The sequence below is a fragment of the Eulemur rufifrons genome, chromosome 19 (assembly GCF_041146395.1).
Source record: "Eulemur rufifrons isolate Redbay chromosome 19, OSU_ERuf_1, whole genome shotgun sequence".
Classification (NCBI taxonomy): domain Eukaryota; kingdom Metazoa; phylum Chordata; class Mammalia; order Primates; family Lemuridae; genus Eulemur; species Eulemur rufifrons.
In genome coordinates, this window is record NC_091001.1 from 82,092,697 (window position 1) to 82,210,947 (window position 118,251).

The 118,251-nt window shown below is 36.6% G+C and overlaps 1 protein-coding gene across 1 annotated transcript; it reads left to right on the forward strand.

The window, feature by feature from the left end:
- The first annotated feature begins 2,164 nt into the window (after positions 1-2,164).
- Positions 2,165-113,784, forward strand: LRPPRC (leucine rich pentatricopeptide repeat containing). The gene is made up of 38 exons (XM_069495137.1): positions 2,165-2,339; positions 16,465-16,664; positions 18,173-18,295; positions 21,945-22,066; positions 22,172-22,230; positions 22,955-23,041; positions 23,627-23,753; positions 24,093-24,237; positions 24,543-24,688; positions 25,305-25,410; positions 25,493-25,600; positions 34,606-34,724; positions 36,694-36,787; positions 39,924-39,990; positions 50,481-50,508; positions 52,255-52,312; positions 53,395-53,501; positions 53,712-53,789; positions 54,136-54,180; positions 54,532-54,645; positions 55,666-55,796; positions 56,486-56,571; positions 57,978-58,185; positions 66,066-66,190; positions 66,647-66,753; positions 77,486-77,554; positions 78,721-78,811; positions 84,657-84,799; positions 84,935-85,043; positions 89,719-89,845; positions 96,690-96,778; positions 100,867-101,071; positions 102,812-102,951; positions 103,087-103,202; positions 105,676-105,750; positions 107,731-107,815; positions 112,750-112,892; positions 113,655-113,784. The coding sequence occupies exons 1-38, from the start codon at positions 2,191-2,193 to the stop codon at positions 113,709-113,711; spliced, it is 4,188 nt and encodes a 1,395-aa protein (XP_069351238.1). The 5' UTR covers positions 2,165-2,190; the 3' UTR covers positions 113,712-113,784.
- Positions 113,785-118,251: the final 4,467 nt, after the last annotated feature.

Genomic DNA, 118,251 nt, shown 5'->3' on the forward strand with positions numbered 1-118,251 from the left:
CCTGTTCTTGCCTCAGGGTTTCAGTGTTTGACATTCTGTAAGCCTGGAGCACTGTGGGTTCTTTTTGTTGTTGTTGTTGTTGTTGTTGTTGTTTTCAGAAAATCTCCCTGGTTTCCTCCCTTCCTTTTTTCAGGTCTTTGTTCAAATGGAAACTCTTTAGAGATGTTTGTTTTTTTCTTTCCCCCCACCCATCCTATCTAAAATAGCAACTCACCTCTCCCTGTTGACATCCTCAGTCTCTTTACCCTGACTCATTTTGCATAACAGTTCTTATCTGTCTTCCAAACTAAACTTTGGGGTTGCTCAGAGTCCAGACTTGGTCTGTTTTGTTCTCTGCTGTAACCCCAGAATATCAAATAATGCTTGGCACTGAATATGTGTTCAATAAGTGTCAGATGAGGAATGGATAGGAGGTAGGGTAGGGAGTGGGCCTGGAGGTCAGAGAGGTAGTTGGGGGTCATATGCAACAGGGTGTTGCAGCAGCTGTAAGGACTTTGACTTTGATTCAGAATGAGGTGGGAAACCATTGGAAAGTTTGATGTGCTGCCGTGGCATGAGCCATTTGCCTTTTTAAAGGGTCACTCTGGGCCGGGCACGGTGGCTCACGCCTGTAATCCTAGCACTCTGGGAGGCCGAGGCAGGTGGATTGTTTGAGCTCAGGAGTTCGAGACCAGCCTGAGCAAGAGCAAGACCCTGTCTCTACTAAAAATAGAAAGAAATTATCTGGACAGCTAAAAATATATATAGAAAAATTAGCCGGGCATGGTGGCACATGCCTGTAGTCCCAGCTACTCAGGAGGCTGAGGCAGAAGGATTGCTGGAGCCCAGGAGTCTGAGGTTGCTGTGAGCTAGGCTGACGCCATGGCACTCTAGCCCCGGGAACAGAGCGAGACTCTGTCTCAAAAAAAAAAAAAAAAAAAAAAACAAAGAAACGGGTCACTCTGGCTACTGCTTGGAGAGGAGATTTTAGAGGAATAAGGGTAAATAAAAGTAGAGATACCAGAGAAGAGGCTCTTGCAATAATTATATTACTAATGCTCAGTAGTATAACCCAGAGGAAATCGTTGAACCTATTCCAGGAGAGGTTCAGTTCTCTCATTTCTCAACGTGAGCTAGATAGTCTCAAAATACATATTAATTCCACAAGTATGCAACCTACTATGTGCCTGACACTGGGAAGGTGTTTCAGTTACAATAAGGGATCACACTCCCTGATCTCAAGTAGTTTGTTGTCCCGTGGGAAATTATCGTGGGAGGGCTTCCAGAGGAAGGTGATGGATAGGGGGCAGCTAGGTGGAGAGGGAGTGGGAGCCTGTTCCTGGCTTCCCACCTGTGCAGACGGAACCTTTCCAGTTTGTGAGCTCTGCGAAGGCAGGGGCGGGCTTAACTTGCCTGTTTTCTCCCTAGATTTAGCTGCAGACTCTTACTGACATCGTTATCTTACCTGCTTACAAGTGCATTTCCTGGAGGGAGAGAATGTGTTCAATTCCAGCTTTAAAACTATGGACCTTTCTTAGACCCCAGCTACTTCATAAAGTGAGACACTGCGTATGCACTTAGGGTTGGACCTGCGTATTCCTTTACACTGTTCCCAGGTGCCAATAATACAGACCACATTTAACCTTGGAGGCCCACTGCACGGTGCAAAGGTCCTCAACGTTTGCTCTGGCCCACACTTTTGAGAGCTGTGGCACGTTCCTACCCGTGAGCGCCGCAACTTCCGCGCTGAGCAAGAACCGCTGAAAGTCAACGGCAACACTCGGCAAAGAGAACTGTCCCACTCTGGGATTTTCATGGTCGGCTCTTCTCGAGAGTTCTCGGGTGTTCTCGCTAGTCGGCCCCCCGCAATGCCCCCCGCCAACCTGGGCGGAGTCGACCTCTTGAGACTCTACCAACTAAAAAGTGCGGGGGTGCAGTAACTAAACATGCTGACATGACGTACCTAAGACGAAAAATGAAACCACTTAGATAAGAAATAAAGAAATACTGTTGATCTAAATATCTATCTCTTAGGGCTCCGTTCTTCTTACAGCAGTAGGTTTTTCCATCTTCCAACGTAAAACAATTCTTGCCTCCCCTATATATGGCGCTCCCGGCCTTTGGTCTCTCTCGCGCCGGGCGACCCGGCTGTCACGTGTTCCTCCTGTCCTTCTGGCGGAACGTGCATCCCGCCGTGGGGACAGCCGAGCCATGGCAGCCCTGCTGAGACCCGCCCGCTGGCTCCTCCAGGCGGGGTTTGCCCCGCGCCTCCCGCTCTCCCTGCGCCTCTTCGCGGGCTGCCCAGGCCGGCCGCACGCCGTCCCCTGTCTGCCGGCCGCTCGCGCCGGGCCCGTCGCCGGGTGAGTGTCCAGGCCCTTCTTCCAGCCAGGCTGCAGCGCGGGGGTCGTTGGCTGTGGTGGGGGCCGGGTGTCACTTGTGACCTCTCCACGCTCCTCGCTGTCCCAGGACCAAGCATCCCCAGGCTTCGGACTACGCTCCCCATTAGGGGTTTCCGGGTGACAGGGTTAAGCACTTGCAGAAGGTCATGGCTGCGGGCATGGCTTGCTTCCGGCATGAATCCTGCCTTTGCTACCTCGGTCTGGGTCCTCCTGCCCTTGGGCTACCGACGACCAAGGAAGCTGAGGGGGGCTTTGAAGGTTGCTGTGGGGGTCGGGTGGTATTCTTACGCTTGGCGGGCTTGGGTGGTGTCCCACGTGGGATCATGGGATCACTGTTGGGGATCAGTAACCGTTCAGTATTTAGATTCTGAGAGTTTTAGGGTTGTTTTTTTGGGGGGGGGGTTGGAGTTTCGGGTGAGCAAGGGATAGCTTAGAACTGGGCATTTGATTACGATCAGTTTGGGCTTTTGCCTGCATTTTCTTGAATGGGTTTTCCTTTGATAATTGATATTTAGGAAGGTGTTGTATGAGTTGGGAATTGTCACAGTAGGATCTGTAAGTGTCATTGAATAACTTGAACACATGCAGGGGACTCTGTTGGGATCTGGGGATGCAAAGAAAAGTTCAACTGTCAGTAGTAGGACGGTTTGAGATTTATCAGGAGGTAGATTTGTTTTTTTGTTATTTGTTTTCTTTCGATCCACGTAACCTAGAAAGGAGATAGATTTGGTATAGACTTCTGTGGGGAGGGGATAAGGAAGGTTGATGAAAGTGTTAATTTGAGTAGTAGTCTGATCACTAGAGAAGTGGAGGTGGGTGCTGAGGTTTTAGCATTGGAGAAGAACTGATTTTGAAAGACGAATGCTTATAATTAAAGGTACTTTGGGAGCTAGCATAAGGACTAAGAACCAGGGTTCCGAAATAAGGTGGGGTTGAACTGCGTGCTCCTCAATTTATTTGCATTATGCCATCGAACAAGTTATTTAACATCTTCAGGCCTCAGTTTCCTTGGCTATAAGATGGGAGTGGTGATAGTATTGTTAGGAGTATTGCATGAAATTATCTATATTAAGCACCCAATATAGGGTTTGATACCATAGTAGTTACTATAGTAGTAATAATAATAATAGCTATGATTATGTGGACCTTCGTAGACCAGTTTGGAAACTTAATCTCTGCATAAAGTAATGTGGAGGAAATGTTTTATGATTTCCTAACAACTTAGTTATGAATCTTTGGAATGTAGCCTACTTGTAATTTGGAGCCTGCCTGTGTTTTATTAGGCCTGTTAACCTTCAGAAATCATGCCTCTGAGCACAGAACCACATCTCTTGGGTTTCAAAGAGATTCTTTTGAGAAAGTTGTGCCAATTACTCTTACTTTTCTAGTCCTTAACTACCCTGTGAGGTTAGAGTAGGGTCAGTGTTATTGTTCATCTTCACTGTTGCATTTGAAGAAAACTGATTAAAGAGTGAACACAGTTTAGTAGAAAGGGTCTTGGTGTTAATCAGACCTGGGTTCCATTTATTTGCTGCATAATCTTAGACATATTACCTAAACTGTCTGATCCTCAGTTTCCTTATATGTAAAGTAGAGCTAACAAGGCCTTTCCCCCGGTATCTTTGTAAAGCTGGTTTCTTGTCATTCAGAACTCAAATGTCTGTTGAAAGGAGCCTTATTTCACCTCAATCTGAAAAACGACATTGCCCTATTTCAGTTTTATCCAGGGCATGTCTCTCTTGTCTCATATTGTTACTTATTTATTTTCTCCCTGTTTGTTTCCTTAGTACAGGGGTCTCCAACCTATAGTGAGTTGTATATTTAAATATATATTACAATGTAATAATAATAGAAATAAAGTGCACAATAGATGCAATGCACTTGAATCATCCTGAAACCATCCCCTTCCCCATTCCGTGGAAAAATTGTGTCTCCCATGAAAATGGTCCCTGGTGCCAGAAAGCTTACTTGCTGCTCCCTTAGCAGAAAGTAAGCTACATGAGAGGAGGACTTTGTCTTGTTCACCACCATATGCTCAGGTTATAGCTGGCAATAAAGAAGTAATTGTTCCCTCTTTCTCCTGAATTTTGAACACACTCTGTACAGTCTCCTACCCCACAGCCTGTACCCATGCCCAGATCTTTCCAACCTGAAAAACAAAACCTTTTCCAGGGACTCTATATCTTCCCAGTCTTTCTTCCCTGTGCATACTCTCCTGTCTCCTTCATTTCCTCACTTTTCATTCACTCTTTTAGTCACTATAGTCACACCACTGGCAACGGTCATCATTGTCTTATTTATTAATTTTTTAATTGTATTTTTAAAAAATTATAAAACTCACATGCCTTGAGGAACAATTGCAAAACCAAGGGGAAAAACAATAAAAATGCTCCCTAATTCTGTCATCCAGAGAGCCTTTTGATAGATATCCTTCTAATCACTTATGTATGTGTAAGATGTATGTTTATTTAATTTTTCCAAAGGACCTCTGAATTACCAAATCAACTTTTTAGGCCTTGACCTCTGACATATTACTGTGTCTTCCATTTACCCCTTCACAAGATCCTTTTCTTGGCATTGACGGTGCTATCTTTCTAGATTGTCTTCTCTTTAGGATTTTTCTCATTCCATTCCTCTTTCCTCTGTTCATCCATTAAATGCTGATGTCCTTGGGAGTTTTACCCTTGGTCCGTTTCTGTTTTCTCATTTTTCCATTCTTTTGGGTGACCATCTTCAGGGCATATCTATCTGATGATGGTATTGTTCTCCTCCTAGATATAGACTGTATACTAGACACATCCTACCTGGTTGAACTGTAGGTACTTCAAACTCAACACTTCTGCAGTTAGACTCAAGGATCTTTCTTCCCAAATCTGTTCCTATTGTGTTCCCTGTTTTAGTGAAAGTTGCTATTTCTGTCTGCTTTTCAGAAGGAACCTGGGCATCTTCATGCTTGATTTCCCATTATATCTCACTCCTTCTACCTCCCATTTATTGATTGCACAAATCATTAGCCCTATTAAATCTGCTTCATCTGGAATGACTCCCCTTTTCCTCTGACCCTGATCATCATTCCCTAGTTTCCCTGGTAATTTGATCATGTCATTTGCCTATTTATAATTAAGTACTGTGGTTGCTCCCATTTGGTCCAGGATAAGGTCTAGACTTTTTATTTAGTACATGTGTTTTATGAGCTGGAGACGACTCTGGAGCCTCACCTCTTAGGAGTTCCTTCCCATCGCATCCTGTATTCCTGCTATACCAAACTACTACTTTGAAGTCTTCTATAGCAGCGCTTCTCAAACTACGATGAGAATGATTCCGTGGGGTTACAAATGCAGATTCAGATTTTGTAGGCCAAGTTAGGGGACTGAGATTCTGCATTTCTAACAAGCCTTTAGATAATAAAGGTGCTGCTGGTCTGTGGATCAGCAAGGCTCTGATGGGCCAAGTTGTATATCTCCTTGCCTTTGAGTGTGATATTGACTCTTGGGATGTGTCTCCCTTCCCCCCCACTCATGTTTCCTCCTCCTCCTCTGTTAAACCTTACCTGACTGCTTCTCCCATTTGACTGCTCCTTTCCTGCTCCTCCTGTTAGACCCTGTGTCACTAAAGCACCCATTAACGCTATTACATGCAACACTCCAGAGCTCACTGTACGTAAGCTCCTTGCAGCAGGGACTTTGTCTTATTCTTCTTGCTTCCCCTGGTATCTAACTTTGTGGTGTTAGATGTTTGTTGAGTAAATTAATGAAAATCTTAGACATTGAGGAAGGAATATAGTGAGATGTAAAGAAGATTGAGGGGGTACTGAACCCATTTGTGTAGTGCAGTGTGTCTCCACAAATCCGCCCTGACCTTGATTTCCAGGAATGTCCTATCTGGGAAGGACAGATGAGTATTATTGAATGAAATTATTAGAATTTATTAATCTGTTTTCAAAGCTGAAGCACCAAAAAGTGTACACCTTTCTTTTGGTATTCTTTAGTTGCTCTTCATTATCTCATTTCAGCACTTTATTTTTCAAATAAATGCTTTCTTAAAAACCAGCTCTTACCCTATTCTCTGTGAAGAGGTAAACACTCTTGCTGTCTCACACACTTTTCCCTCACACTTCTGGATCAGAAGCTGCTTATATGTATTTTTTGTGAAAGTTTTTAGAATAATACTTGTATACCTCAGGAAAGATAAACTTTGAGCTAAATCTGTTCAGAAGTGGATCTAGACTAATGACTGACCTGAAGGTGAAAATCGTACATTGCTCTTTGACAGAATGGTGTGACTTATTTCTAAAGTAGGAAGAAAAGAAAACTTCCTTTTGTTTGCCTGTCATTTTAGAAAAATCTTCTCAACAAATTTATTAAGAGTCTGTTTGGGTCCTTTGAGGTTTGGACATTGCTGAGATTCAGCTTCTGACCTGCACGTATAAGTTTATCAATCACAGAGGGCTTTGACAGGCACATGTGCAGCTATTACACATGCGCTGTCTATAACAGAGTAATATAACACGGTGGTATTTCAGAGACAGTAGCAGTCACATTTGTTTTGTGGTAGGGGGGACATTTGAGTTTTAGAGGACACATGGGAATGGATGTTCAGAGTGTTCCAAAAGTGGAGAAGAACATGAAGAAACTTGGAGACCATGCTTTTATTCTGGGTGGCTGTGTGGGATGTGGTAGAAGTTGATACTGCAAAGTCCAGGTGATTCCTTGAAGCTGCCAAAATTGGCTAGAAGGTAGGCTGGTTGATGATTGGAAGCCATTGGAGGATTTTGAGGTAGATTTTGACAAAGTTTGCAGACTGTAGGAGAGATGGAGCCTGGGGAAGGACAGACAGGAGCAACATTGGTACTCTAGAGTAGGAGTAACAGGGCTTCAACTAGATGGCGCAGAACTGAAGGAAAGGTACTTCCATCTGGGGAGAAAGAGAAGTTTGGTGAGGGTGTTAGCAGAATTAGGAACGGTAGATTTGGAGATTAAACAGTGGTACCTTTAGTATGGATCTTTATCATTTTCAAAATGTGTTTGTATGCGTATATCATACATACGTTTCATTTTCTGTGTACTGATATTACAAATTGGGAAACTGAGGCTTAGAAGGGTAAAGTAATTTATTCAGGATCTCAGGTTGGGATTCAACTGTAGGTACTATGCTTCCCAGTCCTGAAGTATTTAAAATACGTTGTAGATGCTGAAGGGATTACTTATGGACATAAAAACATTTTTTAAAGAACAGTACCTGATGTTTTATAGATTTAGGAATTACAGATTATCACAAGTAAACACATAAGATCTCAGAATGTGAAATCTAGAGGGAATCTTTAGAATCTAGTCCATCCCACTCTCACTTTATTGATTCTGAAGAATCTTGCTCCGTATCCCATCAGAGGTCTCAATCTGGTTAACTGACTCGCCATCATTTCACTTCCTATCATAGCTGGAAAAAAAGAGACATCCCTTTGGACTGGAGGAGCCTGAGGTGAAGAGACATCTGGATAGGTGGAAAGGAATAGGATTGGTATTTCAAGCCATGAGACTGTTATCAAGTGTGCCACCATGCCTGGCTATTTTTTTCTGTTTTTGTAGAGACAGGGTCTCGCTCTTGCTCAGGCTGGTTTCAAACTCCTGAGCTCAAGCAATCCTCTCTTCTTGGCCTTCCAGAGTGCTGTGAATACAGGCGTGAGACACCGCACCTGGCCAGTCTCTGTAATATCTTTGTGAGGTAAAGTGTGTTATTATCCCCCAAATTTACAAGCTTAAAGAGAGTTGCAGTAACATGGCCAAGGTCACACATCTTATAAGTGGTAGACCCTGAACTCAGACCAGTGTGTAGGACTCAAGCCCATGCTCTTAAAGCTCGTGGTGTTTCCATGGTGTTTCCACTATACCAACGAGCCTTGTGTTTGTGTCTCTAAGATTGCGTTTATATCAGGTATTTATAAAAGTGATACATAATTGGGTAGAAGGCGTATAGAGGGTTAAGAAAAGCTTCACTTTTATGTGAAATTTTTTTCATTACATACAAGTGAGTATCAACAAATTGTGTTGGTGAGACTTGTTGCCTGGAATTTGTAGTTAAATCAGGTAGAGGCCTTGGTGGTACGTATTTCTTTGCCATCTCTACTGCCCACTTGGGTCTAAGCTTCAGTGAGTTCCTCACCTGGTCTACTGTAACAGCTTCCTAAATGGTATCTCTGTTTTAATTCTAGCTGTTTCATTCAGCAGCTAGACTGATTTTTATCAAAGCAGAAGTAGATCATGCCACAACTCCTGCTTATAAACGTTCGATAGAGTTCTGATATAGTTCCGCACTTGGAATAACATATGTAGCTAAAATAAAGTCTCTACTCCTTACCTTCAAAATCCTTCATGGTCTGCCCCAGTCTTTTCTCTCCACCCTCATCCCTGGTGCTGTTGCTCACTTGCTCGGCCTGTTCACTGTTCTGCCTCTGCTTGTTGGAATACTCACATCTGCTAGCTGTATGGCTGTTCTTTTTCATCCGTAGTTGAAAAGCTTTAATGTCACCTTCCTTGAACATTTTATTTGAAGTAGAACCCTGCTCTTATTCTTTTATTATAGTCCCATGTTTATTTTCTTCATAGTACTTACCACAATTGGTATTTTTTAAGTTTAATTATCAGGTTTACTCACTAGATAAGTAGAGATCCTAGAACAGTGCCTCATACATAAAAAGTACTCAATAAATATTTTTTTAATTAATAAATGAAAGAATTTCGGTTTGCTGTTGCAAAAGTAAAGAATATCTTAAAGCAGGGAATGACACGAGGAAGGGTGGTTTAGGGTATGATTGAGCTGGCAGTTGCGTGAAGAGAAGCTGAAGTCTGGGAAACTAGTTAGGCATTTCTTGCAAAGCCCTTGGGTTCAGCAAGGGCCTCGGAAATAAAAAGACATCTAAAGATTCAACAGATGGGATATGAAGGGTAAGAGCGATTGAACAATGACATAATTACCCTAAGATTTTGAGTTAGAGGGAACAATGAGGTAGTGGTATAGTTGGTAGTAATGGAGAGATTTGAAAAAGTACCAACCACTTTTAGGAGGCGGCATTATCTTTTTGAAATTTTGACATGTTAAAACTCAAGAGATCCAGCAGTGTATATAAAGAATTACATTAGGTCGTTAATTATGAGATGTCCAATTTTGACTCAAAAGTGTAGTTTATTATATCTCAAGAAGCAGTACGATTAATCAAACTATGTGCCTAACCTGTCGACAGAGTTTTGCCGTCTTCACAGTAGCTTGTTTATGCCAGCAGCGAGTGCCTGGAGAGCGAGTGGCAATGAAATTGTGAAAGGTGTTTTCCACAGCTTGTTGAGAATTGAATATTTTTCCTTGCAAGAAGTGGTCCAAAGCCTGGAAGAGGTGGTAGTCAGTTAGTGCAAGGTCTGGTGAATACGATGGGTGACAGAGAGCTTCCAGAGGCAGCTTCTGTAGTTTGAACAGCCTGGTGGTCGAGCATTTTCTTGCAGGATTGGCCTGTCTCTGTTGACCAGTCTCGGCTGCTGAATCACAAGCATCCTCACCATTTTGTCCAATTGGTTGCAGTAGACATCTGTAATCAATTGACCAGGTTTCATGAAGCTGTAGTGGATAATACCAGCACTGGACCACCAAACAGGCACCATTGGCTTTTTTGATAAATATTCAGTTTTGGACTGTGTTTTGGCACTTCATCTTTATCCAGTCATTGTGCCAAATGCTTGCAATTATCAAAAAGAATCCAGTTTTCATCACATGTAACAATACAGTGTAGAAATGGTTCACCTTTATGTCGTGACAGCACAGAAAGGCAAGCTTTGAGACAACTTCTCTGCTGACGCTCATTTAATTCACGTGGAACTCATCTATCCAGCCTCTTTACCCTGCCGATTTGTTTCAAATGGTCCAATATTGTTGGAATAGTAACGTCAAACCTTGCTGCTGATTCATGTGTAGTTTGAGATGGGATTCACTTCCACTACAGCTTTCAGCTCATCATTATCTACCTTGGTCTCAGGTTGTCCACGTGGCTCATTTTCAAGATTAAAGTCACCAGAATAGAACTTCTCAAACCATAGACGTACTGTGCATTCATTAGTCACACCCTTCCCAAATACTTCCTTGATATTTCGAGCTGTCTGCGTTGCATTGGTTCGACTGTGGAACTCATGTTCAAAAATAACATAAATTTTTGACTTATGTATGGTTTCACAAAAATTGCTGTAAAAAATTTTGGAAGATAATCACAAGGCAAACTGTGCGTTTGAAAGACTGAGGATGTACCCTCACAATAAAAACAAAACAAGAAGTGTCAAAGTGAAATGTCAGAAATTGTCAAATTGTTGATTGTCAAACTTAACACTTAAGAAAATCAGACATTTATTACTTAATAACCTAATACATTGTGAACAAGTGAGGTTTATTCCAGGTGTGCAAGGCTGGTTCAGCATTTGAAAATCAATCCACGTGATCCACCCTATCAACAGGCTAAAAAAGCCTCAAGTGGAATAAAGTAGGGATTGGTGAAAACATAGGTAAATTTGAGATCCCCGTTACCTACAGAATAGTGCAACAAAATAAGCTGAGAGAGCAGCTCTGTGGCAATCAGTCTTGTATTTTATAAGCATCTGCTTTTGGAGACTTCTCGTTATCTATTCTCAGCCTCCCTGGTCTAGGTTTAATTTTTACCACTTTCCAGTGTGAACCTCCCATCGCAGCCAGAGTAGTTTCCTTGATGCCCTTCCTCCACATTAAACTCATTTCAGAATGAAACTCCCTGAGTACAAATCCTGGTACCATCATTCTGTCATTAACTAGCTTCTGTGATGACTTCGGGCAAGTTGCTTCAGTTTTCACGTATTAAAAATTGGGGTTATAGTTATAATTTTCTTGTACCTAGCATGCATTAAACACATGATAAGCATTAGCTATTAATAATACCGCCTGTTTTATGTCTGTATCCCGCTTTAAACTCTGATAGCTCCAAAGTGATGCTAAACTGGCTCATGATCCCAGTGAAGAAGAGAAAAACATGGAGGGAAGAGTTTTAAGAACATGTATGATTAGGTTGGCGTGCATTTGAAGTTGAAAGGAATGAATAACACATTATTAAAAAGTTTACTTGAAAAAATAAATACTGAGACAATCTAAAACATAAAAAGAAATCCTAAAACTCAATCATAAAACTTATGACCCAATTAAAAAGTGGGCAGAAAATCTGAGCAGATAGCTCACCAAAGAAGCACATGAAAACATACTAATTTCTTTCTATTTTTAGTAGAGACGGGGTCTCACTCTTGCTCAGGCTGGTCTCGAACTCCTGAGCTCAAAACGATCTACCCGCCTCGGCCTCTCGTTTGGTATTTTCTTACAAAGCTAAATATAGGCTTGCCGTTAGGTATTTACCCAAACAAGTTTAAAATTTAATGTCCACACAGAAATCTGCACATAAATGTTTATAGCTGGCTGGGTGCAGTGGCTCACGCCTGTAATCCTAGCACTCTGGGAGGCCGAGGCGGGAGGATCGCTCGAGGTCAGGAGTTCAAGACCAGACTGAGCAAGAGCGAGACCCTGTCTCTACTAAAAAATAGAAAGAAATGATTTAGACAGCTAAAAATATATATAGAAAAAAATTAGCCAGGCATGGTAGTGCATGCCTGTAGTCCCAGCTACTCAGAAGGCTGAGGCAGAAGGATTGCTTAAGCCCAGGAGTTTGAGGTTGCTGTGAGCTAGGCTGGCACCATGGCACTCTAGCCAGGGCAACAGAGCGAGACTCTGTCTCAAAAAAAAAAAAAAAATGTTTATAGCTACTTCGTTAATAATTGCCAAAAATTAGAAACAACCAAGATGTCCTTCAGTAGGTAAATGGGTAAACAAATTATGTATATCCATATAACGGAACATTATTCAACAATAAAAAGAAATGAGCTATCATGCCATGAAAAGATACGGTGGAACCTTAGATGTATATTGCTAGGTGAAAGAAGCCAATCTGAAAAGGCTACATACTGTATAATGCAACTATATGACATTCTGGAAAAGGCAAAACTATGGAGACAAGTAACAAAAATCAGTGGTTACCAGGGGTTCAGAAGGAGAGGGGAAGGAATGAATACATAGGTAGAGCACAGCACATTTTTATGGCAGTGAAATTATGATAATTTTTTTCAAGATAAGGTCTCACTCTGTTGCCCAGGCTGGAGTACAGTGGGACTATCATAGCTCATTGTAACCTCGAATTCCTGGGCTCAAGTAATCTTCTTGCCTCAGCCTCCTGAGTAGCTGGGAATACAGGCACATGCCACCATGCCTGGCTAATTTTTTAAATTTTTTGTAGAGACAGGGTCTCGCTATGTTGTCCAGTCTGGTCTCAAACTTCTGGGCTCAAGCAGTCCTCCTACCTCAGCCTCCCAAAGTGCTGGGATTATAAACATGAGCCACCATGTCTAGGAGTGAAATTATTCTGTATGGTACTGTAGTGGTGGATTCATGTCATATATTTGTCAAAACCTATAAATATATGTACACAAAGAGTGAACACTAATGTAAATTATGGACCTTAGTTAATACCATGTTAATATTGATTCATCATTTTTTTTTTTTTTTTTTTGAGACAGAGTCTCACTCTGTTGCCCAGGCTAGAGTGAGTGCCGTGGCGTCAGCCTAGCTCACAGCAACCTCAAACTCCTGAGCTCAGGCGATCCTACTGCCTCAGCCTCCCGAGTAGCTGGGACTACAGGCATGCACCACCATGCCCGGCTAATTTTTTCTATATATATTTTTAGCTGTCCATATAATTTCTTTCTATTTTTAGTAGAGATGGGGTCTCACTCTTGCTCAGGCTGGTCTCGAACTCCTGAGCTCAAACGATCCGCCCACCTCGGCCTCCCAGAGTGCTAGGATTACAGGCGTGAGCCACCGCGCCCGGCCTGATTCATCATTTTTAACAAATGCATCACACTAATGCAAGATGTTAGTAGGGGAAACTGTATGGAGGGGGAAGAAGGTATATGGGAACTCTGCACAATTTTTCTGTAAACCTAAAAATAGTCTTAAAAAAATAAGGTATATTAATTTAAAAAAATAGTACAAGCTTAAAAAGGAAGTCCCATGCGAGCCTGCTTATAATAATCTGGTCCTTATTATTATTTTTTTAAGATATGGATGCTCAACTATAAAATCAATTTGTACTAAAGAGTAAAAGGAAAAACCACCATCGCCACCATAATTTTTTTTTTAAACTGAGAAAAACAACCTTTTAAGTCCCAGATTTTACCAGAGAAGATTCATGGCTGGCCTGAATGTTAGTGGTGAGTGCCAGAATCTCAGGAGGGATGAGAGGTTTTACTCAGAAAGTGTAAAGGGTCGGGCATTGTGGGTGATGCCTGTAACCCCAGCACTTTGGGAGGCCAAGGTGGGAGGATCGCTTGAGCCCAGGAATTTGAGACCAGCCTGGGCAACACACTGAGACCCTGCCTCTATAGAAAAAAAATTTAAAAATTAGCCAGGCATGGTGGCACATGCCTGTAGTTTGTACTCCCAGCTACTCAGGAGGTTGAGATGGGAGGATCGCTTGAGCCCAGGAGTTTGAGGCTGCAGTGAGCCATGATTTGTCCACCTTACACCTGGACTTGTTCTTTTCTTTCTGTCACAACATACTCATTGCTCCAGGTTATGAAGTTGTTTCCTTCAGGATGTATTAGAGTGAATTTGCCATATGTGTAATGTAGGAAACACTGGAGAATCCTTTTGAAGAGTGAAGAATGCTTTGTTAAATATGTAATCCTTCCTCCACTCCAATTTATTTTATAGTAGATTCATGTCTCTACTTATCTAATTAAAACAAAGCATAGTTATTTGAAGGAGACGTGGCTGCATTCAAGATTTCTTTGTAGGAAAAATTAGCTTTAGAATGTTCAGAATTGATGTGCTGGTTTATAAACATCTGCCTTCTCCCCGAATTGTGTGTTTGTCTGCTCTTAAATTTTAAAACTGTGTTTTAGCAAAAGTATTTTGTACTCCCTAACAGCTTATCAGATTTGGGTTGTATAAAAAATTTTGGCTAATGTATACTTCACTACAATCTTGAAATTTCTATATTAATCAGCTTTTGTTGTTGAACAACATTATTGCACATTCACTTGAACTTGACACATTGTTCTGGATGATTTAAAATAATGTTACTTTGTGTTTGTCTGACACTAATAGTAAGGGCATAATTTAGTAACAACTCACACAGTAACCAGATAAATGGATGTGGAAGCCGTTTGAAAGGGATAAATACTATGAGTATTGTCTATTTAATTAATTCAGCTCATTTAACAAACTTTAGCCAGTTAACCATCTACAATATGCTGATCATTGGTTTTGTAATACAAAGATAAGACATCATCTTATTTAGTTAGTATACTGATTTTTTCCATTGTTTTCGTATCTATCTAGGTGGAATCTTTGATTGTCAGAGTGGTGGGGATTTGTCCCAGATCACAGTGGTGGAACTTCTAGTCTAGTATCGATTACTGTCTCTGTGTTTTACATACCCTTGGGGTGAAAACTCTGGTATAGCTTCCTTTAATACAGTGTCATATAATGTAATCATTCAGTTTGTGACTGGTTTCCCAGGTTAATAACAGGATAAGAAAGCAATAGTTTGATTTTTTTTGTTTACTTTATTTTTTTTGTTTTATTTTTTGAGACAGGTCTCGCTCTGTTGCCCACACTGGAGTACAGTGGCACAATCATAGCTCACTGCAGCCTCCCAACTCCTGGGCTCGAGATCCTCCTGCCTCAGCCTCCTGAATAGCTGGGACTACAGGCAGGGTGCTACCACGCCTGGCTTATAGTTTTATTTTTAAACTTACCATTGTCTGTGGTAAAAATGTGCACATGTCAGAAAAATGTGATTATGACATCCTGAAGATATTTCCTGGATGTATTCTTATATTATACTCAGTTATTACACACTTAGTGTATAATATTTATACCTAGTGGTTGCCATAATTAAGATATTTGGCATAAATGTATAAATCTCTGAGAATTAGAAATCTTATTTTTCAAAAGTGATATTTGAATACTGAAATCATTTAAATTCAATTTAGATTTATGACAGGGTTTTCTTCACACGTAAGGATTATTTTTTAAGTCTGATATTTGTAAATCAGATATAGCCTGTATTCTTACAGCCTGGAATATCTCAGATTTCATGTTTCAGAGCATTTGTCTCTGTATTATTAACATATTAAATTATTAACATATTAAATTGTTTAAAGGTTGCTCTTTATAAACATATATATAAATACACATACTATTCTGACCTTACCTAATTTGTAAACATTTTTTCTTTCCCTTCTGACTTCCCTAGAATTAATGATGTTTAGCACTAGAAGTCTAGTTTTATTTTTGATGATTGCAGCAGTTCAAAATAATTAGGAAAGGATACAGCTAGCATTTTGATAGATGGAAAGCAGATAAGAATTGAGAGCATTATTACTATAAAATGTTTCAAATATATTTAGACAGATTAGAAATTATTTTGGCCTGAATGATCCTTTTTAAAAAACTGCATAGTTTTAACTTGGACATTGGTCTTCTTTTAAATTCATAACAAGCTATAAGCTTATATCTAGAAAACACTTAAAGGTAGTGGTGAGAATTTTAGATATATTTTAGATCTGTTGTGTCAGTTATTGAGGTAAGAAGAGCTTTGTAGCATAAGCTGTTTCCTTTTCCTTCATTAACCTAGTTTTGGTTAAGGGAGATAAAACAACAAAAACTTAAAACATACCATAATCGCATCTTAGTCTGAAATGATTCCATGTTGGAGGTTATCAAGACACTCCCAGATTATTCAGGAGATTTATTGTGCATATAATTTATGTATGTGTTTATATGATTTTACCTAAAGTAAAAGTCACAACTTTCTTTCCTACCAGTTCATACTTCTCAATTTTTGCTGTTGCACTGTAATTTTAGGTATTTAATAACTAGTAAAAAATGTGTATAAGTTTTGCTCAAAAAGATGACCTATATAGATAGCAATTGACTTGTTTATTAATTAGTTTATTATTAATTATGTTTTATTTTATAGAGGACTACTAAGCCCAGCCAGGCTATATGCTATTGCTGCTCAAAAAAAGAAAGATAGTCAAGAGGAGCCCACTTCTTCTCTTAGAAGGACTGCCAATCAATTTGATTGGGCTCTAATGAGACTAGATAATTCTGTCCGAAGAACTGGCCGAATTCCAAAGATGCTTCTACAGAAAGTCTTTGATAACACATGCCATTCAGGTATTTCAAAATTTTCTGTTCAAAAAGTTGAGTTTTTAATAAGTACTTGTTTGGGGGCAAGCTCTTTACAGAGTACATTTTTTGATACTTTAAATTTTGTTTGTTATATTCTGTTTATCATCATGATTTTATATTATGATTGTGATCTCTCTTTCCAACACATCTGGACAAAGTTTGGTGTAACTAAACATTTGTAGATGTTTATTTCAAAATCAGCAAATAAAAATTGTCTTCTTGCTTTCCATTGTTTATAGAAAAAGGTCATTTCAGTGGTCAATTATCTTGGAAGATACTAGTTTTTCTTACATTCCATTGTATTGTGTCAGCTTTTCCCTAAGACAATCGCATATGACAGATTTCCATTATTTTTCTTTCATTTTCAGTTAGCTACTAAAATCTATTTGGGTCACTTATGCCCTTAATAACCTAATGGAAACTGTAAGTCATTCACAACCCCGCTCCACCCACAAGCCCACATGCAAACACACGTCATTTTGTATGCAATTTAAGAGAATTCACCAGCTTCCTGAAGACCATTCAAGGATTTCCATCACATAGCTATAAAATCTGATGATGAGGACTCTCAAAGAAGTATTAATTAAAATTATATGCATTTAAAGACTTTCATCATTTTCTGTGTCTGGTTTTTTTTTTTTTTTTTCTTTTTTTAAGACAGAGTCTCACTTTTTTCACCTGGGCTAGAGTGTAGTAATGTGATCATAGTTCACTGCAACCTCAAACTCCTGAACTCGAGCAGCCCTCCTGTCTCAGCCTCCCGAGTAGCTGGGAATACAGGCATGTGCTCTCTGGTTTATTTGGTTATTCAACCATCACCACAGTCAATTTTAGAACGTTTTCATCACCCCAAAAAGAAAGCCCTGTACCCTCTAGCTGTCAGCCTCCAAAAAATCCCTTCTAGCCCTAGACAACTACTAGTGTAATTTTTTGTCCCTGTAGATTTGCCTATTTTAGATAGTTCACATAAAGGCAATCATACAATAAGTGGTTTATTTTCGTTTTGTTTTAAAGTCAGCTTTCCAGGACACGTTGATAAAGATTATGCATACAAGGAAAAGGAAGTTTATATTATTTTGTAACGGATTATAAACCTGAATTTGATACTATGGGTGTTAATTATACTGCTTTGTACTATTTTTATAAGATACTGAGAAGCTTAGACTTTGAATTGCAGCAAACACTGCTTATAAATTAGATTCTTTGTATTTTTGTATTCAATAGAGTCTTGCAAATTACATCGCTTTCATAACTTAATATAGATTTCATTAATAAACAAGTCAACTTAAGAAACCAGACTAATATAAAACATTTAACTTGTAACTTTTAGTAACTGCATTAGGATAGCCTTTTTCTAATTTATGGATACTGTCAATATTATCTTTGGTGAGCCAGAAGAATTTCGAATATTTCTAGATTTCAGTTCAAATTTTGATGTTATGTAATATTGGTATTATGTTAAATGTTCTCCCTTAACCTTTTTTCTTCCATAGGTATCCCAGGTGGTAATCAAGCCTTGCTTTTACTACGTAGCTGTGGCTCTCTCTTGCCCGAACTAAAGCTCACAGAGAGAACAGAATTTGCTCATAGGATATGGGACAAACTTCAGGAATTGGGTATGATTGTTTGAATATATGTTGTATATAAGAGATACAGATATTTTTTCTCTTTGTAAAAAATTGTCACTTTACATAAATGCTTTACATAAAATGTAAATTTTTAGAAGGGCCACTTGATTCATAATTTTTTGGTAATATGACTTATTTGGTGAGTTACAGTGACACCTAGGGGTATTAAGAATCAAATAATTTTTCATAACAAGTATTATATGCTGACATGTGGTAAGTTAAAAAGAAGAGCAAAATAGAAAAGTTCCATGTGTTAGAATTTAGATACAGAAATACTCACATATGCAAAAGAATATTCTTCATTGTAACTTGTTTATAATAGTAAGAAATTGGAACCAGCTCAAATGTCTCTCAGTAGGAGATTAGATAAATTATGGAGTGCTCATAAAGTAGAATACTGTGTAACTGTTAAAAAAATGAAGGAGCTTCTCATAGACTGATGGGGGTTGTTCTTCAAAATATAAATAAAAATTAAGGTGCAGAACAGTGTGTATAGTATGCTACCATACTGAAGAAAAGTGTTTATGTGCATGTGTATCCAATATTAAAATATTTCTGAAAGGATGATAAACACTAGATACAGTTTTTACTGTGTATGGTTTTATACTTTACCAATTTTGAGCCAGATGATCATAGTGTATATTTAAAAACTAAAGTAATTTAAGTTCAGGTACTGTGTCTCATGCCTGTAATCCTAGCACTCTGTGAGGCCAAGGTGGGAGTACTGCTTGGGTTCAGGAGTTCAGGGCCAGCCTGAACAACTGCAAGACCCTGTCTATATTAAAAATAGAAAAATTAGCTGGACGTGATGGTGCACACCTGTAGTCTCAGCTACTCCAGAGGCTGAGGCAAGACGATCACTTGAGCCCGGGAGTTTGAAGTTGCAGTCAACTATGATGATGCCACTGCACTCTAGCCAGGGTGACAGGGTGAGACTCTGTCTCACAAAAACAGACAAAGTAATTTAAAAGATCATTTGATAAAATTCAGTGTTCATTCCTGATGTTTAAAAATCTTAATAAAGAATAGAAGGATACTTTCTTAACATGTTAAAATTTAAAACCAACGACTGTCAGATATAATGGAATGAAATAAGATGTGAAACAATACTAGAAATTATTATTTTGTAGGTGATGTGACTGTTTATCTGTAAAATCCCAGAAAATCAGCTTACAGTTATTAGCTGGACATAGTAAATGTTTGTGAATCTATAACTTTTCTAGTTACAAAATAAAGTGGATAAAAGAATCCAATTGCCAGGCACGGTGGCTCATTCCTATAGTCCTAGCTACATGGGAGGCTGAGGCAGGAGGATCACTTGAGCCCAGGAATTTGAGGCTGCAGTGAGTTATGATGACCCCACTGTACTTTGGCCCCAGCAACAGAGTAAGACTGTCTCAAAAATAAATAAAAAATAAATCTGTTTTTGCTCTACTGAATCTTTTGAATTTTGAACCATGTTAATATGTTTACTATTTAATGAAGTAAAATTTAAAGAAAAAAATTCAAGTTAAATTTGCCTGACCATTTTCTACAAATTCAACTAATACAGACAAACAGAAGAAGTATAAGATAAATACAAATGGATGATAACTTGAAAAATTATAACATGAGATTGAACAAGAACATAATATCAAAACATTAAAAGTAATAGAAGAGCCAGAGCGGTGAGATATTATTAAGATTAAGGACATGTGGTAAGATATACAAAGCAATGTACCATGTAGCTTTTGGTTATTAAGGGTGTTTGAGGGTTATGTCCCTTACCTTTGAGTGTTTAAATTTTAGATTGCTCTACCTTTTCTTAATTCATACTACAAAAGATGTAATTTTTACAAAAAATTTCTCTGTAATCTTTTTTAAGAAATGACCTTGAAATTAACTAGACACAATAAGTAAATATAGGGATAAAAATTATACTGAAGTTCACAGAAACATTTTTGTCATCCATAGAACCATGCCTTATGCCAATGTGGCAGGGAAAAAACCTGATAGAGTTGTGTTGAACACTGATCTTGACTAAAATCAATATGAAAAGCCAGAGTAAATGTTAATTACCTGGGTTTTGAGCAGTTTCCTCAGCTTCTCTAACAAAACCAAGTGAATCCCATCAAGATTATAGAATGTAATTTCTTGCAGTCTTGGAGCTATGGCCAACTATTATTACAAAGTTCAGTTTGAGCTGATAATTTTTTAAAATAAATTTTTGGACATTCTCTTGTGACCTTGTTTATTGCATCATCATGCTGCAGATTTTGACTTGGACATGGTTCCCTGTAACACCCTGTATAAAGTTTTACAATGGTTAGGAGATTGGGCTGTCAGGGCTCACCTTGGTTCAAATCTGTGGGCACTTTCAACTTGTGTGGTCTTGAACAAGTGGAAGAGTCAGTTTTCCTTATCTGTAAAATGGTGGTGATAATAGTACCTGCTTCAAAGATGTTGTGAAGATTAACTCAGCCTCTATATGTAAAGCACTCAGCATAGTGTCTGAAGCATAGTATGAAAGAAACCTATCTGTTAAGATATAAGCAAGATTTTTGTTGTCGTTTTTGTTTTTTGAGATAGTGTCTTGCTCTCTCACCAGGGCTAGAGTGCAATGGCATCTTCATAGTTCACTGCAACCTCAAACTCCTGGGCTCAAGCAATCCTCCTGCCTCAGCCTCCCGAATAACTGGGACTACAGGCATGCACCACCACACCTGGCTAATTTTTTCTATTTTTAATAGAGACTGGGTCTCACTCATGCTCAGGCTGATCTTGAACTCTTGGTGTTAAGTGATCCTCCTACCTTGGCCTCTCAAAGTGCTAGGATTAGAGCCACCATACCCAGCCAGAATATAAACAAGTATTAATTTAATAGAACAGGTTTCTGCTGCCTAGAATCTCATAATCTGACACCAGATACTGACCATAGGGCCATGTGGCCACAGGCATTTAAATAAAGGTATGAAATTTAATTCCTGAAAATTTACCGAAACATGTTACCACTAAGTTGATATGATGACCATGATGTCATGAACAGGCAGGTAGATTAAGGCTAAATGGTCGCCTTAATTGATGTGGCCCTAGGCAGTATGGACACAGATAATAAAGGGCATTGGCATATAGATAATTAATGAAAGCACACTATAAATGATGTTCCGCGACTAAAAATCGAATGGGTCCTTCAGACAAAGGCTTTGAATGGCCTGGTAAGTAAGTAAGCAAAATTGCCAACACGGTCCTACCTGTCTAAAAGATCTGTAGTCACAGTCCATCTGTCACAGGGTCTGTAACATGGTGAAGACTGCTTTACATAGAAAAATGTTTCAGTCACTTTTAAATGTAAGGGTATTGTCAGCATTTTCTAATAGGAAGAGAATATTATGCTCCGTAAGTAAAAGATCTTTTAATATCTGAATAGGCAGTTACAGTTGTGACTTTACAGCAATTCTGTAATTACCGTCGTATATGCTTAGCTTGCCCTATCCTGACAGGATATCTATATAGATGGATCTAAGTGTTAAGGTAAATGCTGAAGTGATAATTTTACTCTTTTTTTGCTTGTCAAATTTAGTTACATATGATTTCAGTTGGGGTAAAGGATATGATTTTAAATGCTTTCCTAAAAATTTGATTCAAATTTCATTTATAGGTACTGTGTATGATGTGAGTCACTACAATGCCTTACTTAAAGTCTATCTTCAAAATGAATATAAATTCTCACCAACTGATTTCCTGGCGAAAATGGAGGAAGCAAACATTCAACCAAATCGAGTGGGTAATTGGCTATTGTGAATATTGATTACATCTACTGTGGTTTTTTTTAAACCCAGAAAGAAATACTTTAAAAAAATATTAACTGGCCCATTTTATTGACAGGTGACATACCAGAGGTTGATTGCTGCTTATTGTAATGTAGGAGATATTGAAGGTGCCAGGTACGGATCTGTATTAATATAGGTTTAAGCATACAAATTTATAAATTTTATAAATTTAGAATCGCTTCACTCTAGCATTTCTAAGTTTCTTCTTAATAAGGGAAATGTTTCAGAAGTATTTTAATCTAGCAAATTTCATAATACGACTTAGATAAAATATAAAATTATTATATAAGAGGGAAAAGATAAGTAAAAATTGCTGTTTTAATTAAAAATTTGATTTATTGGAGCAGATGTATAAAATTGTTGAGGTATAAAGCTGGCTTTACTTTTTATTTTATTAATATTTCCTATGGAAAATGTTAGCCATTTAAACTGTTCATTTATAAAAACTGGGAATATTCCCTTTATCCCACTGATTCATATAAAATCAATGGCAACATTTTGCTGCTTATGTAAAATTTATTGCCACTTTTGGGGAACAAGGGATAAAATTGAATAACTAAATTAATCATATTAAACTTTATGCTTTTAAAAGTTTAGTAGTATAGGAAAATGAGGTTTTTAAAAATTACGTTATATTTTTAACAAGAGCACTTCAAGACTTGATGCTTCAGGGAGCAGGATTTTGTGGGAAGGGGATAAATTTTCACTTTGTAGTTTTTAAAATAACCATGTCTTACTACTTTATCTTAAAAACAGGCCTTATTCTATGCATGTTATAAATATAAAGTGTTTTTGGTAAATACTTCCAAGGAGTATCTTCATTTCTCTTTTATTGCAGCAAGATTCTTGGATTTATGAAAACTAAGGATCTTCCAGTCACAGAGACAGTATTCAATTCCCTTATTACAGGGCATGCAAGAGCTGGGTAATGTTAAACCTAAGGTTTTGGTTCTTAAGCAAGATTTAAATTAGATAAAATTATTGTAGAAAATTTCTAAAATATGTTTACCCTTTCAAAAAAATGTGGAGTATATGAGCTAGAACATATTAATATTTTTATAACTTGCTCTTAAATTTGTTTCATAAAACTTTTATTTGCAATTATTTAATTTAAAAAAATGGGCTTGATCTGAAGTAACCAAACTTGTAATTTATTAACTGCTCTGGAAAATATTATTTTTGAAGAATAATTTGCTAAATGTTATTCTTTAAAAGGTAAATGTGAGTCATAGCTTACTTAACATACTTAATGTAAGAGGGTACATGATTTAATGTCTATGTAATCATTATGTAATTTGGTGTTTAGGGGTATCAGGTGTTTATGATCTTTTATTATTTCAGAAACATATAACCAGTTTAATATGTATTTGTCCTTTTCTGACATCATAATCCAAATGGTACTCAACATTTTTTATTTTAATAAGCATAGGTAATATAGTTTGGTTTGAATAATTATATTACATTTGGCAATAGTGTTTTAGTAATCTGTTTTCTTTGAATTAACTTATAGAGATATGGAGAATGCAGAAAATATTCTCACGGTGATGAAAGAGGCTGGAATTGAACCTGGTCCAGACACATACCTGGCATTATTGAATGCATATGCTGAGAAGGGTGACATTGACCATGTTAAGCAGGTATGACTTACGTCATTGTAAATAAACATACTTCGAAATTTTTATAAATTTTTATTTCACATGAAGCAGAAAAGTATAGTTTATACCTGTTTGTAAAGATGTCTCCTTGTAGAGAACAGTGTTTAAGGAGAATTCTTATGACAGTTTGGTATCCTGGTGCAGACCTGTGGCCGTTATTGTTGAAGTGGAATATTTCCTGTTTAATAAAAGAAGTCCTAAACCTTTAGATGGCATTTTTTTCCTAATTTTTGAATCTTTGTATTTTGATTTATTTAGCTTTAATACTTAAATAAAAGCACTGATTTCTAACTTCCTCTAATTTCTGGAACTGTCTTATAGACACTGGAGAAGGTAGAGAAGTCTGAGCTTTACCTTATGGACCGTGATTTATTGCAACTTATCTTCAGCTTCAGTAAAGCTGGGTATCCTCAATATGCCTCAGAAATTTTGGAAAAAATAACATATGAAAGAAGATACATTCCAGGTAATCTTTAAAAATTTATTTATGCAATTTAAAAAAATTTTTGAATTGCTATTATATGATGGAAAGGGTGTTCTCTAACCCAAGGGAATTGTGGTAGGTGAACACAGGACTCTTAAAGTCAGCTTAACAAGCTAAAAAATATGAGTTAATGAATACATGGGGATATTTTGATTTGAGAGTGTTTTTTTATTGTTATTTAGGCAGATGTACCCCTTTGGTGTTTGCAATTTCTATCTTTAGTATTGGTTGCAGTATAAAAATATTGTCCGATTCAATAACAAAAGATGTCTTTGTTTTCTTCCCAGATGCAATGAATCTCATTTTGCTTTTAGTCACTGAAAAGTTGGAAGATACAGCATTGCAAATTTTACTAGCATGTCCTGTATCAAAGGAAGATGGTCTGAGTGACTTTGGCAGTTTCTTTTTACGACACTGTGTGACTATGAATACGGTATTCTGACCATTTTTATTTTGTCAATAATGTAATTGGCAAAAAAATAAGATTCTTTAAAATATAAGAAAATTTCAAGCCAGACGCGATGGCTCACGCCTGTAATCCTGGCACTTGGGAGGCCAAGGCGGGTGGATCGTTTTAGCTCAGGAGTTCGAAACCAGCCTGAGCAAGAGCGAGACCCCGTCTCTACTAAAAAAGTAGAAAGAAATTAGCTGGACAACTAAAAATATATAGCAAAAATTAGCCGGGCATAGTGGCGCATGCCTGGAGTCCCAGCTACTTGGGAGGCTGAGGCAGAAGAATTGCTTGAGCCCCGGAGTTTGAGATTGCTGTGAGCTAGGCTGACGCGATGGCACTCTAGCCAGGGTGAGAGAGCGAGACTCTGGCTCAAAAATAAAATAAAATAAAATGAAATAAAAATATATAAGAAAATGTCTGAGATTAGACCAGATGTAAACATTTTAAAAACCTTGTTTTTGTGTTGCAAGATTTGGGGGAAGAAAGAGGATGAGAGATTTAAATTTTTCATCCCCAAAGTGGTATAATATTTGCAGCAGATCAAATGGTGGGATATTTGCCAGTCTAGCTGATATGGTGACTTTTTTTCCCATAGCCTCTGGAGAAGCTGCTGGACTACTGCAGGAAATTAAAGGAAGCCCAGATGCACTCATCTCCTTTGCAGTTCACCCTCCAGTGTGCTCTACTACAGAATAAAGCTGGTACTATATTCTTACAGTTAAAACCAACATCAGTTAACTTTTGCTGAGATAGCTTTGTGATATTTTATGGTATCTCTTTCAGATTTGGCAAAAGCTCTAATGAAGGCTATGAAGGAAGAAGGTTTTCCTGTCAGAACTCACTATTTCTGGCCATTGCTAGTTGAACATCAGAAGAAGAAAAATGTTCAAGGTTAGATTTTGTCTTTTGCCAATTTACAGTGGTTCAGAGAGCCACTGTAATGGTTTGTACACATATCTAATGGAATTCTTTGGGAAAGCACACTTATTCCTGAGTATTAGATAATATGAGAAAATGGAATACTAAAGTTATAGTAAAGTGTTATGTAAGCATTTTAAAAAACATGGATTTCTTTCATCTTAATTTCATTAATTTCATTTCTTAATTCATCTCTGATTTTGATATTCAAACTTTGAGTGTAGTTTTAAACAGTTTATTATTTTTAAATTCTTAAAAAAATTCTTTAGTTCTTGATATTACATGTAGCGTTTGAAATTAGTTTGTCTAACCTTAATACAGATAAAGTTATGTATGATCAGATTCATGAAAACAAAGAGTGTGGCCATTTTCTTTGTGGACCAATCTATTTTTTAACTGAGCTTAGTTACAATAATAGAAAAGGCAGGAAAACTTTTATTGCAAAATGAGTACTCATGACCTGACAGCCTGCTGATTGAAGGACAGAAATGTTCAATCTTTCAGGTTCTTAAGTACGTTTAAGCATTTAGCATACTTTTCCCTTGTACACATGGGATGTCTATAGGACATGAATAAGAATTGAACAAATATTAAATTTTAGAGTACAGTATCTAATTCTTTGGTTTGCATTATTGGTAATTCAGAAAGAGTAGTCTCATAAAAAGATGCTTTTAACAGAAGTACTTTCCCCTTGGGGAAACAAAAAATGGTCTTTTTCATTTTATCTCGCAGTATAATGTGCTTTGGAATGAGATGCAGAGTTGTTAGTGTGACATTGGGTGACAAACAAAATGCACAAACAACAAAAAAAGTGCTTTTAGCAGACTTTCATATTGCAATTTTATTTTAAATATATAGCCGTCTTCTAGTTTAAAGGAAATAGTGAAACAAGTATTCCCTAATTGTTTCTGGCTATAAAAGTCTCTAAATCCTTTTTAGAAAAATCTTTGTGAAAACAATATGCTAGTCGATTAACTCTTTATATATCCTCCAGTTCTGAAAGCTCCAAAAGGTAACCTTTAACCCAGTATTTTTGAACCACAGAAAGTTTATCATTCCATCAAACTCTTTGGGCATGGTAGTATCGTTCACCTTTACACAGGTATGCAAATACTTTGGGTACCCTGTTGAATGTTTGTTTGTTCATCAAGTCGATTTGCTTTCCTCAACCATATCACCATAGACTTGAATTGGTTACTACATTTTGACTACTTAGTAAACATGAAAGAATTTAGGTAATTTCTTTCTGTAGTTGTAGTAGTAGAACTAATAGAAAATGGGCTTTATCTTGACCCCATCTTAGCATCTCGGAATGTCAACCAGCTACCAAAGGTACATTACGTCAATGAAAGAACTGAGAACCGCAGGGAGTTTCAGTGTCTGACCTTGGGTTCCACATCTAGCTGTCAGGAATACTGGGATTAGAACAGAAGGTTTCTGTCCTCCTATTTAAATAATATTTTTATACCATAGCACCTTCATATTAGACTTTGGTAAATATTGCACGGTATTTATTTTATAAAAATTCTTAGCCATTGTTTAAAATTTAGGTACCAATTTTTACATTAAAGACATTTCAAAAAGGTTACTACATTTTTTAATCAATGAAGGCTTTATCTGGAAAACTATAAAATCTTATGCTTTATTGAGAAAAACGACTGGAAGAGTGCAAGAGATTGTCTGTTTTACAGTTTTTAAAAACTGTTCTTTTAAAAAATGTTCTCCTTTGCCAGGAGGTCCTGAAAGATAGTAAAATATATATTCCATAGTCTTTATGTAACAGGGGGATGGCTCTATGTAGTCTGTACGGTTTCTTTAGTGTAAGGTAAGAAAGTGACATTCTTAGTACAGTGATGGTGTTCATTGTCCAGTGAAAGTCCTACATAAACCGGTAGAAATAACAGAAGAAAATAATGGCTGCAATGATGGAAGACGTACAGGAGTGTTTCATGATTAATAAATAAAACCCTACAGGACACCAGAGAAACATACTTGAAGGTCAGGTAAAACTGAACCAAGAGTTTTCAAGAGTAGCATAATCAGATTTCTATTGCATTTTTCTGGCTGCAAGTTAATAGCCATTAACCAACCTCTAAGAAAGATTTTTATAATGGCTTCCTCCTGGTTCATCTTACTAGTATTTTTCTCTGTGGCACAAGTAGAAATGTCACCACTTAGAATAATACATTTCTAGACTCAGAATTAGTAGGGATCTATATTCCTTGGTATATTTAGAAAACAAAAAAATAAAAATGTGAAAGGAGTATAATTTATAAGGAAGAGCTGATCTGAAAGCCTAAATGCCAGTTGTGGGTGAAGTGGTTGAATAGAGGAAACATTTTTCGAAGAGTGAAAAATAGCCCCCTAATAAAAGTGAATGCCCAGGGTAGAGCAGAAAGTCATCTGGTGCAAAACAGTCATAGTTGCTGAAAGTTGTTCACGTAAGTCATGTATCTTTCCCAATAGTTTATTTTAATTCAGATAAAACTTTTTAAGCTAAGACTTTCCTCTAGATTTATAGACTTTCTCTTGGCTACATTGAAATATTTTTATTGGATTGTTTTTTTTTTTTTTTTTTTTTTTTTTTTGAGACAGAGTCTCACTTTGTTGCCCAGGCTAGAGTGAGTGCCGTGGCGTCAGCCTAGCTCACAGCAACCTCAAACTCCTGGGCTCAAGCGATCCTCCTGCCTCAGCCTCCCGAGTAGCTGGGACTACAGGCATGCGCCACTATGCCCGGCTAATTTTTCTATATATATATTTTTAGTTGTCCATATAATTTCTTTCTATTTTTAGTAGAGATGGGGTCTCGCTCTTGCTCAGGCTGGTCTCGAACTCCTGACCTTGAGCGATCCACCCGCCTCGGCCTCCCAGAGTGCTAGGATTACAGGCGTGAGCCACCGCGCCCAGCCAGGATTGTTTATTTAGTCTTAGTTTTGATTTCCTAAGTTTATAGAGGTTGGGAAATCCATTTATATCTAAGACAATACTATAAGATTATTTTTTTTTTTTTTTTTTTTTTTTGAGACAGAGTCTCACTCTGTTGCCCAGGCTACAGTGAGTGCCGTGGCGTCAGTCTAGCTCACAGCAACCTCAAACTCCTGGGCTTAAGCGATCCTACTGCCTCAGCCTCCCGAGTAGCTGGGACTACAGGCATGTGCCACCATGCCCGGCTCATTTTTTGTATATATATATTTTAGTTGTCCATATAATTTCTTTCTATTTTTAGTAGAGACGGGGTCTCACTCTTGCTCAGGCTGGTCTCAAACTCCTGACCTCGAGCGATCCACCCGCCTCGGCCTCCCAGAGTGCTAGGATTACAGGCGTGAGCCACCACGCCCGGCCCATAAGATTATTTTAATCTTTTTTATTTTAAAAAGAAATGTGAGTTGTTTTTTATGAGAATTTATGTAGGTATATGAGATCAATCACCTTTTTCCTTCTTATTGGTAAGTGCGTCCCTCCTCCCCTCTGACTGCAGTTATTGAAGTGAGTATCTTTATGTGCTCCCCTAGGATGCCTGAGGGGGTGACCCAACTTACCCTGAGCAGAAGGCTTGATCCCAGATTTTCTTAAGCCTGCTTTAGTTTCAGTTAAAAAGATAATGTTAAGATGGCCAGGCACAGTGGCTCAGGCCTGTGTAATCCTAGCACTCTCGGATGCCAAGGTGGGAGGATTGCTTGAGGTCAAGAATTTGAGACCAGCCTGAGCAAGAGTGAGACCCCATCTCTACCAAAAATAGAAAATATCAGCTGGGCATGGTGGTGCACACCTGTAGTCCGGCTACCCGGGAGGCTGAGGCAGGAGGATTGTTTGAGCCCAGGAATTTGAGCCTGTAGTGAGCTATGATGATGCCACTGCACTCCGGCATGGGCAACAGAGCAAGACTTTGTCTCAAAAAAAAAAAAAAGAAAGAAAGAAAGAAAGAAAAAAGAAAGATATGTAAGGCAAAAATGCCAACAACGCAGATCATCTAAATGAGCAGAATGCACTTCTCCCCCTGATAAAACAGTACTGGAACAATGAAGAATTAAGAAAATGAAAGGTATTTGAGGCATAGAAGATGGGGTGAAGTGTTTTGTGTAGGCATAAGAACCTTCTATCTGCAATCAATTTTTTGGCCTGTTTTCAAACATTAAAAAAAATCTATCAGGCCGGGCGCGGTGGCTCACGCCTGTAATCCTAGCACTCTGGGAGGCCGAGGCGGGTGGATTGCTCAAGGTCAGGAGTTCGAGACCAGCCTGAGCGAGACCCCGTCTCTACTAAAAATAGAAAGACATTATATGGACACCTAAAAATCTATATAGAAAAAATTAGCCGGGCATAGTGGCGCATGCCTGTAGTCCCAGCTACTCGGGAGGCTGAGGCAGTAGGATCGCTTAAGCCCAGGAGTTTGAGGTTGCTGTGAGCTAAGCTGACGCCACGGCACTCACTCTAGCCTGGGCAACAAAGTGAGACTCTGTCTCAACAAAAAAAAAAAAAAAAAAATCTATCATCTGAAAAACTTAAAAATTACTGATTAGAGTATTTGAATACAGTTAACAAAATTGTCATTATTTCTACTGTAAACATTCATTTAGTAGTTTTAGGATTAAACACATATTTTTCTGTTTAATTTTAGTGACTGCCCTGAGAGGTAAATAGGGAGCTTTATTATCATCATTCCTATGTTACAGACAGGGAACCACCTACAGTCACCTTTTGGTGGCAGAACAAGAACTTGATCCCACTTCCTTCTGATTCCAGGAAAAAGTGTATGTTTTAGCGTTTTTGTAGTGTTCCAAGCACCTGCCAGCAATTAGGGGTCTTGGTTTCTCATTCAAGTTCTGCATGTGGTCTTGGGGAAATCACTTTGCACTTTTGTTAAAATGAGGATTAATTGACTTCCCCCCTCCTTTTTTTTCTTCATTTTTTTAATTGAAAAAAGTTATATATATTCAACATATACAATGTGATGCTTTGATATGTGGATACGTTGTATACTGGTTATCATAGTCAAATTAACACATGCATCACCACCCCTAGTTAGTTACCATTTGTGTGTGTGTGGAGGAGGGTGAGGACACTTAAAATCTGTTCTCTTCTTAAATTTCAAGTAAATAACACAATATTTTTGTTTGTTTGCTCATTTGTTTTTGAGACAGGGTCTTGCTCTGTCACCTGGGCTAGAGTGCAGTGGTGTCATCAAAGCTCATTGCAACCTTAAACTTCCAGGCTTAAAATCAGGCAATTCTCCTGCCTCAGCCTCCTAAGTAGCTGGGACTACAGGTGTACACCATGACACCTGGCTAATTAAAAAAAAATTTTTGGGGGGCTGGGCGTGGTGGCTCACGCCTGTAATCCTAGCACTCTGGGAGGCCGAGGTGGGCGGATCGTTTGAGCTCAGGAGTTCGAGACCAGCCTGAGCAAGAGCGAGACCCCATCTCTACTAAAAAAATAGAAAGAAATTATATGGACAGCTAAAAATATATATAGAAAAAATTAGCCGGGCATGGTGGCGCATGCCTGTAGTCCCAGCTACTTGGGAGGCTGAGACAGGAGGATCCCTTGAACTCAGGAGTTTGAGGTTGCTGTGAGCTAGGCTGACGCCACGGCACTCACTCTAGCCTGGGCAACAGAGTGAGACTCTGTCTCAAAAAAAAAAAAAAAAAAATTTTTTTTTTTTGTAGAGGTGGGGTCTTGCTTTCTTGTCCACACCAGTCTTAAACACCTGGTCTCAAGTAATCCTCCTGCTTCAGCCTCTCAAAGTGCTAGGATTGCGGGCGTGAGTCACGAACCGGCCAACAATACAGTATTATTAAGTATAGTCACCATGCTGTACAATAGATTCCTAGAATTTAATTGGCTTATAACAGAAAGTTTGTACCTTTGACCAACATTTTGCTATTTCCCCCAGCCTTACCCTAGTTCCTGGCTGTCCTCCTTTTTGCTTCTGTGAGCTCACCCGGTTTTTAGATTCCTCATATAAGTGAGATCATACAGTATTGTCTTTCTGTGTCTGGCTTATTTCACTTGATTAATTGACTTCTAAAGGCATCTCCAGCTTTATTTCCATAGAGAAGCACCCCTGCTCCCACCCTCAATAGAGTTGAAAGCCTTGTTAATATAGTTTGCTTATACTGATCTAAGCGAAGTTGTAATATTGATATTCTTTGTGTTTAGAGTGTTATAGTTCTGTTACTCTGTTGTCTTCAGTCTTCACCTAGGCCTAGATCACAAGAATTTCTTCCGTACCTGCAGATATTTCCATTCTGGGAGCTTTGCTTCCATCCATTCAATAGATACGAACTCAGAAAATTGTTCTATTCCTTGAGTGCTTTGACCCATATTGCCTTGTGTAGTCTGTGGATGGTAGTTAGAAAGATTAAGCCAAGCAATGTGTGTAGGGGTGTCTAGAAGACACGATTCCTGGCATTTTGCCATTCCTTATATGTAAGCTAAGAAATTATGTTTCAAAAACGTGAAGTTACTTGCTCAGATTTACACTGCCGTTATGTGACAGAACCAGGGTGGAAAGCTTGGTAGCCTGTTTTTTTGTCACTTCACCAGAAACTTAGCTGTTTTGCTTTAAGTCATAGTCATGAAAACGATTACTGGTCAGAAAGGACACTGAGGACATTAGATTACCACAATAGTGTTATTAGTCATTAAAAAGCAATTTATGGCCAAGCATGATGGCTCAGGCCTGTAATCCCAGTGCTTTGAGAGGCTGAGGCAGCAGGATCCCTTGAGCCAGCCCAAGAGTTCGAGGGTACAGTGAGTTATGATTGCACCACTGCACTCTAGCCAGGGTGACAGAGTGAGACCCTTTCTCAAAAACAAAAGAAAAAAGAAAAAAAATCCTATCATTTGTGACAACATGGTGAACCTGAAGGACATTATGCTAAGTGAAATAAGCCAGACACAGAAAGACAAATACTGCATGATCTTACTTGTACGTGGAATCTTAAAAGTTGAACTCTTAGCAACAGAGAGTAGAATGGTGGTTACCAGGGACTGGGGGCTGAGAGGAAAGAGATGTTTGTCATTGGGTATAAACTTTCAGTTATTAGGTGAATAAGCTCTGAAGACTAAATGTACAGCATGGTGATCATAGCTAATAGTAATGTATACTTGAAATATGCTGAGAGAGTAGGTCTCAGGGTGTTCTCACCACACACAAAAAATAGTAACTAGCTGAGGTAATGGATACGTTAGCTTGATTGTGGTGATCATTTCATAATGTATACATATATCAAAACACCATGTTTATCTTAAAATATATACAATTTTTGTCATTCATGTCAATAAAGCTGGCTGAGGAAAATAATTAACCTAATCTCTTCAAACTTCAGAGGTTTTAAATGTATTTTTCAAGATGCAAAAAAAATAATGCAGAAAACAGCCCAAAAATTAAAGCAAGTTTCAGGTTTCAGTCTTCAATCCATTTTGAGTTAATTTTTGCATATAGAATAAGATAAGGGTCCAATTTCATTCTTTACATATGGATATCTAGTTTTCCCAGCACCATTTCTTTTTTTCTTTGTTTTGTTTTTTTTGAGATGGGATCTTGCTATGTTGCCCAGGCTGGACTTGAACTCCTGGGCTTAAGCGAACCTCCCACTTCAGCCTCTCCAGTAGCTGGGACTATGGGTGCATGCCACCATACCTGGCTCCAACACCATTTCTTGAAGAGACTATTCATTCCTTAATATGTATTTGCTGTGCCTTTGTCAAAAATTAGTTGACTGTATGTGCATGGATTTATTTCTGAGTTCTATATTCTGTCTAGTTGGTCTATGTGTCTGTTTTTAGGCCAGTTTTAGGTAATTTTATATATAATGAACTTTCTAAAGTTCAAATATTATGATCCGTAATCTAAATTTTATCTATTGCTCTTTGGCCTTTTGGCTAAGATCAAGTGCATAATCTAAATTTTATCTAAAAGAAATATGCAAAAATTCATAATATAGTTAGATTTGCCTGTGTCTTTCTGTACTCAGTGGGAATTTATGACCAACCATTTGTTCTAGAATTCATTATATATCAAATTTATAGAAATATAATTTTTCTTTGGGGCTGTCATAGGGCAGAAACAGATTTTTAGGGGGAGTTTTAATAATTTGAAGGTAATGAAGCCAAAGAAGTAAATTTTAAAAAGGAAAACAATTATTTCCTTTCTTTTTATTAAACTGTGGCCTCTGTCAAGTTAGGTGACACCTGAGGGGTTTGACAGTTGGCTAGAATTAATTGGATCTGATATAAACAAATCAGTTTGTACTGTTTGAAGCTAGCGGTAGCTTTGGAAAACATGAAATGACTTAATAGTTTTTAAGAAGTTATTAAAAGATATTTTTGTGAGTAGGGGATGAGATAGAACAAACAACTTATTATATTTTTAAGTTAGTTTTATATACATTGAGAGACTAATTCATTAGAATCAATTGTTCTCTTAATTTTTCATTCTTATAAAACATGAAGTCAGAAGTTAGTAACAGAATTTTTTTTATAAGTTCTTGATTAAAAACACATTTTGAAACTCCTTTTGTCTTTGATAGAGCCCCTCACCGCATTCCTCTTCCAGTCCCTTCCCTTGTTAGCATTTATTCTCATTAAGTTATATTGTGTAAGTCCATCATTGCTCTATCATAGCAGTGATATTTATAATATAATGTAGTATAATATAAAATAGTACTGTTCAGTAGGGGTGCCAGAAATGTTGGGCACATTGCTTAATTGTGTTAAATTCCATTATGGTCAAAATTTCAAGAATGCTTTCTTAGCACTCACTACTGAATTAGTAAAGGAATATGAAGAAAGGAGGGATTTTTTAAAAAATTTATCATCATATCTCCCTGTTGCTTTTCTGCTTTCACTTTTAGACAGTGTGCTGAGTAATTTTCCTACATTATGATTCAGAAAGTGATTGAACTGAACTTTCTGATCTTTTGTTAATTTATTTCAGGTTCTTCATCTCTGTGCTTCTAAATTTTATCTTACAGGTATAATTGAAGTCCTCAAAGGAATGCAGGAATTGGGAGTAGATCCTGATCAGGAGACATATGTAAATTACGTGTTTCCATCCTTTGAAAGTGTGAAGGCAGTCCATACTGTTTTGCAGGTGAGTAAAGTGTGGTTTTAGTTTCATAATTGAAGAGAATATCTTTCTTTCCTAAAATTTAGTGGTCACCAAAAATTCACTGAGCTGAGGACTAAAAATGGTCAAATCTGTATACAATTTTCTAAAGCTTTGTAAAAATATTAGTTGGTATAACATTTTTAGTGGTTAAGTTTTAAAATTTACAAAGGCAAAGTAACATTTTTCTTGTGTGTTGCAAAGGCAGTATGCCAGTATCAGAAAAAATTAAAACAATATTCACTGCTTAATCCCACCCTAAAGTGCAACTGCGATTTTCATTTTTGCAATGTTGGTTTTCACTTCCATATGAATTTTTATAAATGCATTAATAGTATATTTACTAATCTCTATTCTTTAGTTTTTTAAAATAATCTTTTATTTGACTTAAAAGCTTTATTTTCCTGTCAAATAGTTTTTGTCCCTACAAGAATAGGCAAGATGTTGATAGAGGCATATGAAGAAGTTGACTTGGACAGCGCATTGGATCAGCAAGGGTTGTATTTTCCACTTTCAAAACACAGTGCTGTATAAATTAGGAACAACATGACAGAGCACTGAATAAGGAGTATTTTGTTTGAAACATCTGTTTCCTAGGCGGTTATTCTCATAATACCTTGATTTTTCTAATAATGTTAGAGTGTTCCTTTCTTTCCTTAAAATTATTACATAATTAAAACCTTTTTAAAGTTCATGTCTCAAGTATTTTTACCTCTCTCCCTAAGTTCTTAGTGCAGTATTTTATGCCTGTGCTGTACATATTTTAGTATTTAAAAAATTTTTTATGAAATGATTTTCCTACATATTCTTATTTTCCCAAATGTTTTCTTTCTTTGCAGAAATATGGCCCAGGATTTTAATGTCTTCTTCATTACTACTTGTGCTTTCTCCCCAGTGATTAGGGGGAACCAGATGTAATTTGGAAACTTATCCTAACTTTGGTTACATTTATTCTCATTTCAACTATTTTTTGCCTCTATTGTTGGAATTTCAGTAGTATTAAGTATTGTTGGCTCAAAAACATTACTCTGTTAAGTGCTTAATCGAATCCACAGTATTGATATGCTTTTTGTCTTCATCTATGCAATAAAAATTACATTTTTCATCTGTTTTAAAAGACTGCATAATAGGTTGATAAAATAGAAAATACGAGTAACTCATAAACTACACAACTCATCCACAGTTCCTTGAGATAGTTGTTATTGCTTAGCATGTATATTATTTCAGATGTGAGTATGTTTAAGATCTGTTTTAGCAAAGAGTAGATTATACGATTCTCATATTACCTGACAACCTACATTTTTTTATTTGGCACCTTTCCATAACAGTATATAATTCCTCAAATTATTTTTTATGCTTGTATGCTATTTTATTGTATTGATATATCATAATTTATTTTTATACATTGTTTATTGGTTATCTGGGTGGTTTTTAATATTATGCTGTTATAAAATGATTCAGTAAATATATTTGAACTAAATAAAATTGGTTTATATACTTAAATCATTAAACAAATGATGTTGGGACAAGTGATGAACTACTTGAAGTTAAATTAAATTTGATCCTTACCTCATTACATGCCCCAAAATACTGTTTTAGATCCATGCATTGAATTTTTGTTTTGTCTTGGAGAGAGAGTTCTAGTGACTTTAGTAGTAAACTCTTCTGGAAGGAAGGCCCTCTAAGGGTAACAGATTATCTGTATTTGAAGATAAGCATTTAATTTGGAATGTTGGAGCTACGTCTCAAAACTTAGACTAAAATTCAGTTATTTAGCTTATATATTATCCTAGAAAATTTTTTATTTATTTGTATTTTTTAAATTATTTTTTAAGATGATAGATTATCAGAGAATATGGTGATAAAAAGAAATAGGGAAGCAGGAAATTTGAGTGGTATATCAAAATATTATTTAGCTGAAGCATATTATCATTGATATATACTTTATCCCTAGGAAAATGGATGTCTTCCTAAAAGTAATACGTTTTCTCAAGCTGAATTCAGAAGTGAAGCAGTAAACGGGAACTTAGACTATATTTTATCGTTTTGTAAGTATGCAACATTAGCAGTAAACTTGACAAGTGTTTCTGTACTATGGAGGGCATGCTGGGTACTTCATGCAGTGAATGCAAGGAAGTTTTTATATGTTTTGTTAAAACCAGACTGATAAGACAGTTTATGAGTTGAACCTGTGGATAATGTGAAAGTAATTTTAAAGTTGGAAGGACTTTGGATATAATACGATGTTGGAGTGGAGGTTGGACTGGGGACCCTGAAGACTTAGGTCCTCTTTATAATTCAGCCACTGATTATGTGACCTGGAACAAGTCTTTTAACCTCTCTTTGCTTCAGTTTCATTAAGTGGGTATAGTACCTGTCTACCTTGTGGGGGTTGTTGTGAAATCAGATAAGATAACTGTTTCTGAAAGTATTTTCTGAACTAACATCTAGATTATTTTGACATCTAGATTATTGTCACGTAAATTACATGAAGCCATCTCCTGGTCTTCATTAACAAAAAACACCGCATATGTTTACTAAACATTTAAAACTGTTGGAGTGCTTTACAATTCTCATCACATGGTAATTCAGTTACCTCTATTGATAGATGAAGAAAGGCATAGAGAGTTAAATGATTTGCACAAGATTAGCAACTTGAGCCAGAAGCAAGATCTTCTGACTTTATTTTTTTCACCACACCACATTTTATTTTTAATAAATACATAAGACGTTGCCAGTTTTCAGAGCCTGTGAAAAATATGCCATTTAAGAATATAACATGGAAACATCAGTTTTTTTTTTTTTTTTTTGAGACAGAGTCTCACTCTGTTGCCCAGGCTAGAGTGAGTGCCGTGGCGTCAGTCTAGCTCACAGCAACCTCAAACTCCTGAGCTCAAGTGATCCTCCTGTCTCAGCCTCCCGAGTAGCTGGGACTACAGGCATGCGCCACCATGCCCGGCTAATTTTTTTTTTTTTTCTATATATATTTTTAGCTGTCCATATAATTTCTTTCTATTTTTAGTAGAGGTGGGGTCTCGCTCTTGCTCAGGCTGGTCTCGAACTCCTGAGCTCAAACGATCCGCCCACCTCGGCCTCCCAGAGTGCTAGGATTACAGGCGTGAGCCACCGCGCCCGGCCGGAAACATCAGTTTTTAGCTCCCTAAAATGTTAAAAGTTAAGCTCTGGTTAATGTATAATCAAATTGTATAGGTAGAAGCTTTGTAAAAACCAAGTTATTGATATACATTACCTGTGTATATGTCATTTAAAATAGTGCATTGTAATATTGTAAGGGAAAGGCAAAGTGTCCAGTATGGAAAATGGTACTGTTACAGGTATAATTGTTTGAGTCGAAGGTTAGGTATTAATGCTGGCTGCTATCTGAGTGTATTGATTTTGCCTTCCACTCTGTATAATGTGTGGATTTTCCATACTGACAAGATGAAAACAGAGAAGCATTAGCAGAGGAATCTGGGCTCGAAAGGTGCATGCATGAGAGCTGCCTTTTCCTTTTGTCATACCATCCATTTCACTTCATTGTCAACCTCTTGATTTTTCAGACTTGTTTGTTGCTAAGGAAACTAGATGCTTTTTGTCAGCAGCCTTCCAGCTTACTGAGATGTTTCTGGTCACCTTTTTCATGAATAAAACCTGACAGTGTTCTGTGAAATAATATTTTTGAATAGTATAAAAATAAATTTTCAAGAGGTTGTTTATTAAATTTGAAAAAGAAAAACAATTCCAGGAACTTTAAAGAATATTTGCGCTTACTCTGGTCAGTACCTTCCCCTCCCCCCTTGATTTACAGGTCTGTGAAGAGCAGTTCTGTAATTGCTGGTGTTTGCTTTAGGCAGCTCTTGGGTCTGCAGTATGGTTACTATTAATACATCACAAGCCATGCCAGGTCATAGAGAAGAGAAAATGGATTACCTTGATTAAGTTTTGGGGTAGTAGGAAACGTTTTCCCCTTGTGTTTGTAGGTACGGAAAATTAATTTGACCAGGCAAAATTAAAACTGCTGAGAGGCCTGTGGTTGTGTCCACTTGGAAATTTCTGGAGTGACTAAGTGCAGGTCCTTTTCTGAATGATTTTTAGATTTTCAAAAGCTTTACTGAGGAACTTACATTCTTTGTTCAAGGGATATAGTAGCTGATCTGAAACAATTCTTGTGTGGGTTGGTTAATTTTTTATTTATATTTAGGGGAGTTGTACAAATCTTAAAAATGACTCTGACTTCTCCCATGAGCTTTTAAAAAAATTAAACCAAGTATCTTAATCTTCATCTAAACTGTATTTATTGTCTTAAGAATTTGCCTCTATGATTTCATCTCTAATTCCACCTATCTTGTATCATACAGTAGCCACATTACATTTATAGTGAAAAGTAACTCAGTTACTTATAACATGGTACCATTTTGAAACAATTGCAGGGAAAAACAGATTCAGGAGATGCCCACTGTGATTCCATTGGTAGTTACGGCAAGGGTTATGTGAAGAATCAGTATAAGGCCTGATTCTTGCACTGAGGCATATCAGGCTTATAATGTCAGCATGGAAACATGCAAGGGTGTAGACTGTTAAATGCCAAAATGAGTAGTAGAGCAAATTAATGCTCAGAAAAATGAAAGATCAATATAAGTCAATTCCATAACAGAAGTGAAGACTTATTTTGTTAAGACTTTGTCATTCTTGTGTGACTGCTGGTCATTGATCAGAGTGGAAAATTAAATGAAAAAGTGTGAATGGTTCAACAGAACCCAATACCTCTCAGAAAAGAACATTTCCCTTCATCTACTGTCTTTAAAGGACAAAAGTACTATAGGGTATTACAGTCTCTGTCTTCACAGTGCCGCAGTGTCCAATAACTTACAGCCTCCGTGTGTGTATCAGGCAGACTCTGAGTATGCCAGAATATTACTAATAGTGATTGCTGTTTATATGAAATAATTATAAATTTATTAGTTGTATGTATTTATGAAAGTGAAGTAAATATGCACTAAAAGGATAGCTTATATTGCAAATACATATTACTGTATTATCGAATTAATTTTCTATGAAAACATTTTCATTCTTTAAATAAAGTTTCCAAAATGAAAGCTAAAAGATGTAAGTTGATAAGGTAGGGTTTTTTGGTTTGTTTGCTTGTCTGGTCTGAGATTTAATGATGGTCATTTTCTTTTGCAGTGAAATCAAATACATTGCCTTTCTCGTTTAATACTTTTAGAGGCACCCTAATTCTAGCCTTTAGGAGGTAAGTTGATCAACTTAAATGTTTTTGCCTAAATATGGACTGATTTATCCTGTCCTTTTGACCTATTGCATGAGGAAAGATATGCATATTCTTATTTTCCAATAACTTCTATTATATCTGAAATAACCTTACCTGTTTTATTCTTCCAAGTACTTGAATTGAGTTTAGGCAGCCTTTTGTGTTACCTTTTTTGAGAAATACACACAGATTTGATAAACCTGTTTCTAAGATGAAAGTGCTGTTTGAGTTAGAGACAAATTTGCATGTTCAGTTTATTCTTTGAGAATTTAATTACAAGTTGCCTTTTTTTTTTTTTTTTTTGGAGACAGAGTCTCACTCTGTTGCCCGGGCTAGAGTGAGTGCCGTGGCGTCAGTCTAGCTCACAGCAACCTCCAACTCCTGGGCTCAAGCAATCCTCTTGCCTCAGCCTCCCGAGTAGCTGGGATTATAGGCATGCACCACCATGCCCTGCTAACTTTTTCTATATATTTTTAGTTGTCCGGTTAATTTCTTTCTATTTTTCAGTAGAGGCGCGGGGGGGGGGGGGGGGGTCTCGCTCTTGCTCAGGCTGGTCTTGAACTCCTGACCTCGAACGATCCTCCCGCCTCAGTCTCCCAGAGTGCTAGGATTACAGGCGTGAGCCACTTTACCCGGCCACCAGGTGACTTTTATTCGTTATAATATTAGTCTCCCCTGTGTGCTCAGGGAATGTTAATGACTTTGTCCTTCCAGTTTTCTTATTTTGAAAATATTTAAACATCAAGAAAAGTTGAAAGCATAATATAAGGACCACCTACATACCCTTTATCTAGATTGACCAAATTGTCACTTTTAATATTTTTACCCTATTTGCTGTCACCCATGCTGGAGTGCAGGGGCATCATCATACCTCATTGCAACCTCAAACTGCTGGGCTCGGGTGATCCTCCCACCTCAGCCTCCAGAATAGCTGGGACTATAGGGGCACACACCACCATGCCCAGCTGATTTTTTTTTTTTTTTTTTTTTTTTTTTTGAGGGGATGAGGTCCCACTGTGTTGCTCAGGCTAGTCTCACTTGAACTTTTGGCCGCAAGGGATCCTCCCACCTTGGCCTCCCACAGTGCTGGGTTTACAGGCACACGTTACTGTGCCCACCTTTGTACATTCTTTCTCTACATGCAGAGCATATATATGCACCCAGACACATATGCAATATTCTGTTTTTTTTTGTTTTTTTTTTCACTTGAAGTTGTGGACATCCTGGCACTGGATCTTTCAGCATATATCTCTTAAGGATAAGGTCATCATCTATATATCCTAGTATCAATATCGCTCTTAAAAAATATAACAATACTTTGTCTTCATATGATATACATAGTTCATATTCAGATTTTCCTAGTTATAAAAATTTCTTTTATAGCTGTTTTACTTTGTGATTGAGAAGTCAAGTTCATGCATTGCATTTGCTTGCTATGTCTCTTTAATCTCTTAATCCAAGATAATTCTTCTACCTTTTTTGTTTTTTGTGGCACTGTTTTTTGTGTTTGTTTTTTAAAGAGTTCAGGATAGTTTCCTATAGAATGTCCCTCCCACATTTTGTTTTTGTCTGAATTTTTTCTCATGATGAAACTCAGATTAAACATTTTTAGCAAGAATACTTCATAGGGTATAGGCACTTCTTATTGTATCACATCAAGGGATATAAAATCAGGTGTTTAATATTGATGCCAGCAGCTAAGTTTGATCACTTGGTTAAGGTGGTGATTCTCCCCACATCTCTTCCTTGCAAAGGAACCTCATCCCCTTTGTAACTAGTAAGAAGTCTGTGGGGTGATACTTTGAGACAGTGTGTCTATCTTGTTTTCCCAACACCTTTCACACTTTAGTTTTAGCAGCCATTGGTAATCTTTGTTGAATCAGTTGTTAACAGTGGTGGTTGCAAAAAGGATGAGTTTCTAGTCGTGTCATTCCTTCTGTGTTTATGTTAATAACTTCTGATAGCCCAGTAATCTCTGTACTGTTTGATGGTAAGTGCACTAGGGTTTTCCACAGACACCTCCAAAACCTCCATTCAGGCAAAAAGAGTTAGAACAAGTCGATGGGATCCTGTGTTGCTGCCCTTCCTTTAGCCAGTGAAGTTCTACTCTTTTCAGTGACAGTTTTATGTATTTAAAAGAAAAAAAAAAAAAAAAAAGACAATGTTCATGCATTTAAAAATAAAAATTGAAAAGTATAGAATACTTAATCAAATAGATAACATGCTCATAGTTTTTCCTCCCTTCTTGAACATATGGAGTTAGAAATGATAGATGTTATGATGTCTTTGTCTACTAATTGTCATCTCTGTCATTTCTGGGTCTGTTTCATGGTCTGTTTTCTCCTCATTATGAGATTTGAGTCACACTTCTCTCCTTCTTAGAAATTTTTTTTGGATGCCAAACATTGTGGATTTTATATTGGTAGATCCTGAATTGTTTTGTATTCTTTCAAATGTTTTCGAGCTTTGATCTGAGACAGAGTTGAGTTGCTTGGAAACAGTTCTCTCAGTGCTTGTTGCCTTTGTGCTTTGTTAGGCAGGACTAGGGCAGCCTTTAGTTTAGGATTATTTCTTCTCAACTGGTTTAGCCCCTCTGCTGAGGCAAGAGCCTTCTGAGAACCTCATGGCCCATACGTTTTGGGGTTTTTGGGAGTGTGAACCATTCCAAGCTTTGTATAAGTTTTGGGAATTGTTTTACCTGCTCTTATTCAGAGCCTGTGAACAGGTCACAGAGTACTTCCTCACACACTTGTGCTCATCAGTACTCGGCTGAAGATGGGGCAGCTCTGTCCTACTCTCTGTCTAGCTCTCCCCTCTCAGGCGCTGTGCCTTTGAATTCTGTGTTGGCTCTGAATTCTCAACTCAGGTAATCACTGGGTTCTGGGTTCTCTCTTGTACCGGGGCCTAGAAGTTCTCAGATAAAAAGCTGGGGTAATTTTAGGGCTTATTTCTCTTCTTTCAGATATCACTGTTTTCCACTGCCTATTGTCCAGTGTCTGAAATCATTGTTTCTGGTTTCTTACTTGTTTAAGATAAATCCACTTTCTGTCATAGTCTATCATTGCTGGAAAGTGGAAGTGTTTTAGAATTTTTTCATAAATTAAAGGGTAAAGTGGTAAGTCAGGGATCTCCAAAACTACCCCCAATTTCAGTGATTTCCTGGTGTACTCACAGGATTCATTCAGCAAGTGCTCAGCCTGCAGTTGTATTATGGCTAAGCTTTATTACAGAGTACAAAGCAAAATCAGTGAAGGGAAAGGCACATGGGGCAAAGTTTAGAAGAAATCACACACTAGAAACCAGAAGCAAGAGTCCTCTCCAGTGGAGTCACACAGGACACACTTACTTCCTCCAGCAGTGAGTTGTGATAACACATGTGAAATGTGTGTCCGGGAAGCTCACCTGAGGCCAAGATTCTGAGATTTTTATTGGATCAGTCATGTAGGTACCCTCCACTTAGCACGTACCAAAATTCCAGACTCCTAGAAGGAAAGAATTCCTTCCCTTGTATAAACCCTTCTTGTGGAAGCCAAAGTGAAGAGCCTAGAATGTGTCCTTCTAAACTTTTCTCTGTATAGAAACATTAACAGTTTAGGCACAGTGAGCCATTCTTAGCATTTAGGGAATGGTGGGAACCCTCCTGAAATCTAAGTTCCCAGATGCCGCCAAATAAGCAGACCTTTGTAAAAATAGCAGTCTCAGGCCTGCAGTGTTAACTCGTTTCTGCACAGATGGTAAGAGCTGAACTAGGACTTTGGCAGTAGAAATAATAAAGGGACGTGTAAGAAATTATACAGATTTAGTTCACAGGGCATGGTGGCTCAGTGCATATTAAAGGTTGGTGGTAAGGGAGAGAGAACATTAAGCAAGATGAGGAATATATTTAAAACAGAAATGGAAAGATAATGAGGTTACTTTTGTATATATTGGTTTTGAGATGTCTGTGTATTTTCCATATGGTGCTATTCAGTGGTGGAGGTCAGAGTTGGATTTTGGTGTCACCAGTGAGGAGTTGACCAAAGCCATAGTGATTGTTGAGGGAAGCAGTGAAGACCAGTGATTAACCTTTTTCGAGTCATGGATTCCTTTGTGAATTTGTTGAAAGCCATGGCTTATCTTCTCCCAAAAAGATGCATGTTATAAAATTATGACTATAATTTAATCGGGTTTATGAAGTACTTCTCCTTCCCTTGTATAAAAAAACCCTTGTCGCGAAAGCCAAAGTTAAGAGCCTGGAATGCATTTGACGGTTTTTGGGGTTTTTTTTGTTTGTTTGTTTGTTTTTGGTTCCTCCCCCCCCCCCCAAAACCAAATGTGATATTATACCTTACTCTTCGGTCTTTGTTTTTCACTTAACAATACTGCACAGACACCCTCTTGGTTCACTGCTATAAATCTAATTGTTATACCTGGAGAAGATTTCATTGGTATATGAGTATACCGTAATTTTTCCACCATTCCTTTATTGATGGACTAGGATTGCTTCTAAATTTTTGCCACTACCAAAAAAACCAAATTTCTGCATTAAATATTATGTAAATATATTCATAAATTAGTTTTTCTTCCCTTAATGGCTAGAACCTAAAAAAGAGACTTCTATTTCAAAGGGTATATGTATTCTTTATTTTAATAGCTACTGCCACATTACTTTCCAAAAGTAGTTGTATTATTTGATACTTAGACCAGCAATTCACACTTCTAGCAGCATGTATAAAAGTACCCATTTCCCTGCAAACTGATAGGTACTGGACATTTAAATGCTTTATAATTTTCACCTAGCTGATGTATGATAAATGGCCTCTCAATGAATAATTTGCAATTTTTATCTTCCTAACTATTAAGCAGAGTTATAACATGTATTCATATGCTTATTGGCCATTAAAAATTAATTTTCAAGATATTGTATGTTAGGTATATTTATTTTTAAGGTTTTTTTTTTTTAAAGAGACAGGGTCTCACTCTCTTGTCCAGGTTAGAGTGCAATGGCACAGTCATAGCTCACTGTAACTTCCAAATCCTGGGCCCAAGGGCTGAAGCAATCCTCCCGACTCGGCCCCCAAAGTGTCGAGATTATAGACATGAGCTGCCAAGCCCAGCCAAGTTTTGTTTTTGTTTTTTTAAAACCTTGTAAACAGATGAGAGGGAAATCTAAGGATAAAATCCTAGGGAGTTACTTGGAAGGAGCCAGTAAAGCAAAGGAGAAGAGATAGAGTGAGAACTCAATCTCGAAGCCATCAAAGGTGTTTTTTTGTTTGTTTTTACTTTTTGAATTTTGTTGTTAATTTATTTTTTTAAGTGACAAATAATGTGCATATTCATGGGGTCCATAGTGATGTTTTGATACATACAATCTGTAGTGATCAGATCAGGGTAATTAGCATATCCAACATCTTAAACATTTCTCATAGAAGTTTTTTTTTTCTTTTTGTAGCTTTTGCATGTTCTGGCATCTCATAGAAGTTTTAGGAAAGGAGATTGTAGTCAATGTTACAAGCTTCAGAGGTGTAGGAAGGATAGGCCTGAAGAAAAAGAGTGTTCGGTTTGATATTTGGGAAAGTTATTGAGTATCTTTGAGATAAGCATTTTGATAGTATTGTAGTGAAAGAAGCCAGACTGGAAGCTGTGAGATTCTTTTGTTTTTAGTGATTGACTCATATACACTATGACTGAATTAATCTGTTCTTTCAGATTATTTGTATTTTTATTTGATCGATGTGTTGAGAATATTGGAAAATGGATTACCTTATTTTAAAATGACACCAGGCTAGGTGCTTTGCTTCTCTCCTGACTTAAATCCTCTTTGGTCGTTTCCCTATTAGCACCTAAGATGCTTAATTGATTCCTGGGTTTTAAAATAGCTGCATATTGATAAGATTTTTAAAATGTGGTTAACAAAGGCTCCACCACCCAGGAGCCTCCAGCATTTGCACAGTGGAAATCCCTTTTTGTTCTTGCCATAGTCTTAGTAAATACATTTTAACTAATCCCTCCCAGGAACATATTTAAATATGTAGGTTTAAAACTATATTTTGTTGGTTAATTTTTCTTATTATATAGATACAGAAAAATTTTAGGTTTTAGTAACTTGGCATTATTTTTAAGAATATGTGCACAGTTTTAAAGCATTTGTGTCACTAGAGGTGATTTCTTTTCTTTCCCTTCTACCCCAAAACTAAAAATTCAAAATGTAATCGATGTCATTGCAATCCATTATCTCAGCGTTAATGTAGCCAAGCTATTCTTTTGTTTGATGTCAAATCAAATACTAATAGTATATATATTTTAAAATTCCTTTGTCAGTACATTTAGTATAGTTATTGAAACAGTCACCTGTTTCGTGCTTCTCAGGGTCCTGTTGTACTCTAGCAACTTTAGAACTGGCTGAACTGACATTGAGTCAATCATGTCCTTGCCAATAAGAGTCCAAGATAACAACCTGCAACTCCTATAGTTTTTCGCACGTAAGAGATTCACCAAAAGTTACTCCTTGCCAAAAATAATTATTCAGAGTTAGACATCCAAGAAGTTAAAGAACATTATAATTACATATTATGGTCACTGTTAGTAAACCTAGGGGAAATTTGGATGTACATTTCATTATTGGAATACAAATTTTGGAATAGTTGTCTACCTTTAGTAAAACCTGCCTAATAAAAGTAGGTCCAGTATCTAAGAGGCAGTAGTTACTAGCATGTGGTCTGCAACCTGTTTTGGCCTGGATTTATTTTTTAAGGTATCCCAAAATAGTTTTGAAAAACACAGTTTTCTTCATATCTTTCGAGAGTAGTGTTTAAGTGGCAAGCCAGTATTTCTGTAAATTGATAGGCTCAGGAATTGGTAATTGAATATCAATGAAGTATAATAGCTTCCTGGAGTTTTCCATTTTATAAATTGTCTGTTAACATATAGGCAAAATCACCTGCACAAAAACTATTTAAATTCTATACTGCCTAATTAGGGTGAGATTATTAAAGATCATTAGGGCATTTGTACTTTTTTTTTTTTTTTTTGAGACAGAGTCTCACTCTGTTGCCCGGGCTAGAGTGAGTGCCGTGGCGTCAGCCTCGCTCACAGCAACCCTCAAACTCCTGGGCTCAGGCGATCCTCCTGCCTCAGCCTCCCAAGTAGCTGGGACTACAGGCATGCACCACCATGCCCGGCTAATTTTTTCTATATACATTTTTAGCTGTCCATATAATTTCTTTCTATTTTTAGTAGAGATGGGGTCTCGCTCTTGCTCAGGCTGGTCTCGAACTCCTGAGCTCAAACGATCCGCCCACCTCGGCCTCCCAGAGTGCTAGGATTACAGGCGTGAGCCACCGCGCCCGGCCCATTTGTACTTTTAAACTTTTTTAAAAAGGCTATTTATATGGGCATTGTAAATGGCATTTAGATCTAACTAGTAAGTTAGTGAAAAATCCAGAGTGAGGTGATTAGTGTGGTAAGACGTATTCTTTCCTCCTAGATATAGCACCAGCTGAACAAAGTTCAAACGAGAAAGAGGGCAGTATGCATTTTATATACTACTGAAAACACCACCACTAGAAATATTGAGTCCCTTCTAAGAGACAAAGTGGCACTGAAGCTAGGTCAGAGCGTGCTGAGAGTATAACATATCTAAAAGAGAAATGTTTCAGAATTGGCTCGGAAGCGTATGAGTCTTTGTAGTACATGGAAAAACAGTTCAGTGGTATAAGGAGGGATTTTCTAACCCGGTGGCAGCAGTTTGCACTTGGCAGGTGGGGGGTCTGTACTGTTGAAGTGGTGCTGCTTTCCACATGTTGGGGGAAAAAAACTCACATTTTTGATCCTATAACTCGTAGGACCAGCCATTAGCCCTGTTGAATGTAAGATTTTAAGGTCTTCTTTTCATTCAGCCAGTGAGGTTCCTTCCCCCTGATGACATCCTGGCCTCTCCAGAATTGTGTGATGAAATGATGTATTTGCTCTTAATTGCACACTAATCATTGTTCAAAAGGAGCCAGAGGCTCAGGCAAAAGAAGTAATGAGGAAGTCATAAATTACTGACTTTTATATATCTGTGTCTTGTTGTTTTCCCATTGTTGTTTTCTCTTGGTTGACAGAAAGTCTCTGGCTCTGTGGTTTTAATCCCATTCCGCCCTCACATGTGTAAGCCAAACCCCATGCCAGATAGCCACAGGCATGCAATGTGTTTATTTTTGTTGCCTGACACCATATTCTTTTTTTGTTGTTTTGTTGTTTGTTTTAGAGATGGGGGTCTTACTGTGTTGCCCAGGCTTGTCTTGAACTCCTAGAATCAAGCGATCTGATCCTCCCCCCTCGGCCTTCTTAATAGCTAAGACTACAGGCTCACACCACTGTTCCCAGTGCTTAACACCACATTCTTTTTTTTTTTGAGACAGAGTCTCGCTCTGTTGCCCGGGCTAGAGTACCATGGCATCAGCCTAGCTCACAGCAACCTCAAACTCCTGGGCTCAAGGAATCCTTCCGCCTCAGCCTCTGAGTAGCTGGGATTACAGGCATGTGCCACCATGCCCTGCTAATTTTTTCTATATATTTTTAGTTGTCCAGCTAATTTTTTTTCTATTTTTTTAGTAGAGACGGGGTCTCACTCTTGCTCAGGCTGGTCTCAAACTCCTGAGCTCAAACAACCCGCCCGCCTCGGCCTCCCAGAGTGCTAGGATTACAGGTGTGAGCCACCGTGCCCGGCCTGACACCACATTCTTGATGTGATTGTGTTTTACATTGGAGGGGAGAAAGTTGAATATGTCTTATTAACTCTGTCTTAAATATTATGTGAAATGAAATACTTGGTGATTTTTTTTTTTACACCATAGTTTCATAGGCAATGGAAGTTGAATACCTGTGTGTGTGAGCTCTTAGAGATAATGCAGAAATGTCATACAAAGAGAAGAAAATTTGGGGGAAGGGTTGAAAGGGATTGGGAAGAATATACATACATACATAAGGCAAATTGAAGAGTGTGTGTTAATAAAGGTTAAAATGGTTAAGACAGTAAGCCTTTAGATAGAACTCATTTGAGTCAGGGTTCTACATTTTATTTGTGTTTTACATACTGTGTGATCATGGCAAGTTAATATTTCACTGTTTCCATTTTCTAATATGTACAATGGAAATATCTAAGTGGCTATGATGCTTTGTCAATGCTATAATATAAAAAATGTCTTTGTAGTAGGCCCTATGTCTGTCTCTAAAGGAGCTTTAAAAAGTTGTGAAAGGATTATTGCAAATATTCTCGTTTCCAGACTGTTTATGGGCTGTTAACATTGCTATATGAAATTTATAAGAATACTGGTAGAGTTGTCCAGGTTTTGTAGACTCTTCCGTCTGTAATAGGGGTAGAATGTTAATATTCCTTCATGATTTGGCAACATTTTTCTTTCAAATCCTGTTATCCCACTAGAATAACCTCCCTTAAAAGCTGAAAACAGCCCTCAACATTGATGGTGTTAACATTTTCTTCAAACCTGTTATTCAAACAGAAAGAAAGGTGTAAATGGAGTTAGGTGTAGAGAAAACAATTATCTTCTCAAGTCTGCTTCCTCAAAAACTTCTTTTGGTTGTAGGCAGAGAAAGAAAGTAAAAATTAGTTTAATTTATCCAAGGCTTGTAGCCAAACTGCCCAGGTTCAAAATGGCTCCACTGTTTTGTTAGTGGTGAGAAGTTGGAAATTTTATTTCTACTTTTTTGTTGTGAACTGTATTGTATATTCAAAGGAGTATCTAAAATTTAAATGTACTGTACAAAAAAGAAAACAAATACCTATTACCTACCACTGAGATTAAGAAATAGAGCATCAGTGGTACCGTAAAAGCCTTTTTGTCCTTTTTAGCATTTCTCCCTCTTGTATTTAGAATCCAGATCATGAATAGATGTTAGTTGTCATTTCTCTGTAATTGTCTCTAATCTGGAACAGTTATTCAGCTTTGTCTTTTATGACATTAACATTTTTGGAGTCTACTGGCCAGTTATTTTTGAGAGTATTCCTCATGATGGTTCCCCTTGATTAGCTTCAGGTTATACATCCCAAGCTGGAATACCACATGAGTGACAGTCTGTTTTCTTAGGGAATTATATCCTAAAGGCACATTAATTTTGATCACCCAGTCAAGGTGTTCAATTTCTCCATTACATAGTTACTATTTTTCCCATTACAAGTAATAATCAGCCTGTGGGCAGTCACTTTGAGACCATGCTAATATCCTGTTCCATCAAACTTGAGCTCCAGGACTTAGGGGTGGTTCTTTAATTATTCTTGCCCAAATTGGTCTTTATTTTGAAGATTCAAAATAGGTCAACTATTCTTAATAACCTTGTCCTGAAAATTCAGCTTGATTTTGCAAACATTTATATACTTATTTATTTTAAGACTTTGATCTGTACATATTACATAAAATAATAATGCATTTTAACTTAAAGTGTTTTGTAAATCTCTGGGTTTATTTTCAATCCTTTGCTGCCCTCTGCAGGTCTATGAATATAGATCTTTGGAGCAAGGTAAGTAAGTACTCCTAATACTGAAGATCATAAGGTGATATATAAAAAGCTAAGAGCAAAAGTTTTAATAGCTTCACACGTTTATGATGTACTATCATAAACTAATGAATTTAGAATCTTGAAGTTGGTAGTTTTAAAACAGCATGAAATTTCTTATTGAAGTAGTCCTTGACTTAGTCCTGAATTCTTAATAAGGTTTTCAACTTTTCCAAATGAAAACTGTTAAACTTATTACAGTGACATTTGACCATACAGATTTAATAATTTTCTTAATGTATATGTATGTATGTATATTTCTATATATGAATGATACAGAGATCAACTTTATACTGCTACCTTTTTAAGAAATTAACTGATGTTATGCAGGAAGTACAATTATAGTGAATTGTAAGAAACATTTTTAGCTTAATAAAATCAGAATGCACGTTATTAACTGGAATTCCCAATTTAAGTAATTTTTTCAATGTAAATTTAATTCTATTTCTCGTATTATTAGAACTGCCATTCAAACTGTATAGTCAATTCTAATATATAGTTGGGATATTTATATCTAGAAATAACTTTTTTTTGATTGGAGATTTTTCATTATTCATTAAATGTATCTTTGTCCAAAATTTTGTGTTAAATATGATTGTCTTACATCTAATGCACAGCTACAATTTCTGGTAGAATTTATTGTCTTCTATGTGTGTATTTTTTAAAAAACAGTTTGTAGGTGAGTATTGGTTTTTTTGCTTTGTTTTTGAACAACTCTTATTTCTACTTTAGCTGTCTTTTGAATTACCATTAACTGAAGCATGATGTTCCTGGTGGCATATGATCAATTCTCCCTAATTTTCCATAGTAGCAAATAAATAGTAGTGGAAGTTACTGCAGTTTGAGCTGTTAACACTTACACCAGGCACTGTTTGAAGAGCAAATAAACACAGTTGTAGAATACACATAAAATAGTTCAGAATTCCTAACCACTATCACTTTGGACAACTACAGTATGTTTCTGTTCTTATTATCTTCAGCCTAAGGATATACAGTCAAATACTGTGTTTAAGTTCCAACTCAATATTATAAGTTGTATAATAATTTTTATTATAAGATAAATTTGGATTTTTTAAGTTAAAATTTTGGTGATAGATTTAACATTGAAAAATAAGTTTTGTGTATGTCTTTTAGTGTTTGTAAATTCAATTGATAAGAATCCATGAGAACAAACATGTTAGGTCTTTTGACCCCTTTTGTTTTACAGCCATGTTTTACAGCCATTAAAATGAATGGAAAATTGTCATTGGGTAACTAAAAAATACGTTATTTAGTGGTTCAGGATATTTTACTTATTTCAGTAAAACTTTATTTAAAAGGAAGAAACTGGCCCAATTTCAACAAGACCAAAAACAATATGTTGGGAAATAGTATTGGTTCATAATTCCTGTCAGCTATATTCTATTTATAACAATTCTTTTAAAGTGATGTTTATATATCACTTTATAAATCAGTTTAGGAGCTTTTCTTTGTGACATTTCATGAAACATTGCAGTTTTCCTTCAACATGGGTTTGTTTTCATTTTTAAAAGACAAACCTATTATTTAAAAACAAAACAATCTCCTTGGTGGGTGGGGGTGGTGTTGAATTACTGTGATATAGAATACCTTACTGGGGAGAGGCTTTATTATTTCAAGAATTCAATTTCAGATTGTATTTGTTCTTGTTTGCTTCTCTTGCTGCAATGCACGAATTTTCTGTCTTACCAGATAACAGAATTGCTGTATAAGGATGGACGTTATTGCCAGGAGCCTCTAGGACCAACGGGTAGCGTTTCAATTTTGATGATTGTAACTTATCCACAAATCCATTCTTCTGTGTAATGACGGTCTAGAAGGATTACAGCAGTAAACACTTTATTTTTGAAAGTGAAATTTGAAAACATTTGGTTATAAATCTCTATATTGATAACCTCAGCATTTTGAGATCTGAGATAATTTGGTTGTATTATTATTTTTCCAAGACAGGGTTGGGAGGCTTTTTCTTTTCAAATATTGAGGAAATGTTTTTTATAGCATCTACGGAAATAGGGTTTAAGATCAGTGATTCTTAGTATTTATGTGGTTTTAATGTTTTGGAGATGTAGTTAATTTTAAACACACAAAGTAAGAAAAAGGTCTTATAGATTTTTTTCCACTTAAATATAATTTATTACCCAAAATGCTTTATTTTGACATTTGATGATTTTCATTTTTCATATAATGAAGCTTAGAAATATATATCTGTAAGAAGGTACCCTTCTTGAAAGTTCAGATTTCCTATCCTAGATATTAACATGTGGTCGTCCTGTACATTTTATGCTTGAATGCATAGGAAAATTACTGTTGTTACAAAACATCTTTGTTAATCTTGGTTGTTCATTGGCTAATAGGCAGCTCTTCACAGGATTACTGTATCTGCTTATTAAAATTATTTAACTTTCTATACTCAACCTTTAAAAATCATTTCTAACCTTATGTGCTTCCTAAATATTGTCCACAAAAAATTAGTATAGAAATGTGTACAAGACACTTATTTATTCTTACTACTTGTGATTTGGACAGGAGAGGGGTAAGGCCTTGGGCAGGACCACTTCTGTCACAGAGTGGTAGAAAAAAAATAGATTGAAGTAAGATTCAGTACTGAAAAGCTGTCACTCGGTCTGAAAATAATTAATATTCCTTTCACTCACCAGTTAGATATGTGCTCCCAAACCACATAATCTCTATGCCTCAGTGATCATTGTTGCCATTTCAGAGCCTCTCATCAGGGTGACATCTCACACCAAAATGATTTCTTATAAATTAATCTTGATAACATGACAGTCTCGGTAATTTTAGTGGAATGCTTTCTCTTGTTTTTTTCCACAGAAGCTGTTGGCTATTTTCTTTATAACTTGATTGACAGCATGAGTGACTCAGAGGTACAGGCCAAGGAGGAGCGTTTGAGACAATACTTCCATCAGCTGAAGGAGATGGTACCATTTCATTTTTTGCTATATAATGCCTGTCCTGGCTGACATGTATCTATTAGATTTGAAATTGCTGCTTTTAAGTACAACCAGACCACTTCTCAATGACATGCAAGAGTTGGAGACTTAAATTATGTCTGAGATAATTTCTGTTAGACAAATTTCAGTTTAGTTGTCTAAAACTCAGGGGTGTTTCCCCCCCTTTCCTTCTCACAGAATGTGAAAATTCCTGAAAATATCTACAGAGGCATTCGTAATCTACTGGATAGCTACCATGTTCCTGAATTAATTAAGGTGTGTGAAACAGTAATCAACTTTATAAAATGCTTAATTTGTATATAAAAGCATGTTAAAATTTTGTTTAAATATCATGCTTTTGGCCAAAAAATTTTATTTCAATGACAACCATTAAAACAAAGCTTCTCATTGATTGTTAGTAATACTATTTATCTATTGAAGAATATATTTAAAACATTAATTATAATGATTAATAAAGTATGAGCAAAATTTATGTAGAATTTTGGAAAGATGGAAAAGTAGCAGTAAAATGGAGATGAGCCTTCCAAAATTTGCTTTTGAAATTTGCTAATATGTTTTCCCATGTTTTCTAATTGTGTGCTAATTTAAATCTCAATTTTAGGATGTTTATGTGTTGGTTGACAAAGAGAAGATAGATTCTCGAAAAGTAAGTAGACTTTTGAGTGGATTCTTCATGCTAAAATAACCATATTTAATGAGAATTCTAGATTGTGTCCTTATAAAAGCAGTGGTTTCTAACATTTTTTATCATCTTTGTGCCTCTAAGAAGTTGGTAAAACCCATCTCAAAAAAATCACATCTAGCAAGTTTGCATATAACCTCAGGAGGTTCATAAACCCCTGGAGTTCACTCATGGATCCCCAACTAATATGTGTGATAGCATTTGTGACATTTAGGAAAGTAGAAGGTAAAATCAGTTTAAAGGAAAGAGTGAAAAGGCATGCATTTTCTTTTTTCAGTAAACTTTTTTCTTCTTTTTTTCTTTCCATTTCTACAGACTGTGCAATTGGCGTCATCTGATTTGGAGTCTACACTTGAAAGACTAAAAGCTGAAAATCGACCTATAGGAGATATCCTAAAGCAACTCATATTAGCACTTTGTTCAGAAGAGGTAACATTTGTTTAAATATGTTATTAAGGTAAAAATTTCTTTACAGGTAACAGTAAGCAAAACCAAAGATAGTATTTATGATTTTTACAATTGATTATTTTATGTCATGCTTATAAAGAATGCAATTAAATGAAAGGTTAACTAATTTCAGCTACACCTTGAATGGCATGTTTTCGGGTTGCTGTAGTTTGTTTACGATAATCTGCAAAGTGAATGATAGTAACAACCGTGATAGGTTTATCATACATGCCAAATGTCCTTTCAAGCCATGGCTCCGGTCTCTTATATCTAGATTGTCAAGCAACTGATACATGCAGTAGTCATTTGCAAGTCAAATATTACTAGGTTGTTAATGCAGGGATTGAAATTCCATTTTCCTGCTGGAAAAAAGCTCTTTCTGAGATAAAGGGTCTCTTGCCTTTTTTCAGCAGGCGTCCAGCTGTACTTTGTGTTCATTTTAGTGTGTGTCTGCAATTTGTGGGATATCACTAGACTTTTTTTCAGTTTCTAGTTCAATATGATTTGGTCATAAATAAGCCTGTGGTTTTAGGGAAAAAATATCGTAACTAACTTTAAGATTATAAAACCTGGTACTCTTAAATTCTGAAATATTTTTTTACATTACTTGGTTGCTAAACTGAGGAACTTTTCAAAGATACATATTTCTGTGTTTGGAAATTGGACTGTGAGTAGGGGTTGATTTGGGAATTAATCTGGAAGTCTTTTTTTTTTTAAATTATAATAAATACCATACACAAAGCTAAAACAGCAAACTTGGTATAAATAATGTTCTCTTTTATATTACGAATAACACATCTTTTAACCCCTGCGTATATATTTGACTTATCTGCATTTTAAAAGGTGAATAAAAATACCAAAGGATAGGATCAAGTTCATAACAAGAAACCATTTATTTTAAAGGTAGTATTAACTTTTTCTGAACTCTGAACATTAAAAATCTGACATTTTTACCTTCACATTGGTCATGTCTTTCTTTTTTACTTCTATCCTTTATTTTAGAATATGCAAAAAGCCCTTGAAGTGAAAGCAAAGTATGAATCAGACATGGTTGTTGGCGGCTATGCAGCTTTAATAAATTTGTGCTGTCGACATGATAATGCAGAAGAAGCATTGAATTTGAAACAAGAATTGTGAGTACCCTGCCACTGAAACAAGTCAACATTTTTCCTGACATACAGCCCTTTGGTAGATCACCTAGATTGAATATTATTCTCTTACATAATGTAATTTTTAAAAATTCTTTTGTTAGCGTTTTTTGAAATTTCATAGTATAAGGCTCTTTGATTAATTGTGGCTTGTTTTCAGCAAGGTGTCTGTTTAAGTATGATAAGAACTTCTAGTCTTTAAAGCTGAAGTTTTTTTCCATTAATTATACATGTACATATCACAACAATGGTGATAGTAACTGTTTTATAAGGCTTCATAACATTTTCTATACTATAGTGTAAATAAAATTCTGTCCATTTCTCAGGTATCTTTGGTTTCCCATCCTGATACATTTATCAGATAAAATTTGTCCTTTTGGGTATTTCAGTGTTAGTGATGAAGGTTAGAACCACATAAAACCGAAGAGTTTCTTCATTAGTGTCCTTTGCAGATGGAGTGGTGCAATAGATGTATAGTGTTAGATTTTTTACTTCTCTAGTCACTTTGAATATAATTACATGTGCATTTGTATATGGCTTCAAAAAGAAATCTTAAGTGTAGAGGCCAATGTTAATAACACTCCAGACCTTCTGATGAGCTTTTGAAAAGTGATAAAATGGATGTTGCAGTTCTTTTTGTAGTTAATTGACTTTAACATAATATTAATTTTTAGTGACCGTTTATATTCATCTGCTCTCCTGGACACCGGGAAGTATGTAGGCCTTGTAAAAGTATTGGGAAAGCATGGCAAGCTCCAAGGTAAGCCTCAGTACATAAAGGAATTATATGATGCAGGTATCTTGCCACTGGAATAACATGTGAATTGATATTAATGGTATATCATGTCATGCAAAGTGCTTGAACACTTTGCATACAAATTTGCATGTGAATCCAACCAGAGCTGCATGGACAGTGCAGGCCATTAGTTTTAATGGATTGGCAAGCTTGTCATTTACATTTGCACAGCTCATTGCTTTTTGCATTTCTGCAGCTAGTTTTTATTAGCATTGCTGTTTGGATTGAGTTTGAAGATCATGACTTATGGCACAATTTGCTTATGTGCCTGCACTAATGGTTTTGTTTTTGCTTAAGAAGGTCTGAAGGCTGAACATAAAACTTATAAACATAACCTCATATTAATATATACAAATCTGATTTTTGCAGTAGTCTTTGTCTTAATTTTTAATAATGTTAACAAAATGTATACTTTAAGTATTTAGTAGTTTATGGGAAAAGCATAGCTGATTACATAGCTGATTTTCATGCTCCGATTTTCTCATTGTTGAGATAATACTAAGCCTAATATAATTAATCACACTTGATAATATATTCTTACTATTTGCTTGTTTCTTAACTTTCTGATCTGGCTGTATTTTGCAACTTCCTTTTTAGCCTTCCTCTCTTTTATTTCTAGAAAAGACTGTTTTGATTTTATTATAGGGAAAGATGTATGGAGAAAATACTTGATTTGAATATTTTATTTTTCCTAGGAAGCCTTTCTAACTCTTTATAAGGATTAGCCTGTTTTTTTAAAATCACTTTTTGTAAAGTGGTCAAAACATTTTGTCTGTGTAATAATTAAGAACAACATTATAAAAATGCACTTATTCCATATTCTAAAATGTTTGTTTCTGCCTTCCTAATGAAGCTTAATGAATCTAATGTATTAACATGCAGTCTTTTGGAAAGCTTTCATTGGCTCTGCTTGGCTAATTAGTATCGACATAGCAAACAGGCCCTATCGGTATCAGACCATTAGTCTGGCTGTATATACAGTGTAAACACATCTTTATTATCTGGCCTCCTGACAAGCCATCTGCTGAAGAAACAATGGTGTGATTTAGCAGATGTTAGCTCTGAACGATAAAAGCATCCATTTAGGAGGATCTTACAGCTATAGGGCAGACCGTACAGGGTTATGTGGTGCAGAGTGGGCACACAGTCCCTATCTATAATTTGTAGTCAAAGTTGCAGGGAAATGATAAAACCATGCTATTGTGGATTTATAATTGTAGTCTCGTTTAGAAATGCAAGTAGTAATTAACTTGAAATCGGCATTATACACTAGAATTTACATTCCTGCTGGGCTTGAAATGCTGTTTTAATAGCAGTTTGTTTTCCCTACATGAAATTACCTAAGGGTCTTTTGTGTTACTTCATTGTAGATGCTATTAACATTCTAAAGGAGATGAAAGAGAAGGATGTTCTTATCAAAGATGCAACAGTCTTGTCCTTTTTCCACATCCTAAATGGTGCAGCTTTGAGAGGTGAAATTGAAACAGTAAAACAATTGCATGAAGCCATCCTGACTCTAGGGTTAGCAAAACCATCCACCAACCTAAGTTCCCCATTGGTCACTGCATACCTGGAAAAGTAAGTTAATTGAATTTTGAATTTTAAATGTTGGCTTTAAAAGAATGAGTCTAATCATTTTGGGATTATACTTTGTAAATACTCTGCTGATGGGGAAGCCTTGGAGGTCATTTACCACAGAATAAAAGGTCTAATCTGGACTAGGTGACCTTTAAAATCACCGGCAGCCCTTTGGTTCTGTGTCTTGCTTCTCAGTGGAATGGTCTCTGGTGCTTTTTTGTAGGAGCATGTGATAATATTACATGAAATTTAATCCAGTTTTTCCCAGTTTTGAGCCTTATGTATTAATAAATATAAGAAAGAAGGATCCTCTGGGGCTTTTGATTATGTGTCGTGACTGTTATTCAGGTAACAAATGTACAAGCATTTCTTCAGTGTTCTTTTTTCCATATGGTATTTTAATTTCATATACCAATACAGTAATTCTAGCTTTGATAAATGTTGTAGAAGACGCCTCTGTCTTGTGGGAAGAATAATTTTGTTGATAGGGCAAGATCTACTGAGTTTGAAAATTTTTCCATTTGAAATGCTCTTGTTGGTACCCAATTTAAGGCATTATTTGCAATGCAAATCATAAAATCACTCCACTCTTTTGTAATGAGTGAAACCTTTTCCTAAGATGATTAAGCATCCTTTATTATCTTCTTTTCCTTTTGAATTTGTTTTTGTTTTCTGATTTGCTTTTTTAATTTCCTAGATCTTTTATCTCTTTGTCATCTTTTCCATGGCTTAATGCAGTTTGTAATCTGCTAATTTTGTGATTGGGATTTTCTCATTTGAGTGTGGACGTTGCCCTCTCAATGCCAGGAGAAAAAGAAAATATTAATATATATTTTAATGGGTCTCATTTCTCCCAAATATCTGGTAGTTTGCCTTTATTTACTAAGGGACATAATTAATTGGATATAATGAGTGATTTTGTATTGAATTTAAAATATATGATAAAAAAATCTCTTTTAACTAGCTTTCTGTTAGGAAATATGTGTACACGTGTGTACATACAAAATAATTCCTTTGCCCTCCAATCAAAAACAATTTTCAAGTTAGATGACTGGCCAAATCTTAACCTCCACAATCTCAGCATTACACCCTTTTAAAAAAATAGTGATTCAAAGAATTACTGTGTTACTGAGTTCTCCTATTCACAGCCAACTTTATATAAAAATCCTATAATTAATATGCTTCCTATTAGAATTTTTTTGAGTGTTTAAAAGACCCATCTCTGCAAATTGCACGTGGAATTCCGCATAGGGATTTGAAGGAAATGGGCCCAGTGCCCAGATGAATTAGGCCCTCCTACACTACTGGGCAAAAATAAAATAATTAACAATGAAAATGAAGCCAGGGTAGAAAAGTATCTTACAAGTAGAAATACTTTGAAGACAGAGGAGACATGTAAGTTTTCCGAAAGAGGTCTGCAGATGGGGCTCATGAACCAAGGAGAGCATACCCAAGGGAAAATGGAAGCAGCGTGGAATTCAGATGCTAACCTGGTGCATCCTCTGTGTTTCTGATTATACGGTGCGAATACCGCGCAGTCAGATAGTTCCATGTCTCAGTCAAATTTGACTGTACCTGTTAATTTGGCTAAAGAGATGTAAATTAGCATCTTTCTCTTTATGGTATCTTATTACGTTCAGATATGTATACCTTCTAGTTTGATTTGTTTGTTTGTTTGTTTTTTACTGCCTTTGACTTTGCAAAGGCAGTATCCATGACAAGGTCTTTCAGTTTTGTCTATCATAATAAAAAAGGTTTTGTTGACTCTTTCAGAGTTATGAGAATAATATACAGGAGATAAAGGAAATTTCATATTTATAAAACTGTAAAAAACAGCAGTAGCATTCACAGCATTCATACCCCAGAATTGCTGGGGTAAAACATTGACTTTGGAACTTTTTTCCAGCAGTGTTTTCTCCAACTGATGGGAGATAGCTAACTAATTCAGAATCATGACAAGTGTTAGGATTAACTTCGCTAGCCTGCTAAAAAGTCCACATGTATTTGATTTGATTAAATGTGTTTAGTCTAAAGTAATATCATGTAATTGACCTCAGCAGGTGTGAGCTCATCTGAGGAGTGAGCCTAATTTATTCAAACTTGCAATAAAATTATAAAAAATATCTGAGAATATCATAAAAAATCTTCGTGCTTTCATTAAAAGAGAGCATCCTTTTGACATGTCACTGCAAAGGACTCTAAAGAGAATATCATTTTCACTTGGTAATCCTGAAACAAATCCATAAGATTGAGTTCCTTGGAAAGATAATCTTTAGGATTGAGTAGATCTTAATTTTGACCTGACTTCTCCATCATTGGATAAAATAGAAAAGAAATTAAATTGTATCAATTTGTGTTACTTGGATAATGTAAAAAAGCTTTGTGGGTATGGAAATAATACATTTTTTGTTTTTTATTCATTTACCAAGGGAAATCCAAAACAATAATAGGTTTAGAAAATTATAAAGAAGTTGATAAACTAACCTGCTTCTATATTATCAAAATGGTAATACTTGCATTGAACAGAAAAAAAAATATGCAGTTGGACAAGATTTTTGTGAGTTTCATTTACATTACATTACAGTCCATAAGCCACATATTTACATACAGTCCAAATATTATTTTAAAACACTTTCTTTTGTAACTATTTTTAAATGTGCTTCTTTTATTGAAATCATGCCTGTTTCGGGGGGATAACATGGATTCTCCATATTGAAAAAGAAAGAAATACTTTAAAATAGGTTAAAAGAGCTTTTGATTAGTCTTCTTGCTGTGGTTTTAATAAATTAATAAAATCTGGGCCATCAGATGTAAGATCATAAAAATTTAGATGATGTAATTTCAGATTCACTTGTTTTATGCCCGATCCATTTTGCTTTCATTGCTTGTGACAAACAACTGAAGCTGTTTAACTGGATTATATTATTGCAAATGATCAAAGCAGCTTTAATTTCTGCTTTCCATTAAGGATTTTTTGTGCTGATTTGTGCTATAATCTGTGTGTGCCCATATGCATTTCATTTAAGTGCATGATGGACTTTGTGTACATAATCCTCCCAGAACTCTTGCTAAATTAATCTTGAGTTCTTCATAAAGGTCAAAATTTCTTTAGGACCATATAGGTTTTGAAACTCACTGTAACACTTTAATATGTTACATAAATGAGAAATATACTTTTTAAATGCTGATTATTCTGGCATACATACTCCTCTTCAATTTTAGCATCTTCATTTGTACTGGATACTTTTATTATTTATGGGAATGCTGGCCTTCTAGAGTAAAACTCTTTATGTGCTGAAAGGAAATTAAGGAGGTTTGGCTCTTTTACTCCATTATTGCAATTAAGAATTTAGCATCATCAGTGCCAAAGGACAAAAAGTGGTTCATTTGCCCTAGGGGGACAGGACAGTGATAAGATGATTTTTCGTCAAGGATCATTGGGTCATAATTAAGTTACATTCATGGCTATTGCTTTTTGAAGGATGATTGGTAAATGACAGGCTTCATATGCTTAGTACGGACAGTGTGCAGTAGGGTTTTTTCTCTCTCTGTCAGAAAATCCTGGTGAGCCTGATAATGTAAATGTGGCATTTTATTCTGAACAAAAGAGCAGGGAAATGAGCTATCTTGTCTAATCATTCAGTTGTTTAACACCGACTTCCAGTTTAGACTCAATTGGCTGGAAAGCACTTGACATGTGAAGTTAGTGCTGTTCCGAACGCATGTTTGAGTAAATTTTAAAGTAAGTGACAGCTAAATTGTACCTAGGGAAATTACAAAGCCTTCAACACAGTTAATTTTTTGGGGAGGATTAGTTGTAATTGCAACACCAGTCTCCTTGAAGATTCCTCATTTATAGATGATGAACAGAAAAAAAAATTTAGCTCTTTCAAGGGCTGGTTCTTTTAACAGAATAATTTTTGTGAAGAAGATGGTTTCTCTTGAATTGATTTCTTCCCATACTGAACATCTCCTTGAGATTTATAGAATAGTTTGTTTTTAGGGAGTTGAGTTTGTTTTTTGGGGGGGGGGGTGTCTTTTTTTTTTTTTTTAACTCCCCCCTTCCCCGCCCCCCGCAACCTCTCTTTTCCCCAGTGATTTAAGATTTGAGAGCTTTTCAATCAGAAAGCCCTTTAGGTAAATTGCCACTTCACTAACGCTTTATGTATAATGTTGAAGCACTTTATTCCAATTAAAAGTCAATATTTGTCATCTTTTTGTTGTTATTGTTTAAGTGTACTCTCTGGATTGGAAAGTTATTTACTATGAGTAAAGAGAATAGATCGTGTCACTGGCTGTTCTTGTTTTAATAATTCAAGATTATGTGAAACACATTGATGACTTTTAGTTATAAGTATTAAAGAATTTATATAAATTAGGAGTACTTTGTTTCCTGGTGCGTTGAAGTAGATATTTTTATGATTAGTAGATAAGATGCCTCATGAATGTATGTCCAGCAAACTTGCATCTTACGTAGTGTTTGTTTTTCTGTCAGTGACATTATAACATATTTCAGTTTCATAATGAGGACTAAAACAAGAGGGAACATCAGATTTGCCATATGAGCTTCAAGCTTGCCTTTTTGGATGTTCCTCCATGTAATGATGAAAATTATAGTTTGTAGTAGTTTGGGCAACAGAGCGAGACTATCTCAAAGAAATATATATCACAATGGATTTTTTGTTTAAAGAGATAATAGGGCCACATATGGTGGCTCATGCCTGTAGTCCTGGCACTTCGCATGAGACCAGAAGTTTGAGACTGGCCTGGGCAACATAGTAAGGCTGTGGCGCACACCTGTAGTCCTAGCTACTCGGGAGGCTGAGGTAGGAGGATCACTTGGGCCCAGGAGTTTGAGGCTGCAGTGAGTGAGCTATATCTTGCCACTGCACTCCAGCTTGGGTGACAGAGCGAGACCCCGTCTCTTAAAAAACAACAACAACAACAACAAAAACTGTGTTATAGAGTTGATTTTCTTTAGGTGTTATTTGAGGTTTGTGAAAGCAGCAACTAAACTTTTATTAGGTATGAACTTTTAAAAATTTGCACATAAAGCTTTAGGATTATGCCTATATATTGAAATAAGCATGGCTCAAAATTTGAATGCAGAATTAATGTATCAACATTAATTTCTTCAAAGCATTCCATCAAAGGATTATTGTTATTTTTGAGTAGGGTTTTAAGTCATTTCTAATTTACAAAGGAGATCACAGATCACTTTAGGTCACAGAAGCTGAAAGTATACCAGTTGATAATGTGATGTCCCACATTTTGGCTGTAACGCAGTTTGCATCTTTCTCTTTTTGGTATTGTACTGCTCTTACTGATTTCATCCTGCCTATTAAAAGTGGTATTTTTATGTGATGATTTTGTCTGCTGGCATGAGACATGTGAGTACATGAACCTAATAAGCACATATTCATAGAACCTCACAGTATTAGAACTGGGAAGGAACCTGAAGGCCCTCGAGTTCAGCCATTGTGATAATCTGCTTTTCGTCTCCACTTCTAGAAACGTATCACATGCTACAGCTGAGCTACATAAGTGTCCTGATTTATCAGTTGGAATTGAAATCCAGAGTCCTTTGAGTATATAGCTGTCTTCGTAGCCATGCAAATCTTAGATGCTTTTTTCATATTTTTCATATCCATCCCCTACGTTTTCAAGCTTTAAAATGAAAGACTATTGATGATATAAATTATGTGAAGAATGTAAATTTTTGTCGTTTTAAAATGACATGGTCCAGCCACAAGTTAGAATGTAGATAGTAGAGACTGAAAAGAACTGACTAGTCATTTAGTTCATTTCTATCTCCAATACACTTTGTATGAAGTGTTTCATTATAAATTTCTATTTCATTTTGTTGGCAACCTAAGAGCAGTAGCATTGGTACTTAAAATTACTAACAAACATATGAATTATTTCCATTTTGCTATTCTTGTCTTTTCTGTTGTTGTTCTGAACATGTATAATCTTCAGAAGCATATATTTGGAGACCAAAGACTATTAACATGTCGCTTTGATTGACAGAACAATTATTCGCTCATTTATTGATAGCTTTGACCTAATGTAGGGGAAATACAATTGAGACAGTAGTATTCTAGTTTGGGAATTGATCTGAAAAAACAAATCTTGCTGCTTAAAAAAAATCATTATGTGTTAGTTTTGCTCTTCAAAATGTTTTAGTAGTTTTTCGTTAAGCAGAATTCTAGAAAGGCAATAACTGAACCTGTGTCTGAAGCAAGGGAAAATACTGATTATATAAAAGCTTTATATCATACGTGGTAGCTGCTGTACCATTTCTCTTGTATGACAGTAATCTAGCCTGCAACATCTACTTGCAGTTTTGAAATTAACCTGTAATTTAGTCTTCACCCCAAATGACAAAAATTCAAATGACTCTGTGGGGTGCCAGAAGATGCACTGTAAACAGGGCCTAGTAAGGGGATAAGGTAGAGTTGCATCAGGATAGGCTCGCTTTCACCGTGTCAGTATTCTTGCAATAAAATTAACGCTTTTTCATTGTATTTAACTTTTTTGGTACAGCTTAAAATCTTAATCTAGATAAAATAGTAATTCACTCAATTCACTCTAGGGCAACATAACATTTGTATAATGGACAAAAATGTTAAGGCTTTAACAGAAAATGTAAAAAGACTTTCTTTTGAAAATGGTTGTGTATGTGAGAGAAATTTGTATTTTCTGCAAAGATTGTCACTAATTGTACTTGGGTTCATGTCTTTAATCATGCCTCTTTTGAAATACATTTCATATTCTTTTTCCAAAAATCTTTAATTTCTTATTCCAAATTGTACCACTTTATTAGGTTGTTCACACAGCAGTGCTTTTACTAAAGAATGTGTGTACTTAGATGTACCGAACTGATCGGGAAGTCCAGGGACCTGCTTGCCAGTGCCTTCTTCTGTGCACCTGGTAACCTTAGGCAAATCAGTCAATTTCCAGATGCTTCCATTTCCTCCTCTTTAAAAATAAAAGGGGATGGCAAGTAGAATTGGGTCATATAATCTCTATAACTCTCCCAAGTTCTTACATATTTCTCATACTGTCATTTTCCTTTTAAAGGATCAAAAGTACTTTTTGAGAACTCACAGGAATGTATTTCCACACCGTTGTTGAAGACACTCTGATTTGATGACGATATCTTTATAATTTCTCACCACATAAAAGAAGCCTTGACTTTCTAATTAGAAATAATTTGTGAAAACTTAACCGCTAATGAAAAAATGTTTAGAGTTCTCCTAGAATTCACTGACCCACGGAATATCCTAGTTTTAACAATAGTAAATTCTATTGTATATATGAAACCTGAGATTATTTCCTATTTAGCTAGTGAGGTGGCAGTATGAAAAATACTATGATAAAGATGGAAAGTGCTTGAAAATTCTTTGATAGGCGTTTGATGGACATTTAATAAAGTTTCCCAAATCTGAAATGATTGAGGGTCATAAAGGCACATTAAGTAGGTGGAAAAGACCATAGTCCTTGCTTTTAGAGACAATACATTCTCATGGCAACTTACTACATAAAGTCAGATTTTATTCATTATAAAGTCAGAGAATGTCTTCATCTATTTGGACTTTTTTAAAAAAGTACCATTTAGCAAGCAAAATAATAAAAGATGGAGCAGGGTGGATAAATAGTGGACTGCTAATGATGTGTGTATTCTGAACATGTATTTTTATGTGTAAGGATTATTTCTCTCTTTTTTTCTTCCATTTGGCTTGGTGGTTTTCTATCTTAAGTTAAGCTCAGTAGTTTACATTTTGATTGATCATTATACATCTCTCTAAAATTGTTACTAAAAGACTAAACTGAATTAGATACATTGTATTCATTGTGAATTTTTTAATGTTTCCAAGGGATGATTTACCTGGTGCTCTTGACGCCGCCATTGACTGCTATGAAAAGTTTAAAATATTACCAAGGATTCATGATGTCTTATGTAAACTGGTAGAGAAAGGCGAGACTGATCTAATTCAGAAAGGTTGGTACCTTCTAATATCTTAATGTAGTTGGATTTTGTTCCTTCTTACTTATTTAATTTTAATGTATTGTTGTGAAGAGAAACTTCAACAGGAGACAAGTGCATCCAGAGAGACTTTGTTACACTTGTGAATAGAAAAGAAAAATAGATTTTTTATATTATAAATGTCCTTGATTTTAATAACTGTTCATCTTTAAAAATTGCCCCTCTATGATCTTTTTGAAGATTTTTTATGCTTATCCTCATTAGTTCTCTTCAATGCTATTCTTAGATATTTAATGTCATACGTGTACACTATTAGCTAAGGAATATAACAGAAAATTAGTATAGCTCTAATCTTTAAGTTATTTTTAATATTTGTTTTTAAGATAAAGTTTTCTTGGTTTTTCTAGAACTTTATATGATATTGCATTTCTCCTTTTTTTCCCTTCTAATATATCTTCTTCTTTCCTGTAGCAATGGACTTTGTGAGCCACAAACAAGGTGAAATGATGATGCTCTATGATCTCTTCTTTGCCTTCCTGCAAACAGGAAATTACAAAGAGGCCAAGAAGATCATTGAGGTGTGGTTTTTAACTACAGTATTCTAATTGTACAGCTATTTAGACTCTTAATTAGAATACATTTAAAAATTTTAACCTTTAATTACAGTTGTTCTGATTCATGTTAATAGAATTCAGTCCCAATAATGTGGAGGGAGGGGGGAACTCGGCCAGCTTCTTTATTGTATATAATTACAGTTCAGAAAAGGCAGTCTGGTTGTATATTGAATTTGTTTCCTCACTTTGTTAAATTCACTATTATATATCAAAATGATATTTGCATATTAAATCTTGGATTGTGGAACAATTAAATTAAACTGGCATTCCTGGGTGTAAAGTTGCTAATCCTCTTTGCCGAAGAATTCTTTGTTCTTAAAAGCAGTGGAATTTAATTTGCTGCAGACCATGCTCAGATTTATTTGTAATGCTTGTCTACAAGTTAATCAGCCAAACAAGTGCTGTCTGCAACTGTTTGGCATTTAATTTAAATTTTCCTCCTCTTTTTTTTTTTTTTTTTTTGTACTATGGTAAGCAGCTTATGGGAAATGGTAGGTGACAAACTTGGCCTATTTAGGATTAGTATATTTTTTTTTAGGCTTTACTGAATTTTCCTTACTGGAATTGATAAGTCAAAGGCCAACTATAAAGTCTGTCCAAATTTGATTTCACTATTAAATAATTCTGTGTCCCCTAAGAAAATAAAACATTCCACAGAAGATGGATCCATTGCCTTAAGAAAAGTTGTTTCATGTGATTAAAACTGTTAACTTATATCAGTAATCATGTTTCTCTAAGATCCATATTTTGCTTTTATTCCGTGTCTTTTTCCAAAAATATCTGCAGTGGGCAGGATGCAAAGGTGATGTTTGGCCTTATTTGTATATTAATGACTGCTTATCATGAAATTGAAAGTATGGGCACACAACCCAGAAAAATTATTATTGTTTCTCTTGATGTTTTTGAAGGAAAAGTCTAGTATAAGAAAGGAGGACTGTAAAATTAATTTAGAACTTTATTCTTTCTGTCTTATGACTCAATCTACTTACCTGTCAGAAGACAGTGGCACGTGCTATCTTGGGCAGATGCTTCTGTCGTTCAAGTAGTTCATTTGTATTTTCTAGAAAATGATGTAAGTTTTTCCATTGAAAGTGCACAGTGACTCTGAAAATGAGAGGCCCTGTCTGCCGATTGAGTTCTGCTGCTCTGTATGCACAGTATCAGTATTACCAGGTCACTGATCAGAGGAGAAATGAAGCTCAGGTTTTCCGATAACAGCAATGAGTGGCTCTACAGGAGGAAAGCATGTGCCTCTCTTTATGTAGTAAGAAAGATATAATAGAAAGAGCCAAAGGCATAAAGGTGAATTCTCGTTTTGTCATTTTCTTGCTTGTGTCGTAATGGGCAAGGCACTAAACCTTTCTAAACTTCCTCCTCTAAAAGGGAATGTAATATCTGTCTTTAAGATTCAATCACATAATGTATGTAAAGCATTTTGCATGCTTCCTAGATTATAGTAAATGATTAATAATATTAATTCTCTTTGTCCCTTAAAGGTAGGGATTGTGTTGTCTTTTTTACCTCACATAATTCACAACGTGATGCTTAGCATCAGGTACATGCATGTCACGAGAATAGGCAAGAGAAGACTGCCTCTTAATTACTTTAGAGCTTTGCCGGTATACAAAATCGTTTAGGAATGGCTGTCTGTTGATGACAGAATTTTCATAGGAGATGTGTACAAATTTTTAAAGGGTAAAGAATAACCTTACAGAACCACTGCAGGTACTGAGTAGGACAACAAGGTGTGTAATATGCGAGACTATACTGAAGTACATTTTTAGGTGTTTGGGGTTTTTTTTTTTTATGGTTAATTGGGGAATGGGAACCTGCTTTTTTTTGCCATTAAAATTCAAGACCTATAGTTTTTAAGGGTTATTGAAAATATAAAAAGTAATGAAAATTAATAAACCAGGATCATAAGAGCATCTGAAAGTATACCGTAAGTCTTGAACAATATTTTTGTCATTCCCCCAAAACCAATAGTGTTTTATCAATGGGTAGGTTCACCACAGTTGAATTTCCAAAGTTTCCTTGTATTCAAAGTAACAAGATAAACCAGTTATGGCCGGGCGCGGTGGCTCACGCCTGTAATCCTAGCACTCTGGGAGGCCGAGGTGGGCGGATCGTTTGAGCTCAGGAGTTCGAGACCAGCCTGAGCAAGAGCGAGACCCCATCTCTACTAAAAAAATAGAAAGAAATTATATGGACAGCTAAAAATATATATAGAAAAAAATTAGCCGGGCATGGTGGCGCATGCCTGTAGTCCCAGCTACTCGGGAGGCTGAGACAGGAGGATTGCTTGAGCTCAGGAGTGTGAGGTTGCTGTGAGCTAGGCTGACGCCACGGCACTCACTCTAGCCTGGGCAACAGAGTGAGACTCTGTCTCAAAAAAAAAAAAAAAAAAAAGATAAACCAGTTATAATGCTCACATAAAAAGAAGAAAGATACAGGCAAGATTCAATGTATAAATATGACCTGTTTTGTTTTAGAAATGAGTTGGTATACATATATATTATACATTTAAATAGTCTTATATTTTATTTCTATACTTGCATTATTGCAGGAGGGTAGAATAATAGGTAGTATTTTTTTTTAAATATTCTTCTGTAGTTTTTGAGTTTTCTATAATGAGCATATATATTTTTATACTTAGAAAAAGTATTTTTGTACTCTGAAAGAGAACAAAGTGAATCAGACTAAGATCAGCTCTCAAGGAGCTAATATGAAGCCCTTTGAAAATGAAATTAATATATGAAGATACATAAACCCCACTATGAGAAAGATATAAGTAGTTTGGAGAGTTCAAGAGTTGAACTTATTCCCAGTGTAGGAAATTAGGAAAGACTTCCTGGAGGAAATAGGATATGGCTGTGGTAGCACTTTAGCATTTGGGAGGTTGATGGGGTTGGAAAGTGTATTAGAGGTAGAGCAAAGAAGCAGAAAAGGGAAATCTCTACATAGTTCATGCATCCTGAGGTATAAGATTTGTGAGAAATATTTTAAAGGGGTAGATTGTTTCCAGAATTTAGAGACCCTCAGTATCAGAATAAGGAAATTGGAGTTAATTCAGAAGATAATGAACTGTAAACAGGGTTAAAAAGAAATTTATACTAGCAGAAGGTTGCAGAATAGATTAAAGAGGGTTTGAGGCAGTAAGATTAATAAAGATCTGTCTCAGGACGTTGGTTGTGGGGATTTTTAAGACACTTTACTCAGTCACCTCAAATGATACATAGTTGAAACTTACAGACCTTAGTTAACAGAAGGTAGGATCAATTAACAGAGGCATGAGAGTTAGATCTGATATAGCATCTCCTATCCTGAACTCTTAAGGGTTGTCACTGGCAGATTCTTCATCTGAAACTTCTAGAATGAAGTTTTTAAAGCTAAGGTTGTTAATAGCATTTGTGTGACTTTCCACTGTGACCAATTTCCCCTCCTTCCTTCCTTCCCTCTGTCCCTTTCTTTCTTCCTTCCTCCCTCATCTCTCTCTCCCCTCCTTCCTTTAGCAAACAATTGTCTATCACATCTTAGAGTCTAGTTGATGAGATAGACCTTTAAAAAAAAAAAACCTGTAAAATGCAGTAATTTCTGTAAGACAAAACATTGTACACAGGACCTATTTCAGACTAGGTCTTTCTGAGGTAGTGATATGTGGGATCAGCACTAAAAGACGAATTGGGAGCCAGCCAGCCCCATAGAGTGGAGACAACATTCCAGGCAGAGGGAACTGCCTGTGCAAAGGCCCTGAGGCAAGGAGGTGCTTCTACCCTTTATCCTTGTTCTGCTTCTTAGGACTCTTGTTAGATAACACTAGTAAGATGATATCTAGAGTGTCTGGTACATTATTAAACACTTAAGAAATATTAGTCTGATTCCCCTCCTTCTATGTGACATTCTTCCCTGTGTTGAAGTCAACCCTTTTGTCTCTCCTGCAGACATATCCTCTGTAGGCTAACTATCTCCAGTTTCTTCTTCTGTTCTTATGGCATGTTCTGGAATGAAACATGTCATTGAGGAAATGTTCACAAATTAGTTTTATAAACTTACATGATTATATCAGGTAAATACAGTGTGTGAAATATATTCTGTGTTTTGCCAGTAAAGATGATCTATCTGATTTTTTTCCCCTGTGTATAGACTCTACTAAAACTTAACACATTTTCTCACTTAAAATATGCAGAGTATAAAGACTCACTATTCTTCATGGTTTTTCTGACATTTTATTCAATGTATATTTCTTTTGCATATAATTGCAATGAATTGAATCGTCTAACTTATTTAGTACTTTCTTCACCGCCTCTTCATTTCCTTGCATATAATTAAGAACGCTTCTAAGCATTATTTTTAATGGCCATATAATTCCATTTTACAAATGAACCAAAGTTTATTTGTCCCTTTCTCCTTTGAGAAAAATTTTCACTATTATAAGAAGTAAGAATAATAATAATAATTCACATCTTTACTCACAGGCATATCTGGTTTTCAGATTATTCACTTAGGATCATTTCTTAGAAATGGGGCAAATGCCATTACCATTTTTTTTTTTAAGAGAAAGTTTTGCTCTGTCACCCAGGCTGGGGTGCAGTGGCAGTTACACCTCACTATAACCTCGAACTCCTGAGCTCAAGCAATCCTGCCTCAGCCTCCTGAGTAGCTAGGATTACAGGAATGCACCACCATGCCTAGCTAATTTTTTAAAACTATTTTTTAGAGACAGAGTCTTGCAATGTTGCCCAGGCTGATCTTGAACTCCTGGCCTCAAGAGACCCTCCTACTTTGGCCTCCCAAAGTGCTGTGATTATAGGTGTGAGCTACTGCTCTCAGCCTCATTACCATTTTTAAGTCCCCTGATACATAAAGACAGTAATGTTGTTATGTCTTTATGGATGAGACCTCTAACTTTATGGTTCATAGTAGCAGAGACTGAACTTAAACCTGACCTCCTGAGTTCTATTCCAACACTTCTAAAGCTAGGTATGATGGTAAAATAAGATGATATTTCTTTGTAAACAAACAAACAATAAATGACTTATTTCTTCTAGTGTATTATCTTTTAACATAGTTCAGTTATCTCCCAAGAAGAGAGTGTTGCCAAACCATTTAAATAAAGTAAAACTTTGTGCATTACTCATTCTGTGTTTCAAGACCAGATATTAAATCCAGGGAGAGACTCATACACAAATATAAAAAGTTAAATAATGGTATGAAATGTTAAATAACCATATTAAAAGTTTCTATAAGGAGATATTTAATTTTATCCTTAACTCTTTGAGCAGTTTAGGAGTCACTTTCTGAATGCCTGCCATGTCTCAGCCACTGCCCGGTTGTCCATGCAAACACAAAGATAAGTAAGATTCTGCTTTAAACTTAGCATATCTTATTCCAGCCTCTTCCCCTGGGGTTCAAACCTAGATTACCAGCTAAACAGTATGACTGATAACAGTCATGTACATCTTCATATGAGCCTCACAAAACAACTTAGAGATGTAATTCGGGTAAAGAAACTTAAGTTCAGAGTATGGGATATGAAGCTTGTTTATTAGTTAGTACAGGTTGAGTATTCCTAATCTGAAAATTTGAAATCTGAAATTCTCCAGAATCCAAAACTTTTTGGGTGCCAACATAACACTCAAAGGAAATGCTCATTGGAGCACTTTGGATTTTGGATTTTCAAATTTGGAATGGTCAACTGGTAAATACAATGTAAATATTCCAAAATAAAAAAAAATCTGATATCCAAAACACTTCTGGTCTCAAGTATTTTGGATAAGAGAGACTCAATCTATAATAGCCATGGAATCTGAAATCAGGCGCTGATTTCCAATTTTCTGCTGGTTCCTCTGTACCATCCCAACCTCCACGATCTCCTGACCCCTCGATATCTGAACTATCAAAACAATTTACCCTTTCTCTGAAATTACTCTTTTTTTTTTTTTTTTTTTTTTTTGGGAGATAGAGTCTCACTCTATTGCCCGGGCTAGAGTGAGTGCCATGGCATCAGCCTAGCTCACAGCAACCTCAAACTCCTGGGCTTAAGCGATCCTACTGCCTCAGCCTCCCGAGTAGCTGGGACTACAGGCATGCACCACCATGCCCGGCTAATTTTTTGTATATATATATATATATATTTTAGTTGTCCATATAATTTCTTTCTATTTTTAGTAGAGATGGGGTCTTGCTCTTGCGCAGGCTGGTCTCGAACTCCTGACCTCAAGCGATCCACCCGCCTAGGCCTCCCAGAGTGCTAGGATTACAGGCGTGAGCCACCGCGCCCGGCTGAAATTACTCTTTCTTGACTTTTCCCTCTCTTCTTATCTGCTGTTTTCCCTTCCATCATATTGCAGCCAGAGTAAATTTGATGTCTTCTCAGAGGGAGACAAACTCTCTTGATGGCTTCTGGTTTAAGACCAAAAGTTTAGATTCCAGTGGTCTCCCAATCTTTGTTATTCTTCCTTTTGTTATTTACTAGATCAAATTCAGGGTTTTATTTCAATTTGCATTCCTTAATAAGCCAGGATGGATCCTATATATACAAAATGGATTTTAGAGCTAGATTTTTTTCCCTTGACCTCCACAATTTCAAAATATGTCAGTTCTCATGCTAATTTTTACCCCCCACCTCCCATGAGGTAGTTCATTTAATATCTCCTGTAACACCTGGTCAAATGGATCATGTGTAGTTTATGATAGTTAGATTGTTAATTTGATTTGCCTGGCCTGTTTTCCTCCTTATGAAACATGGTTTTAAGTCTGTCTCTGAAGATTTTAGAGAAAAGGACAAATGCTAAAATGTTTAGTATGTGCCATGATACCCTTTTTCTTCCCTTGCTCTGTCCTAGCCATGCGGATAAACTGAATTGACCCTTGAACAATATAGGTTTGAATTGCGTAGGTCCACTTACACGCAGATTTTTTCCAGGAAATACATTGGAAAAGGTGTTTTGGAGATTTGAAAAAATACACAGATGAACAGTGTAGCCTAGAAATAATGAAAAAATTAAGAAAAAGATATGTCATAAATGGATAAAATGTATGTAGATAGTAGTCTATTTTATCATTTATTACCATAAAATATACACAAATCTATTATAAAAAGTTAAATTTATCAAAACTTATGCACACAGAGACTGTACATGAAAGAAATGTAAAAAAACATAAAGATGCAGTATTATAACTGTATAAAATTCACCATGGTAATACTGTACTACTGTAATAATTTCGTAGCTACCTCTTATTGCTGTTGTGGTAAGTTTAAGTGTTCCCAGTACCTGCTTAAAATACCCCGTGACACTAATCATCTTCCTGTGAGCAGTTCATCTCCCCACTAAACTGCATTTCACAGTAAAAAGTCAACTCTTGCTTATTTTTCATCCATAAACCTTGGATAACACCATGGGACCCATATGCAGTGCCACTAGTGATGCTGGAGGTGTTCCCAAGAAGCAGAGAAAAGTGATGATATTACAAGAGAAACTTGAATTGCTTGTATGTGCTGTAGATTGAGGTCTGCAGCTGCAGTTGCCTACCATTTCAGATAGACAGAAATTCACCTTGTAAACAATGATGTAAACTTAGGGTATCGATAAAAACAGTACTGTAAACGTCTTCTCTCTTATGATATTAGTATTTTCTTTTCTCTAACTTACTTTATTGTAAGAATACTGTATATAATACCTAAAATATACATGTGTTAATTGACTGTGTATGTTATCTTTAAGGCTTCTATTCAACAGTGGGCTATTAGTAGTTAAGTCTTTAGGAAGTCAAAAGTTATGCACGACGGGTTTTCAACTGCAGGGGCAAGGGGCAGTGCCCCTAACCTCTGTGTTGTTTGAGGGTCAGCTGTACTTGGGTTGGGGTTTTGTTTTTGTTTTTGTTTTGTTTTGTTTTTTTAAGAGACAGGGTCTCACTCTTGTTGCCTAGGCTTTAGAGGCCATTGGCCACTCACAGGTGCAATCATAGTACACCACAGCCTCGAACTCATGGCCTTAAGTTAGGGATCCTCCTGCCTCAGCTTCTCGAGTAGCTGGGACTACGGTGTGCACCACTGTGCCAGCAGGTTTCTGGTTTTGTTTGTCCCCTCTTTGAAGCCCTTGTGCACGTGACTTTTCCTTCTACTATTCTAACTACATGCCATGAGGCTAGGGTGGGGTTTTGTTGTTTTCTCCATTTTACATTTTGAGCAATAGTGGTAAGAAAAAACAGATGAAATTTTCTGTTTGAGTCAATTTTTTTTAGATTAAAATAAACTATACAAAATTTATTTTCTTCACCAAAAATAACAGCAATATTTTCCATATTATTTTTAGGTAAACCACAAAACACTTATTTTTGTAGCTTTTCCGGGTTTTGCTTATAAATCAAGATGAGGCAGTAGATAAAGTCATGGAAAAAGACAGAAGAAAAAGACAAGTCAGTTGTCAGTATCCATGGCCTGATTTTGTGTTTGCGTCAAATTTAAGATAATCTTCCTTGAGATAGAGTTTGAAATACAGTAGAAAATAGTTTATTTCTTTTCACATGAAAGGTGATAATTATTTTATATTCTATTTTTACTAGTATACATAGAAGCTTATTATGATACTAGCAGATTTACATCCGAGTAATGTAGTAAAATTAGAGTAATGACAATTATTTTTGATTTGGGATCACTTTTTCCCCCCTGTACAAGTGAACCTAGTCCTGAATTGTAACTGCAGAAAGTTGTGGTTTTTGAAGCATAGTAACCCAGGTGGAAACAAACATGCCAGTTTTTCTACTAAAATAATTATTTTATCCTCACTATCCATTAAATAGATATTGTATGTAGCAAAAACAGAAAGAATTGGAGGTAAGTCATTGTTTTAATTAACATTAACTGGTTTTTGATGTTATACTTAACATCCTAATTAGAATTCTGTTCTTCTTCGTATTTTTATTACATTTTCTATTTCTGCTTTCAACTTGTAGTGTTTAAAATTCAATAAGATGTTAAGAGATAAGCCAGAAATGTTGACTATTACAGCAGCCTAGGAGATTTAGTTAATCTGACCTAGATGTTCTTTTGATGATTGAGATTTATATGTGAAAACAGCTCTCAATTTCAAAATGAAACATAGGAAGATCTGCAGTATAAATAAGCTGTCCTGCCAGTGACAGGCAGATTAATCAGTCACAAACAGAAAGAGTTTGCTGTAAAAGTTGTGCTGTTTAGATCGTTGACATTTGGATCAACAGTAATATTAAAAGTTGTAAGTGAATGTAGCCCTTGTATTTCGCCATGTTCTAAAGAGGATTATTTGCTAGTTTTCCAAGGGCTTTTTACATTGATGTTGGTTTCATTTGCCATGTAATGCATGTGAAACAAAACAAATGACGCAAGAAAATTCTTGAGTAGAAATTATGTCTAAATGAAGATATTAATGGTATTTGAGAATATATTTTCAATAATCTATTCATTTATTTCTTATATCCCAAAATGTGGATACTTGTATCGTTAGAATAAGAGTACTTGTCCAACTTCTATTATACCATTTTTTCTGTCATTCCACCAAACCTGCAAGATGTTAGTTTTGGCCTCAGTTCTTAATTTAACATTGTACAGTGTTATTTTTTAAAATTAAAAATAATGAGGACTTATAAATAAGAGATTAGATTCAAGGGATACCTGGTTTCATCAACAGAGCTGAGTGGAGAAAGCAGTAAAGGTACCTCCTCTAGAGTGGAGCAGCCAAGGCTAATGAGTGTGTAGTTTTCTTATCATAATGCTATGATTGAAATGTAGTATTTAATGGTGAAGCCCCCTTACAGATGATGAAAATACTATAGTTAGAGTGACAAATCCTTGGAATTATGTTGAAATGGTTTGTCTGTTATTCCAGTATCCAAACTTGTAAAATAAGTGCTTTGAAGCTAGACTTAATGACTACACCATAGTAATTTCTAACTGAAGATATGTCTCAATTGTTGAAATAAATGAAGACTATGAACAAATTTTAAGTACTTAGCTAGTTTTACTCTTTTAAGTATTTAATTTTAGATGCTGGACAAACATTTGTAGTGGTCTTTAGAATACCTTTATCACTGTAAATTTTGCAAAGCATGTTTCTTTTAAAAGTAAAGCCATTGGTTTTTTATTATGACAATTGTTAATAATTCTGTGTAGCATATTAGTAGTTTTTGTCTCCTGAATCTATTGGGATATCTGAAGTGATTTTTGTGTTTGTGTACGAGAGAGTGAGAAAGAGTGTACATGTGAGTGTTCATACCCACATATGTGTTTTATTTGACATATTTTAGAGTTTAGTTTATTTTTTAGACTAAAGAAAGCATAACCATTTTATTAATTAAAGGTTTATGGAATGAACACTGACCTGCAAAGCAGTATTTTGAAATAATCTGCATCTTCTAGATATACGTTAAACAAAGGTTGTGTTTTATGCTGTGTTCTAATCTTACTTGAAGGTGTTTGATAACTGTGGGATTAAGTTACAGTTTATTAGCAGTTATGGTATAAATTTAGTATACATTAATATGTTATATACTACTATATATAGTTTAGTGTATAAGTTTAGTATAGTTGTAATTTAGTATAAGTTTAGCATGTATTTGGCAGCAAATTCATTAGAAGGAAAACCATTTGTCTTTAAGGAAAAATTAGTATTTAGCTAATGACTTACTTGGGGTACTGTGTGATTATTTTATTTTATAGACTCCAGGCATCAGAGCTCGACCTGCAAGACTTAAGTGGTTTTGTGACAGATGTATTGCAAGCAATCAGGTTTGTGTTTGATATCTGACATCTCAATCACCTAACACTGTGAGTAGAAGGCTAGTGTCCTTCATATCATAGGAACATTTGGGGATTTCAAGAGAGAGCATTGTGGAAGCAGCGATTGCTTTTCAAATAAGCAAGAGCTTATTTCGTGTTTCTGAGGTACGATAGAAACCCTAAAAAAACCTGGGCCTTGAAGATTTTGGCTTGGTTTATTCCAGTTGTTGGTTGTAGCAGGCTGACCTTGTGTCCTTGGCAACTTAAGCCTGCATCAGTCCTCAGTGGCTGGAGGACTTGCTTGGTGGAGCCCAGTGGAATTTCTGCTTTCCCTCCTCCAGGGCAGGGATCTGTTCACATCATGCCAAGTAAAAGCCACGGGGCAGGGAAAGTATAACTTTTAGGTGGGAGAGTATTTTTATTAATGTAAGATACACTCATTGAGTTCTCCCCACCTGGTTCTCTGCTCCACATATCTTTTTTTTTTTTTTTTTTTTTGAGACAGAGTCTCTCTCTATTGCCCAGGCTAGAGTGAGTGCCGTGGCGTCAGCCTAGCTCACAGCAACCTCAAACTCCTGAGCTCAAGGGATCCTCCTGTCTCAGCCTCCCGAGTAGCTAGGACTACAGGCATGCACCACCATGCCCGGCTAATTTTTTTCTATATATATTTTTAGCTGTCCATATATAATTTCTTTCTATTTTTAGTAGAGATGGGGTCTCGCTCTTGCTCAGGCTGGTCTCGAACTCCTGAGCTCAAACGATCCGCCCACCTCGGCCTCCCAGAGTGGTAGGATTACAGGCGTGAGCCACCGCGCCCGGCCCACATATCTTTGAATTCTCCAAAATGCGTATTTGTGGAGGTGGCCTCAACCAGATATTCATGTTGTGTTCTTGACTCCAAAAGGTCCTTCCGCCTTTTAACGTTTAAAAAAAATTTTTTAATTATGGTAAAATATACATAACATAAAATTTATCATTTTAGCCATTTTTAAATGTACAGTTCAGTGACATAAAGTACATTCATATTGTGCTCAGTCCTTTAACTTTTGAAGTAAAGATAATTTGCCCTTTGGATAAAGCAAATTTAGAGGATTATTCATCTGCTATTTGTCAGCAATAAAATATTAATACGTCCTTCATACAGTGTAGATTCATCTGTTAATCTTATTTTTAAGGTCGAAACTCTGGAAAAATTAGTGGAGCTGACACAGAAGCTATTTGAATGTGATAGAGACGAGATGTACTACAATCTGCTAAAACTATATAGTAAGTGATTTAACTGTTCCTCACGTTTTCATTTATTTAGTCTGTCAAAGGCAGTGACAGGAAAAGAGTATTAAGCTTTGAAAGAATGTCAAATGCAGAATCTTCAACAGAGACTAAGGTAGAGAATAGATTGAACTTGATCACACAATGTTACATTTGATCGCTAGACACTGTACAATCTTCATAATTTCTGACATTCTTACTGCAATAATGAGAAGGTAAGAAAACTTCAGAACCACAGAATTTACTAGGACTTTTGGGGAAAGACTGTTCTTTTTCTTCTTTTTGTTTAAATTCTCAAGTAAATTTATCAGTCACTTTTAGAAATAAGTAACCATCAACACATTCATGTGTGTAGATCTTTTTGCATATGAATATAGAAACTCATTGCTAAACAGTCTTTATGTGACCATATTTTTGACTCAGTTATATATTGCAAACGTTTTTTATATATAGTCACCTACAGATGACTAATGTACTGAATGGATATACTTGAATTTACTGGACCGGTCTCCTATCACTGGGCATGTGAATAGATTTCAGGTTTTCGTGTTATAAAACAATACTACATTATTTATTTTTGTACCTTAATCTTTGTTCACACCTGTACTTGTTTCCTTAGGCTGAAATCCTAGAATTTGTATTTGACATTTCTGAAATTTTTGACCTCTATTATCAAACCATGTTCTAATATGTGTATAGCAGTGGACCCAGTGGAAAGATTTACAGTCTCCTTTAGCGTATTTGGGTAGAGGGGAACACACTTAGCACAGTCTGAGTTTTCCCTTTTTACGTCATAGATATTTGATCTAGATTTATTGTTCTCTCCTTGTCATGGCAAATTTTCCTTCACCAAACATAGACTGCAATGAGTAAGTTGATTTGTTTGTCTTTTTGAACTTGTATTTATTATCATTGGAAGCCTTTTATTACATCTTGATGGTGTAAATAAAATAAAACTTGCCTTAAAATTCTAATTTTCGGTTGTATTGAAGTACTCAGTTCACTGTGTAATTCTTAAAACTTTGGCTTGAATGATGATCAAATTCTCACACACAATGTTGAGGTTGGTGTTGAATGTATACAATTAAAACTTTACGTTTTAGACATTTAATCCTTAAATTGTGGTTTATGACCTGTATTTGAGCACTAACTCCCCACTCCACCCACTTTTTCTTCTTTTTACAGAACCATTTCATGCTTAAATTCTAATTGTATTCAAACTTCAAAAAAATAATCCCTTTTTTTAACTACCCATCGTGACTCAGAAATACTGACTTTATAAATCCAAATGTGTCTTAGCATTTAAAGTAGCCCTCATAGAAGACTATATAAACTTTCATTCGGACAGCAATATCCATGGAGCCCTCACTGTGCTAGATATTATGGTAGGCACTGCAGATCCAAAGGTAGCACTCTGCTGAGGATCACCCCCATAACCAGGACTTACAATGCAGGGTGTTAAGAACAACTGTAAGAATGTGTGAAGTGCAGTGGCAGTCCAGGGAGGCGTGAGAGGTGGCCGGCCACACAAACTTCTTTTTCCTATGCAGATGAACTTATACTGTTGTTTTTTTAAAATGAAACAAAGAAAAGAGAAAACTTTTAGGTTCCAGTCTCTGGCTTTAATACCATTTTCTTCTTAATCCCCTCTGTCTGCTCTGTTAGACACCTGCCTCCAATTTCTTCTTGCTCTGTATTTGAGCAAATAATCTGAGGAGCTCAGAGGCTGTAGATGGCCTCTTCTGAGGCTGGAAGCTAGTGGATTCCTTACAGGGAAGTACACTTTCTAATCCCATTTGTATACATACTTCCCACCTTCTGTAGTGCTGTAAGTAGATGATCTGGTTGTATGGCCCTTACCCTTTGCTTTCTGAAGAAAAAGCAAGCTATTCCCTCCTGCAATCCCTGTCTCCATTAGGCCCCTAGACTTGGATCACTACTTAAATATTGTTACGGGGACTCAATTTATTTGAAAGAGAGGAGCATATGGTATGGAATGATACTTGAAATGTGGTCCTATTTTACTTGAAAAATCCATGTTTTAGTTGGTGGATTTCTAAAAAAGTAGATTTTTAGATTGTGGATTTCTTTTTCATGATGTGATTTTTAGTACTTGAAAGGGGGTGGATTAGTTATTTTGGGGTGTCTGTTGAAAAGCAACTTTATTTTAAAACAGTGTCTCTCACACACCCGTATACACTAAATTTTGTTGTGAATTACATTCTACAGAAACATGCACTAAACAAAGATACAGCCAACACCCATGGGACTATATAAGTCTTATTATACCTTTAAATACTAGCTATTTTAATACTGCTTTCATTTTCTGCTGATTCAATATAGTATGATGTTCATACATGGTCTGTTACAAGGATCTGTCATGATTCAAACTTAATTCTATCCATTCCAATACATTTTCACCTTTCATTGTTACAATCTTGCAAAATAAGGTCCTGGAACTACAACAAAAATTACATGAATGAAATAACTCCCATACCTGCTTACGGAATACCCTTTTATTTCTAAGTGACAATATTGTCACCTTCTTATTAAACATTTTCTTATGTTCTAAACACTTTAATTTCTTCTATACATATGCAAAATAAAGGTTAGTTTATTCTTTGTATACATAAAGTACTCTATCCAAAAATAAAGTTGCCTTACATTTGTAATTTTGCAATAAAAATTCTTTGACTCTATTTAAAATATTTACAACCTCAACATTTATTCTAACTCGAGTTATTTTTATATTATTTCTTCAAGTATGTATAGCCATTGACATTTCTTTTCACACTGTGTGGCCTTTTCCCTCTCCATTAACACAAGTAAAATGAATATATTCTAATTGCCAAAGGTTCAAATAATGGTATACTAGCTAAATGCGAAAATGTCATTGTGTCCACGTTCATCCCCAAACTGCCTGACTCAGAGATGACTTTGTCACTTGGCCATCCCTTGAACTTCCTTTCTCTACATTTATATATATTTACAAATGCACCTATTATTTTATATTCTATTTTGATTGTTTTATACTCTACATGTTTCATGCTCTACATTATATTCTGTGGCTTCCTTTTTTTAACTTAAGGATATGAAATAAATTCACAGAAACAGATAAATACTTGGTTTTTCTTCCTTTAATTACCAATGTTAAGTGCTGATGTCCTTGACACCTCCAAAGTTGATGAGTGATTTTTTTATTTTTAATGATTCATTTTTTAAAAATTATATTTATTTTAGTCATTTTTTTTAAATTTTCAAATTATCCCATCTTTTGGCCAGTGGGAACCCCTTCATATCAGCTCCTGTGTTGTCTGTCACACCCTATTAGTCTTTGATAGCCCCTTTTTTTCAGGCATAACAAGACAACCCAGGTTGATGTTACATAATTCTTGTCCCAGACCTGGAATCCTTATTTTAGAGGGGAATGATACTTAGGTACCATAATCAGATGACTGACGAATGGGGAATTTGGAAATTGCCCCATCATATCAGTAATGTGTACAAACTGTCAGCTTTCTGATTAAAACCCTGAACTAGAAATCTTCATCTCTTAGTTTAATACCATAGAGCATATATGTAAAGTGCCAACAGTTACACTTTAGTTGTATAGCCATAAAATATACCCTACAACTATATCTGTTCTTGTAAAATTCACTAATAGTGTCAAAAATCTTTTTTTTTTAACTTAAGAGTTTTCAGAGGTCATTTAGAACAGTGTGTCCTCTTGTTTTGTAAAGAGGAAACTGTGAGTACCGGGAAAGTAATGGGATGATTATAGAGGTAGTGTCCATTCCCTGGTCCCAGCCCAGGTTTGTGGCTGCCTGATTATTTGAATAAGAAGTATGATCATTATTGTGTCAGTAGAGGATTTTAAACCCACAAGGAATAATATAAATCTGCAGATTTTGACCATTGATTGGTTAGATTACCTCAAATTTTTGTTTTGTATTTTGTGATCCAGGTACATTTTCAGGAAATTTTTTCTCTTTAAAAAAAATACATACTGAGTTGTTTCATGCATATTACACCAAGTCTAATCTGTATTTTGAAATATTTTCTTTTTGTAAGTTGCTAGTCTATTTTTACAGGTGCATCTCTCTAATGTCTTCGCCCTCCCAAAGTAGAAGCTTTTTATATCATTTTGTACCTTTTTAAAAAAAAGAAAGTTATCTTTCCAGATTTCTTACAGTCCGTAGGCACAGGGTTGTAGATCATCCAGCCTCCCTTTCTTCATTGTTTGAAATAGTGTTGTTAGCTTAAAAATCAATCCCGTTTATAAAAGCACCTTACCACCTCTTGGAAACCTTCCTAACTGTCTTCCTCACAGTCCGCAGTTACCCTTTGGCATTGAACAGAAGTGCTCCACTTTTTCCGTTCTATGGAATAAAGATTCCCAGGCTTGGATATTAAGTTTTATGCTTTCACGTATTTAAATGCTTGAATTTTATATTACATAAGAACATTTTAATGAACGAAATCATAATTAGCTCATGTGAGTCTTGTTTTGAAAACCAGTTATCAATGTGAGGGTTTTATAATAGTTTGACTGATTTTATTATCAAAGTATGTATGAAATCACTCTAAACTTTAGGTTAATTTCTACTATTTGGGCCTCTTTTCAGTGTAGTCTATTTCAAAGTTTAGGTTGCAGTCTATGTGTGACCCAGGGGAATTTTCCTACTTGTTTTTTACCTTTTTCTTTATTGCTGATTTCTGATGGAATATGAATGTTTTGGTTTTTGTTCTCTGATTTTTTCCTTTCAGGAGTTATTTAAAAACTTACTTTTTGTTTAAAGGGGGAGAAATCTAGGAAAATCCCATTTGTTTTAGCATTTTGATATTTTTTCCTCTAAAATGCTGAGGAACAAATTTATTTGTGTTTTCTGCAACACTCATGCTCTAAAACAAACCCCCCTTCATAGAGCTAGATATTTCTTATACATATTTGCAAATTTTTTAAAAGACATCTGAAACAGGTTTTCTTTGCATTTAATAATTGTGTTGAACTTAATGTCGTATGACATTTTTCATATCTTGTTCTAGTTTTCACAAGCAGAAATAAATTTACTAAATTAAATGAGCCTTTCCTCTTTTCAACCATGAAAACATCTAAAAAAAAGTCTTGATTCCTAAGTTCTTGTTACTTATAAAGACTGGATTACCGCATAGAAGGAACTAGGTTTTTTTCAATATGAAGGAATCTGCCTCTTTTCAGTAGACTTCCTGTTTCCATGTAATACTTAATCTGATAGCATTATCTATTAAGATAAGAAATCTAATACCTATTACAGAATGTCATAGAACAATTCTTCAACAGAAGAGACAGAAACAATTCTCTCTACTCAACTGAGAAGGGTTTGTAGACTTGTCACTTTTAAAGAGAATCATATATGTGAATACTTTCAATCATGTTAGACCCACAGCTGTGTCCTCTACAGTGTACATGTATCTATCATCTTTGCAAAGACTAAAGAGCATAGTTGAATTGTTGCGTGTTTCTGATTCTGATTTTGGCAATGGGCAATTTCTCAGTTGCTTTACAAATGACAAACTTTTTACCAACTTGATTCAAAGTGTTCAATAATGTGGGAGGATATTTTATTGTTATTGCTTTTTAAGAGGTACAGTATCTTTGGTTTATAATTCAAAGGGTACAGAAAGATGTCAGAAAAAAAGTCTCCTTCTCACCTTTGGGTCACAATCACTTTTGGTTCCTTTCCCTGAAGGCAGCATTTGGAATAATGCTTTCTTTAATGTCAAGTAAGAAAAAGAAAAAATTCATATTTTCATGAATTGTATTTAGTATATTCATTATATTCTGCTTAATCAAATTCTACAGAAATAAATGGTGACTGGCAAAGAGCTGATGCTGTCTGGAATAAAATGCAAGAAGAAAATGTTATTCCACGTGAGAAGACATTAAGATTATTAGCAGAAATCCTAAGAAATAGTAACCAGGAAGTTCCATTTGATGTACCTGAGGTAATTTGTTTTTAGCATAATTATAAACATATTTTGTTGTCAGTATAATTAGGTCATAGATTAGCCCACTTTTATACTGAAAAGATCACTTTATTTTACCAGCTTTTGGTTAACTGAATAATTTTTGTGTTAAAGTTATGGTATGAAGATGAAAAAGATTCCCAGAATTCTTCATCAACTTCCCCTGTAGAAAGTGATCTCCAGAAAGATGTGTGGAAAGCCTGCCGAGGGAGGAACGTCACAGGTAACCACGTACGCGGGTGTCTTTTTAATAGCAGCCTGGGATCTAAGCCCAACAAAGTAGAAGTGCTCCAGGATAGAGATTGGACTTAAATTTTATATATCAATTATTTTCTTTAATACTTTAAATTAACAAAGACATTTTGGGGCAATTGGAAAAATTTAGTATCCACTGAGTGGTAGGTAATGTTAAGGTGTGGGGAGTTAGCTACACTCCCAGCAAAAAATCAGATCCCTTAGGCAGGGGTTGTTGTAAAAGATAAGGAAAATAATAGAAAATAATAGAATATAGAAATAAAAGAATACACAGAGACTAAAGTACAGTTTTATAAGGAATAGACTTTATAGGTGGAGGCTCGGGAAACCCCACAGTATCCCAGTGAACTGTGGGGCCATGAGTGAAGTTTCACATCAGTGTTTATGGGTACAGTGATCGGTTGCCAGGGGTAACAGATTTACATAATAACAGGTAGTTCATTTTAGGTTAAAAGTCTCCCAAAAGGCATCTGTAGATCCCTTAATTAACTCTATCTACGTGAGCAAATGGTTACAAAATCTTTCAAAGACAAACTTCTAAGTTCTACGATAAAGCTGTCATTTAACAGAAGGGTTAAACAGAGATACAGTGGCTCCATATTTCTTTATCTAGTTATTGTGGGTGGAGACAGGTAGTCAGGAGTCAAGCAGAAACTGTCCCTTGAGCTAATTGTTTTTAGCCGCAGGTGTGTATCTGTGGGGCGGGCACTTATCTGTGGGGCGGGCACTCTTTGATCAGCTCTGATCCCGTGGGCTCCATGCAAACCTGCTTCATCATACAAAACAGGCGAAAACCACAGGTTTTACACTGCAGCGTCACCTTGGAAAGCAGCCGCCAGTGACCTTTGAGACGCCCTCCTGAGGCCAGGCAGCTTTTGATATGTGAACTAACACGTTCACATATTCCTTCAGGGCAAAGCCCTGCAGAACTCCTGAAATCATTTCTGTGTCTATATTATCGGGGGCATCTCTATAGAGCAATATTTTTATAGAGCAACATTAAGGAATTATTCTTACTTTTATTATTAGTAGATAGGATAGTATTATGATTTGTAGGAAAATATTCTTAAATTTTGCTATCCATATGAATTGTGGAATGAAAAAGTCACAATATCTATAATTTAAAATACTTAGACCATAAAAAATAAAGGAAGCAAATCTGGCAAAATATTAATTGTTAAATATAGATGATGGATATATGGGAGGTTGAGTTCATTATACTGTTTTTTATACTTTTCTGTACATTAGTAATTTCTCATTATAAAAGCTATAATATATATTTTATATACTTTTTTAATTATACTTTGAAAAATAATTTTTTAGGCAAATATAACTTATTTGAAAGTAAAAAGTGATTATAGCATTAACTGTCATACTAATGTGTGATCAGCAATATCTTAAAATTGGAGGCCTTCTACTTCTGTCTTTTTTTTTTTGAGACAGGGTCTTGCTCTGCACCCTTGCTAGAGTGCAACAGTGTCATCATAGCTCACAGCAACCTCAAATTCCTGGGCTCAAATGATCCTCCCACCTCAGCCTCCCGAGTAGCTGGGACTACAGGCATGCCCCACCACACCCAGCTAATTTTTCTATGTTTTGTGGAGTAGGGGGGCAGGGAGGGAGTCCCTGCTATGTTGCTCAGACTGGTCTGCAACTCCTAGGCTCAAGGGATCCTCCTGCCTTGGACTCACAAAGTGCTACAGGCATGAGCCATCGCATCCAGCCCATTTATACTTCTTATACCCTCCCCAAATCATGTATTACTCTTATTTCCTTTGTTTTGTTAATTTTTTTCCATAGAATGATTTAATTCCTTCAGTTTCAGGGTAGATTTCAAGTGTGCTTTATTATTATAGTTTAACTATTAAGGAAATAAATACAACGGCAGGGTTTTTTTTTTTAATTTTAGTATTGACACTTTTGAGCTTTATTCAGTAGAAAGCAATCGATTTAGAAATTTATGGAACTTAATTTCCTAATTTAGAAATTTTGTGACACTGATATAAAATGTATGGGCCGGGCGTGGTGGCTCACGCCTGTAATCCTAGCACTCTGGGAGGTCAAGGCTGGTGGATTGTTTGAGCTCAGAAGTTCGAGACCAGACTGAGCAAGAGCGAGACCCCTTCTCTACTAAAAATAGAAAGAAATTGGCCAAACATCTAAAATATGTATACAAAAAATTAGCCGGGCATGGTGGCACATGCCTGTAGTCCCAGCTACTTGGGAGGCCGAGGCAGAAGGATCACTTGAGCCCAGGAGTTTGAGGTTGCTGTGAGCTAGGCTGACGCCACGGCACTCTAGCCCAGACAACAGAGTGAGACTCTGTCTCAAAATAAATAAATAAAATGTATGAAGTAAGAATGATCTAAGTTCTTATGCTTTCTCAATGACCCAAAGTATGACTTCTTATTCTTCCTGAGTCATATTCCTTTGCTGCATGTTCAGTCTACATATCCTTGAGTCTTTCACCATGAATCTGTTAAAGCTAAATATAAAATTTATTATTGTGGTCAATACTATGTAAATATTCTGGTGAAATTTTTATTTGGCTTAAAAGAATATAGGGTTAGTGTGTAGTTGTAAGTGAAAACATTTAACTAGTTAACTAAATAATTAGTATAAATGTAGAGATATGCCTCTATTCTGATTTTGATATGTAATTTTCATTTATCTAATTGGTTTTATCCTGTTAATTCCTTAGAGTTTTTAGGTTTATTTTTGTATATCTTAGGATTCAAATATTTAGTAAAATATGAATGCTTTGAAAATTGAAGGCTTGCCTTAGCACTTTCCTGATAGTTCAGCCTACTTGAAGATTTATTGTGATTGTCACATCAGGAGCAAACTGTGGTAAATGGGCCCGGTATATTACAATGTTAACTTAAAAAAAAAGTAATAACAAGGTAATAATAAAGACAACCCGATCAATTTAATGTGAAGACCACAATTTTAGAAAACAACTAGTAATATTTTCTACATTTATTTTGTTGATTTTAAGTATTCAGAGTATTTATTGTACATCCTCATCCAACAAACTAGTGAACTATTACATATGATTGTTAGGAAGTAGACAATAATTGCATTACATCTTAGCCCCCTAAAAAAGAAAATATGTGCAGTATGTATGGAGTGGCAGATTCTGTTGCAGTCATGTTATTGTGTGCCAAGATATTTTATTTAGCAAAGTTATTATGTGACTTCAGTTGCAAATAAAACCGTGTTCTTAAATTTGTGACAAATTGATACCAGTACTCAAATGAAGATATGACTTCATTTGCTCCCATTTCAGAAAAGTAAAATTTTATTGAATAGACTAGGTGTTTGATGGAGTAATCTGTAAATAATAGTGGAATTTCTCCCTGCTCATGTGTATGTTTTTATTTTTGACTTTTTGCCAGTGCCCTGGAACATAGAGGTGTTCACAAACATAGAAATCTGATGCAAGGCACGTGGCAGTTTAATGACTAATAGGGGATGTTTTTTGAAAGACCTATTTAAAATGTTGTCAGCTTGTGCCACAGTTACTTTGACTTGCCCAAACTGTTCTCCTTCGTTAAGATGCATATATCAATGTTGTCATAACTTTTCTCTTTTTTTCTCTGAATTTAGCTTGAAAGGATAAATAAGTCTTGACATTGCCACTTCAGTTTGAGGGGCTAGTGCAAACCTCCCCTAAAAGCATAGCAGTTTTTGCTTGTTCAGAAACTTCTAAAGTAGCTCAGAATGTTCTTCTGAACATTAATGTCATGTTCATTCCCGGTTACGTGTTCTGTATTTCCTTATACTGAGCCTTATTTCATAGAAGGCCGTACATGGTAGTTCAGTTATGCCCCATCTTTATTGTGATTTGTTTATACACACAAGAGAGTAGATTGTAGTTTCAGTTGGCTGTTTATAGCCCCGCAATTTTATTTCAGAAAAGTAAGTGACTGAAAAGTGTAGCTACTTCTCTTTTGGTAACATCTTTTCATTCACTGACAGTTATTGTGAACAAGTGAAATAAAACTGTTAATCAGTCAAACAAATGTTGCTTAGTTTACTTGTTAGATATCTGTATATTCGAAAATTGTATGTTTTTGTATAAGTCCTGTCGTAGCCAAATAATGTGATCTCCTAATTTTAGAATTATAGGCTATATTCACTTTAATGCTGTTGTGCTGAAATGATAACCATTGTAACCACCCACTTATAGATTAAAGATTGCTTCAAAATGAATCTTTTGCTCCCCTCAGTCTAAATTATACCTCTGGTTTCTTTGGACTTTAACACACATTTTGCAATTTATTTTGAAACTGGTATCATCTTTTCATAAATTCAGAAGAGCTGTTTCTTATTTTTATTGGCATGAAAATAATTTGCTGACCTAAGAAAGCAAGTATGAAAATTAATTTTAAAAGGAAACCCTTTCAGATACTATCCATTTGGATTAAGTAGTAGTTTCAAACACTGTAACTGTGTCCTTCAAAGATTTGAAGAATGACATCATCTACTCACTGGGTCACTGTGTGTCTCTGTAGACTGGTAATGGTGTGGGTATTAATAAACAAAAATATCTGGGTTTAGGACTTTTTAAAAAGATTTTTTTGACTCCTTTTTGCCATTTCAGAATAATGTCATCTCACTTTTTGTTTTTTCTCTTATAGATGCATATAATATTTTCCTGAAAGCACAAGAGCAAAACACTGTGTTTAACTCTAAAACTTACGACCTTCTCATAAAATTACTCTTGTCGAAGGAGAGTTTAGCACAAGCAATACGTGTGAAAGATTTGTAAGTATTAATCCAGTTGTTAAACTTCTTACTTTTAAAAAATATTGGCTTCTTATTAGGTTCTTTCTAATAATATGCTGTGTAGTGGCAGTTGATTGATTAGCCTCAACTGCCCATAAAAATCATATGAAATTGTTAACTAATTTTTTTTTTTTTTTTTTTTTTTTTGAGACAGAGTCTCACTCTGTTGCCCGGGCTAGAGTGAGTGCCGTGGCGTCAGTCTAGCTCACAGCAACCTCAAACTCCTGGGCTCGAGCGATCCTCCTGTCTCAGCCTCCCGAGTAGCTGGGACTACAGGCATGCGCCACCATGCCCGGCTAATTTTTTGTATATATATATTTTAGTTGTCCATATAATTTCTTTCTATTTTTAGTAGAGACGGGGTCTCACTCTTGCTCAGGCTGGTCTTGAACTCCTGACCTCGAGCGATCCACCCGCCTCGGCCTCCCAGAGTGCTAGGATTACAGGCGTGAGCCACCGCGCCCGGCCTGAAATTGTTAACTAATTTTATGGGGTTCTTTTAACCTTAAGAAAAAAAAACCCTTTACTGGCCATGCAAAGTATACTACTACATTTTATTTACTTTATATAGCCTCACAACTCATTTAAGATATCCATGTATACAGAAGTAATTTTTATTATATTCTGTTGTATTTCTTGTTCAGCAACTATATCTATGTACCTTATGTGGTGGGAGCAGCTTGATATAATGAAGACACCAAGAGGTTTGAACTTAGGCTAGAGTTTGAATCTTACTTGAAAGTTCTATGACCTTGTGAAAATTACCTCTCATCTCTGATCCTCAGTTTTCATTCTATATGATGAATGCATGATATTATTTATATTAAAATTTTCTGCTAGGTATTGAAGGAGGTAGACTGAGGCAGAGAAAACATAGGTATTCAACACATTTTATATGCTTTTTTTTCTTTCAGCTTTTGTGTTGTTTTGGTTTTTCAAAAAATTATCTGTGTAGTGGTACCGCTGGAGGTGGCAGTGGTTTTGTCTCTGGCTAGTTGTCTAGAATAAAATACTTTGCTAATCAAAACAGGAATAAAGGTTTCTTACTTGATGTGTTGGTTATCTGACTCTGTCTGTGGCCTTATCCCCAAGCTGCTGTCTTGAAAACTTGAGTTATTAGGCTGGGCGCGGTGGCTCACTCCTGTAATCCTAGCACTCTGGGAGGCCAAGGCGGGATGATTGCTTGAGCTCAGGAGTTCGAGACCAGCTTGAGCAAGAGCGAGACCTCGTCTCTATTAAAAATAGAAAGAAATTATATGGACATCTAAAAAAAAAATATATATATATATATATATATATATATATATATATAGAAAAATTAGCCGGGCATGGTGACGCATGCCTGTAGTCCCAGCTACTCAGGAGGCTGAGGCAGAAGGATCGTTTGAGCCCAGGAGTTTGAGGTTGCTGTGAGCTAGGTTGATGCCTCGGCACTCTAGCCTGGGCAACAGAGTGAGACTCTGTCTCAAACAAAAAAAAAAAAAACAAAAACTTGAGTTATTAATCATAAAAGGCCTAAAAAGGAGATCAGGGTTACATGCTTTGAAACATACACGTGTCCTTTTGGTGGGTTAATAGTTTTCTTTTCAATAGGAAAGGTTAACCTTTTCCTAGAATATTTTGAGTTCTGAAATAATATATCTTGCTTAATTTTTGGCCGGCAAAATTTTTAAGTCACAGCAATTTTAGAGTATTAGAATCTTGGATAGAAAATGGATACTCATCATTCAACACTGACATTGGTACCAGTGTTGTTACAGGCATGCGTCATAGGGCATGCTGTTTGTGTTCTAGTATGTTTTGAAAAATGTGTTCTATGTGACTGTACTTCTCTATGTGGAATCATCATTTGTATGTCTTAATATGGGACATCACACTAAGACTGTTCAGGTGTTTAATGTCCTTGTGTCTCATTTGCGTGTTAACTCAATGACTAATTAAATTATGTATCTCTAGAATACTCAGTATACTCTCAAATAGTGATTTGGAAAATTTGCCATTGAATAATATCCAGTCATCTGTAACCAGTGACTCAAGAGAATAGATCATCTTCCAAAATTACTTTTCTCAGGAAATTATTATGAAACTATCCCAACACTGTCCATAATAATCAAAGGTGTTCTGAAGCAACAGTGATTTGGGAGGAAGGGAGGCAGACAAAAAGAGAGGAACATTTTGTGTTCAGAATTAGGTATCATTAAGTGAGGAGATAGAATTAAAGAGGAAAAACTTATTTAAAACCCCCAAAAATGTTTAATCCTAGTTGGTCACAAAGTCCCCTGAAGTACTTCCCAGAAGTACAGATTATACTGTTTTCATTTTAATTGGGCTTATTCTAGAACAGCGAGTCTCACTCTAGTAACATAAAAAGATTCCCCACAGCCCACCACAAAGGTCCTGACGGGGCCGATCTGGTACGGGGCCCAGCTCTGTGCATTGTACTGAGCATCCCAGGTGATTCAGGAATCACATCCTGAACATTGTGATCACATACCTTTAATAGTGAATTGTACTAATGTGTCACATGTAAGCGTATTATAAAACATATTCAAAAAATAGAAAATATTCAGGAGAGTTTAAAAAGAGGTTTAAACATTTCCTTGCCTCACCCTAGTGTATTCTTGTAGCGTGCATGCCTCGCATGAAAGACCACTGATCCAGGGTGGTTTCCAAACTGCAGTTGTAACCAGTTAGCGGGTCAGGGATATATTTAGTGAGACAGAACCAGCACTTAAAAAAAAAAGAAATAGAATAGAAAATATCAGAGTACTTCATTTAGTAAAGAGATTATTTTGTGAAACATTGATTTCAATTATGTGCGCATGTATATATCTTGGCACTGGGTTGTAGCGTGAAAACATCATTTCTTACTATAGGTTTATTGTGAATCTTGATCTAACAAGGTTGAACGCTGCTGACCTAGAAGATAGTTATAAGCATAGTCCTTCTATTTCCCCTCATATTCACAACCTGTAAAATGTAGGTTTATTGTCCCTTCCTCTCTAGATCTTCATGAAGCTTTTCTGAGGTATAACTGACACATAAAAAGATGGCCGGGTGCAGTGGCTCACGCCTGTAATCCTAGCACTCCGGGAGGTCGAGGTGGGAGGATTGCTTGAGCTCAGGAGTTCGAGACCAGCCTGAGCAAGATGAAGACCCTATCTCTACTAAAAATAGAAAAATTAGCCAGGTGTCGTGGCACGCACCTGTAGTCCCAGCTACCCAGGAGGCTGAGGCAGAGGATGGCTTGAGCCCAGAAGTTTGAGCTTGCAGTGAGCTACGGCACTCTAGCTCAGGTAACAGAGTGAGATGTTTAATGTATATATCTCAGTGAGTTTGGGGGCTAAGTATACACCCATGGAACCATCACCACCATCAAGGCCATAAACATAATCTCCCACTCTCTGTATCATTATTATAATTTGGGTGGTTTTTTTGTGTGTAAGAACACTTAATATCTACCTTCTTAGCGATTTTAAGCATACAGTTCAGTATTGTTAGCTATAGGCACTGTGTTGTATAGAGCTCCAGAAGTTGTGTAACTGAAACTTTGTACACTTTAACCATTTCCCCTCCTCCCAACCCCTGGCAACCACCATTCTCCCCACTCTGAGTTTGACTATTCATATTCCACGTATAACTGAGACTTTCTGTACGCCTGAGGACACTTTTATTTTAGCTGTGTTATCCCATCGGGCTTATTTGGTGCTTGTCTTCCCTGTGTAGTTATGTGGGCCCAAGAGAACCCTAGATCCAAAGCCTTAAATCATTCTGGGCATTGGATGTATGTCCTTTCCATTGAACCAATAAAATGTTATATCTAACTATATAGAATTGTTTCTTGGGTTAAATTGACGTTGAGCACTTTTGAAAATAACCCTGGACTGGAAATTCAGAAGTAGAAGTTTGAATTCTAGTTGTCCAACTAAGTATGTTCCTTGAGTTACGTCAAGAGATACTCTCGCTGGATTCATTTCCTAGTTTACTGCCAACACTAGACAAGGTCATCTCTTTCCCTTTCAGCTCTGTATCTGTGGTCAGCGTGAAAGAGAAGTGTTGCTTTTTTTATAGACAACTTTTATTGTAAGATAGAGAGTGAATGAGCCGCTGTCTCAAGTGGCAGTACCTCCTGCTTTATTCTGGCAGTCTTACTCTCGATCCATAAATAGCAACCTGTTGTTACAATTACCCATATAATGTCATTTGTTCAACGTAACGAGCCATAGTTTTCCTGTAAACTAAAAAATGGCATTTTGTTTTTATTGTACTTTTGCCGTCCTTTTATGGATGCACTTGGTCTCTAATGAGATTTCTTCAATTTTATTATTTAAACTTCCTAACAAGTCATTGATCCTCAAAAGTAACAGCAACAGCTGCCTTTTAAAAATTTTCAAGAAACTAACTTTCTTTCATTTTTAGTTTTTTCCTGTTTCAAAATAATTTTCCTATAGTGAATTCTTTCAAGGGAACAAAACTGCCTATTCAAAGAGCAGTAAGAGATTAAAATTGTTATTTTAAACCTCTAATAACACTAAACTGTATTCTTAGGGAATTTGGGAATCATGTAACAACAGCCCTGCTTTATCTTTCTTTTTTTTTTTTGTCCCTACTAGCTTTCTATTTCATTCTGTCTAAAAATAATGCTAAACTTGTCACTGCTGATGTCACTGAATTGGCCAGTTTTTGTTATCCAAAATAATATAATTTATAATCATCAACTGATGTTCTAAGTGCATGTCCTGTACGCATAATCCATAGACTGTTCATTGCTCTGAAATGTCTCATGTAGAACTTTTGCTATAATACAATCTTCTTTGGTTAAGATAGTTTAATTTTTGCAGTTGATCTTAAGTTCAAAGATTGATACTCTTTCCCCCTGTAATTTTTTTCCTTTATTTTGGCAGTTCTACACATAAAAAGAAAATGTCTAGAATTCTTCTGTGTCCAGTTCAGTATCCCCTAGCCATATATGACGGTTTAAATTAGTTAAGATTAAATATAATTAAGATTTCTGTTCCCTCATCAGAGTAGCCATGTGGCTAGCGACTAGCCCTGTTAGACAGCACAGATAAAGAATATTCCCATCGTCACACGGTGTTTGATTTGACAGCTCTGTACTAGATTTTCTCCCAAAAGGAAAGATCAAAATTAGTAGGAGTCAAAAATAAATTTATTTTATTGTACTATATCAATGATTCCAATGCAAAGGTCTCTACCAGTAACTTTTGTAATTTTTCTCCTTTTGTCAGTTTGGAATATATTTTGGTTGTGATTTGTCAGTTTCTGCGTATTTGATGATATATCATTATATAACAGACCTGGGAGTTTTTTTTCTTCCTGGTTTTTATCTCCATGTTCACGTTAGTAATGAATAGGCGGCTTCCTGAGATAGGAAAAGATTATTGAAGGATAATGTAAATGTGTTTTGAGTTTTTCAAAAGGTTTGTAGTTCACAACTTGCTGTCAGTTAAAAGAGTAGTTTTGTTACCTTGTGCGTTTAATTGATTTTAGGTAATATTTTTAAGTAAGTATGGTATAATACATGTAATAATATTGGCATGAGAAGCGAGCTTTTAATAGTGTCTAATTTTTATTTAATCATGCTAAAGATTGAGAAAGTAAATCCTTTATTTCATGCAATTTATAGTCTCATGCATGAGTTGTTGACTTAAGAGCTTTGACAGATGGGACAAAGGAAAAAAGTCAAACTGAGCAATGGGTGCTTTGGTGGGATTAAGAGGATTGGTCGGGGGGAATAAGAAAATCCTGTGTCCAGGGACTGCAGGGGTGAACCTTAGAGGCTGAAAGTGACTGAGAGGATGGGCATTTCATGGTGTCTCTGGAGGATTTTCTTGGGATTGATGAGAATAATTTAGCAGTGACCCTGCTTTCCTTGCAATCTGCTCAGCTTCTGTGTACGTGTTGGCAGCAAAGTCATCACTGAGCTCCATAAGGCAAATGGCAGCAATTCCTTTTGCTCCTTTTGCTCCTTTTGACCTGTTTAGATTTCCCAGTCGGGGAGATGAGCCCTGGGGCGTTAAGGATGCTGAAATTTCCTCACAGGAGATATGCAAACAGTGTAGCACACAGAAATCATCCCCAGCTAGGTTTGGGGGTTTTTTGTTTGGTTTTGCTTTATAAAATCCTGTAGGTTTTAGTAAGAAGTAAAGCGAGTTTTTGGTCTTGAGTTTTGAAAAGTCGGGGGTTTTGTTTCAAATTTAAGGCTGGGACAAGATTTTCGTGTGAAATTTTTAATTTTAAAGTAACAGCGATTTTACTTCTGCAGTATGTTCAGCTTTAAAAACTGTATGTATCTAGATGACAGAAATTTGAAAATTAATCAACCAAATGATACGGTGTTAGTAGTATGCTTTAGTTTATATTTAAAATATACACTGCTGAAAATAAATGTTCATTTTTGTTGCTGGAAGAATAGTTTTACATTTTATAATTACGGTGAATGTAGAAAAAAGAGGAAAAAGTATCCAGCTTAGGATACAGCAGAACAATGCAGGGCATGCAGTTATTTTAGTCATCTAATATGTCAGCATTCAAGAATCTGAACCGATTGTTTAAAAAAAATCTTGTACTTTGTTTCTTTTGTTGCTCATTTCCAACTTTGTCATCTGTCAGAATGCAAAAAAAAATTATCCTTCTATAACCATTGACAGGATAACACAAAAGCTGTCTCCAGGTCGATATTTTGCAGCAATATTTTTAACATACGAACAGTAGTTTTTATAATTTCACCTTGGTGCTCAACCATTTATTATCGTATCAGAAGCATGTCAGTAATTCCTTTCTAAATGTCTGCTTCTTTTAGCGCTGAGACCCACATCAAGGGCTTCACACTGAACGATGCTGCCAACAGCCTCCTCATCATAACGCAAGTTAGGCGGGATTATTTGAAAGGTATGTCACAATGCTTGACCTTTACGTCACATTAATGCCTCTGCAGATTTTTCTTGTAACGCCCTTCGAATACTTGGATAAAGGAGTCCATTTAGCAAATTACCTGCTTATCAAGAGCCTTTTGTGGTAGCTGAGAGACGTAAATTACTGTACATGCATTTATAATACAGCTTGAATATGAATGTACTTGTCATTTGACCACTTAGTCCAGTTTCCATTCCATTTAACACAAGATGGGTTTTCTTAAGATGAATCACAGCTCTTCAGACATGCAAAATTTGTGTTCCAGAACGAGAGAAAGTACAGGCTTTCAAGTGCGTTAAAATTCACAGCACAAGTCATTTTGCTTTGGAAATTAACATACTTTAGAGCATCTGAAACAATTCCCAGCAGTTGTTTCTTGCATATTGTGTTGGTTGTGTGTGAGATAGCAAATGAGTTAAATTGAGTGTTAAATGTGTGGGATTGTGCACCAAATGATTATAATATTGATTTTTAAAACTTAATCTAATACTTTTTTAATAGTTCATAATACCAACAGCAGTAAGATACAGTGTTTGTTTGAAGGTTAGAGTTTTAAAATTAATGTTAAGAGGATAACACCAGAACGATGTGGAGATGACTTTGGGAAGGATTGGGATGAGGGCTGTTGGTTTGTTAGAGGCTGTTTATGGGTTTGCAGCGGGGTGGATTTGGATCTGGAGGTCTTTTGAACGAGCTCCCAAGGGGAAAATGATGAATGTTTTAAATTTTGGTAAGTAGCTTTTCATGTTAAGTTTTACATTTGAGTTTCAGTCAATAAAATAACACTACAGTTTTGCCAGGAGGACAAAACCCACTTAGGAGATCTTAAAAAGCTCTCTTAACTATTAAATATGTTACTTGTTTGCTTCCTCAGTCTGTAATAACGATGTTATTCCTCACTTGCACGTTTATGAAATAAATTCACATCCCTCAGAGGAGGCTGTTGTCTAATTGGGCAGCTTCAGTATTGCCTGTAATATCTAAATGCAGTGATCTTTAACGGTCTTCCTAGTTGATTGGGACTGAATATGTAAGTGGTGACTTCTCTCTTCGCAAAATTTCCACCTCGGCATTCCATAGGCAGGGCCCACGCATCTAGACAGTTGTTTTGGACAGCCTTCAGTCATAATTGAGTGGTGTAGGGCTTGTTATTAAAACTTTAAAAGGTTTCATTTTATTTCCAATAGAAGAGACTTTTTGTCAAGTTGCTATTTTATACAATAAAATGATCAATTTTAAAACTGAAAAATTAAACTTGCTCCCCATATAAATAAAATCGTTGTCATAAATAGTTTATATTTCTGTAGACATGGACGTAAGAACAAAACACTTTCTAAATTATAGGGCATTCGCTTTTGAGCTGAATTTAACTTGACTGCCACCTTTTGCTTGTATGTTAGGTGCCCCGTGAAAAAACTACAAGAAAGTAAGTGATGTAATTTTTTGTCCAGTCTTCTGAGCTATTCAGCTGAACTGCAGGTTGCCTGAGTACAGGAGCCACGAACCCACTATTCCCCACCAGCTCCTCCGCCCCCAGCCCCACCCCCAGCATCGCTGTGGACAGACGTACTGTTGGAGTACGGCGGTCCTCAGCGAGGGTGGGAATGGTGTTGGTCCTGTTCCCATCTCCTTATTTGGCTCCGTGGCTCACGAGAGCTCCTGATGTTTAAAATCCCCTTCTGTTCTTCTGCACTTCTCTCTTTCAGGTTTCTTTTTCTTGACTTCATCTAAAGCAGGAAGAAAAAGCCAATTAAATCTTAATGTAATTTTATAAACTCATACTGTTGTAGAATGTTAATAGCTGATACACTGCACCTGTGCAGCACAATCAGTATCATTAGTGAGTAATTGAGTAAACGTTGGAATTGAGTGACAGAGGGAAAGGACTTGTGGGGGAGGGATGTGGCTGAGTAACATTTCTGGTGTCTTTTACGTCATTACTGTACAGAAGGCGGCTTAAGCCCTGTGCTGGAATGTGATTTAGGCCACAGGGTCCCATGCTACCTTTGGGTAGATAGAAAATGATCTGTTCTCCTCACTCCTCTACTCTCACATGCACACATGCGCCCATGGACGAAAGCTCTGGGATGGTTAGACTCGGGTCCTTGTCTAACAATGTCACCTTGACCTTGGACAAATTATTTAAACTCTGTGCCTAAGTGTCTCATCTGTATAATTGGAACATACCTCAGAAGAGTAGTTGTGAGTGCAGTTGCTTAGTACTGGGCCTGATATGTAGTAAATGCTCAGCAAATGCCATAAACCCTTAATAAGTGTGAGCTACCATATCCACCATCATTAATCTTATTTTTGTTATTATTTTGATCCACTGGTGGGAAGATCCTCCCTGGCTGACATATTCTTGGTTAATCAGAATATTCTGAAGTTAATTATTTGTATATGACCACCAGTTAACAAGATGTTATCAAGCTTATTTTCTGTAGATTATATTTTTAAAATAGTATACATTTTTATTTCCAGTATGTGCATGTATATTTATAAAATTTTATTGATTCAGCTTTTTATTTTTATTTATTTATTTATGCTTTTGAGACAGAGTCTCACTCTGTTGCCCAGGCTAGAGTGCCATGGCATCAGCCTAGATCACAGCAACCTCAAACTCCTGGGCTCAAGCAATCCTGCCTCAGCCTCCTGAGTAGCTGGGACTACAGGCATGCGCCACCATGCCAGGCTAATTTTTTTTATATATATTTTTAGTTGTCCATATCATTTCTTTCTATTTTTTTTAGTAGAGACAGAGTCTCGCTGTTGCTCAGGCTGGTCTCGAACTCCTGAGCTCGAACGACCCACCCTCCTCGGCCTCCCAGAGTGCTAGGATTACAGACGTGAGCCACTGCTCCCGGCCTGATTGAGCTTTTTAAATTACCTGTTTTTCCTTTTCCCTGATTGAGAATCACTGGCTTTAGATTATTTGTAAACTTGGAGTAATTATAAATTATTTATTCAGTAATAAACACTAAATTCATCATGTCTTTTACTGTATGGTTTTTAGTAGACTGTTTAATTATTGCCCTTTTCCCATTCTTCTGTGAAAGATAGGCTGTTTTGAGAGTCTTAATTTTGTCTAGGCTACATTGCTTTGATTGCTACAAAGCCATGAAGTTTTCTTTAGTAATGGTAGTAGTGGTGATTGTTAAATGCTGAGTATTACATTTCCCCCCCAATCTATCACTTTATTTAATATAATAATTTTGCTACAATTGCACTTCAGTAAATTGGAAGGATATTCCATAATTATTCATAATCAAGTATTTGTAAATACAATACTTTAAAAATACAAACAAAACTCCATTGGTTATATAGATACTCCTCCACTTACGATGGGCTGCATCCCAGTGAACTCACTGTGAATTGAAAGGTGTATTTACTGCCATTTAAACTCATTGTAGAGTTAAAAATCATCAAGTTGGGGGCCATCTGTGTTCGTTGGAATTAACGGGCATTTTTTTTCCTTTGAAAAATGAGTGCAAGAAAATAACTACAAGGCATCTAATCATGTAAAATTAGTTAGTGTGAAAGTTGAATCTTTCAGTGTGGCTGTTCCTGTGTGGTTGATCCTCTTTGGACTAGAGAGAGAGTTTGTGTTCAAGGAAGAATCATTGATATATTAGAAGTTTTGATCATTGTGTAATCTTTGACTTAATAAAATCCAGGCAAGTATGAATGCGGGTAGGAGTTACATATTTTTGGAAACTCTTTAATTTTTAAAAGTCTTCCTTATGTGTATTTCTCTGAACTTGTCAAGTTTCTGAAATTAATCAATAAATGTTATCCCTGTATGGAACTCATTTTGTCAGTAACATTTGTATTTTCTCCATGATTTAAGAATTTTCTCTGGTCTCTAGTGTCTTATAGATAGTCAAATGGATCATTTTTTTAGATTTCTCATAAAGTATTAATATTTTCTATAATCTAGAATTAATTATTCATAACATTTTGTATATAGCCATTTGGTGCTCATATTTAAAAGCTGGTTTTCAGAATCCATTAAAGTCAACACAGGTCATATAAGAAAAACCCTGTCTTCTGCTCTTCTATTTTAGATGCTCTAACAACGCTAAAAACAGCCTTGGATCTGAAGCAGATTCCTTCTAGGGTAGCCGTGACCCGCCTTATCCAGGCATTTGCCTCCAGTGGTGATGTAGAAAGCATAGAAGAAATTCAGAAGATGGTAAATGGACTTGAAGACTCAATTGGACTTTCAAGTATGGTTTTCATCAATAACATTGCTTTGGCACAAATAAAGAAGTGAGTATATTTCTGAGCTTTCTCTTCCTCTGTTGGCCACTGGAGTGAGCATTACCTCAAATCCCACCTTTTAAAAACTTTTAGGCATTTGGAAACCATGTCTTCTACAGAGGAAATTTTGATACTGTAGTTGCTGATAATTACCTATTAGGGAAGAATTATACATTGGAAAACTGTGTTTTATCTTTAGATTAAGTCTCAGAATAAACAACACTTACCAAATTCATAAATCTTGCTCCGCCGTTGCTAACTTTTTTCATTCATACATACATATGCCAGGCCTCTTGCTGAAACACATTGTTACAAAAGTGAAAAGTGATCTCATTTGTTTGTCAGCAATATTTGAGAATAACACTCTACCAGAATATTGTGCAACAGAGGGTCCCAAAAGCGTGTTAATACGCATTTCCATACTCCCTACCCTTCACCCATCCGCCCCGTCGATATGTGGCATTTAGAGTTGATTTTCTTCCCACCATTGCTAGATTGCTTGTGAGAATCACCACCAGCGAAGTAAATCAGGACTTGATTTTCACTAACCTCACTAGCAAAGTACTTTGCTCAAGTTAAAGATTCATGGGAATAATTATGGGATTTGACTCTCTTAATACCTGTAGAAAGAAAAAAACACTCTTTAGTGGTTAACCTTATATACATTTACTTAGTGGGACATAATATTAAAATACAATGTTTTTGCAGGGTTTTTTATTTGTTCCTGTTTCTTTGAGCAGAGAAACAGTTTATTTTTTTGTTTTTACCTTTTAAAACTGTTTCCCCAAATACAACTTCCATTTAATAAGAAAATGTGATTATTTTAAATTAGAAGATCAAAGAAATTATTCAGGTAAGAGCTGGATGAATTTTAAAATGTCACCATATAAACAGTTTTATATGATGTGGAGAACATATTCACTGTGAAATAATTCTCTAACACCCATAAAAATTTACAATTTTTAAATTTACAAGAAAAATTTATTGTAACAGGGTATTCACTTTTAGTTACAGAATTCTTATGTTTAATGTAATAATTTCAACATAATATTGATTAATTGGATTTAGTATGCCATATATTATAACTCTAAAGTATCAAGTATAGATTGCTTTGACCAAAAAGATAGTCATAAAGATCATATTTATCACAACTTGTTAAGTAAGGCCATATAGTTGATTTTTTCCAAAGTAAAGTATAAAGATACTTTTCTGAGAATTTTAGTATAAATGGAGTATAATAACTGACAAAAAGAAATTGATGTGAGTGTGGGTTAGAGACATGCAAATATACCTTTAAGAATCCTGAGATGTTATATATTATCTTTATGCAGTAGTGACTAGTGGATCATAAAGCCATAATTATAGCATTTAAACAAGTTTCATTTTACATGTAAAGAGCTACAAAATTAAATAAAATATTTAAGATATTTTTTGGTATTTTCATTAATTCTGTATAGTTGTTTGATCATGTTTCTAGAGCAGTGTTTTAAAATAAGCAACTGTTTCAACCCATGAAATAAAATAAGCAACCACTGCACCATCAACCACCCAGTGATTGCTTTTACTACCTAAATGTGATTGGTTCAAGTTACATAGTGTTTTTTATCTGGTTAATTGTAAATGTATTTCCTTTTTTCCCTAGAGTATTTGCCTGGGTGGATCTCTCATAAGCTCTCATACTAAAACTGCCTCTAATATTAATATAAAAGCAACTATTTCTTTTATAATTTATTTTGCTTTATTTTACAGCAATAATATAGATGTTGCGATAGAAAACCTTGAAAATATGCTTACTTCAGAGAATCAAACTGTGAGCCCCCAGTACTTTGGTTTGGCATACTTATTCAGAAAAGTGATAGAGGAGCAGTTGGAACCAGCGGTTGAAAAGAGTAAGTCAGTCGCTAATGCTAAAGAACACAGAAGCACATTTTCTCTCTAGTGAGGCCGGACCGCATTTCTTGGGTGGGCGAGTTATACTGTACACCGTTTTAAAGAAAGATTTTTCTTACCTGTCATTTTTCCAGTAAGCATCATGGCAGAGAGACTGGCCAATCAGTTTGCTGTTTACAAACCTGTCACTGACCTTTTCCTTCAGTTTGTGGAAGCAGGCAAGGTGGACGATGCCAGCGCTCTCCTGCAGGTAATGGCCTACTCGTGGAGCAGTGGGGCTGGTGGCTTGTGAGAAGTCAATGGAGAAATTTCTAGACATAGATGTGGAATACTGGTAATGAAGCGTGGTACTGCTAGCACATTTAAATTCAATGTGAATCAAGGTTGTATGACAAGGACTGGATTGTAGGTTGTAGGTCACTGGTTTTACAGATGACAAATCGGACGAGAAATATCTTTAGCATTGGGGTTGAGGGGCGACGGGTTTTGCTGAAATGATTTAAAGACAAATGTTTCCTTGCAGGTAGGTAACACAAAACAATTCCTTTGATTTCCTACTTTAATTTCTCGAATGCTCTAAGTACGGTGTATCGCCATGGCAACACAGTTTGCAAACAAAAAGTAGGAAATATTTGCTTTTCAAGTACAGCTTCTCACTTGAATACTCAAACATTCTCAGTGCCTTATTCAAGGCTTATTAAGAAAAAAGAGTTGAATTTGCTTTCTATTCACTTGTGTGTCACAGACACATTAAATGACAAATGCAGGTCTCTGTGGCCCACACTCTCACTTAAATTAGCAATCTTCAAGGAAGGAGACAACTGCATTCATGCCATTTTAACAGCACTAAATATAAAGCTACGCCAAGTGCCGACAGAACGGTGGGTGATCGGAGCTGCCACTGGCAATGTACACAAACAGGCACCGCTGGGGAGCCCCATCCCAGCAGGTGGCAGTCAAACAGTCACCGTGATCCCGCCAACGGCTGTGTTTGTGTAGACTCCCCGTGTCAAATTGAGGCCTGGGACCAATTTCTGATAGTAAATAGTATTATATTCAGTTACATTTTTACCAGCTGCGAAATACCTTAGGTAGTAGAGAGGGAAGGTACAACTGTACCCCTTTGCTTGAGCTCCAGTTTTGATCCTGAAAGTTAATCTAATTTGAAAGTAGAATCCAAGCCATTTTTAAAAGGAATCCCTAAAAATTTTTCTCCATGTTAATAGTTTTCTAAAATTATAAATTGGCACTGCTTCTATACCCTTTTACTTTTGTTCCTGGATAGAGAGAAATTCCAGTTAATTGGGAATTTTCTTGTTTGTTTTGTTTTGTTTACTTTTCTTTCTCTCTCTCTCTCTCTCTCTCTCTTTTTTTTTTTAAGGAAAAGGCATTTATGATAGGGATTTCAGAAATCTTTTCATTGTTTATTTTGCTGCCTTTAGTATTCAAAGTTCTGTCTTGAATATACTCTTATGCTTTACCTTCATGTATACCTACTAGGGGTACGAGCATATAAATATCTAATTATATAATACATGTGATGGTATTAGTTCCATTTTAACACATCCTTTTGATAGTTCTTCAGAGAGTGGCACTCGCTACTTCATCTGCCAGCTTGTTCTGAGCTGTAATCATCAAGGCTCTTCTTAGAGCTCGCAGTTGACAGCATCCTGGGCAGGAGAGAGCAGGAACGGTGCCTGCTGCCCTGAGAGCTGCATTTGCCCACAGTGGCCTCACCAAGGGGCTCTCGGTGGCAGCTGAGCGTTGATGCAACAGCAGCAGTCTTGTCATTTACCATCCCGTCAACAGACTGGGGTTTCAGATGATAAACCCTTCACCCATCCTTTACCTGCTTGTCAAACAATAAAAGTAATTCTTGCTGTAGTGAAGAGTACTTTATTCACAGGTGTCGAAAACATCAGTTTATAATGTAAATGTTCTGTGTGTCCCCAAAAGTTCTTTTTATACTATTCGCTTTAGAATTGACAGTGTTTTAAGCTTTGAAAGAGCAATGTGCTTTTAGAAACTTAAGAGAATGACATCTATGATGAGTGTAAACTAAAATATTGTCTTGCCATATTTGATTTTACTATAGCATCTAAGATTGGATAGACACTTGATTTATCTGGTCTGTCATATAAACTTTTTTTTTGAGTTTAACTTTTGTCTCTTTCTCAAGCACTGGCTGTCTGTTGCAATGAAAGCCTTTTATAAAATAGAGAGATTGAAATCAGTCCTTTTGTATGCATAAGTGTAGGTAATTATACTTTAAAGAGAACTTGCTTTGTACATTTTAATTTTTATAAAGAAACGAGCAGTTATCTCCCTGACACCTTATTAAATGTATAATTAACCTTATGATCCCTAGCTCACTTGTGAATGCTTGGCAGTATAATTGGAGAGGAATAGTGTTTCTTTTTTTCTTCTTTCTTTGCAGTCCTAAACCTTATTCTGTGGTTGTTGAAGCATTAGTTTAATTTTTCTCTTTTCTTTTTAAACAAACTTTATACTTGTAATGCCAAGGACAGCATTCACTGGAGCTTGGCGTAGCTTGTACATGTTTTCTTTTTTCTTGCCTTGAAAAATAATGGTCAACTATTAGACCTTCCAATTGGTAATAATACACTACTGCATCATTGTGAACTTTCTTAATTGGAAATATTCACCTTGAACTGCTTGTTTATCAAAAACCTTCACTTACTGAATAATGTTTTAATTTTTAGAGATGTGGTGCAATTGCTGAACAAATCTCAATTTTCATGGTGTTCTTTGTGAGGAATTCTCGGAAACCAGGAAAGGTACTGTGCTTTACTTGTTAACAAATCCTCAGCGGTTTTGAGTTTAACATAAGAGCTTGTTGGTTCAGAACCTTATCTGAAAATGCTATAGATGTGGGACACTTTGCTTGTCTATATTTGTTTACTTTTTCATGATGCTGATACAGAGTCGGTTTGGGCTCCTTAATTGTACTAGAAATGCAAAACAAGTTCATGCAGTGAAGAGTTATGCATTGACAGCCCCAGGAAAAGGGCCATTAGAAATGGAAGATAAAAATCATGTTGCTTAGGTGACCCTGGTACATTCAGTGGTGCGGAAGCACTGCCCAGGGAGACTCGACACTGCAGAGTGTCTCCCATCAGGCAGCTACTTCTGACCGTTTATCAGGTATAAACCATCAGGCAGATGAGCCACTTGGCTTTAAAATTGGCATAGTACCACAAATTCATGTTCTTATTTGTATAGTTATTTTTATTTATTTATACTTATTTATTATACTTACTTATACTGTAAAAGGGTGGGTTGTTTCTCAGCCTTTTGGCTAAGATCAAGTGTATAAAAGGTAGGTGGGTGTTTAACAGACCCAAAATGTATTTTGGATGTTTAACAAAAAGAGTAAAAGCATATTTCAAAGAAAATTTTTTTTTAGGTTTGATTTTACCTGTTGAGCACCAGAAACTGTATTCTTAGTTTATTTGGGTACTTTATTATGTTACAAGTACCAACTGTAAGACTTGTTTGATTTGAAACATTTAAGTTGTTTCCAGTCTGGGAGGTCTAGTTTTGCTTAATTTCCACACACTTACCTTACATATACACACACTTTATTTTTTATTTTTTAAGAAGCAGCATCTAGCTCTGTCACCCAGGCTGGAGCACAGTGGCCTAATCATAGCTCACTATAACCTTGAACTCTTGGGCTCAAGTGATCCTCCTGCCTCAGCCTCCCAGAGTGCTGGGATTACAGGCATGAGCCACCATGTCTGGCATACACACTTAGAAAAAATTTATTAAATTGTACTTTTTATCTCTGTCTCAGGTATTTATTTACTACAATCAATGTTTAGAAAATATTTAGTTGCCTTTTTTCTTTCAGGGAGGATTTTTTTAAAAAAAGATTATGGTTAAAAAGTATAAGAAATCTAAAAAGCACTTGTCAGTCACATGTGGGACTGTGCCAAGTTCCTACTGCCTTGCTCAGGAGATGGGACGGGAAATGTGTGGTAACATGTCTCCTTACAACATTCCTTATAGGAGACTTTAAAATGCAAGAAGTTCTAGAAGAATGCAGGTAGAGGTGTGGATTGACTGAATAAACTTGCTAGAAAGGGACTTAGGATGTAAAAAATGCCAGTTCTGTTGTCTGACAGTAGAATAGTTAAGTCAGACTTGGTTTGTCTGAGTGAATTGGCCAGAGGGTATAAATGTATATAAATGCATCATTGACTTATCCCACAATACCGGGATGGGTCTGGAAGTATTCAGTGGATATTCATTAGGGTATAGCAGTTTTGTATTCACTACAGGAAATAAAACCATAGCTGTGTCCACATAACCCTGGGAGCAATTAAGTAAAAATTCCAGTGAGCTCCTGGAAATGCTCTATTTATACATAAAGTGGGGAAAACTTGAGAATATTTCACCAAATTCTTCATATTTCATCAATAAATTTTGGCACCTAAAGATATGGTTGTTATCTTGTCTACTCTTGGGATCTCATGACTTCTTGGTATGGTTACCCAATGACAAAAGAGTTGATCTTTATCATGTTCTAGAAAAATATTCATAGAAATGTAAAGGAATTGCATTAACTTGTGAAAATGCTGGTTTGTTTTGGCTGTAAATTATTGAGTCAACTGAAGGGAAAATAGTCCATTAAATTGAATAGGCAGTTCTGTTGTAATTATTTTCAGGATTTTTCTATATAATGTTATATATCAGTGTTCTGTTTCACTGTTGTTTTGAGTTTTTGGTAATGTGTCCTCTATTTCATTTCCTAGGCACCAATTCTGCAATCTTTGTTAGGACTGATTCCTGAATTGGCTGAAAAGGAAGAAGTATGTTCCTCCCTCATGAAAAGCTATGGTAATAAGTTTAATATGACTATATTAAGTGATTTAAATATTTATAGTCAACTAAGTCTTAGACTGTAGCTCAGGGTAATAATCCTAAATATCAGATAATTACTTATGATATAAATAATTCACTTAGTTCTAGAATATATTTTAAAACTTTATATAAGAAAAGTATGGGCCAGGCACCATGGCTTATGCCTGTAACCCCAGCACTTTAGAAGGCCAAGGCTAGGAGGACTGCTTGAGGCTAGGAGTTTGAGACCAGCCTGAGCAACATAGTGAGACCCCATCTCTACAAACAATAAAATACTGGCTGGGTGTGGTGGCACTGCCTGAGCAGTCCCAGCTGCTCAGGAGGCTAAGGCAGGAGGATTGCTCAAGCCCAGGAGTTTGAGGCTGCAGTGGGCTATGACCACACCACCACCTCTGCACTGTAGCCTAGGTGACAGAGCAAGACCCTGTCTCTTACAAAAAGGAAAATACAAAAGGATTCGTATAATTTTAACATTAAAAAGTATCACTGAGTATCTTCAAAGCAATCCAGGTATATTGAGTCTGATCTCAGGCTCCTGGAAAGACTGGGAAGTTCTCCCATGGTACTTACTTATTAGAAACCAATTCAGTCTCCCCAGGGGCCTGCCGCCCGAAATGTGGCATGAAATAGGTACATATTTGAGACTGTCACTTGACTTGCCTTCTTGCTCCTTCAGTACCCTCTCTGTCTACCTACTCCTTTGAAATGATAGACCCCTCGATTAGAAAGTAACCCAAAGTTTTGCCTTAAGTCCCAGTTGGAATTCTAGTCTTTTCACCAGTTTGTTCCCTGACCATCAGTCATATATGAAAGGAACTCAGTCTCAAGTGTCCTCAGTAATCAAGATAAATGTTAGCATTTCTAAGTCACGATCATCTATCCACCTGCCACCTACTGCTTGCCTACTGCAGGAATGGGGTAAATAAGGAATTGCTTCACCAATTTTATTTTTGGCAGGACAACAGGCTCAGGAGTCAGAATTAGTAAGTTGGTTCTCTATTTTTCCACCCTTATGAGGGGAACAGGGCTGTATTTCAGAATACAGCTATAATCACAGAACTTCTCCAATTTCCAATAACTAACTACAGGCATACCTTGGAGGTATTGCATGTTTGAAATATAACAAGTAAAGTAAGTCACATGAATTTTTTTGGTTTCGAGTACATGTGTAAGTTGTGTTTATACTATACTATAGTCTATTAAGTGTGCAATAGCATTATGTCTAAAAAATGTGCACACCTTCATTTAAAAATAATTTACTGCTTAAAAATGTCAACAATCATCTGAGCCTTCAGCAAGGCATAATCTTTTTGCTGGTAGAGGTTATTGCCTGGATGTTGATGGCTGCTGACTGATTAGGGTGGTTGCTAAAAGTTGGGGTGACTGTGGCAATTTCTTAAAATAAGACAACAATGAAGTTCGCTGCATTGATGAACTCTTCCTTTCATGAAGGATTTCTCTGTAGCATGCGATGCTGCTTGACAGCATTTTACCCACAGAACTTTGAAAATTGGACTCAATCTTCTAAAATCCTGCCACTGCTTTATCAGCTAAGTTTATGTAATATTGTAAATCCTTTGTTACCATCTCAACAATGTTCACAGCATCCTCACCAGGAGTACACTTTCATCTCAAGAAACCGCTTTCTTTACTCATCCATGAAAAGCAATTCCTCGTCTGTTAAAGTTTTGTCATGAGATTGTAGCAGTTCAGTCACATCTTCAGGCCCCACTTGTAATTTTAGTTCTCTTACTATTTCCACCACTTCCCCTCCTCCACTGAAGTCTTGCGCTCCTCTAAGTCATCCATGAGGGCTGGAATCAATTTCTTCTGAACTCCTATTAGTGTTGACATTTTGACCTCCTCCCATGAATCACAAATGTTTTTAAAGGAATCTAGAATGGTGAATTCTTTCCAGAAAGCTTTCAATTTACTGTGCCCAGATCCATCAGACAAATCACTATCTGTGGCATCTTTAGCCTTATGAAATGTATTTCTTCAATAATAAGGCTTGAAAGACAAAATTACTCCTTGATCCAGGGGCTGCAGAATAGATGTTATGTCAGCAGGCGTGAAAACCACATTCATCTCCTTGTACATCTGCATCAGAGCTCTTGGGTGACCAAGAGCAATCGTCAATGAGCAATAATATTTTGAAAGGAATCCTTTTTCCTGAACAGTAGGTCTCAACAGTGGGCTTAAAATATTTAGTAAACCATGCCTTAAACAGATGTGCTGTCATCTAGGCTTTGCTGTTCCATTTATAGAGCATAGGCAGAGTAAATTTAGCATAATTCCTAAGGGCCGTAGGATTTTCAGAATGGTAAATGAGCGTTGGCTTCAGTTTAAAGTCACCAGCTGCATTAGCCCCTAACAAGAGAATCAGCCTGTCTTTGAATCTTTGAAGCCAGGCATTGACTTCTCTGTAGCTATGAAAGTCCTAGATGGCATCTTCTTCCAATAGAAGGCTGTTTCTTCTACATTGAAAATCTGTTGTTTAGCGTAGCCACCTTCATCAGTGATCTCAGCTAGATCTTCTGGATAACTTGCTGCAACTCCCACATCAGCACTTGCTACTTCACCTTGCACTTTTATGTTACGGAGACAGATTTTCTTAAACCTCATGAACCAAGCTCTGCTAGGCGACTTCTGCAGCTTCCTCACCTCTCTCAGCCTTCATAGAATTGAAGAGCATTAAAGTCTTGCTCTGGATTAGGCATAGGTGTAAGAGAGTATTGTGGCTGGTTTAATCTTCGGTTCAGACACTAAGACTTTCTCCACATCAGCAATAAGGCTGTTTCGCTTTCTTATTATTTGTGTGTTCACTGGAGTAGCACTTTTAATTTCCTTCAAGAACTTTTCCTCTGCATTCACAGCTTGGCTGACAGTTTGGCGCAAGAGGCCTTGCTCTCGGCCTGTCTCGGCTTTGCCTTCCTCACTGTCATCATTTCTAGCTTTTGATTTCAAGTGAGAGACTTGTGACTTCCATTCACTTGAACACTTAGAGGCCCTTGTAGAGTTATTAATTAGCGTAATTTCAATATTGTTGTCTCAAAGAATAGGGAGGCCCAAGGAGAGGAAGAGAGGAGAACAGCCCGTCAGTGGAGCAGTCGGAACACACACGTTTCTCAGTTACATTTGCCGTCTTGTATGGGCCTGGGTCATGGCGCCCCAACAGTTACATTAGCAACATAAAGATTACTGGTCACAGATGACCATAACAGACATAATAATGTTGATGAAAAAGTTTGAAATATGGTAAGAATTATCAAAATGTGACACAGAGACACAAAGTGAGCACCTTGATGGGAAAATGGCACCGATAGACTTGTTCCACACAGCGTTGCCACAAACCTTTAATTTGTAAAAAAAAAAAAAAAAAAAAAAAAAAAAAAAATGCAATATCTGCAAAGTACAGTAAAACTGAGGTGTTCGTGTCCTGTGAAATAGTGTCAAACGCATAAAACTATACGTGTTACTACTAAATTGGGTAATCAACTTGGGGGGGGGGAGTGGGAGATCAGGAAGTAAAGAAAGGTAAGTGCTAGAGTTTTCTGAGCAGCTTCCTTAGAAGAAGGTAGAGCTGGGGCCCTTGACAGTCATAGCGAAAGGGTCCAGGCACTTAGGGCCGCAAAAGATTTACTCAGGAAATGGACTTCACCCAAACAGTGACGTGGAGTTCCAGCTCCACTGAACACTGGTGTGTCATCCACTTTCCTTCCCTTTTGGAAGAGCCTTTAATTGATCACTGAACATCTCACGTCTGTCCTAGGTGTTCGCCACGCTGCTGGCGGTGTTGGGATTGGGTAGGGGTTTATTTGGTGCTTAGATGTTAACAATCTAATGCAAAATTAAAGAGTTAAATTACCAACAGTAATTGTTAGCAGAGCCCTTATAATTACAGTAAACTTAAAAATTTCTGCAAATCAGCTGCATGTGGAGAGCCAGCTAAACTTAGCTCCTAGGGTACTTCATCATTCGTTTAAGTGAAATATTAACGTAACTTGTTAATATCTCCTTATAGTTTTTTGGTTTCTTCTCTTCTCTCTCTCTCTCTCTCTCTCTCTCTTCTTTTTTGAGGCAGGGTCCCACTCTGTCACGCAGGCTAGAGTGCAGTGGCACAGTCATAGCTCACTGTGGTCTTGAACTCCTGGGCTCAAGCGATCCTCCCACTTCAGCCTGCTGAGTAGCTGGGACTACAGGCACACACCACCACACCAGGCTAATTTTTTAATTTTTTTGTAGAGATGGGATCTCACTATGTTGCCCAGGCTGGGCCTCAAGGGATCCTCCTGCCTCAGGCTCCTTAGAGACTTTTTCTTTTTCTTTTCTTTTTTTTTTTTTTTTTTTTTTTGAGTCATCATGGCTAACTATATTCTCCATATTTGCTTATTTTACAATAAGAAAATGTAATACAGGTTTTTTGGTATTGTTTAGCTGCTGATCTTGATATTGACGTGGATTTCCACATAATTTACATGCCCCTTACTCGACAGTCCCTGGATTATTAGCTTGATTTCAGAGTGTGGTTTTAAGCAGAAGAGGGTTGAGTGTTGTGTGTGTATTACTTTATGATTGAGGACTTCAGTTTGTGATCACTTTATGATACATCTTCAAAATAATGTAATTATCTAAGTGCATGGCATCATTAATATTAAAGGCCTTTACATATAGCCATATGTGTCATTTTCCTTCTCCTTCAAAGTGAATGAGGCTGGATGAGGGGCGTGGAGCAGGGGCGGGAGGCTTTGTAGATCTGCCGTGGCTTCTCGCTGAAGGTGGTTACGTGTTTATTTGCCGTGGGATCAAGGGATCCAGGAGTCCCTGGGTGGCCAAGTGTTTGGGGGAAAAGAGGAAGATAGGTTGTCTTTCTCTATGATTAATACCTTTTTCTTCTTTAACTTTGTCAGCCTTGGACAAAGATGTCACATCTGCTAAAGCACTGTATGAACATTTGACTGCAAAGAATATAAAACTGAATGATCTGTTGCTAAAGCATTATGCATTTTTGCTGAAGAATGCTGGAGAGCCTGTCCCTTTCCTTGAGCCTCCTGTGAGTATTTCTTAATTAAGGGGAAAAATACCTCTACAGATTTATGTATGCTTCATAACAATGTTTTTTAAACAGTGTTTTAAAAAATAAGTTGGAGACTTAATTACATGAGGATTAGATCTCTTGTGCAGACCCCCCGGGGGAGGGCTGGAGGGACTGAGCAGCCTTGGCTGTGGCTGTGGGAGAACGTAGCTCTCTGGGGCTGAAGTCTAAAATACAAAGTCTGTCTCAGATCTTCAGCTACAAGTATAAATTTATCAAATGTCCTTGGGGTAGTTCTCTCATCATTTCAACTTGAAACGGGCCTGTATTGCAATAACTGAGCGTACAGTGTTAATTACTTGTTCATTTTAAGTAAATTGTTTTTTGTTTTCTTCATGGAGGAAATTTTGTTTTCTTTAATATAAGAAATCACATATGCAAAGTTCCTTTTTATTTTGTCATTGAACTGAAAGTCACTGCACCATGTTTATTTGAAACATCTCAACCTTCCACAGCAGGTGCATACCTGTGTGCGTGTGTACACACACACGTGTGCACACAGCAGAGGCTCCTGCCGCTGGCTTTAACTCTGAACCAGGAGCCACTGAACTTATGATTTCATGAAACAAGAAGTACTGAGGTTTGAAGGGGTGGTGTCTGACATGGGCCCAGCAGTCACAGCTACCATTTTGTAGTCTTTTGTGATTTTTAAGTTTTGTGCCATCACCTCTTGCTGATAACATTATCTGTAACTTCCCTCTCTCTTTTTCTCCTTAACAGGAAAGCTTTGAATTTTATGCAAAGCAGCTAAAAGACTCAAAGGAAAACTCTTTGTGAAATAAGTAGGCACTACTGTGTTTTGTGGTTATTTGTGATTCTTTGTCTATATGTTATTTTTAAATGTATTTGAGAGGAAAAATAAATAAATGAAAAATTCTTTTGTTTATGTACTTTTATTTGTAATATGTGTTCAACATCTTATTGACAATAACTGCGTATACTTGGTTACTGGACTTTTTTGGTTTTTTTCTATAACATAAATCTGTAGCCTTTTCTTTTCGTTTCTTTTCTTTTCTTTCTTTCTTTCTTTCTTTCTTTTTTTTTTTTTTTTTTGACACGGGGTCTCACTGTGTTGCCCAGCCTGGTCTCGAACTCCTGGCCTCAAGCAGTCCTCCCACCTCAGTCTCCCAAAGTGCTGGGACTATAGGCATGTGCCACTGCACCCAGCCTATAGCATTTTCTTTAATGCTTATGATGTATGAGGCTATAATTTTTCCGGGTTCTTCTCCCAATTACTCTTCAGTTTCCCTGCTCAGTTTCATTTATTATTTTCATTAAAATGTGATTCCTTTATTTAAGACTTGCTTGTTAGTATTGATCTGAAAAATTTTGGAGCTAGGTAAATGATGCTCAATGAGCTTTCTAGTGCTTAATGTTCTATGATGTAACAATCCTTTACGTCTGTGAAGTCCTGCATAATTTTCTAATTTTGTAAAAATGTTGGCACTAAGAGTCATCCAATCCAGTCATTGTTTTCCAGTAAGAAACAGAGACCCAAAGAGACTGTGGCTTGCGCTTGGTCAGGGTGCCGTTTGCCAGTGTCTGGAGGCTCCTCGGTGGGCTTCCCCTTTCCCTTCTGCCTTGCCTGCGTCCGTGTGCCTCTGTTCATGACTTAGGAAGTGAGGGGACGCATTTGTCCTCCTGTCTTGGGGGCCCAGCCTTCCTGCATCTAGTGCCTGCCTGCAGATAGCGTGAGAGGGAGGATTTATGGAGGGAAACCAAGAAGTGAAAGCTGTCACCTGAGCCATGCTTTACTTTCCCTCTGTTTTGTAGAGTTAGACTTCAGGAGCAGGTTTGGCCAGTGCTGCATCCCAGCCTCGAGGATATAGTGAAGCTTTCTCTTGTGCACTGCCCAGGTGCAGGACTTGTACATATTACAGTTTTGCTGTTGTCTGATTTGCCGAGAGCCTCACCCTTGTGCACCCGTCTTTACAGATTCCACTGAAGCAGGCCTTATTTTTTGCAGTCACGCTAACCACAAGTTAAGTGAGCTAAGTTTTATTGACATTGATTAAAATAGGTCAATGGCATAACCTTGGGACATAATCTGGACTTCAGAGTCATCTTTGGGGAAACTGAAAGTCCAGTCTCATTTGCACGAAGTGACTCCAAGCAGGCCCTGTATATGGACTCATAAAACATCGGTATGGTACAGAGGAAATAGGGTAAAGCCCCTCATTTGGCATTCTAAACAGCAGGCAGGGGCCATTGAAATATGTGTTAACAAAGGACTTTGGTCAAATACCTTTAGCACTGTATTGGTTCCCCTTCCGAATGTAAATAAAGTGTAACAATTGTATATTCTAGGTGAGCTTATGAATGCTTTCTAAATGTCTAAGAGCTAAATTGAAATAAATAGAAATACAGAGCAAATGAAATTATAGCAGCTCTCTGTGATACATTTAGACTCATAAGCAAACAGCTAATTCTGAAAAGAAAACGTGTCATTGTAAACTTTGGGAAAGAATATTTTATGTAATTAATGTTTATGTATTTGAGCCTAATGTAATTTTAAGGTGAAATGCTTTGAATAAAGTGTACTACAAATATCTATGGGCTTCTTCATTTTTATCTTATCAAATGTTTGCCAGAGTACTTTAAACCATTTCAAAGGACTTCAGTCTTAAAATTTTAAATTAAAAGTGTGTGGTGACCTCTATTGTGGCCAGAATTTCCTTGTTAAATGGCTTATGGTTTGTGTGGAGAACCAACGAAGTCACTGCTTATCTGTTTTAAGGACAAGCAGGTATTTGAGAATTGGGGGACAAAGTTGGCAAGAATTACAAGATAGAGTTTGGGTGTGTGTTAAATCGACACTCAAAATGAAGGGGGTCTTACCTTGCGTTAGGTGTCAGGGCGAATTTTGCATCTCTCTGGATGGCTGGGATCCATCCAGTCCACACACAGGCCGTCTGCGGCCCCTTCACCCTTTTTCAGGAATGCTCACTGAGGTCCCCATCACTAGTACCTCTCTTTCGCTTTTTTGGGCCCCTCACCCCCACCTGTCATATTAATTGTTCCCTCTCCAGAGCTCCCACAGTCACTTTCTCAGAGCAGGTGTCACAGATTGTCTTCCACACAGATCAGGAACTCCTGAAGGACTGGTTCTTGGTCTCGTTGTAGCCCCAGACCTAGCATAATCCTGGCTGCAGGCTCACAGTAGACCAAGTTGTCTGGTGCTGGGTTCTATGTGCTTAACGCCGAGCACCTACTACCGTGTTGTCAGGTACGCCTCTTGCCTGATGCTCGTGGAGAGAAAACAGGCTTACAGGAGTGAATCTGCCCAGGATCACAGTGGTAAGTAACATGGCTAGGATTCCAACTAAAGTCATGTACTTCTATGAGGATACAAACTGAAACAATCCAGGGTAAGGTCAGTTAAAAATCTAGTTAAAAGTCAGTGGAATCTAAACTGCAAGAATATTTTATTTAAAAAAAAAACCATTCCCGTTAATAGAAGTGTTCCCAGTTTCTGGACACCTTTCACTGGCAGGATATTTTCTTCCATTTAATCAAATACCCAGTGCCGGGCATAACTGCTGAGTACGTATTCCAGTAAATTATTAAGTAAGCTTTGTATTGCAAATTGTTCTTCCCGGTACAATTTATTTCTCAAGTCTGCAATGTATGCGCTCTGCACACTTTTTCTCATGTCTTTGAGCACAATTTTCGTATCTTTGTCATTCTGATAAACCAACATTTGTAGAATTTCTATAAATGAAAGCAACATTCCTGAAGTATGACCGAACTCATAGCTACAGGGGGTACGAAATCACATAATTATATCGCTTTGCTGTTGTACAATCATGTGTGGGACTGTTTCCATTAGAAATGTATCCTGCTTTCAGACCTGTGGACTTCACAAAGCCCACATTATGCAGCCTCAGTACAAATAACGAAAATGGCTGCATTAGCAAATCAAAAATAAGCACTTATCTTTTTCTTTTTTGCATGAAGGAAAAAAACATCAAGTCCAGGTAGAGCACAAGCATGTAACCAGCTTCAGACTTACTGCTCTGGCACATTTGTTGGGACAGTGGTGGTGGGCTGAGAGATCCAACCTGGAAGTGCACTTGCTGTGAAGTTCTCATTATTTTTATGTGTCTGTTTCCTCCCCCAGGACGTGAGCTCTTCGAGCACCCTGCAGAGCTACCAGTTAGAGTCCGGTAGGCGCCCAGTAAGCATCATTGACTGAATCCATGGGCACAACGTCGTGTCCTTCCCCTTTTCCAAGTCCTGTTCTTTCCGAGATGTGTGGTTTGTGTGCGCGGAGGGTTTCCTCCCACACGCTGGTCTTAACACAGGATTTCTAGCTATTAACTCTGGATAGCTCAGAGTTATGACAGTGGGGTTGAGTTATTCAAAACCCGAGTGGCCACATAAAAACATGCGCAAGTTGACTGTCAGGAGGAGGAGGAGGCCTCTCGAATGTGTGATAAAAGACAACCTCAAGCTGAGCCCGAGCACAGCACAAGGATTCTGTGCAATAGTGGAATCAACAAAAATAAAGAGCTTCATTTTTAGCATGGGACAGTAGAGCTTATTAGCAGTTTGGAGAAACAAAAATACAGTTTTACAAAAGACAAGACAATCACACAAACAATAAATGTGAGCACTATTAAAGACAAAGAGAAGTGTTATTGAATTGCTATGTGTTTGAGAAATCTCAACCCACTGCTTAAACATTGTTTTAATTATTAGCTGCTAACGCCACGTGTGCTGCTGTTCCCAGCTCCCCAGCAGAAAATGGGCTGTGCTCCATCTGCCTGCCTGCCTGCCCTGCCCACGCTGCCTCAGGCACAGCCCGTGTGACAGGGACATGGGCTAATCGCTCTATACCCAGGCCACTGTAAGTGAAGACCTGATCATTACCAAGTAGGAATGACAGATGACTTGAGATTTAAATTACCTAGTTCAGAATATTTGCAAATAAGGATGTTTCTTGCCTTACAGGCATGAGCATTGGATGCATTTTCCAAATAAGCACAGGTCAACCAACAAAATGCTTCATCACTTTCCCTGCATTCCAGTCCCTTCCTCTCTTCCAAGCCTGTTTGGTGCTCCAGAGCCCTGGGCAAGTCAGGGCCAAAGCAAAGTGGTTTGCAGGCTGTGCTAAGCTCCTCTTCTAAGCGACTAATTTGAGTCTCAGTAGAACTGGCCCCAGGTCTATTAACACTTGAATTTGACATTTGAGAACAAGACAAGAGTTGAAGAGAAGTGGAAGAAAAGAAAACAAAAGCAAGTGTGAGATCTAAGTCTGTAGACTGGCTTAACCCAGGGCAAGATTATGTCTTATATACTCTATAGGAACAAGAAC

Excerpts from the sequence above, each read along its gene's own strand:
- LRPPRC (XM_069495137.1), top strand. The coding sequence starts at position 2,191 with ATGGCAGCCCTGCTGAGACCCGCCCGCTGGCTCCTCCAGGCGGGGTTT. Across the intron at positions 23,754-24,092 it reads ACATTGACCATGTTAAGCAG|ACACTGGAGAAGGTAGAGAA; the intron begins GTATGACTTACG and ends ACTGTCTTATAG. Across the intron at positions 39,991-50,480 it reads CTAATTCTAGCCTTTAGGAG|GTCTATGAATATAGATCTTT; the intron begins GTAAGTTGATCA and ends TGCCCTCTGCAG.